The following is a 108,658-nucleotide window of genomic DNA, read 5'->3' on the forward strand; positions in this document are numbered from 1 at the left end:
CGCGGGGTTGCGGGTGCAGGAGCGACCGGGTGTCGCTGCTGCCGGCCGCCTCTCGCGTGCCCCTGGGGGTGGCGGCGGACAGCGCAGCCCCTGGTTGTTGCCGGTTCAGTGATGGACGGTCTGAAGGAGTTCTCAGAAGCCGTGTCGATACTGAGTGGGTGAAACATTAAAAAGCTCCTCTTTTATGCCAGTTAAAACCACGGTTGTGTATTTGCGTGTGTTAGCTGGATGCTTCATTACATACTTAGACACAGTGAGACAGCGGGTCAAATACAATGAGCGCAGTCCCAGCAGACCACCAGGCCATGGTTAGCAAGGAAAGTAAGCATAGGGTCAGCGCCCAGTTAAGCTTCCCACCTGTGTCCTGCAGTTCGGGATGTGGGACATGGCCATGGCTTCTGCAGGCAGTGAACACCTGATGTGCTGTTTGTTTGCTCCTCTATACATTCGCCCAGCTCATTACTTTAATCGCTCCAAAGTTATACCCTCCTGGAGACTCTTAGCATGGAATTGGATTTTTCAGTTTTATTTGTGTTTCTTTTTATTTGTCACCAGCTAGTATCATCTGATGTTTTCTGGCATCTGTATTGAAAGATAAGTAAATAATTGTTTTTTCTGTACACTGTCAGAGCCCGTCAAGATACTCTAAAGTTGTGTTAGATGCACTGACTTCACTGCAGAAGAGTTTAGCTTTCATGGCTGTTTTTCATTTGGAAGGTGTTGTGGGTATGATTAGTTTGGCCCTTTTCCTCTCTACCTGCAATTTGGTTTAGTTCCGAGCTCTAGGGCCCGTGTCTTGTTTCTTTACTTCAGTTAGAGGTGTGGTGTTCAGGTGTTGCAATGAAAGCCACTGTGAAAGAGTATTGCTTAGCTCGAGATAAAAGGCTCATATTTTGTGTATCGACCAGAAGCCGTTGGTGCCTTAAAGCTGATGACCACTTTCTGAAGCTGAAGTATTGGACTATAATTTAATAATTTCTGTTCCTGTGGCCACAGTTTAATCATTGAATGCTGGTAAATCATAGCTAAAATAAAATAAATAAAAGGGTGTGGAGGAACTGTCTTATTATAGTAATATTAACTGTATTATATATAACTATTATCTGTTATTAGAGTTTGTATCTTATGACATTTTTAGTCATTTGAATACTAAAGAAATATAATTTTTTTTTGTAATTATAATCTTAGAAATGGCTGTCCTTACATGCTTGTATCTGTCCAGTAATTCTTGTCCTAATTTGACATACAGAATTTTTCAGAAGATTGCTTGAAGCTTTCTAGTCTGTAGCAGTAAGAAAAAATGTTTGCAATATGAAAAATGTTTTATATCCTGTATGGAATACTTAATTCTATCTTGATCTTAAACAAATGTATCTTCTATGTATACTGACTAATATTGCTATTGAGACAGTGGAATTAACCCTTAATAGCAGTATTTAGAGATTCTGCTTTGAAGTTAGTACTGTTTAGCTGCATGGTCATTAATCTATAACAAAAACTTATGCCTTAAAAGCGCTTTCTGAAATTTACTGGGATACATATATAAGATATGCAATAGCAAAAATATTTAGGAAAACACATTTTTATTTTGTATTCTGAGGGGAATTTAGACTTTTGGCTGAAGTAGCAGAGAAGTTCTGTTTCCCAACTAGTTCTGTATGTTTCCCTTTATGGTGGCCCAGGGAGTATCCAAGGCTTTTGGGAGTCTGCAGACCCTGACACTACAAAATTAAATTTTAAAAGGAAAACAAGATCTTTACAACAGTTAGTGCTTGAAGATCAGGCCTTTTGTGTTCTGGATATACCTGTTTGTGTGGGGAGAATAAAAATGTGGGTTTGTTGGTTTGGGTTTTTTTTTCAGACCCTTATTAATTCAGCTGTACTTAAGCAAGTAGTGAGCATCACAAGACGTCAGTTTTTTAGCTGCCACATTAAGGACGTGTAAATGCTGTACAATGTATAGGAACATTTCCATGTTTTGGGTATGCATATTGAATTGACATAGCGTTGCAAAATCAGTTATACATTGAAAAAATTTTATATCTTTTTTCCCCTTTTTTATTTTACAGAGAAATTTATCACATAAAAGAAATGATTGAGTCAGTCAAATTAAGAAGGCAGTGCATGCTGGATTTCTACTCACATTATGAACATCTTTGTGAACTTCAAGGCTCTGTCCCACTGAAAGCTGTGAAGGCTAACCTGACTCAGAATGCTATTGATCTAATTGTAGATCACATCAAAGCTACTGACTGGGCACCACTTCTGAATGCTATTAGGCATAATAAGACTCTGACTTCTATTGGAATAAGAAGTTTACATCAACACGGTCTTGAAGAATCAGGTCCATAGTGATGGTTATAAAAGTTAAATATTTTGATGTATACCTGTTGCAATTTGTTGCATAAAGCTTCTGTATGATTGAATACATGGGGGGAGGAATTGTATTGCCTAAGGAATTATTTCTATTTAAGAAAATATGGAAAGAAAAGCAAGGTGTGATTGTGATTGCTTTTAAGCTAGTAGAGACTTGATTTTACTGATATGTAATTTCTATTGTTTACTAGGTGTTGAAAGATATAAAACTTACTTTAGAAGGAGAACTCCAGCAACTCTGTCAAAAGACTTAACTGGCCAACTATGCAAAGCTGTGAAAGGCTGTCTTAGTATATCAGATGTACTAAAAAATTTAGAACTGCAGGGTTTGCTTCTGAGGGAAAGAGATCTAACACTTTTAACAAAGGTGAGAATATATTAGTATACAAATAGATGACACATATGCCCAGAATAAAGAATAGTAGCAACTAAATTTTCTAAGTATTTGTCACAGACAGGGATGGTTTTCATCTAAGTTATATATGTGTTATGCATAATACAAATGATTCTGTTGAGATATTTACTATAACCTAGTTTTTCCAAATGTTTCAAAATCACTTTCATCAAGCCGTAGTGGAAAGATCTTAGCAACATCTCTGGTATGTGTTTGAGGCATATAATGTATGCTTTTGACTGAAATTACTGTGCATGTACATGATAGAAGGAAAGTTGTGGGACATCAAGGACATAAAAACTGGTCTTCAAGATGTATTACTGGAACACTTGAACTTGCTAGTGAGTGGCTTCTAGGAAAGGAAGTTCCTCTTGTTCTAAAGAAATGAACCAGCTTTAACTGAACTTAAAGGTTTGTGTGTTTTGACCTTCCTCTGAACCCCTAGAGTTTCTTGTAGGGAGCACAGAGTTTGTGTGGTTTAGGTTACTTGGTCTTTTCTCTTTTTTTGCCTTTAAAACCAGTTGACAATATTGTTTTATTCTTAAGGGCTTGGCCACAGCTTCATCTCTGGAGAGTGTCTCTTTAGCCCACTGTCCAATTGGAGATGGAGGGTTGGAAAGTAAGTTCAGAATCAAAAATGTGTAAATATACTTTTCTCTTTTTTTTTAGTTTCCAAGTAGGTCAGCAAGTTTTTCAGTATTTCCATTCCTGTTTTAAATTTGTCTATAATGATTAAAATAACAATCCTTCCTTTATTCTACATGATTAACAACTTCTAAAGACTTAAATTTCTTCTCTTGATGCTAGTAAATAGCCATACTACTTTATAATGATGTTTTTACTTGTATTTAAAACAGTATTTATATTTCTTAACTCTTTCCTGAGTTTACGTAAGTAAACTGAAATAAAATATGTTCTAGGTTGTTCAAATACTCTTTTCTAAACATTTGCATTAGAAATGTATAAACCTAGAAGACTTTATTTAAAATATACTTCTTACATAACTCTGTTTCTTTGTCAAAGCTTTTGCCTGTTAAAGCTGATTTAGCCTCTTAACAGGGCAGTGAAAAACTGTTTTGATAATCTGGAAGTCATGTGTGTAGATAACATGCATTCTTTTTTGTTCTTCAGCAATCTGTCAGAGTATAAAGAATGCAGCTACTATCAGATCTGTAAACTTCACAGCATGTAGCCTCACATGGCGAGGGGCTGAACATATAGCAAATGTATTAAAGGTAATTTAATAACTTTCTTAGAACAAAATGTTCACAAGAACTTAATATATTTGATTTTTTTCTTTTACTTTCAAGTTCTAAATCCATTAAAGCACTTTGTGAGGAGCATATGTGAGTACTGAAGTGTACAGTCCTTCTGAAAGCTGTGACTTTATATGCCGAAAGTAGCTTGGTTTACTAATGTGGGATTTAAATATTTCAAGTATTCTTAAGCACTGGGTAAAAATAATTGATTTTACAGTTTAGAAGCTACTGATTAACTAACAGTAAGTATGTGACTAGTGCAATATTCTAATTAATGTTAACAGTGGTTTTTGTGAAAGCACAGAATTTTGTAGTATGTATGCATTTCCTGTTCAATGTGTTGAAAGTGTCTGTCTGCCAAAAGAAGGTAAAAAGATATTTTGTTGCAAAGTTTAATGATTTGTATTGCAGACTGGGTAATCTGAACAAACATGAGTTAACTGTAAGGCTTAAAAATTACTTGCATTTCTTGAACTCCAAAACAGTATAACTGTTTTTCTTTATATCAGCACTCAAGCCATTGAACATGAATTACAAAGAACGATAACTTGTCATCTTTTCATCAATAATGGCCTTGGCTTTGCATTTGTTAACAGTTTCTTTGTTTGCAAAGCACCAGGCAATGAGAAGACATGGTGAAGCTTGGGCTGAAAGCCTGCGTTACAGGAGACCTGATCTTGAATATATGACGGGCTTGAGACGGGTTACTTTGAACTGCAACATGCTTGTTGGAGATAGAGGAGCAAGTGCCTTTGCAGACTGTCTAGGAGAGGACCTTTGGCTGAAAGGTATTGCAAAATAGACTCTTAAGATATGGTAGTGGCAGGCAGAAAACTTAAAATTGTCAGTTATAACAATTGCCGCCAGAAGAGTAAGTCGCTATGCATTTGGGAAAGAATACTCTTTTTTTCAAAAGAATTTTCTCTTTCTCTTTTGAATTGCCAAAGTATCCAAATACTTTTGTGTCTTCTAGTATTGTTCTCTAGTATTTTGGAGAATTAATTTGTTCTACATTATATCTGTACAAAATTACTAAAGGTGGTGGTGTAAATCATAGCATTCTGTACACGGAATCAAATACCTGTTGAAACTGTTTTATAGTTTGAGGCAGGTTTAAGATAAGATGCGTACTGATGGAAGAGGATCAGGTTAGAGAATACTTAAACAAACTGGACAAACAGTTGTCCATAAGTCCTAATGGGATGCATCCACAAGTGCTGAGGGAGCTGGCTGATGTCATTTTAAGGCCACTCTCAATAATCCTTGGAAGAGCATGGTGATTAGGAGGACAGTGCATAAGCACAGGAGGATAGCTAATGTCACCCTTATCTTTGAGAAGTCTGGGAAGAAGGACCCAGGAAACTAAAGGCCAGTCAGCCTTACTTGGATCCCTGGGAAGGCAGGGTTGGGATGCCATCTAGAGGGACCTCAGCAGGCTGGAAAAGATGCTGATGGGAACCTCACAGAGTTTAAGGAAAGAAAGTGCAAAGTCCTGTACCTAGGCTGGAATAATCCCATGCACCAGAACATGCTGGGGTCTGTATGGCTGAAAAGCAGCTTTGTAGAAAGGGTCCTGCAGGTCGTGGTGGACAACAGGCTGTCCATGAGCCAGCAAAGTGCCTTCATGGCAAAGAAGGCCAATGGTATCCCAGAGTACAATAGGGAAAGGCTTGTGAGCAGGTTGAGGGAGGTGATTCTTCCTTTTAACAAAAGTGAGGCCACATGTGGATTCCCTAATACAGGAGAGAACTGGAGCTACTGAAGAGAGTCCAGTGAAGGGCCACTAAGATGATGAAGGGACTAGAGCAACTCTCATTGCAGAACAGGCTGAGGAAGCTGGGACTGTTTGGCTTGGAGAAAAGATGGCTCAGAGTAGGGTCTTACAAGGCATAAAAATATATTGGAAGGGAGGCTGTAGAGGAGTTGGAAACACTCTTTCTGGTGGTACTTGGTGACAAGGCAAGAGAAAGTGGGTACAGATTAAAACACAGGAGGTTTCTCCTGAATGTCAGGAAACTTTGTCACTGCGAGGATGTCCGAACACTGGCACAGGTTGCCTGGAGTGGTTGTAGAGTGGTTCATATTACTTCCTTTGCAGTTGTTAACAGTTATTTAAGTTGATCTAAAATACCAATTTAAATTTTTAGTTTTCTTCTTTTAAAGTAATACTCCTGTTTTACACATGGCTGTTATCATGTCCCTGTTTCTTATGCTTCATGTTCTATGAAATGGAGATTTTCAGCAGGTGTGGGTTAATTTTTTTAGATATTGACTATCAAATTGAATTATTAACTAAATATCACTAGTGCAATGAATTTTATTTTTTTTTTACCTCCTTAAACATTTCAGCACTTGATTTGCAGCAGTGTGGAATATCCAATGAGGGAGCAAGATCATTATTAGATGCTCTTCAAACTAATACAACATTAGTGGTACTTGACATAAGAAAAAATCCATTAATAGGTATGTATCTGTGTCTGCCTTTGTCTTGTTTGTGTGGTGGTGTTTTGTTTTTTTTTCTTCTTCAGTAAGTATATGTGGAAAGGTAAACTGCTTTTAAGAAATAAAACCATGCCACAGTAATTCGCTAAACATTTTTAAAATGAGGGAAACGAGAAGGGTAGGTAATATATACTGCTTATTCAATGATCTCTTTGTTCACATAAAGAGTTGTCTCATACAAAGAATTCTTAGTCATGTATTTAAATTCATTCTAGGTCACATTCTGATGAAAAACATTATTGAAAGAGTTCTTAAGAACGGAAATAGTGCTAATTCAGAGGTACGTTTTACGGATTTTGGAATGAGTTTGGGGTTTTCTTTGCAGCTGCCATTGCATTTTTTTTTTTTAAAGGACAACTTTGTTCAAAATGAATCTAAAGCAGCTATTCTAGTTGTAAACAGAAGTTTGACTTTTAGGCAGTTTAAAAACCAACAAACCCCACTATGTTGGGAAAAACAAAAACACTATCAGCAACATGATATTGTATTGGGCTTTTGTATGGTTTCTCATGGAATTTAAGGTGTACCATGTAAAAAAACCAGAATATACATTTAATGAAAAGAAAAATGGAAATGTGTGTGTACATGGGCATTACTGTAGAACATTAAATAAATATTGCTGCTGGAGGGCTTTCTACTACATGTGTTCTTATTAACATGGTAATAATAAATTTTCATTAAAAGTAAAGGAAACTGCAATTTAAAATTCAAAACTTAATTTATTTTGAAACTTACTTCATGTCACTAGTTTATATAATTAAGATTTTTTTTTTAAGTTACTCAAGGCTGTCCTTTCCAATGCAAACCATCTAAGAAAACAGAGTTCAGTTAAAGTGCAGTACGCCCTTTCATCTTTATCTAGCAGTCCACAGAGAGTTCACAGTAATGTGCATAAACTGAATATCTGGAGTATTTATTATTAGATACACTGTTTAAATACAAAGAAACCTGATTCAGCTCCCAAAGGAGACAGGAAAGAAGTGAGTGTTCTTTATTTCACAGAACTGCAGCTATCCCAGTTCTTGTTCTGGAACTTATTACTCTTTTCAGTTTGAAAAGACTTAAAAGTCAGGGCTGCGGATCTGTAGGGAGTATCTAATAATCTGAGAATTTGTGTGTAAAATTCCTTGAGGATTAGTACAGTTCCGCACTTCAATCTCTAGAAGACTTCTTTTGAGAAATTGACCTTGGTTGTGAAGCTCTATCTTCTTGGCAGATGCAATCAATACTTGCAAAATGTTGCAGGGATCACATGAAAATTGCATCTCTGTGGAAAGTCAAACCATGAAAAGAAGCAGCTCTGGGGAATCTCCCTTATACTAAGAGATAACTCGACTCAAGACATTAGTTTTATATTTTGCCACTTAGTGCAGTATCTAAAGTTTTACTGGCAATTCTTCATATTTCATTAACAACATGAATGAAGAAGTACTGACCAGCAGTCAGTACTTGATAAGCATCTTACTATTCCACCAGTCCCAGCAGTCTTTCCATCCTCTTTTGCGTAAAAACTGGTTGTTTCTCTTTGTTTTTCAATAGCATGTAGGTGATTGCCTTTTGGGTTGGGTTTTCAGGTTTGCAAGAAGAGTTAGTTCCCTGCTGCTAATTTATGCCTTTAAATTTGGTGGGCAGCTAAAACAAAAGAAAGTTGTATTATTTTAGCAGCACTGTGTAGCAGTATAATGAATTGTGGATATGACTGAGTGTAATAGGTGGTGAAAGTTTGTGGAGTTTCTGAGAGACTGAATAGGTTAAAGGAAAAAGCCATTGAAAGTGTGTATCAGGGTTGAGTGGCCAGGTTTTGGTTTGGTAGGGGTGGCTTCTGTGAGAAGCTGCTAGAAACTTCCCCCATGTTTGGTAGAGCCAGTGCCAGTTAGGTTCCTTGATGGACCTGCTGCTGGCCAAGGCCAAGCCAATCAGGAATGACAGTAATGCCTCTGTGATAACATATTTAGGAAAGAGAAAAAAAGTTGTGTGGCAGATGAAAATTGCATCCAAAGAAGAGCAGAGTGAGAACATGAAGAACTCTGCAGACACCAAGGTCAGTGGAGAAGGAGTGAGAGGAGGTGCTCCAGGCAGCGGAGCTGAGGTTCCCCTGCAGCCCCTGGTGCAGCCCATGGTGAAGCAGCTGTGCCCCTGCAGCCCATGGATGTGAAGAACAGGGATGCATAGATCCACAAGCAGCCAGTGGAGGAGACCCACACTGGAGCAGGTGGATGCCTGAAGGAGCCTGTGACCCTGTGGGGGGCCTGTATTGGAGCAGGGTCTTGGCAGGGACCTGCTGACCCAAGGGAAGAGGAGCCCATGCTGGAGCAGGTTTTCCTGGTAGGACTTGTGGGTGGCCCTGTGGGGGACCCACACTGGAGCAGCCTGTGCCTGAAGGACTGCACCCTGTGGAAAAATGACCCACATTGAAGCAGTTCATGAAGAATTGTTACCTGTGGGACGGACTCAGGCTGGAGAAGTTCATGAAGGACTGTCTCCCATGGGAGGGGCCCTACAGGGAGCAGGGGAAGGACTCCCCCCCCGAGCGGCAGCAGAAAACAACCTGTGATAAACTGACCATAGCCCCATTTCCCATCTCCCTATGCCACTGCAGAGGGAGGAGGTAGAAACTTGAGAAGGAAGGAGGGGTAGGGGAAAGGTGTTTTTAAGATTTATTTTACTTCTTATTCACCTCCCCTGATTCTGTTAGTAATCAATTTAATTAATATCCCCACTTTCAAGTGTTTTGCCTGTGATGGTGGTTGGTGAGTGATCTCTCCCGGTTCTTATCTCAATTCATGAATCCTTCGTTATATTTTCTCTCCTCTGTCCAGTTGAAGAGTGAGAGAGTGGCTTTAGTGGGTACCTGGTGTCCAGCCAGGGTCAACTCACTACAAGGTGTCTATAAAACAAGCTGCTTTCAAAACATATTCTTAATATTTTGCTGTCTTTATACTTGGATGCAACAAAAGCAGCAGGCACTTAAACAAGAGACAGGTTACTGGTCTAGATGAACTTTAGGGTTAACCTAGTAAAGCTGCCCTTTTATGTGTCTTGTAAAACAGAATTAAGATGCTCTTAGATGTTTACAATTTCATTTTATTCTTTGTCTGTTTTCAGCTTAAAAAGAACAATTCATTGTCTTGAGGAGCTAGATGCAGCTGTAGACCCTGCAGAACTTACCCAAGGATTATTTGAATACCAAGTGAAAAAAAAAAGTTTTTCTTGCCAATGATAAATTTGGACTAAATTTGGTTGGTTAGAGCACAGTAATAGCATTTTAATCTTCCTGTGCTTTAGATGGGAATAACTTTGCTGTACAATTCCTCCTACTCTGATGTGGTGTTTAAAGCTGAGAAAAACTTTGCGTTAATGTCATCTATATTTCCTTCAACAGCTTCTTAGCAGTAGACCCTGTATTAGGGATGCACATTGCAAAACAATTGCAGTGTAATTTAAGAGTCTCTACCAGGAGTAGTGAAACTTTTTATCAGGGCAAAGGGAAGCTTTAAGAATAGAGCTATTGCTGTAAGGAAATGAAGTTTTAGTACAGCTGTGGTCTTTGATCATCACTGTGTCTTAATTTTAGTTTGAGGGCTTTTACTTTGTAAGGATGAATTTTCTTTACAAGGCAGTGAAAATACAACGTTGTATTTTTTGAAATACTGATATTATTGGTAATGCAAAATTGTGCTAGGGAAGCTTTTATTACTCTGGAGAACTTTGGCCTGAGCCAGCCATTCCTATCAAGCCAGTTTTCTGAGAATGAAATGCAGAAGCCAGAGTTGTCTCTTTATAGGGTTGATGCTGTGGGGTTTATGCTATAAAAGATTATAGGGTTGATGCTGTGGGGCTTTTGCTATAAAAAAAGTGTTTTGCACAGGAGATAGGAAAATATCAGATGGGATATTATAGTTTTGTGAACACTTTCTGATAATGTAGCACTCAGACTTGCATCAAATCTATGTTTGAATTTAGGCTTTGTGGGACTTCTGGTTTTTTTCCTAATTTTACAGTTTATTAAAGTTTTCTGTAAGTACCAGACAAGTATATATGACAAAACCCTCTCCTATTTTAAATAAGTACCTCTTTAGCTATCAGTTACTAAACTGATTTATCTTTCTTTAAAAAAAAATTCCAGTATAGGTGGCTGACATCTCCATCTTCCAAAGATGCTTTGAAAAATAGATCAAAGAAAAGAACTATTGTCCTAGGAAGTGGTCGGAAAGGAAAAGCTACTATTCGTATTGGTAATACCATCTTTATTTTCTCTGACTACAGTAAATTTTGTCAACAAAATTAATACTTAAGAGCTTTAATTGTAAAATATACAATGTTAGTGTTTTACAGAACACTTGTCTCCAAAAAAATTCAATTTATTATTAATTCAGCAGTACATCTTCTATCATCACTGGTATAGGAAACTTGCTTTTGTTTTTAGTGCTGCTAGATAGTGGCTGGAAAAACGGTAGGACATGCTGACTTAAATATGTGGAAGAATTGCACGTATTTATTCTGAGTGCATCCTCTCCACAAGCTTTCACTTCTGCAAAGCTTGGCTGTAGTAAGTTGCCTAGTTCTTCTGCTGTTGTAACCTTTCTGTAGCAAGCTGTCCTCTGCCAGAACAAACAAACATGCATTTTTTACTGATGTACAAAATGTTCTAAGATATTTTTTTAAACTTCATGTAAACCTATTATAAATAGTATGTTTAAAATAAGATAGGTATCTTGAATATTTATAATTTAGTACTGGTAGCTGCAATACACTTTTTCAGTAAGCTACTAAAAATTTCAGTGTAATACATTTGACTGTCTCTCATCTTTGCTCTAGTTATCTGGAAACAGAGAGGTAAGCATAAATCAAATTGAAGTCTTTGTACAAATAAACTGTGGTGATCAGGGTGGTGGAAGAAGAAAATGCTTGACATATATAGTTGTGGTGGTGTGGGTAGGGGTTTTTTGGTGTGGGGTTTTTTGTTTTTTGTTTGTTTTTTTTTCCTTCCTCTTTCTTTTTGTTTTTTGGTGTGTTTTGGGTTTTTTTTTTTTAAGAGAGAGAGGGAGTCAGGAGGTGAAATCTATCTTGTTTACTATTTTGAGACAGAATTGAAATTTTGAATCCCCTTACCATAATTACACATGTCCATACCATTACAGAATCAGTTGTTTTATTGATCTCAGAGAAATAATAACCCTAATTCCGCTAGTTAACCTGTATGAAATATTAGGTGAACAAATTAAGTTTTCTGGACTTGTTAGTTTCTGACTTAGCAACCTGAGTTAAGAGTGATCATCCACATTAGGTTTCTTTTCTGAATCTACTTCAATAGCATATGATTTAAACAAAAACAAAAGACTGGACTGGTGAACATGACTTTTTTCATTACTCGTTCTCTTAAGTGAAGAGACTGCCAGTGTTAAGTACAAGCAATCCACAAGTGCCAGCTTTATTTTCAAGCATTTTGCCCACAAATAAACCAATGTTCTTCACACTCAAGCCACTAGAGGGAAGTTTGAAGCACATAGATAGTTATAGATAGTTTTATTGTCTACATGGATTGTCTCCCATGTGAGCCAATGGAATTAGGTATCTGAAATTAGTAATGTTCATAAACCTCTTCAGCTACAAAATTTTACTTCGTTTTTGAATAACAGCTTGTCTTAGCTGCATCAGCCTAATGTAGCAGTTAAGTACACTGGCTTAAAATTGCAAGTTTTTGGACACTTTAGCGTAGTTAGACTGATTGGCAGATTTCCTACTTATTATTAATAATAGTTCTTATATTAATAGTCCCTGTTATTACACAGGAGATGTTACTTAGGAAGAGTATGCTGTGAATTTGTATGTAAATAATTAGGTATAACGAATTCTCTTTTCTTCTAATCTTGCTGTTCAATACAGGACTATTGTCTAAAAAATCGGTAAGTCCTGGGAAAAAAATTACATCTGTGAAAGAGAGTTACTCACCAAAACCACTACCACCAGGCACAAAAGGCTTCCTTCCTTGGCGGACTGCAGAACGTGCAAAGAGATGCAGGTGAGGTTTTCATAGTACAAGGGAAAATAATAAAGCATAAAACCAGCATGATAAATATAGTAGAGAACAGTGTTAGTCTTTTTAAAATATTATTTGAAAGTTACACATATAATTTCATATTGCATTCATAATTTTTCTGTTTATATAAATTTTGGGGATTTTACATAAATTCTGTTCTAGTAAGTATTTAAAATACACAAAAATAAATGATGGCCATAGGAATATTCAGATGTAGCAAAAAACCCCAGCAGAACCAAGCCTACCTTGCCTGCTTGTTCTTTTGTTAATAATAATTTATCAGATGTATCATAGCTGAAGGTGCAAGTTAGTGTTGTAAACTTATAGTATACTTGATTTGGCATTTGATGCCTAGGTATTTCTTCCACCTCTTCTTTCTGCTTCATTTCCCCCAATACAAGCCTAATTATTGTGATCATCTAAGTCAGCGACTTAAAATAAAACTAAAAAAACTTATGTATGGAAGCTCTCTTTTGAAACAGCTTTTGTTTGGGTTTGTTTGGGTTTCTTTTAAATCTATACCCTAGACTTTGGCCGTGCAAAATGGAGACTATATAACTATTTAAACAAAAAAAATTCCTTAATGCTCTATCATAACTGTAGTTATTAAACTTATTTTTTAAAATCCTGAGCACCAAATTCTCCTCTTGACTTTAGTTGAAAATAATTAACTAAGCAAGATGCCTACTGAAGATATTAATGTTAGCATCCAGTAATGTTGCTCTAAATCATGATTAGGTAGGGGGTGCTAATAGAACAAAGTGAGGATCTAATGAGGGTTAAAGGGATACAGTGCAGTGTCTAATGCTGTTTTTACTCTTGTGCTTCACCTGCCTTAGAATCTTGTATTTGGAAGTGATTGTAGCAATCGTGACATTGCAAACTTACTTTCTCAGAAGTGTTTTGTTGGGTTTTTTTCCTAACTGTAGAGGTGGGGCTCTGGATCGTACTGGAGAATTGCCAGTGGAGATTCAGGTACTGTTTCTCTCATAGTGGTTTCTTTAGTAGGTGAATGCCAAAAAAAGATGAAAATGTTCTTTCTCAACAGAATTTATTGTCTAAAAGTTAAGACTGGAACATACTTTTAAAGATAATCTATGATGGAAGTGCAAAAAAATAGTTTACATCAGCATTTGGTTGAAACTTCTTTGCTACTTAGTTTACTTCCATTTCTGTCTCTGTATCTTTTGGTTTCCTAGTCATATGAGCAAGCTAGGTTGGAGTATGGGCACAATCCCTTCAGAGGCAATAAGGAGGATTAACAGCATTTTTATCTGAAGGCTTTTGCACCATCTTTTCTGTCTTGAACTTGGATTACTTACTTGTGTTTGAACGGGTCTGTGAACTGCTCCAGTAAACATACCAGCAGGAGAAGAAAAATCCCCACTTTCTTCTGTCTCCTTTGCATCTCATTTCCATCTTCCCTCCTACCTTGCCCACTGTAGAATAGCTGGAGAAGTGCATTTTTGTATACTAGTAAATTAAACTGGCTCACAGAAGGGTGTGATGGCTGCTCACTTATACCCTGCTCTGGCATAGGGTTCCCATGGACTGCAGTGCTTTGGGAAAACCTGCAGTGCCACAGGATTCCCATGCACTGCAGCTCCTCTGATCCATGTCTGCTCTGACATGGGTCTTGCCTGGCTGGAGTGAGGGTATTGGCTCCACCACAGAGCACCTCTTCCTGCTTCTAGTCTGCTTTTCCCTCTGTTTTTTCTCACTCTCTTTGTTCCCACCTCTTCTTCCTGTCTGGCATTTTTTGCCCTTTGTTAAACCATCTCACCCCGATGCTCAAACAGCTTCACTGCTGGGCCCAGCTCTGCCCTGTAGTGGGTCAGATGGTACCAGGTGTCTGACATGGGGTAGCCCTGGCTGTGCCTCACGGGGACCCTGCTGCTAAATCCTCACCACATGTACCCAATATATGCACACATAGGATTGATTTTTTTTAATATTGTTTTATGCAAATTTATTTCAAAATGATATAGCTGGACAATGTATATACATTGTCAGGAGCTCTAGGAAACAACTGTATTTAAATTAAGCTTTTGATACAATTTAATCTTTGATTTTTGCTGCACATTGTAATGCTGTAAGTAGGTGTGGTTTTCTGGTGTAATTAGACAGGTGTTCCTGTGAAAGTGACAGTAGAAAGTGCTTCAACATTTGATACTGAAGACACAGAAGATTTAGATGATGTCATCCACTATCCTGATCTGGCAAAATCAATTGATAAGATTAATGTAACAGAGTATCAACAATTAGAGGTAAGAAGCATGTTCTGTGCCTTAGACTCCATAAAGGCAAGTTATATCGATTAAACCATGTTTTAGTCAGAAAATTGTTGTTAAGCAAATAAGTAGCCATGGAGCAGGATTTCAGAATAGCTCTTAATTATCCTGCATTATGTCACACAGGGTTTCATTTCAGAAGATGTGTGTCAAATATGCACTGGATGTTCGATTTCTTAATATTATAATACGGATACATACGCTATAAGCATATTGTCAAATCAGTGCCTTAATAAGAAAGAACTTAATGTAGTACACACAACTGCAATATATGTAATTTCTCTGTTCCAGTCTTGAACCATAGTTTGCAAATCTTTCGATCAGTGTTATTGCTTGTTGTATTTTCTTCCAAGTATTTCCTTTATAAAAGTAATTTAATGTTATTTCTGTTGTATTTTTTTCCAAGTATTTCTTTCATAAAAGTATTTTAATGTTATTTCAAAGAGCTAAAATATGGTAATGATTATTGTGTAAAAATAATTACAAAAATAGCTGAAAGAGTGTTAGAGCTTCATTTTATAATTGAGTTTAGGGTGGCTTAGAGCAAAAGGACTGTACAAATACTGCAATACTACTAGACTTTTTTGGGGATTTTTTTATTTGTTTGTTTGGTTGGTTTGTTTGTTTTTTAAACCTATGTAAATTTTTTCTTTAGACCTACCTTTTTTCTCTCTAGAACTTTTGTTCAGGAAGGTTTCAAGGTTTTCACATGTTGCTGAGACTTAAAGTTGTATAGGGACTTTCTTTGGGGGTGAGTTCGTTACTGTTCATGTGTAATTTATCAACATTGTGCTGTGTTGGTGGCTTCAACACTTAATCAAAAGCATTGTGTATGGAATCATAGAATTCCATGTCGTGTGAAAATTGCTCAAAAAAGTTCTATGTAGGAAGTACTGTGCTTTCAGGAAACAGTTCATGTATTTATTCTTGGTGTTTGGAGAGGGAGGAATATTATCTTCAGGACACAGGGCAGAAGCAGACATAACTTGTGCTTTGGGGAAGGGTTGTCATACTGACCTGTGACATCAGTGTTACCTGTACAGCAACTGTAAGGAAGGGATAATTTGTGATTAATTTGGGCTACCTTGGAGGTAAAACTACCAATTTTAGCAGCCTACCCCAAAATTGATTTTAAATTTTCTGTGCTTGTAAAACTCCAGATTTTCCTGACTTTCTGAATTTGAAAACCAAAATACTTTTTTATGCCATGGTTGCATATCAGATGCACTGTTTAAGCAGTCTGCAGCTGTTCCTGTGCCTCACCTATCCTTGTTATTATATTGACACAAAGCAGGTTTCACATTATGGCAGAACCGAACTACCAGCTTGTCACCATTGAATGGGGATGTCTATTTCCTCTTTGTGTCTGAGTGCTTTTTCATTTCTTGCTCCAGTCTTTTCCTCTTGTGTCTTTTTTCACGTTTTTCTAAGTTGATTCAACTTGCTGATATGGAGAAAACCCATGTAGTTGAACAAGGAGAAGTGCAAAGTCCTGCACCAGGGAAGAACAACCTCAAGCACCACTATCTGCTGAGGGCAGATCATCTGGAAAACAGTGCTGCAAAAAAAGGCCCTGGGGGCTCTGGTGGACACCAAAGTTGAACGTGAGCCACCAGTGTACCATTGCAGCAAAGGAGGGGAATAGCATGCTGGACTCCATTAGGAGGAATGTTATCAGCAGGCTGAGGGAGGCGATCCTTCCTCTGTGCTTGTGAGGCCACAGCTAGAATACTGTGTCCAACTCTGGACTCTACAGTACAAGAGAAATGTGGGCAGACTGAAGAGAGTCCAACAAAGAGCCACAAGCATGGTTAAGGGACTGGAGCACCTCTCCTGTGAGGAAAGGCTGAGAGAGCTGGGACCGTTCAGCCTGAAGGAGAGAAGGCCTGGGAAGGGATAAATACCCAAAGAAGAGGGTGCAAATAGGATGGAGACCATCTCTTTTCTCTTGTGCCCAGAGACAGGAAGTTACACAATGGGCAGAAGCTGAAACATAGGAGTTTCATTCTGAACATCAGGAAACACTTTCACTGTAAGATGAACTGAACACTGGCACGGGCTGCACAGGGCAGCGGTGGCGTCTCCCCTTAAAAGATATTAAACAACATCTGAACATCTTGTTGTAAGTGGCCCTGCTTGAGCAGAGGGTTGTACCAGATGACTTCCAGAGATCCCTTCCAGCCTCAACCAGTCTGTGATATTTTTCCTGGATAGCATTCAGCTATCTTAACGACTCACATTAGTTTATGTGACTCGGGGTGTTTCAGAACCCCAGAGTATGGTAAGTGGCAGAAGTCTGTGGCTCATAAGGCAAGAGAGGAAGTGGAGGACTCTTTTATCTGTATTAATTTGGCTTAGGTACTGTCATTAAACAGCTTTTAATGCCCAGCAGCTTCAGGGAGGAACTTACCTAACTGAAAAGTAATCCACTTTACTGAGAGCAGGCCTCTCAGTAAAGTGAGACAACAGCTGTGCTAGAACAATGATGGGAATGCAGAATTGGAATAAACAGTAAGAGATGGGAACTCCTTAAACTCCCACTTTGCCATGAAAGCTCTCCAGACATTTTATGATGTGACTAAATGACCAGACTTTCACTTTAGTATGCAAGTCCATGAGAACTTCTCTGAATCCTTCTGCCCAGAAAGGGGCTTTAAGCATGGTACTTAGTGAAACAAGTAGAACTTAGTTGTGTTTTCTGTAAAAGAAAAAAATGTCTTGGGTAATGAAAGGCTTTATTTCTGCTTAAATGAAAAATAAGAACTGACAGATACTAATTCCTTCCACTAGAGGGAATCGAATGTCAGAGTGGGTTCTGATGAAGAATGTACTTGAGGTAACTCCCATATTTTTAAATTTTAACTAATGATTTAAATGGTGAACTTCACCCTTAGTCTAGTTACCAGGTCAGCTCTTTCCACATATTACTACTTTGTGCATTACAAAGAAGTAGAGATTGCAGTACAACTTTTTTTAAAATAAGGACAGCAATGTATTCAAGGAGAAAAACATGGCTAATTAGTTCCTAAATTTTTTAAAATATATTTTAATTTTTTAACTTCAGTTTTATACCTCTGTCTAGTGTTGAATAGTCATACTGCATACAGTAATTCTGAGGGCTATATATATTTTTGGTATGCGATTTTATCTTAAAGGCTGTCAGTGCTGTCTTTCTGGGCTATACTTCTTGAAGACTTAGTCTTGTAGTTTGGATATACATTTAGCTCTCTCTGATGCTTTTTAAATTTTTTTTTCAGCAAAAAGACTAGGGCATTGTATCAACTAGTGAATTTCTTAAAAGCAAATGAAAGAATAAAGTGTGCATATACTTGTAATTTAATGTTGACAAATATGTTTACACATATTGTAAGGTGTAAGGCATCTTCCTTTAAATGCTAACTTTGATACTGCTTATGAGGAGATGCAGCTGCAGCATTCAGTTTGTTTTTGAAGTCAGTCCATAACCATCCAGAGGGGTCGCAGCTGACTGGAAGCTGGCAAATGTTGTCCCGATTTTCAAGAAGGGCAAGTAGGATGATGGAAGCTACAGGCCTGTCAGTCTCACTTCAGTGCTTGGTAAAGTTATGGAGAAGATTATTCTGGGAAATACTGAGGAACACCTGAAGGAGAACACAGTCATTGGTCAGTCATTGGTCACAGCCAGCACAGCTTCATGAGAGGAAAGTCCTGCTTATCCAACCTGATTTCTTCTTATGTAATCCACCTAAGTTGATTAAGGGAAGCCAGTTAATGTAATCTTTTTGGATTTCAGCTCCATCTTGGGCCCTGTGCTCTTCATCATCTTCATAAATGACTTGGACGCAGGACTGGAAGGGATGCTAAGCAAGTTTGCAGATGACAAAACACTCAGAGGAGCTGTTGACTCCCTGGAAGGCAGGGAGGCCCTGCAGAGAGACCTCAACAAATTAGAGGACTGGGCAATCACCAAGCAGATGAAGTTCAACAAGGGGAAGTGCTGGATTCTGCACCTGGGATGGAGCAACCCTGGACATCTGTATAGACTGGGGAATGAGGTGCTGAAAAGCAGTGCTGTGGAAAGGGACCTGGTGGTCCTGGTTGATGGCAAGTTGAATGAGTCAGCAGTGCCCTGGCAGCCAAGAGGGCCAACCATGTCCTGGGAGGCATCAGGCAAAGCATCACCAACTGGTCGAGGGAGGGGATTGTTCGACTCTGCTCTGCGCTGGGGTGGCCTCACCTTGAACACTGTGTGCAGTTTTGGGCACCACAATATAAGAAAGATATTAAGCTCTTAGAGAGTGTCCAAAGGAGGGCAATGAAGATGGTGAAGGACCTTGAGGGGAAGCTGTGTGAGGAGTGGCTGAGGTCACTTGGGGTGTTCAGCCTGGAGAAGAGGAGACTGAGGGAGACCTCATTGCAGTCACAACTTCCTCGTGAGGGGAAGAGGAGCGGGAGGCGCTGATCTCTCCTCTATGGTCATTGGTCCTGAGGGAATGGCCTGAAATGGTGTCAAGGGAGGTTTGGGTCAGATATTAGAAAGAGGTTCTTCACCCAGGGAGTGGTTGGGCACTGGAACAGGCTCCCCACAGAAGTGGTCACAGCACAAAGCCTGACAGAGTTCAAGAAGCATTTGGATGATACTCTCAGGCACACTGTATGACTCTTGGGGATATTCCTGTGCCAGGCCAGGACTTGATGATCCTTGTGGGTCCCTTCCAATTCAGCATGTTCTGTGATTCTCTGATTCTGTGATCAAATATTGTGTACATTTAAAGTGTGATAAATCAAGTTTAAAAAAAACAAGAAAAACTCCACATTTCTGTTTAAAACATTGTTGTAATTTAACTACTTTCTAAGCCATTGTCCTTTGACATTACGAACCACCAATTTGAGGAAAAAGGTCATTGCTGTCACCTTTAAAATTATCTAAAATATGTCCACAACAAAAATACTATAAAACTAAAGTTTCTAAAAAACACCTTAAGAAAAGTACACAGATCAGTGTTTACAGAGCCATTGTGCTGTCTACTGTCTTATACGGATCTGAATGATGGGTCATCTACTGCCGCCACCTGCGACTCCTAGAACGCTTCCGTCAACACTGTCTCCGTACAGTCCTAAACATCCACTGGTCAGATTATGTGACCAATACATCTGTTCTTGAACAAGCAGCAGTCACAAGTATTGAGGCCATGTTGATGAGAACACAGCTGCGTTGGGCAGGACACGTCTCCAGGATGAAGGACCACCGCCTCCCTAAGATCGTGCTTTACGGTGAACTTGCCACCGGCTGCTGCAAGAGAGGAGCCCCGAAGAGAAGATACAAGGACTCCCTGAAACAACATCTCATCCTTGGCCATATTGATCACCATAACTGGTCTACTCTGGCCTCCAATCGGGAGGCCTGGAGACACACCATCTATAACGCTGCTGATGCTTTTGAGAACGCACGCAGGATCACTCTTGAGGAGAAAAGACAACGCAGAAAGAATTGTGCCTTGCAGAATATACCACCTAAGGAGTCTTTCTGCTGTGCCTTTTGCAACCTGACGTGTCTATCTCATATTGGCCTTTTTAGTCACCAACACGCTTGTATCAAACGTGGGTAGAGCCCTTCCCAAATCTTCGTTCACAAAGCCTAGCCATGATGATGACAGTTTCTAGAGTTCCTTGCCAAAAACCCCCTACATCTCAGAAACTTTAAAATACATACGTATATGTACGCACACACGTTATAAATGGAAATGTAAGCATTCTTCAGGTCTGTGGTAGCTATGACTGGTCTTCAAAGCTAGGGTATGGGATTCCAAGTTACATGTCAAGTTGTGAATGCAGAAAATTATGGTCACTATTTCCTGTCTGTGTGTCTGTAAGAGACATTACTTCCACATGTTCTAACGTTGATTGCAGTAAGACTGTGGTACTTTTGGATGGTTCTCCTTAGAGAATTGCCCCCAACTCTATGCCCGCGGGTTAGATACTGACTTCTACAGGTGATGCTCATGTGTTCTGATGATAAAGAGAAGACTAGCTTTCTAGTTCCAGGGTTAGCTTGGTTGATGCTACTCTAGGGAGCATAGGAGTGGGCTTCACTGGGCAGTAGTGACAGGCTCATAACCATCACTTAAGAGTGGTTGTCACTGTGAGGCCTGTATCTAGATTATTCTAAAACCTGCATCTTTGAATCAGATGCAAAAGTCCCTTGCATCTTTTAAGACCTGTGAGGACCTCTTTGTATTTGGAGAAGGATTAGTTTTACTACACATTCTGTTTCACACCAGTCTTCTCAGATGATTGCCTAAACTTTTATAGGAAACAAAGGATTTCAGTACTATTCGGATCTCTGCTTCCCTGTAGAACTGGTTGATAAAGTGTGTATAAAAAGCTGTGTCTTTTTACATATAGGTGCTCGTGTATCAAGTGTGTAGAGAAATGAAGTTTTGTATACTGTTATTTCATATATTCTACCCTCTGAAAAACAGATTAGCTTGATAGTTTTAACAGTTTTCACCTTTCAAACCAGAAGGCTCTGTTAAGGTGTGCAAGAACAAAAATTCTGATTTGTTCTTCCATGTCAGATGCTGTAATCAAAGATGATAATGCTCTGCTGGGATACAAGAAAATGTAGTATTGCTTATCAAATTCTGACTACTGTTACTGAAACTGAGATTCACTACTTAAAACTAATAGTTAAAATACACATGTAGGCATCTCATGAATAAGAATAGAATATGCTTATTAGATGTTTGGCTGTGTTCTTGTTAATTCAACACTAAACTTGGGATTGTGAAAATCTTACTTTTCTACTGAAGAAATAAGTGAAATCAGTTGTAAAGAGTACAGTTCTTAAGGCTCAGAATTTTGTATTCTTATTGCTATAAGAAGGAATAAAATCCTGGATAAAGACTACAGGCTGATAATCTAGAGACTTGTGCTGCAATTTCATGTTATCTGTTGCAATATTACAAATCTGTTGAGCAGATTTCTTCTTAATTTTTTCTTAATTTTTTGCATCCTAGAGTTATGTACTGGTAGACATCTGTCATGTATTTTCATAGCAGATAAGTTTTTGTTTGGAATGCCATGTGCTAGTTGTTAATTGGACGTGCTGAATTTTTGTATATTGCATGTTAATCTGACATTTTGAGGTAAATTTCTTGATCGTTTATCTGTGTTTGATAGTTGGAGCTGGAAGAATGCATGTTAAAACTAAAGGAAGAACAAAGAGCTAGAGAGAAGGCTGAGGAACGAGTAACAGAGGTAAGATACGTAACTGTTAATGATCTTTAAAGGAGGCACTGATCAAAGTATCCATGTGCTTAATTAGGAGTAATTATCTATGACCACTAATATGGTGGCTTCCAGAGTTTCAGTTCAAAGTCGCGTGGATCATTTACTAGTCTAAGGGCAATGATGAAATCTCTGTTTATTAATCTCCTGATCCTGTTCCAGAGCCTTGAACTCCAGATCAAGCTACTCTTTCAATGGGTTTTGTTCATTTGCTGTTTTATGATCTGGGGCATCCTGATACTTATTTTTCTTGAGAAAGTGATTAAATCTGTTTGCAGTTTGCACACATGGATGGTTCTTTGTCTCCCAACTCACTTATCATGACTTGTGCTGAGAACCTCTTTGTTGCAATTTGATATGGTTTGAAGCTGGCTCCCTGCCAAGTCTCCAAACCTTACCACAAGAAGTCCGTCCCCCCCCAAACCAAGGGAGAAGAGGGAAAAAAAAACCAAGAGAACCGAAACGAGAGAGAGGCAGCTAAAGCAATATATATATAAATATATTTACACTTATATTGCAATTTATATACAATTGAAATATATATACAATTTCAAAAGGAAAAGGGAAGGGGGAAGGGAAATAAGGAACACAAACAAAATAAAATATACACGATCAATAGCCCAAGATCTAGCAACTAAAAGAATTAGCAAAGACTATCTTACTACCCTCCTTGGGGCAACAGAAAGTCACGCTGGAACGATCGCCGGCAACCCCTGTCTCCCAAGGTCGGCAAGGCTTCACCAGGCCTCACTCTCCAACCCGACAGACTCAACAAGCTGCCGGAAGGAAAGAGAGGGCAAAGGCCTCTCCTCCTTTCTTCTTATACCGGGTAAATCTGGGCACTTCCTTGGTTACAAACCGGTCACCAAGGAAGGGCTAGACTAAACTACCACACAATTATTGTTTATTTTGGCTTATTCTGTACCTTTGATTTTTAAGCTTTGTTTCCACAGGCAAAAACCATATTGGATGCTCATCTGCGTGCCAGTTGTTGCGAAGTGCAGCTTAGTTTTACAAAACTGAACAACTTATCACAGTTAAATTGTGAAGTCTTCTTTCTCCTGTCTGCTGTTGCTGACCTAAAAATATTCTTTTCCATCAATAAGCAGAATTTCTTGTAGTAGAGTTGCATGTAAGATAGTGTAAACAAATGGCTTTAGTTCTTAGATGTGAGTGGAGGGGACTGAAAGTGATGATACCTGTTGAAATTTGAGCACCAAATGGTACCCCACAGTACAGGGAGCAGATATCCACAAAGGCCTGCACTCCACAAGGTTCATTGTAGAGATCTTGTGCAATCATCCACATCCTCCTGTAATGTGATTTGCACCAGTGGGCTCTTCTGGGTATCTGTTGTTTGAATACTTAAATGCTTTTTAGGCTAAACACCCCCTGCAAGAAATCTTTCTCTGTCATCCTAGACTGGTTGGATGTAGCACCTTGCTTCAAGAGAGCAAATAAACCAACTAGGAGTAATCTTTAAAATTGTTCATTTTGATGCTCATTTAACATCTGCAGCATACTACAGAATGTATAAATTTTTTGCCCTCTCATAATAAATGAAAGAAGGAAAGCCTGTGGTAGCATTTGATTGCATAGCTGTAAATCTTAAATGAGTGTCTGAGTTAATGCTTCCCTCAAACACAAAACCTTGTATATCCTGCAGTTATCATTTAACTTTTAGTCTGTCATCAATTTGATTAATATTTAGTGTGGAGAAAAATTGAATCATCCTTAACTTTCAATTTTCAGATGCACAGTGCAGGGAAGACTTAACAATAGTATGCATTGCCTCTGATACAGAGGGGTGAATACAAGGAGAACATTGGGCTTCGTTATGTTTTTTTTTACTAGTAAAAAAAATTCTTTGGTGTTAATGTATCATATAATATATTCACTACTATATTGAAAGCTAATTTTTTTCTGCTCTGTAACATTCTGTACATGCTGAAGACAGTCCTGAGCCAGCAGTTTTGAGTGCCTGCAGCAATATCACTATGGTAACATAGAATTACAGCTGTGGATAAACAGATCTGCACAGAGCTCAATATAACAGTGCCTGGAATGTGTCTGGTACAGCAAACTCTGTATCTGTTACATCAGTTACTATAGGTATTTTACTTTGTGATGCTACTCTTTAGACTCGCAAAGGTGAGGTTTGATATTTTTGGGTTTTTTAACTTAAAATGAAAAAAATTTCTTTTTTTCCCCCCCACTCCACATAGCTGGAAATTGAAAATGCAAGATTAAGGAATCTAAATATCTCCCTATCCGAGGTTCTTCATGCACAGTCAGTAACCAGCACGATTTTGGAAGATGAAGGTGTTCTAGGCAGCATTGAGAACTCTTTTCAAAAGTTTCATGCTTTTTTAGACCTCCTTAAAGATGCTGGGTAGGTTGTCACTTTACTCAAGTCTTCCTGTTTCTCCTTAGATCTTTTTCCGAAATTATTTTCACAATGAAGTATTCTGCCTTCTACCCCCCAGATTTATAGAACTGTAATTCCAAAGAGCAAAGGAAAATAAATTAGCCGTGTACCTACTGTTTAGTCTTTTCCTAGTGGGAAGAACGTGATCCAAGCACAGTTCATGTATCTGTCCTTGGAAAAGGCTTTCAAGAAGCCATTCTGAAAGAGCAGAAAGCTTCTATTCTAACATGTTTCCAAGTCTTTATTGAATCACATGTGGCTCTTAGCATTCCCATGAGATGAAAGGCTCAAAATGCAGTTGAATTGGCTTCAGAAAGTATCCTATTGCCTTGTGCTCTCCATTTTCTAATTGAAGTACGGAAATCTAGATGAATGAATCTAGTCTCTATTTAAATTCTGGGTTATTTATTATTACTTGAATTATTTTAGAGAGTATTGATTAAAGTTTGTCTTACCACTGTACCTGCAGTTTCTCATAGGGTGGTTCATCCTTCCCATTTGTCAAAGAATTTCAGCTTAAACCTGATTTGTAAAGCTTATGTAGTGAGGCATGGCAATCCCATCCACAAGAATAAAGGAATGCTATGAATATATATTGTAGTCTACTCTGCATATTCAGAGAAGATCAAAAAAGATATTATTTGCCTCCCACTTCCAAACTGTAATGATGTAACTCAGAACAAGTAACAATGGCCTCAAGTTGTCCCAGGTTTAGACTGGATATTAAGAAAAACTTCTTCACTGAAAGGATGGTCAGACACTGGAACAGACTGCCCAGGGACGTAGTGGAATCACCATTTCTGGAAGTGTTCAGAAAATATCTAGAAACTAAACATCTAAAACTTTTTTTAGTGATGGATCTGGCAGTGTTAGATTAACGGCTGGACTTGATGATATTGGAGGTGTTTTTCAATCTTAATGATTCCATGATTCTATGATTCTAATTTGCTGTAAAGTTCACCCCAAGGCTGTGTTCTGATTTTGTGACAATTAGTTTGCAGAGCTGGCATTACTTCAAGAATTAATTCAAAACTTTTGAGGAAAGGACAAAGGCATATTCACTACATGAAAAATATTTTACTATACAGGCCCTATTCGTAGTACTAGGGAGCTACTCTGGAAGTTACAGAATCCTAATCACAGAGAGTGTTCTTCTCATAAGCTTCCGTATATCATATCCTGTGCTATCAACTGATGGCTGCAACTTCTCGCTTCTTACTGAGGCTTAAAACACACCAACTTGTAAACTGGCAAGTGACACATTACTGTATTTGTGAAGCATGTCATGGCATTCATTGTGTATTATGCTAGATTGGAGTTGTGCGCCAGTCTTCTGCTTGAATGACAGAGTTTTGATCTTTGTTCTGTCTGACATGGAATCTGCCTGTCAGCATCCTGTTCTGAGTGCAGTGCTAACTAGGAGAAATTAATTTTCAGCCTCATAACACTTGAGTTTTGAACCTGCAGGCTAATTTGTGCAAAGATAAGAAAATACCTCTAGCTACTTGGTTTCATCTTGGTTAAGATATTGGGCTTCTCATAAAATAGCAGAAAACTATCTTCAAAGCTTTAAACAGATTCTACTTCTTTTTCTGCTTTTGATTGTTTAGGTCTTTCAAAGGCTAAGAATTGTTTGTGTCATTTTCTACTGAACTTTATTTTACAGACTTGGACAACTTGCTGTATTAGCTGGGATAGACCAGTCAGATTTTGGCCTTTTGGGGCATCCGCAAATGAATTCTACTCTCAGTAAGCCTGCTAACATGGTAAAGGAGAAGTCTTTTGAAGAAGAAAGACAGGAACATAACCAGAACAGCAAAGTAAGTCTATAGACAGAATGCTAGAGACAAGTTTAATTGATACTTTTTAATGTACTTTCAAGCTGTTATTGCCCTCTGATTCATGAAGTATTACTTCAGCCTTTAACTGCAGCTGCATTTATACAGATGGTAATATTTCAGTGAGTAATGTAAGCTTTTAAAGTGTTTGCCATTTGGAACATAAAACATAGTATTTTGTAATGTATTAAAGTATTGGTGGTAATTCTGTTGTTTCTTACTTTGAAATAAGAAGTTCCAATAGTGGTATACATTCATTAAAAATAAAAAATACCATGACTACATTTTTTAGAAACATTTAGTAATGATATATAGTGGTTTTAAAAACCGAGTCTCATAGTAGAGACTAGTACAATGTGCCTGCTGAAAATCACAAATTATCTTCTAAGTAATTACAATGTATATATGTCTAGTCCTGATGGATTTCTGTATGGCCATGACATGAATTTGAGGCAATTACAAATTTTCAGTATTTGCAGATAGTTCATAAGGTTTTCATTTCTACTCTCTGTCAATTAGTAGAAAATCCGGTGGATTTTTCAAAGGAGATACTCAAGTTCCTGTAATAAAACAAACAAAAAAACCTAAACCCAAAACAAGCAAACAAAATCAAACCCAAAAGAACAACAAAAATAGCCCAGGCTTAAGTTTTTAAGGCTATTAAAAATGAAGATACTGGCAGACTATAGCCTTGTCCAAGTTTAATAAAACTGCCATATCTGAGAATCACTCTGCATTCCAGTGTGTTCCTTTAACTGTCCTGCATTCCTCAAGAACATCATGAGCCTCTAAAATATGTTAAAAATTTTGGGCTTAAAAAAAAAAAAGAAAAGTTCTAAAAGTGTGGAAAACAATTTCCAGTTTGAAGACTCTTGTTCTTATCTCCTAGTACTGGTGATTAGTTTAGATTCTTGTAGTGGTGAGTTATTGTGGGATAGACTTTTGGGACTATACCTTTGTGAACTGCAAGCAAACATAATGAATTGCAGGTATTTTGGAATGATAGACATGATTAGGCTTTGGCTGCTTCCGTGTAACTGACACAGCTTTGTAGTACAGATTTAAAGCTAGATAGGAAACTGTAATGTGTCTACTCTGTGTATATATGGCAGTTGCAATACTGGCTTTTCTCCTCTCTGTTTGCATCAGTATCTTCATTGGAATCTCTCATTTCAGAACAGAATAGGGGACATCCAGCTGTCTCTTCCTGGTATGTTTCAATCCCAGATGGTTATGAATAATGCCTTTTCTGCACTTAGAGAAATACAAGAACTTCAGACTGCTGGACAGCAGTACCAGCTAGGCTCATGGAAGGAAACTGAAGCTCAAAGAATTGACCAAAATAAAGAGGATAAGCCTCGCAGTAGTACACCAATATTCTCTGAGAGGAGAGTCAAACAAAATGAACAAGCAAAAGGTCACTCAGCAAGGCAGTTGCATTCATTTGCTGATTCCAGTGTACATATTAAAAGTGATGACAGCAGAGTATCCAGTGGTATGTCTGTCGAAAAAAGCAAAAATTCTTCCTCTAAGAAATACATCCCTAGAGCAAATGAAACGGCAGCTTCAGCTACTGGAGCGAGAGGAAACCAAAGTACACTACAAGCAGTAAACAGCTCTGGAAGTGACACTTTAGGATCTGGTTCTGAAATACAAGAAAGTATACAAAGTGTTACCAGCATTTGAAATGGTTCTAAAATGTTTGGACTGTTCTTTACACTTGGAATATTAATAATAGATTTTGGATGTTTCAGTATAGTTTGTGAATTTTTTGTAAGGTAATGAAGACTTTGTGACTTTTTAAAACATTGCATGTTGTTTCATGTTTGCATTCCTTGTCATGAGATTTTGAATTTTGGAAACACGTGATAACACTTAAAATGGTACCTGTCAGTTTGTACTATATACAGAGGACTCCTGGTATGTGGATTTCATTACCTACATTGATCTTGGTGTAGAGTGTAAACTGTTTTGAGCCAATAAAGTTAATTTGACTGCAGGTTTTTTTCAGTGTTTATTTCAGTGTATTCCAAGGTAGGGCAAAAATGGTTTTGGGGGAAACATCAATTCCTGCCTAACAGTGTGTGGGGTATGACATTTCCAAAAGTAGTGGAAGTTTCAGATTCAAAAATGAGCCCAGAAACATCTCTGCAAGAAATATAACCATCTTATTGTATACCAGTCATACCAGTTATTAGTATGATGCAGATTATAGAGTAACACACACTGGAAGGGACCTTTGGAGGATGTCTAGTCCAGCTCAGTTAGCTTGCTCTCAGGACCTAGAGAAATGTGAGAAAATAAAACTAAAAGAATATCATTGTTCTAAAACTCCTGAGATTTCCCCCCCAGCTTCTTATTTCAGTCCCTGTGCATAGGCAGCTGATTTGCAGCTTCTGAACTAGAAGATATTTTTCACATACAGGAATTAGGCAGGATGGTTTAGGCTGAACTGGGGGAAAAAATATTGTATAACTTTCTTTTTATTCTGAGATCTGTCATGTGAGTTCTGGAACACAGAAGATCTGTAGAAATTCGTGACTCCTGTTGCTTTATAATTATGAAAAAACTCATGAATCCTCAAATGGAAGTTTTCTACAGAGCAAATAGCACAAGTTTACCTTAACCATTGCAATATTGCACAAGTAATTGCACAATGAAAGTATGTTCTTTGTACAGACTTTGTCACTTCAGAATATTAGAAGGTAATACGTTAATCTGTGTTATTTTTCACATACTTTCCCAACTGTTTTTCTAATTCTTCAGTCATCCTTGGCTTGTGATTTTGGTTTGATTGAACAATTACATGCAATCTGTATATTCAGCATTAAAATGCTATCTGTTCCTTTTTTTAAAATTTAAAAGTCTAAAGCTAATCCCTGAGAAATACTGGGTAAAATTATAAATTCAAAAGTGTTTGGATTTGTGAGGTTACCAATTAGGAATCTGTTATTTGTCCTTAAAAACATCAAAAAGAACAGTTTATTTATTGAAGGCCTATAAGCAGGTGATATAAAATACCTTTTATGTTAAGTACTTAATTTTATATATTCTCTTTGACAATATGAATTATGTAAAAAATAATAATTTAAAACAAAAATTGATCAGGCAGTTTACAATTGCGATAGGCATGTTTTTTTCCAGTGGACTAATACTTAATCTTTTTTTTTCTGTAAAATCAGAAACATGAAGGATTCTTCATCTCATCACTGGTGCTGTGGTATAGCACTCTTCCTGTAAGAATCTGTAGTGCCTACTTTACATATAGTTCCGTGTTGGATCTGAAGTCAGTAGAGACAATGGATTGAAGTCACCCAGAGGAGAAGTATTTTTTTTAAGGCTATCATGAATATTTGAGAAGTTTCAAGGGTTTTGCTTACAATTTAAAAATGCATTTACAAAAAATATTTTATACATATAAGTAATTATTTTGTATGTATATTTAACAATACTTTAATATAAAGTAAAATATTTTTGTTTATTATGAGTTCTCATATAAACTGTTTCATCCTTTTGCTGTTAGTTAATATTTTACATATGTGTTCTTGTCTGACATAAAAGCCTGAAATCAGTGGGCCATCTATTTGCTAGAGAACATGTTACTGTTTATTCATAAAACTCAATATTTTTTTCTCTCTTCATTTAGGCTTCCGAAGAACTACTTTTCACAGTTCAGAACTGCGATCTCTGGCAAACAAATTAACCTCAAACCCCTGTATTCAGGTTTCAGCAAAATTTGCTTGTCTCACTAGTTTGCTGGACGAGACATTGCAGCTGCCTCCAGAAACAGTTGCCAGGTTGCTATGTAGTCAGTATTATTTGTCTTTAGTAATGACGTCAGTTTGTCAGGTATAGTACCAGACAGAGAACTTGTGTACACTTGCTCTCCTTGAGTGAGCTGATCCTTTTCCAGCAGTAGTCAGTCAATGCTGTCCAGCATAACATGAAGTCACCATGAGCCTAATAAAAGTTGACTGAAAACTCTGAAACTTTATTTACACTTTTTCTGTGGTTTTTTGTGGTTTTTTTTTTAAATCTGTCTTGTTTTTCCAGTTATGCAACATAATAAATACAGCTCTCTCTGCTTCTGTATTAATTATGCAAATTCATGTTTATCCCCAGGGATTTGTGGCAATGGAAGGGTCAAATTCTCTGTCAACTCGTAGAAGCCAGAAGCATTCCTGGAAGTCATGGGTTTGAAAGCCTCTATTCATAATAGGTGACTATGAATATTGATATGATGAATTCATGGGTTTTGATGTAATAAAAACATTAAATCATAATTGCTGATAGCAAAATATTAAAATAGGAGAAATCTCAATTCAATAGAAACAAAACTCTTATGTGACCTGTAGTGTTTCTCTTCATTCTTTCCAACTGCAAAAGCATAATAATCCCTTCCCCAAAGCAAAAATTTCTGGTTTCTACATTCTTATCAATTTTCTATACTTCCCATCAATGCATTATGTGAACTTTTCTAAAGCTCTGCATGGCAAAGCTTCCAGCACTGTTGTCCTCTGATCTCATAGGAGCTGCTATTTTTGACCCTTCTGGTCGGGATGGGACTTTGGTGAGGTGAAAACTACAATACCTGGTATTTACTCCCAGTGCTCTGAGCTGATACCAGCACCGGCTTGCCTAGTTTCTGTTTTTGTGGAAAGAATTTCACCCAAAATATGAGAACATTTGGATACTGTAAAACTACCTCTTTAAAGATGAATCACAGAACTGGTCAGTATGGAAGGAACCACAGTGGGTCATCTGGTCCAACCTCCCTGCTTGAGCAGAATCATCCTAGAGCCCGTGGCACAGGATTGCATCCAGACAGTTCTGAATGTCTCCAGTGAGAGATTCCACAGCCTCTTTGGGCATCATTGTGGATCGCTGTTTGTAATTTCTCACATCTTCATGCAGATTGCTTTTGGAAGAAGTGGCCCAACCCTGCAGCAGCAACCGCGTGGGGAAAAGCACAAGTAAAGTTACTGTAGGACATGCTGTTACAGTAGTTAATTGGGGGGGGGACGGGACGGGACGTGCGCCTGCCTGCATGTCTACCCACTGACGGCTGCGTTTGCACTGGCACCTCACCAAGGTTCACTAAGATTTCCCAAATGCCAGGGGGGTAGTAAAGGCAGATCAACCCCCGTCACGGCGATCGCAGCACTAGCTGCCCGCTCCCCGCCCGTGGGCTGCGCTCGCCCCGCCCGGTCCCACCGCCTCGCCGCGGCCGCGCTGCCAATGGGCGGCCGGGACAGGGGCGGACCCGCCGGGCTCCCGGCGGCGGGGGTTTATATCGGCCTACCCGCGGGACCGCCTGGGTCGGCGCCGACACCATTCCCGGGACGATGGACGGCGGGAGGCAGGTGGCGAACTTCGGGGCCGGGCCGGCGAAGCTGCCGCGCTCCGTGAGTAAGGGCCGGGCTGGGGCACGGCGCGGGTGGGTGTCCTCGTCCTCACGGCTTCCCTGCGGGCGCCGGCTGCGAAGCAAGGGCTGGGGAAGCTCGAGTAAATAGTCATTAAAAGAGTTAAGCCGCACAGCGCCGAAACCTCCTTTCTTCTCCCTTCCCCACCCAACGCACTGCCATGTTAAGCTCGCAGTTTTGGAAGCGAGCCCTAGTGTGGTTTTTGGGTTGCTCTCTGAGTTGTTTTTTTCCAAACCAGATGGCATCAAGGGCATTTCGTTAGTTTTGGGATGGGATGTAGGTACTCAGTGCAGAAGGGTAGCTGTGTAGAGTATTCCATGAATCGTCTTTATTTAAGGAATTATAGTGAGTGTAGCGTAGACTCAACCTTCTGGAAAGTTGCATCAGCAGCCGTGGATTATCCAGTGGGATATGGAGAGAGGGTGGTTTTTTCCAAATTGCACGCATCTGACTTTCAACTAAAGGTTATGTACTGCGGAATTATTTTTTTTTCTTGGTTCTTTTCTTAGTTCCCTTCGTAGGGGAAGGGAATATATGTGTTATTTCTTTAAAGGTTTTCTTTAGGCAAATGAATTTGCTGCAGAGCAGCTTTCTTGATTTTTTGTTTGTTTGTTCCCTCTCCCTCCACTCTCCTTTCCCCTCTTTCTTTTTTCTCTCGGAAATGTCCTTTGTAGGTGAGGTTGCCAAGAAATTTGTTGTTCTGTCTTGAATCCTTAGTTTCCAAAAAGGGTTCTCAATGGGACTGCTGTAGTACCCAGGTCTCTGACAGACTATTGAAAACTGGATTTAGGGTTTGAGTAGGTCATTGCTGAACTCTATATTATTAATCTGTTTTCTTCTCTTGAAGTGCAGTGTTCTTACGTGGACTACTCTATCATCTCGCTTGTTTCTCTTTGGTTGCGATTCAGGTGAAGTACTCAGACTCACTGAAGCATGGAGGTGGATGGAGCAATTTGTGGCCATTGTAAGACGTGTTGTTGATGTCTGCATGGGCAGATTGTCTGATAAATATTACTAGCAGAACTGGATTTTATCAAGCAGTTCTAGTAGTCTGTGCGCTCCCTTTCATTTTTCCCCCCTTTTCTGGCATGGATAAATTTGATTGTGGAACATGGTATTTAAAACTTCATAATCTCTAAAATAAAAAGCAGCACAGTTGTTTTCAGTTGACCTCTTGCTGACCAGCTGTTACAGTTTACAGACCATGCAGATACCTTGTCAGCAAGGTAGATCTCTTGTTCCTGAACCTGTCCAGAGTGTGCAGTTTCTTGTTAGATCCTGGGGTGCATTCATGTGGCATTTGCTTTGCTGACTGTTCTGCTGGGGGTCCCTCTTCTCCCACTTCCTTTAGGAAAGCCAAGAGTGTTCTGGCTCTCATACGAGAATTTACTGAAATCAGAAGCTGCAGATCCAGTGGCCAGAATCTCATTCTACTTTGTTAATATTCAAGAGCTATTGGAGAAGACAGAAAAAAATGTAAGGCTGAAGCAGAAGATTACTTGGCTAGGACTTATAGGAGTGACCTGTTTTTTTTGGTTGTGTCAAAATTTTGTTTCATTTCTTTCTTAACTTTCAATAACATAGAAAAGGCTCATCCTCAAAAAGTGTGGAACTTCATTCTGTAAAACCAGTCATTGTCCTGTTGGCTTGGTTTAAGATATTCAATTCCCCAAGCTGACCTTTTTCTTTATGTTTTCTTCAATACCTTGTTTGTTCTATTTACACAAGTCAGGTGAAAGATCACAGATGCAGAGGTGGGTATGGGTATTTAGGACGCTTGCTTAGAAAGAGTTTGTATGAAAACATTAGGTATTTTGTAAAGCTTAAGATTTTAAGAGTTCCATTTGACTTCTAGAAATCATTCTGAAATCTGGAAATGTAATAACTTAAAACATGGTCTCCACAACAAGCATATGATTTAAGTTGGCTATCTTATGAAAACCTTTCATCTGCTAGATAGAATGAAATTATGGTGACTATACTTCTGTTAGTCTCACTTGACAAGTGTCAGGTTATTGCAGTGTAGAGGAGCTGGCATAGGCATGATGCATCAGCAACTCCAGATAGTTGAAAAATCCCTTAATTTATTTCTGGATTTTTTTTTCTTTCGTTAGGTATTATTAGAAGCACAGAAAGATTTGGTGGACTACAAAGGGCTTGGTATAAGTGTTCTTGGTAAGACTTAAAAAATTCTACACTTTTCAGAATTTCGTTGTTTATCAGAATTGTTTAATAAGACTTTTTGATCTTAGTATTTTAACTCCTTTTCTAATACCTTATTCTGGTAGCATGTATGTCCAGAGATCACTGTTTCATGGGCTATTTCCACCATTCATTAGAGGATACTGAAATGATACATAGCCTGATGTTTAGTGATTCAAAACAAAGGACTAGAGACAAAAGATAACAAATCATATGTCAAACATTAGTACTTTCGGGTCTTTGGAATAGATGTGTGTATATATATATATATATATTTATATATATATAGGCAGTTTATAAAAAAAGGATTTTGCATATCTATGAAAGACTATGTACGTATACACACGTACTGTATACAGATGTTCTGTATACGTGTGTCTGTATATATGTGTATAGATACCATATATAGTACCTTACATACTGGATGGCAAAATGCTTTACATACATTTGATGTATAGCATCCTTCCCATTAAGAAGGTAGTATTGTCTTGCCATGAGGAGGAGATGTCTTCTGTGCCATATAGGTAGCTGACTGGCTTTTCAGCCCCAGCTGCACAAAAGATTTATGCAACAAGATGGTCAGCACTTTACTAGTCCTATCAAACTGTTTAGTTGCTAAGAGTAAAATGTGCAGCTGCGCAGTTTGGATTAATGTTTAAATTGTATGCCTACACATGGAAGGCAGCCTATGGATTTAATAAGAGGGATTAGTATTAAGTGTCCTTAATGTTTAATTACCATTACTGTATGAAGAAGCCTTTCTAAAAATAATAGAACAAAACAAACTCCTGTACCTTATTATATACTTGCTACAACATTATTAGCAGAGAAGATTCTTAGAGTGAGGAAAAATTAAACCTTTCTAGGGAGTAATTTTTTTTTCCCTGCAAACGTAGTTGCTCTTGGGAGCAGTAGGGTCATGTGTGTCCAAATGGACAGGATTTGCCTGTATCTGGACAAGACTGCAGATATAAGTCTTCTCTGGGTATTTAGAAAGGGTCGGAAAAAAAAAAGAAGTAGAAGTGGGAACTGGGAATGACAACCTTCAGGCATTTTGGGTCAGTAGTGTAAAAGGTTTAAAGCTTAACAGAATTTTTAAATAAAATTCATGTATTACCATCCTGTTTCATGCTTTTTTTATTTTCTGTTCCATCAAAGAAATGAGCCATCGTTCCTCAGATTTCACAAAAATTTTAAATACAACTGAAAATCTCATGCGTGAATTGCTGTAAGTGAAATACTTTCTGCTTATTTTTATTTTATGGTTGTTCTAGTTACATCAATAATGTGGAGACCTTTCCATGAAAGCACCTGTTTGGTTGTTTTTCCATGCATAGGTACTGTGTATGATAGAGTCATAATCTCGGGGAGGACATTGATCTTCTGTTCGTCTGATACTTATATTTTTGAATTTGACAAAGAGCTCCTAATAAGTTAAGATGTTTTTTATATGACTACTGCACACTGACAAGTTGACTACATTTTGAAATGTGGATTTTTGTCACCTCTATAGAATTCATGACGGACATGCCCTTAAAGGAATAAATGCAAACAATAGAAATCAGTTCTCTAGTGGTATAGGGGTGATGTCTGCATTGCTTGTAAGTCCAGTTTTATTAACATAAGCTCTATGGATGTGTGTTAGAATCGCTGATCAAGAGCTCTTTTCCTATGTGTAGTATGACACATTTTTTTTACAGTTTGAATTATAATATATATTATAAATATATAATGGATTAGAATTACTATTCTCATAGTAGTTAATAATGTTGGTGATTTACATCAGTGCTTGACCCTCAGTCACAGCCAGAACTGTCAACAGAGGGATTTTAATGAATAATTTGAGCAAGTAATTTTGTGACTGTATGAGCAACACTTGCTCTGCACGTGTAATTTTCTATACCGTTGCACTTCCAAACTGAAGGGTCTCAAAGTGGAATTCTACTGTGAGCACTTTGGTGTGAAGTCCTTAGCCTGACAGAAAAGCCATGAAGATAGCAATAGACAAAATTAAAAGTCAGCTTTAATTCTGATGGAATGTCATTCGAGTTTCTATGTACTATGATAGTACAGCTACTTGGGAATGAATTCGTTTAATGCAGTCCCCAGGGGTGGGGAAGGAAAGCTCTTCAGAAAATTTATATCACTGAAATGTATAGCATTATTCTTAAATATTTGTTACTCAAGACCAGTGCTGAGGTAAGTTAATGGAATTGGGTCTAACATCCTGGCAAAGAGTCTTCGAAAATTACAGCGTTCTTCCTCAGTTGCTGTTAAATGCATAGTATTGAGTAATATGCATCCTGTGTCTTCTGGGAATAATAGAAATGGTTATTTCTTTTATGCAGAAATATACCAGACAACTACAAAGTTCTTTTCCTTCAAGGAGGTGGATCTGCTCAGTTCAGTGCAGTCCCACTTAACCTTATCGGTTTAAAGGAGGGAAGACAGGCAGATTATGTGGTTACTGGAGGTTGGTCAGCAAAAGCTGCTAAAGAAGCGGAGAAATATGCTAAAGTGAATATCATTCATCCGAAACTGGGAGCCTATACAAGTAAGTTGATGATTGCATCCATCTATGTGAATGCTTAGCCTTTAGTCTTGCTCTAAAAATGGATCTAACTTAGCTATTGGGCTGTTAAATGTTAACTAGAGTTGACTGCCCAGCACTCAAAAGATTGTCTGCCACATCTCTCAGCATTCATCACTGGGAGATCTGTTAAATGACTTAACAGTCTCCACCAGAAAAAAGATTGCGAAATGAGGCTGAGCAGATTCCAGAAAATAAGTGGCAAGAAGCAAGTGTCTAAGTAGAGAAGTGGTCTGGGTTGTCTCAGTTTCTTTAAACATTTCACTGAGTTCTTAAGCTATTCACAGGGATATTGTGAGGTGTTTCAGTTTCATATGCAATCGGTAGTGAGATTGCTCTAAAATTTAGAACCATGTCTGGGATTTTAACCCTCTTGAGCCAATATATGGGAGACCTGAATTCTATTGCCTACTTGTAAGGATTCCTAAATACTTCTCTTTCCCGGCCCTGTATCACTGAATATACATAAATAATTCTTGGAGCAGGAACGCATGAGTTCTAGTTTCTGTTACTGCTAGTTTTGCTCACTTTTCTTCCCTCTGGTCCAAATTATAGCATTTGAATGGGGAAGATTGGCAAAAAGAAAGACCAAGAATATCCCCGTGTGAGTTAGTATATTAAGTGGTGATTAGGACACTAACTTGGAAAATAAGTTTATATTCTCTGAGGCACAGGAAGGAATGGAACCTACAACTTTCCAGTCTGGGGGAGCGTATTCACTATTTGGTAGCTGTAGATAAGGGGAGAGGCAGTAAATAATCTTCCCCTCCCCCAGCTCTGTCTCCCCTCAGGAGGAGGAGAAAAGAAAGGAAGAGCAATTGGAGAAAAGAGAGGAAGAGCAATTATTTGTTCTATGCAAAACCTGTTCTGTGCTGTCAGGACATGCCTGTATGTTGCCTGTTGACATAGGAAATCTTTACAGTTTTGTAAATCAGTTGCAAAGCTTAAAATGGGAGGAAGGTAGATAACTTTGTGTTTGTTCAGCTTGGGTGAGACTGAAATGCTTCTGGGTTTGCACAGAAACACGGCTTTAGAGAACTTTGACAGTGAGAATTTGGATGCTTCAGTGGTTCCAAAGGCAGCAAGAGGATTCTTGAACCCGCTGCCTGAATTGCTGTTTTGGCCCCCTAGGACCGTAGTTTATAGTCTGGAATTGTAAACTTGATGAAAACTGTTTGAGGAATAAGGGGTGAAAATAAAAAGGTTTTGCAAGATTAATGATGGCTCACCAGATACACTGTCTTCCTGATAACAACATAATTAATGCTTTATACTGCAAAACTGCTCTGCATTTGCACTTAGGTTCCATGTTCAAGTAAAATTGCATGCCAAGAAAATTACTTGTCTCCAACTGATCTCTGGGTTTCTTTTTTGTCTGTCTCAGACATTCCTGACCCAAGCACTTGGAATCTTAATCCAGATGCATCTTACATCTATTATTGTGCTAATGAAACTGTCCATGGTGTGGAGTTTGACTTTGTACCTGATGTCAAAGGAGCAGTCTTGGTTTGTGATATGTCATCAAACTTCCTGTCCAGACCTGTGGATGTTTCCAAGGTAAAGTATTGGACACAGTGGCCACAAAAAACATTTTCAAACTTGAATGCATATAATTAAGCACTTAGAAATGTCTGGATGGCCAGAGATGCTGAGTGGTGAAATTAAGGATGTTTCATTAATTGAATATCTGATTACGGATAGAAGTGTCGAATTTGAGATTTCCGTGTCTATCTGTTTTCCTTATTTTTTCATGAAAACTTACTAAACTATGTTAAAATTTTTCGTGTTAATAGCTGCCCAAGATTATTTGTCTACTTGGAGGTCTTCACTGTGTACTATCATAGTACAGAGAAACTTGAATGACATTCTGACATTGTCATTGTCAGAATTAAAGCTGACTTAATTTTGTCTATTGCTATCTTCATGGCTTTTCTGTCAGGCTAAGGACTTCACACCAAAGTGCTCACAGTAGAATTCCACTTTGAGACCCTTCAGTTTGAAAGTGCAATGGTACAGTAAATTACACGTGCAGAGCAAACGTTGCTCATACAGTCACAAAATTACTTGCTCAAATTATTCATTAAAATCCCTCTGTTGACAGTTCTGGCTGTGACTGAGGGTCAAACACTGATGTAAATCACCAACATATGAGAATAGTAATTCTAATCCATTATATATTTATAATATATATTATAATTCAAACTGTAAAAAATATCATCTGAATCATATTTAGTCTGTAGATAGTATATATATAGGCTATACAGGGTACTGTGAATCAGGTTTTTTAATCTTGCCTCTTATATGAGAAATCTGTAACCCCTTTTAAGTTCCCAAAGCTTCCTGTGCTGCATAATTTTGGTGTCTGCTTCACAGATAATACAGAGGCAGAACATAGTACTTGCCTATGTTTGTAAAATGTGTTTGAGTAGAAGTGTTACTGACTAGTGAAGTAGCATGTTTGACATTTCTTATCTGTGTGTAGCAAAAAGGAGTAATTTTTAGTGCATTTATCATGGCCTTTCCTGATCTTTCTCTTTGAGCAGGTGGATTTTATGATGCCTGCTCTGAAATACCAGATGGGTTGAAAATACTGTGAACTGTGTCTGAATTTATTTTTAGTAAATTTGCTCAGAGTAGTGTGAAATTTGGGCAGGCTTCCTTGAGAATTATTTGTGGTTATTAAATAAACATTTAGCAAATTGTTGTGAAACTTGTGATTATCTTCCTCAGTTGAATAGCTGTTAAGTGCACTTTGAAATCAGAACTTCTCCTAACTCTTCTTTTGACCTACAACTTGCTCATTTTCAACACATTCTCTGGTATGTTCAGCTGAGTAGTATGCCTGTTGTGTAACGATACTGGTGTTTTACTCAGTTGTAAGTGAATGCATGTAGCAAGTCTTTCTTTTCTTCTTCCTTTTAAAGTTTGGTGTGATTTTTGCTGGTGCTCAGAAAAATGTTGGCTGTGCTGGAGTTACTGTTGTAATAGTACGTGAGGACTTGCTGGGATTTGCACTGAAGGAATGCCCTATTGTACTGGATTACAAAACACAGGCAGCGAATAGCTCTTTGTATAACACTCCACCATGCTACAGGTAAGTCACCGTGCTATGTGCTTTCCCTTATTCAGAAAACTGTTGCACTGCCATCTGCTGCTCTTACCTAGAAAAGCTTCCAAAGTTGAGTATTTGCTCTCAAGTCACTGATATGTTGGAGTCTTTCACGTGACTCCTGTGAAATCGTGGGGTGTCCAGCCATGTGACTGTAGTAGCGTTTGGGTTGCATAGTGCAACTCAGCCACAAAGGGCGTGGTCTTTTTCAAACTAAATATTATATATCGTAACTCCACTGTATAAGTTTAAGGATGCAGCTCTGATTTACAAGAACACAGCTCTGGTCAATTCAGTGGTGATACTTTGATCATTGCAAATAGGTAATTTGGCACTTAGACTTTCTTCTTGGACACTAAGTACAGTTTCCTCCTCAGGTTATTCTCAGCATTTGAAACTCCAGATACCTATTGATTTTCTTTAATAACAATATTTACTATTTTCCAGTAAAGTTTTAAATAATATAAAGTATCACGAAACTACATATTCACAAGTGTTGGTTTTGAAATGAAACTGTAGAAGAATTTTTTTAGAAGGCAGTTTAGTTGTTGCTTTGCTTTATTCTCTAGTACAATTTTCTGTATTTCTTTGACTACTGTCTCAGTGTTTGACTTGGTATCCAAAAATAAAATTGATCTAGCTTCCTAATCATTGCTAACAATCAAGATCATGAAATTTTCATGTATACAAGAAGCAGAACAGACTACACCTTGCTTTTTTAAAATCGCTGTCTCCTGGTTTCTGATTGATAGCTAGTGAAAAGATGCTTTGCTACCGGAATATTTAGATTTTGAACCAGTATACCTTCCCATTCTTAATCGGAAGAATTTTTATACCAGAGTCCACTGAAATGATTAAAAGAAAAAAAATTCAATCCAGGTATCCTTTTTTCCCCTTGCTTTTTAAAAATAACTTTGAAAATAACAATTTCTACTTTTCAAGATAAGATTTCCTTTTCATTCACATAATCTGATAAGGCAGCGTTTAGTCTCAGCTTTAACATCTTGTTCATGCATACCAGAATTTGCAAAGTTAGGCTGCCTAATGATTTCCAACAGATATTAAATGAACTGTATAGGCCTAAAGCTCAGTGATTCTTGTGTGTAAGGCCTATAACTTAATGCCATTGCTTACTTGAATTCAGTAAAATTTGAGATGATACTGATTTTATCTCTGAATCTGCTGATTGTCACTGCAGAGTGTATTATTGCAATGACATAGGGGCAGTTGTCCTTATCAGAAGAACAGTGTATCTTGTGAGCATTTGTTTATTGCAGATTTTACAGTGCAGAATTTGTTTTCCCCAGTCATATGTGTACTGTAGAATGTGTAGTACTGTAGTGATGTATTCTTACTGGCAACCTATCTGCCCTACTGGCTGGGTACACCCAGCATTCTTAGGGCTGCTGTTAAGAATTAACTATACAATGTTTCCAGATTTTTGTCTTCTGAATGTAGCTTTGTAACATAGACAGTATGTATGTCTTTTTTTTTTCCCAGTGACCAATGAAGCCACTGTTTCATGATCGATTATTTGCCAAGTCACACGTACTGTTTTTGGACACTGTATACTTGAAAATGCCAGCTTTTAAATCCAGCCATTCATGTTTTCCAAGTACGAAGCTATTTCCATTTGAAAAACTGAAGTTCTACTTAGTTGCAGCACTTGAACGCAGTGTTGTTCCTCTGTTTGAATAGCAAAACAAAATTCTGCAGCTTTATTTTAGCCACTGCAAAGAACTTATGAAAAGAAAGTGCTGCTTTAGGTATAACTCAGTATCTGTCAGTAACCTTAACAGGGTAGTGAGAGGTTAAGGGAGCAGAAAATAAAGTTAAACCAACAGTCTTTCTCGTTTCTGATCACTGTCTTGCCAGATTTCACTTCATGCTACAGACCCACACTGGAGTACATTCCAGAATCCAGAATGTAATGGACTGAAATGTTGGCAGGATGTGCATCTGTTTGGCTTGGCTCTAACTGTCCGTTCCAGTTTAAGGAACTGGCAAAGCTTCTTAGTTCTCTTTTTCTCTACTCTTTTCCTTTCACTTGCTAATGATTTGCTGGCAAACAGGCATGAAATATTAAATGAATTTGCAAAAGCTGCTTCAGCAGGATGTTATAAATTAAGGTGATGCTGATGGCTTTAAACTCATGGTGCTACAGAGTTGACTCTATGACCCTGATCTGTTTAGCTAAAATTGGCAATGAATTTGCTATAAAAATCTCGTTTCCAAGCTCTGGAATGCATTTTGCATTTAAAATTGTTCCAGAAACATTATTTTCACTGACATAAAAGAAGGATAAAAGATTTCATCTGGCCCAGCTTTGTGAATGACTGTAGGACTGACTTCTTGGAGATAACTTGTCCAAGAAGTTTTGCTCAAGGAAGTGAGGACAAGAGGTGATTGTGGCCCTGTATATTTGGCAAGGGTGTAGGCTATACTTCACTTAAATCCTTTATACTGGGGTACTTGACAGCATGCTGTTATAAATGTGGCAGGATTGTGCTCTCAGAGCTCTAAGGTGCTTATAAAAGGCAGTCTGTAACCTTGATTAGTCTGCAGCTTTTCTACAGTGTTCAAAGATTTGGTACTGTCATCCTCTTAGAAATTAAAAGCAACAAAATTAAAACAGCCTTCTGCTAGATAGGTGTTAGGGAAACTTGTAGGGTAATGTTCTCTGAGCACTCCCTTGGAATCTATAATGAAGGAATTAATAAGAACAAACTTGCTGGAAATAGGCCATAAAAACTTGTGAGCACGTTTTTATGTAAATTGTTGTAGTCTTCATTTGCGAAGCCCAGCCATGATGATGATGATGATGTAGTCGTGGGAAATGCCTGAACTTGAACAAGCTGAGTTTTGTAGGAAAAGCACAAAGGCAAAAGGTCTCAAGGATTTTTTATGTTGCACTTAGTAACTAGCTTTGAAATACTTGGTCCCAAGCCATGTCATGCCAGTAGGCTTCCAGATCTCTACTTAGAACTTGAATGATAATGAATAATTAACTGTATTACACCATTATTTGTTTTGCCAAACTTCACAGTTCATGTCGGCGAAAGGTCTTTTTAGACAAAAATGGGATTAAAGTTTTTATTTTTAACATTTGTGAAAATGTGGTTAAATTTCTGGCATTATTAATGCACATGCATTTGAGATTAACCCCACTGTATTTTTGCTAGAGCAGCTGCCCAGGGTGAATGCTATTAACTTCTATGCTAAATCTGGTTCCTTCTAGGACCTGACAGGCAGTTGTGTAGTCAATGAATTGGCAGTCCTTGCAGCATGTTTAGGGATGTCCTTGGGAGTGCTGCATGGCTGCAGGAAACCTGTAGGACATGTCCTTCTGTGCTACGAAAGATTAACTTTGATCCAGCAGACTTGTTGCTGAAACATTTTGCAAACTATTAGACAAGACTTTTTTTTTTTCTGTTTAAATATCTCACTGAAGAATTTTCTTTTCCTTTTGCAGTATTTATATCATGGGATTGGTACTGGAATGGATAAAGAATAATGGTGGAGCTGCAGCTATGGATAAACTTAGTTTAATCAAATCACGAATGATTTATGATATTATAGACAAATCTAATGGATTTTATGTGTAAGTTGCTATGCTTTTCCTTTTGGTTTCGATATTTGTTACAGAGCCAAACATATTCATAACTTTCAAGAGTTTGATTGCAGTGTATTTTTCAAGTCACCATTTTTGAGGACTCCCACAGAAATTATTTGTGCAAGCCATTTACTTGGTAACTGTCCAAGGCCGACTTTCATTCCGGTAGGAAGTTACTCCAAATTATCCTGTACAGATCAATATTGAAGTATACTGAAAACATATTCTAAATTTAATAAAATGCAGGAGCCTAGGAGAAGAGTATACTACACACAGATAGGCAGATTCTGGTTTGTATGCTTACTGAATTTCTTGGGGAAATACAGAACAAAACAGAGAAAGTGACCTGTAAGAAAGAAATTGTAGAGACGACTTTTGCATTGTATTCTCCCTACCACCTCTTTCAGTAGTCAAAAAATCTGCTTTTTCTCTGTCAAGCAGTGCATTTTTATTTGCTAATCATGCTAAGTACTGAAATGCTTTCTGAAATAAAAGATCAGACCTCAAAATGGAATAAATTTTCTTTATGTGCTTTATGTACTGTTTGTTTTCTTCAGTTATTTTGATGGCTTTCCAAAGCAGATTTAACCTTCTGATTTTTACATATTGTTGTAAGGTATTTTTTAGCTCACAGGACCTATGTATAGTTAAAAGCTGAACTTGTAATAATTTTAATATTCACCAAGCACAACCTAGTAATTGAGTATGAAAATGCAAAATATTTTCCTTCACTTTCAGTATAAAAGCAACAGTTTGGGGACCTAACTAATTTTCAAGTCCAAGTTAGGATAGGGCAAATTAAATTTGGATTTTAGATTAAAGCTGGTTGCAGTCTTAATTGGCAGGGATAAGGTTTCATCATAATATGTAGTACATTGGGATTGTGATCCTACTCCAACAAAATCTGGAGGGCTTTTCATAAATCTCAGAAAGGAAATAAAGCCTTGAGAAAAACATTTTGTGACAAACAGAAATCTGTTTCTGGCAAGTTGGTCTGTAAGGCAGTGAGTGGGAAATGCAATGCAGATGGGATGGTAAATAAGTCAGCTGGGAAAGCAGAACAAGCTTCGCTGACTGAGCTGTAATGCATCTTCTGGAGCAATACAGTTAAGATTGTGAATTTTTTTATTGTATCTATGACTAAAAGGAAGACTTAATCTGAAGATGCCTTCCCAGCTGTAATGTGCCACCTAATCTGTGGAATGCTTCCCTGGGTAAGCAGTGTGGCAAGCCATTTAGCAAATGGAGCCTTTCTTCCACGAAGTGCTATGTGCCATTAGCAGTTTGCTTTCCAGAGTGTGTGCACCGAGTTACATCAGATTGTCTGATAGCAACTGGATATTCTAAAAACTATAGCATGGCTATAGTAATTCAGGCATGGGAATGCTTTTAAGCATAGGCCTTTTCGAAGAGTGTTTTTGTGGTTGAGCCTGAAGCAGAAAATTTGAATAGGCAGGTATTATGATGAATTTTTTTTTTTTGTTTTGGAGACATATGGACAAAGGAACAAGGGAGAAACTAAGAAGAATGATACCCTTTCTTTGCCAAATAGAATAATAATAGGTATGAAATATACATGTAGTTTATGAGAACTTATTCCTAATGAATGCCTGCAAGAATTTACATCACAGCCTGAGGAAAGAATAAATCTGAAGGCTTCATATCTCCTTTGTAACTACAACCACTGAAGAAAGATATTTAAATCTTCTCCCGTTTCCCCATCCTTTCTTACCTTCACAAAATAATTGAAAAGAAATGTATTTTGAATTTTCCACTTTAAATTAGGTGGAATTTTAAGGTATTAAAGAGCTGTGGTGCATCTTGTATACGTTGGCCATGTACACAATGCCACATTTGTTCTAGAGATACCTCTTCTCTCTTTGAAGAGATGATTCTGAGTAATACTGATTTAGAAAGTGGACTGAAACCACTAACAGAAGTCACTGATGTCTGTGGAAATTTTGTAATGCTGTATTTTTATACTTCCTTTACCTTTGTTTAGCTGAGTCTGATTCTGGTATCACGTTTGACTAGCTGAGTAAAAATAAGTGTGTCAGTCTTTGAAAACAAAGAAAAGAAACTCCGTGAGACTTACTCGAAATTCACTGGACCTAAACTCACTTATCCTAAGTAACTGTTTTCTTTCTGTTTTGGTTTTTCTTAGGGTGGTTTTTTTGTGGGTTTTTTTTTTGGTTTTGTTTTGTTTTTTATTTCATCTATATACAAGCCTCTTACACATTTCTCTGGGGCAATTTTGAGTATGTCGGGAAGGGTTAATAAGCCTTCCACTTTACCATTTCCATTAATATACTTGGTTAAAAAAGGAAGATTGCTTTCTTTCACAGAAAGTAATGACCTTTTTGATTATAGAGGATCAACTTTGGTTCTAAACGGATGTGATTATTCACGTTCTGAAATTGTATATAGCTGAAAACATAAATTTAGCATAAAATGGGCTAAGTATTACATTCTGCAATCTTTCTAGATGTCCAGTGGAGAGAAAGAACCGAAGCAGAATGAATGTTCCTTTCCGTATTGGCAGTGGTAAGGGTGATGAAGCCCTGGAAAAGAAATTTCTTGAGAAGGCTGTGGAACTTAACATGATATCTCTGAAAGGACATCGGTAAGTATTAGTCAGATGAATCTCTTTCCTATGCAGAACAAACTATTACTACGGTAGTGATACAGCAGCAGGCATTGTGCATTGACTTACCAGGCTTTCTCATCATAAACTCTTTCTCATATTGGTTTGGTATCACTTGAGAGGAGTCTAGAGACTGTAATCAGAGACTACTGGTAGCTCAACTACTGCTTAGGTGTGGTGCTGGGCTTCAGAGAGCTTTCTCCTTAATTCTGCTTTCTTTGGCAAATCTGTCTCTGTGCAAATGCCAGAGAAGCTGTCACTCGATGTTAGATGGTGTCATTGTATGAAGCCTCTCAGGTGGCTTGTCTGGCTAGTGGCAAGAGTTCTTTCCCATGTTCAGTAGTGTTTGTGGGATTAGCTTATGGATGTCATAGAGCTACAGCTTTGGAGCTGTAAATAACTGATAAATACTAAGCTTCTCTAGATTGCAAGCTTGCCTTGAAGAATTAAATATTGCTTCTGAGTCACATAAAATATGAGTTTTATCCTTTTAGATTAGGGATGGGTTTAAATGTCTGTGAATGTTATTAATGTGGAGTTTTTTTAGAATATACAAAACTTTTGGGTTTTTTCCTCTTCTCTTCTTTTCAATTCAGATCTGTGGGAGGAATCCGTGCCTCTTTATATAATGCGGTGACTGTAGAAGATGTTCAGAAGCTTGCAACATTCATGAGAAGCTTCATGCAGATGCATCAGTCATAAATGCCCATGGGTTAGAGCCATGCTGCACATCTATGAAATAAAAACTAAAGAGTTTGAAAGTTGCTGTGGTACTGCACAGCTATAGCACACGAGTTGTATTTTTTTTAGTTCCTGTAGCTACTTCAGTTAACTGCGTGGGATTGAGGCCCAGTCTTGCAATGACTTGTCAATCTTGTCTTTGCTGAAGGTGAGGATCCCTAGACTGATCATGATTAGTTCCAAAATTTGAAAAACAGTATTCTCAGTGTGTAGTTAAAACATGAGTAGCATTGTAAGATGCTATGGATCTGAGTCTGTTTCTTGCTTCTAGTCACAAGTAACTTCAGCAATGTCTTGTTTTCAGTAAACTTCAGAAAGCAAAATTTGTCATAAACTTTCTGTAATGCTTTACAAATACTCTGTGACTGCACAATGAAGCTAATGTGGTCCCTAAGGACATCTAGTTGCCTTATTGGATATATTCCAACAGTATACCACCAGCAGTATTTAGGAGTTAATATTGGTGTTCCTACCTTGAAAACCCTACCTTCAGACTACTCCTCCCATGCTTGAAGTACTGTCATAACAATTGCAAATAACTAACTGTGGTTAAAGTCTGTAGGACTGGGCCTCTTTTCCTATTATCATTTATTAGTTTAAAGCTAAGATTCATGAGTCTGATTAAATCAATTTATAAGATTTTTTTACTTCTCAGTGCATTTTGTATATTAAAATCCTAGATTATTAATTTTATAATCTTATTTTGTAGTATGCATATTTGCTGCTGCCAAAAACTTGTTCTTAATTTGTTAACTTTGTGCCAAACTGAATTGCTGTATTCCACTCAATGGACTGGTGACTTTCTCTGCACTGGCTTCCTAGCCCAAAATGCAACAGACCTTCTTGTCTGGTGCTTCTTAAATGTCTTCACTCTCCAATTGCTCCAGTACTTTTTCTGCCTTTTCGTTGTTTCAGTTCTGTAGGCTTTTGTATGTGGAACTTTGTCCAGCTGTAGTAAATGCAAGTCTTGACTTCTCTGCCTTTTCCTGACACTATGTCACACTTTTGGTCCTACAGTCTCACTTGATCCTTCTGCCTTATTGCAGACTTTGATACTCTGGGCTAGAGAAGGAACTATGGTTATGCAATGATCTTCAGAAGATCTTCTAATATAGTACCCTTGAGTTACTTTCCTTTCTCAACTTGTGACTTTACTGCCAATGACCATATATTGACACTAACCTATTTTAACTTGCATAGAAGCTATCTCCTACTATCACAGTGTTTATCATTACTGCAGCTAGTTTTGGACTGTAAACTCTTTGGTACAGAATGGGGATTTTTTTTTGAATTTTTATGTAATGTCAGTACAGTAGTAACAATTTAATAATGATAATGATGTATTGTCCCTTTGTTGATGGAACTTCACAGCAAATCAGTGGAATGTGCTGGGTTTTAGTTACATTCCTATCTGATAAGTCATCATTTTAAGACTACTGTTTTGAGTTTTTTGTAAACTTAGTGTAACTCAAAGTAATTAAAAAAATTATGTGAAGAAAATAAAACTTAATCACGTCATGACATGAAGTACCAATGTGTGAAACTTTTTGCTTTTGTCACTTTCAGAAGGATGAGAAGTCATGAATAACGTGTTAGAATTTTAAATTCTGGTATCCATCATGGCTAGACTTTGTGAATGAAGATTTGGGAAGGGCTCTCCCCACATTTGATACAAGCGTGTTGGTGACTAAAAAGGCCAATATGAGATAGGCACGTCCGGTTGCAAAAGGCACAGCAGAAAGACTCCTTAGGAGATGTATTCTGGAAGGCACGAGTCTTTCTGCATTGTCTTTTCTCCTCAAGAGTGATCCTGCGTGCGTTCTCAAAAGCATCAGCGGCATTAAAGATAGTGTGTCTCCAGACCTCCTGATTGGAGGCCACAGTAGACCAGATATGCTGATCAATATGGTCAAGGCTGAGATGTTGTTTCAGGGAGCCCTTGAATCTTCTCTTCGGGGCTCCTCTCTTGTGGCAACCAGTGGCAAGTTCACCATAGAGCAGAATCTTAGGGAGGCGGTGGTCCTTCATCCTGGAGACATGCCCTGCCCAACGCAGCTGTGTTCTCAGTAACATGGCCTCTATACTTGTGACTGCTGCTTGTTCTAGAACAGATGTATTGGTCACAAAATCTGACCAGTGGATGTTTAGGATTGTACGGAGACAGCATTGATGAAAGCGTTCTAGGAGTCGCAGGTGGTGGCGGTAGATGACCCATGATTCAGATCCGTATAAGAGAGTAGACAGCACAATGGCTCTGTAAACACTGATCTTTGTACTTTTCTTCAAGTGTTTATTTCGACAAACTCTTTTATGAAGCTCTCTGAAGGCACTAATATGCCTTTGTTAACCTGTTGTCTATCTCTCCTTCAATCTTACCATCTGAGGAGATGAGGCTGCCTAGGTAATTAAACTGCTGGACTGATTTGAGCTCTGATTCACCAGTGGTGATATGGGGATGATGGAAGACTTCCTGAGGTGCTGGTTGATAGAAAACTTCTGTCTTCTTTAAACTGACTTCCAGCCCAAAGAGCTCAGCAGCATCTGCAAAGCAGGATGTTAAATGCTGCAGGGCTGCTCCTGTGTGGGCAACAAGGGTGGCATCATCAGCATCGGGCAGCTCCCGGACAAGATGGTTTAAGGTCTTGGTGTGGGCCTTCAGTCGCCTTAGGTTGAAAAGGCTTCCATCAGTACGGTATCGAATGTAGATACCGTCCTGATCATCGAGGTCTGCTGTGGCCCTTTGGAGCATCATGCTGAAAAAGACTGTGAATAGGGTAGGAGCGAGAATGCAGCCTTGTTTCACACCATTCTTTATTAGAAAGGGCTTGGAAAGTGCATTGCCATATCTGACTTGGCCATGCTGATCCTCATGAAGTGAGATGATCATTTTAAGGAACTTGGGGGGACAACCTAAACGTTCCAAAATCTGCCATAGACCTTTTCTGCTCACAGTATCGAAAGCCTTGGTGAGGTCGACAAAGCTTGCATAGAGACCTTTGTTCTGTTCCCTACACTTCTCTTGCAGTTGTCTGAGAACAAATACCATGTCTGTGGTACTCCTGTTGGCTCTGAAACCACATTGGCTTTCAGGTAGAATTCCTTCTGCTATAGCGGGTATTAGTCTGTTCAAGAGTATTCTTGCCAGGATTTTGCCAGCAATGGAGAGCAGAGTAATACCACGGTAATTTGAACAGTCTGATTTAATTCCTTTCTTCTTATACAAAGTGATGATGACTGCGTCATGAAGGTCTGATGGCAGTTCACCTAGTTCTCAACAGCGCACCACAAACTCGTGAAAGTTAGCATGGATTGCAAGGCCCCCATGTTTCCAGACTTCAGGTGCAATTCCATCAACCCCAACTGCCTTGCCGATTTTCACCTGCTGAATGGCTTTAAGGGTTTCTCCCAAAGTGGGGACAATATCCAATTCATTCTTCACCGGTAGTTGTGTGATCGACTGAATAACTGAGTCTTGAACTACATGGCTGGTACTGAAGAGAGTCTGAAAGTGTTCAGACCATCAATTCAGAATGGAGGCTTTATCTGTCAGAAGCGTTTGACCATCAGGCTTTGGACTTGGTATGTAGGCCCGTATGCTGTTTTCAAGGCCTCATAGAATCCTCTGTGATCTCCCAGATCTGCACATAATTGAGTTTTCTCAGCTAGGTTGATCCACCACTTGTTCTGGATGTCATGGAGTTTCTGTTGGAGCTTGCTGCATGCAAGACGAAAGGCAGCTTTTCTTGTGTGACAGGATGGCAGTGCAAGGTGTGCTTGGTGGGCGGTTCTCTTCTTCCTCAACAATTCCTGGATCTCTTGATTGTTTTCATCAAACCAGTCTTTGTTCTTCTTGAAGGAGAACTCTAAGATTTCTTCAGAGGACTGCAGGATGCTATTTTTAATATGGTGCCAAATTGTTTCAGGAGAGGCATTTGTAGAATCTATGGAATGGTTTTGGAGCCTGGTTTGAAGATTTGCCTGGAATCTGTCTCTCACTGTGGCTGATTGGAGATTGTTAACTTGGAGTCTTCTCCTTGGGATACTGACCCTTTTAGGTTTGAATTTAAGGTTGAAGTTGAGTTTACAGCGCACAAGCCAATGATCTGTTTGACATTCTGCATGGGGCATCACGTGGGTATGGTGGACATCGCAGACATCTCTCCATCGCACCAGGACATAATTGATGAGGTGCCAATGCTTAGATCTGGGGTGCATCCAGGTTGTCTTCAGACTATTTTTCTGCTGAAAGGTAGTATTGGTGATGGTGAGCTGTTGCTCTGCACAGAATTCTAGCAGAAGGCGACCATTATCGTTGCAGTTTCCAACACCATGCTTGCCTAATACTCCTTTCCAGGCTTCAAAATTCTTTCCTACTCTGGTGTTGAAATCACCAAGGATAATGATCTTATCATCTGCAGGCACTTTTTGGGTAAGGCGGTGCAGGTCAGTGTAGAATTTATCTTTTTCGGCAGGATCAGCTTGGAGAGTTGGGGCATATATACTAAAGAGGATAACATGTTACTTGTTGTGTAGTGGAAGGCGTAGGGAGATAATGCGGTCACAGTGACCTGTCGGCAGATTTTCGAGTTTAGGAATAATAGAGTTTTTGATCATGAAGCCAACTCCTGAGAGATGCCTTTCGGTTCTTGGTTTACCTGACCAGAAGAGTGTGTAACTGGCACCATGTTCTCTGAGGCTGCCTTCCTCGTGAAGGCGGACTTCACTGAGAGCAGCAATGTCAATGCTGAGACGTGACAGTTCATGGGCAATTAGGGCAGATTGACACTCAGGACATCTGCTATCCACAGAATTGAGCATGGTTCTGATGTTCCAACATGCTAGAGTTAATTTGGCTGTACCTTTGGAGGCAGATGTAAGCCTTTGTCTTTTGATCTTTGTGCGACCGCCCGTTGGCCTGCGGTTAACCAACTGGGTGAAAGTGGAGATGAGCTTTGTTTAGGCCACCTTTTCTAGGCCCCTCTCCAAGTGGAGCAAGCAGTGCTGTCCTTGAAAACGCTGCTTGGTCGTTCAGGGTGCTGCCCCAAGAGACTGTCATCTCCAGTCAGTCTCAAATGACCGATATCCTGAACCGCCTGCATGCAGGGTTGGGTCTGCGGCTCCCAGTGCACCTTTCACCTGCCATTTCGACCCTCACCCGTCGCTACAGGGCTTTGTGACTGTGGGTAAAGCCTTCAAGCCTGTGCAATGGATTTTTTTAGGTGAGATGCAGAATGCGTGGAACTGAACCCACCCTTTAATCCTAAGGTTCATCTGCCAGGGCCAAGTGAGCTTGGACAGTGGCAGCGAGGTCCTCAGGACGTAGGTTTAATTAGAGTGACCTTCTCTTAGATGGATGGCCTTACAGGGCTAAGGGAGCTCCATCTACCCGGGTTTGGAATTAGAGTTGTCCTTCTCCTAGGATGACTGCCAGAAGGCTAGTGAGCCCATCGTGCCCATGGACATATTGTATCTGACCCTTCGGTTTTGACCTGTCTGGCATGGGAGACCCTGCTGACGGCACGTACCATCACCAGCATAACTCGCAACCTCATAGGGGATTCTGTTATCCACCTTTTCCCTAAAAAGCAAGCTTCCCTCATGTATGTTTTATTTCTTTCCAAGAAGAGTCTTTCCTATAATGAGTGTGGAAATGAAAGTTATTATGAAAAGGCTTCAGGAAGCCTTTTTGTCCATAATTTTGTCAGTCCTTTTTGCCAATAATTAATATTTAATTTGGGTTCCATATTGAGCTTCTTAACTTTATAAAATTATTCTTCTGAACTTTGTGTACTTGCTTTCAATAGTTACTCTGGCTTACCTCTTTCCAAAAGCTAGTCAACCTTTCTATTTTATAATAGCCTTGCATTCCTCTTAGCAGGCATGCTTTTGTGTGTGTTTACAAAAAAGCTCGCACTGATTTATGCAGCTGGTTAATCAACCCAACAGGGAACCTCTTGCTGCTTCTGAATTGTGTCTAGCATCTTGTCAAGTTTTTTTAACACAGTAAGGCAAAAATCTTGTAGAAGTAAAATATAAAGTGAAGACTACATTAAGCAGACAATGATTGACTGTGAGAAGAATACAGGAATACTGGGAACTGGAGCATGTGCTGAATGAGTTAGTTACTTGAGGTTTGTTTCAGGCTTGTTCATGCAGCAGTTCTAGGCCCTTCCAAGCTGTTCTTCTGAGTGGTGTATTTGGGGTTTTAAGACCTTGATTCCCCTCATCAGATTAATGGGTGGAACTTCAGCAACAGGTTTCTGAGAGTCCTAGTCGGTTCCTTTTATGTCAGCCCTTGCAGTTGGGTCAATAATTGGAGGTAGAGCTTTTCTTGGTGTGATATGAATTCTGAGGCATTAAAAGGCATTAAAGAAGTATAATACTGGTCTCATCTGAGTTTGCCCATGTAGAATGGGAATTTTAAGATGGGCTCTTTTCAATGAACAGTTCTTTCAGTTCGTCTTCTAGTGAGTTGTCTCTGTCTCCTGGCTCTTGTGTTTGATTTCACAAAACCAGTTGCTAGCATTCTCCTTTGTTTGTAGTATAAAAGTCCCTAAACAGTGTCTTTCCCAGGCCTGGCCTAAAAAGAGAAAGCTGCTGAGAAAGTTGCACGCTGCCTCTGTTTCTGCTCTGTGCAGTGAGGCTTTAGCCCAGGTGAGAAGTGTCCATCAGGAAGGTACTGTGTCTCAGGAGAATCCTGTCAGTTGTCTACTATATGGACTTCCTTTGGTAGTTGCCATCTGTTAGCCAGGCAAGAATTACATGAGAATTAGAAGTCTGGCTTACCACATCCTTATTTAACTAGTAATTTTAGTGGAGATGAATGACTCATGACAGCAGTGTAGGCAGTCCTGCTGTGGTGTCAGCTGATGCTCTATATTTTCATGAATTTTCCTGTTTCTGTTTAAATTAATCCCGATTTTTCTTTTTAACTTGTAGCTGGCTTAATATTTTTAGATGTATCCAGGGATGTTTGGATGTAAAAAGTTTAAGCCTATTCTTGACTTCCAAGTAGATGTTTGGAATAAAACAGGAATAGAAGACATAATTTACTGATATATTAGTAGTCAGGGTATGCTGAAAGTGTTATTAGGTCTGGCACTATATTGGTGTATGATTAATTTTCACTGTATTTCATTCTCTGTGTAGAAAATAAAATGAGGATGGACCTCTTTGTATTTGATAAGGATATACCTAATTAAAAAGTGAAATGTTACATGATTTTACATGCAAGCAGTCACTTTAATTGGAAAGAAGTTTCCCCATCCCAGTCAGCAATTGGACTCTTGATAGTTTTAAAACCAGGATTCATGACAATCTGTGGCAATTCAACTCTTTTAGGCTAAAGAAGCTAAGAAGTTACAATTACCGACAGATTACTCAATGGTTAGAGGAGTGTCATCAAAGAGATGCAAGGAGATATTTTTTCCTTAAGTAGCTAAAGAATAAATGTGTATTTGAAGTGACAAAAACTAAAGCTGCATGGATTCTGAAATCCTGGCAAATTTGAATACTATCTCCTACATTTAGGCTGTGCATAAAAGGCAAAATTTGAGTATTTTAATAAACAGAATAATTGCAAGAGATATATGAAGAAATCATGTGAGAGAGGTTGAAATTTGCTAAACTATTTTAAGAGAAATTACCATTATGCTGCTTAGAATTTATAATAAAATTAACACATCTGAGTACAATTCTGTTTTAGTTCCATGATGTAAACTGAAGAGATTTGAGAGACATATTGCTAAAACTAAGGATGATAGTAACAAACATTCTTTGCTGTAAAACTGAGTAAATATTCTTCCGTACTGTGAGCAATAGTCTTTGTAATTGAAACACCTGTATGAAACTTTCAGTCTGGTGCTAGGTTTTGTAGCTTGGCAAACCAGACCTAAAAAATTATAAAAGCTGGAAAAGTTAGTTCTGGACTGGCAGTGCCCTGCCAGTGTAGGGTCACACTGTTTGGTGGCTTTTCTTCCCTACCAGGGCAGCCCCAGTCATGCTGCTTTTGGACACATTTTTATTGTGAGGACACACCTCTTTCCTTAGTGTTAGGCATGTGTTAATGCTTGTCTTGGTTGTGACTGTGCTTCACCTGATGTCCTGGTACTCCAAGTTGTCTGTCAGGTCTGGTCCCTCTATCAGGACTGAAATTGAAGATTTTGTCTGTGGATGTATTTGACTTAGCCACCTAAACTGTACCTTCTCCTTCCTGGTATGGCATGGAAGCTTGTCTTCAATTACCTAAATCTGTCTGATGGTGTGAAGTCATTTGACATAAGACAGGACATTACTCTGGTGCTGTGAGGGGTCCTATGATGTGGCAAGAAAAAGACCTTGATAGCAGAGCTATGTGCTCTGAGACTTCTGGAAGAGGCATTGGACCAAGTTAGTGATGAGGTGGGGGCAAGGTGAATGCTGGGTGACAGCTGGTGAATAGGAGGATATATTGCAAGGTTTTGTTTAAAATTAAAGGAGAAGAATAGAAACAGAAGAAAAACATTAAGAATGTAATACAACTTAAAATTGTTATTTTGTTAGCTATTGGTGTACGAGTTAGAATCACTTTAAGAGGTGGTCCTCTGCCTAACTTTCCTGCCCTTATCATCCAGGAGGGGTACTGCTTGTTTTGCTCCATGACTACTCATATCACCATAAGGGCCATAGCAAAAATGTAGCTAGACTGGAAAGGTAGGCAGAACACACCTATGTATGTCAATTAAATGTCAGGGTTGAACTACACTCTCATTTTGCATGCACAACCACGTAATGACCCCCAATGTGTAATTTACTGGATCCATATTGTAACAATAGGTGCAGATGAACAAAATTCTTGATTCAATTACTTCTTTACATCTCAGTTATAATCAGAGAAGTGGTCCCATTGTGTTCCAGATGCCCTCTAGCTATAGCTATAGTTTTAATTACAGCATTACTTTGAAAGCAAATTCCTTGTTTCGCAGCACTATTCAGAAATTTTAATTGACAGTGGAGTGTACATTTCTGTAAGTGAAAAAACCACATATTACCAGAAAATCTTTCTCTTTTTTTCATGCAAAATACACAAATTTATATGTGTAAAGGAAGCTAGAATACTATTTCTATTCCTATGACATTTGGCACTGAGTAGGCAACCACATCGGGGATTCTGACAGTAGCTCTCTGCTAAGTTTTGGTTTGTTTGATACCTCACTGCTGGTTGGTAGATACTCCGAACTACAACTGAATGGAAAAGAAACAACCCCAAACTTTTGCCCTTGTGGCCAAGAAGACCAGTGGTATCCTGGGGTGCATTAGAAAGCACATTACCAGCAGACTGATGGAGGTGATCCTACGCCTTTACTCAACCCTGGTGAGGCCACATCTGGAGTGATGTGTCCAGTTCTGGACTCCTCAGTCCAAGAGAGACACGGAGCTCCTGGAGCAAGTTCAGTCAAGAGCAACAAACATAATTAAAGAACTGGAGTATCTCTCTTATGAGGAAAGGTTGTGAGAGTTAGGCCTGTTCAGCCCTACGAAGAGATGACTGAGAGGGGAGCCTTATCAATGTCTATAAGCATCTGAAGGGAAGGTGTCAGAAGGGTGGAGCCATGCTCTTCTTGGTGATGCCGAGCGATAGGATAAGAGGCAATGGACAGAAACTGATGCAGAGGAAATTCCACGTGAATATGAGGAGGAACTTCTTACTGTGCAGGTGACTGTGCAGTGTGTCCTCACTGGAGATACTCAAGAACTGTCTGGACACAATCCTCTGCCATGTGCTCTAGGATAACTCTGCTAGAGCAGGGAAATTGGACCTGATGACCCATTGTGATCCCTTCCAGCCATGCTAATTCTGTGATACACATGAAGGGAATGCATCCCAAAAATCAGCCACAGATCCTTCAAATTTTAAAAGACAGCATGCATAGATGAATATTAGATATCCTTGCTTTTATGAAGTTTTAATTTTTGTTCTGATTATATTGATTCCCATGATTTTATATATACCCTGAAATGTGACTTATTTATCCAGTATAGAAATAGTTCTACAGTTCTTCCATGGATATTGCTCTGGAGAGACCTTGTTATGGCCTTTCAGTATACAAAGGGATCTTATGAGAAAGATGGAGCAAGACTTTTTATCAGGATCTGTAGTAAAAGGACAAGGGGATAACTGAAAGCTTAGATTTAGATAGGATATCAGGAAGAAATTTTTTATGGTGAAGATGGTGAGGCACTAGAACGGATAGTCCAGAGAAGCTGGGAAGTGTTCAAGGCCATGGGCTTTGAGCAACACGATTTGTTGAAGAAGGTGTCCCTGCCCTCAGCAGGGGAGTTGGACTAGTTTATCTTTGAAAGTCCCTTCCAACACAAACCACTCTATGATTAAACAAATCTCTTATTTTGTGTAAATCTTAATTCAAGATTTTAGCACTAGTGAATCAGTTCGACACCTTGAAATATGGTAGAAGTTTTGCATGACAGTCCAATCTTAGAATGGGATGAACAAATAATAGGGGCAATTCACTGAACAGAATAGCCATGGCTCAGCAATATTGAAATAACACCTGCAAATATTGAGCCAAAATGTTGCTGAGCATTGCTAAATCCTTGCTGGAGCAAAATGAACAGCACTGGATGACTGCTGGGCCCAGCATGTTTACTTTGAGTTCTTTCATAAAATTGTGTTTATTTAGACAATTCATTTAATTTAAGATTCTCATTCCTTATTGTAGAAAATACAGAGCTTATTATATTAAGGATGCTCATGCAGAGTGAAAGGCATTGGGGAATTTACTTAAAGGATCAGATATCTGCAGATGCAATATGAAGCTGCACAAACTTTGTGTGGCTCTCCCCATCTCTGTGAAAGGGAGTACATTTTGTAAAAAAGGCACCTTGTTAAGAGTTTTATTTCAGGAATAAGACTGAGCCAGAAGTAGACAAGAACTATATTTCTGTAGAATAATAAAACTATATTCACAGAGGAAGATGCTGGAAAGACAGCATAAACAGTCTGAAGTGTTGATGCTCATTATCCTCCGTGTTAACCTCCAGAGAATGTGAAAGGCTCCTTGTAATGTCTTTCACACACAAAGAATAACCTTGTATTTCAGTCTGATGTCTTTTATTTCAGATTAAGCCAAACAAACAGGCTAACAATTTAGAAAATGTGAAAGGCTGGGAAGTTCTCTGTCACTGGAGATATTGATGGGAAAGGTCCAGAAGGGCAAAAGGGGGTCAGTGATTCACAGTATCACACTTCTCCTCACTCTCTGTCGAAGTGTCTCAGGGCTTGCAAGCACTCTGTGTGCTTGTGTGTGCAAAAGACATCAGGAGGGAGCCCTACTCAGTATAAAGCAAACGATCAGTGTTTAGGCGTGAGTGAATCTGGAAAGTTCAACTCCGGGCAAAAGATCACAAAAGGTCAGTAAAGACATTAGCATATTACAAGGCTTAACAAACTTACACTTTGCAGAGCAAATTGTTGTTCAGGTCTGGAAGAAATCTATTTTGTTGACTATTCATAGCTTAGCATGTTTCAGCTCTGTGTAGACCAGAGGTCCTAGAATAATAAACAGAGACAATAATAATAATAATAATAATAATAGAACACTATTTTACTTGAATCAAGACATCACCAGAGATCACCAGATCACCACAGCTCTGATGTGACTTGCAAGGCCTAAATCTCCTGCCTCAGTTAAACACTCTGTCTCTCAAATGGGGAAGTTTCCAGTCACCACAGGTAACTGGGGACGAGTTGCAGTATATCTCTGAGAAATCATGACATCTTGGTACTGCAGCATGGAACCGTGAAAGAGAAATTGGTTTCATTTAAGGATTTGAAGGGCAGTGAATTGGTTGTCTAGCTGACTATGTTCAGGGTATCTTCAGGCTGTTTTACAGATGATATACATCTAGCAACCCATCTCAAAAACCTGAGATCTAAGAGAGCTCATGGGTTGAAATGTCCCGGACTCCTGAGTGTGGAGGCTACTTTGTTTTTATTCTTAAAGTGATGCTTACCTTATGATTTCTTTTATCTATAAGAGGTATTATGTAGTCTAAAATGAAGTCTCAAAAATTCCAGTTCCTGTATTAAATTCTTGCAATACTATTAAAAGCTCAGTTCTTGAAAGCAGTGATTATTCTCTAAAAAGAATATAATTACTCTTAAAATGTAGGCTAAAAGAGGATTTTATGACCCTCATTCCATTAGTGATGCTTATTTAAATGGTTGGGATAACTTCTGTTTTATACTGGTGTTAAGGAGAACTGATATCAGATTGTCAGTTTTAGCAACAAGATGTAAAGTTATAGTGGAGACCTCATTGGCAGTGGGCCTTGGAACATACTACTTTTTGCATATTCTGAGACATGACACTTGAATCTCCTTCCCCATTCAAACCTTCCATCAACCAGGTTAGCTGGTTAAAGATGATGTGCTATCGGTTACGGTATATTGTAGGATGCTCTGTGGTTCACCACAGAGATAACAATGCTTCCAGAAACCGTGCAGCTGTTCTTAACACTGCTGATGGCAATGTTTTGTCTATTGAGTGGGATACATAAGGATTAATGAAGGGAGAGCAACACAATCAAGACTTGGTGGTCACACAGTGTGTCTCGTGTGAGGGTAAAGGAGAAGAAAAACCAATTTCCATTAGTTGAGAAACAATAAGTATGAAACACACTATAAATTACAGCTGTGCTGCCTGTGACAAAATATGCAGTGGTTTATCATCCTATTACAAAAACACTATTCAGTATTTTCCAATATGCTGCACACTACGAACTTCATTTTCTAAAATATGGTTTAAAAACTTACCTCTAGATAGTTCTAGAGGTGGACTAGTTTGGGGGGATTCTTTAATTGGTCATTAATACAGCGTTTAGTGATAGAAAATAAAGACTGTCTGCCAAACATACAAAACATACTTTGTAATATCTTATTTTTAAACTGTACATAGTCTTTTAGTTTGGGAATAAGTGGATATAAATTTAATTGGTATGGCTCTTTGAACCCCAAACCAGTTATCTTCTCGTCCAACATCTGGTACTCATGAGGTTGAGAGATCAGATTAATCTGTTTTGATCTTGTTTCACTTAAAAAGGTCCCATTAACAGTACATGTAAAGTAACAGTAACAGTGTTATTATACATAAAGTTTATACATATAGCATATGACCTGCCTTTCTGAAACTTAAGAACAGAGCTACAGGGTACTGAGTTTACCATAATGCCAGCCTGTTTTGTCCCAGACCAGACTAGGGAGCTCAAGTGCCAGAGCAGGTAGTAAGGACTGGGCTGCTCCAGGGGATATCTCCTCTTAAGCAGAGGCCAGCCCCAAAACCTCAGGTTATCCTTCTTTTTTACAGGCTTGTGCCATGAGACTGTTATCAAATACGTACATTGCAGGTGCATGGAGTGCCAGTACATTTTTAGGAGTAGGGGAGATGTCTATAAGATGGGGCTGAATGAGTGTTATGCTCAGACAGTGGAATCTGAAAAAATTGGGGCGCACTTTTGTCCTAAGGGATGCTCTGCAAGGTGCCCTTCTTGTATCATGCTTCTTCCTGTGTTAGGCTCTGATTTCCAAGTCCTCTTATTGTCTATTTGACACTCGGAGAAGGCATTCAGAATTTAGTCAGGTTGAAATATAGACTGAAGGTCTTAAGATGACATGCTGCAATGGAAATGCTGAAGTGGCTGTTTTGTTACTGTTACGAGGCTCTGGTTTGGTTTCAGATATCCTTTTTCTCTCCCACTGCTGGAATTGTTGAAATAAGTACCTGGTGCAGACAACAACCTAGCCTTCAACTTGACTTTCATGTACTACTCCAGGCATGTCTGTTTGATATTTTTTAAAGAGGCTACTAATTCCTTTCTCTCCTGTCAGTGTGAAATGATGGCACTTGATTGTTGAAAGACACACAGTGACAAATTTCATGTCTGATGGCTTTTCTTAGAAAGAGAGCTCCCTTGAAAGTGGTGCTGCTCAGCAGGGCTAATTTATAGGTTTTTTTCTCTGAGATTGATGTAAGTCTTATAGTGTGTTTGGGGGACAGCTGTTACTAATATTGTGGAAGAGCTTGCAATTCCCAGGCAGAAACTGGGGAGTGGAGCAGCTATTTTGGAACATCTGTACATGTACTGTGGTCCCCAAAGAGTGTGGTACCAGACTCAGGAAATCACCTGTTGTATATGACAGTAGTTAACATGAAATAAAAGTGTTAAGGGATTTGTCATTAGCTGCATTTTTTTGCATTATTATTCTGTATTTCACTCTGCACAAAATAAGTTTCTGAACCAAAGAGAATACTGACACAGTAAGGAAAGAATAAAGCAAGGCTGAAACTGGACTTAAACAAAATTTCACATTTCAAAGTAGTCTATACTTTTCAGAAATAATACATTTATTTTTACCATCTCTACTATACTATAGCTAACAGTAAGCAATATTTGGAAGACTCGTCGTTTATCCCCTGGCTACACAGTCCTCTGTAACTTGCTATTGCTGATTTCTAATTCAATCCTGTAGCATGTATGTAGTAGGCAGTGATATTGAAATGCTCTATAAATATTAATTGAACATTCCAATAAATCATCCTTATTTTTCAAAGTACTTACAGTGTCTTTATTGTGCCTGTTGCGATTCCTCTTATAGAGATATGGATACACTCTTGTATGAATCCTTAACCATAAGCAGACTAGATGTTATCTCTGCACTAAATAGCTGGGGTTTTTTCGCATCAGCATCAAAATGCTTTATAGAAGCTTCATTATGTTCAATGAAGAGTTAAAAGACATAATATATTCCTAGTTATTTATATTTAGAGTATAAAAATGACAATATGAGATGTAAAAATCTTGATGTAGTGATGGTAAATGTTTTCGGAATTGCAATACTCATGATAATACAACACTTATAAATTCAAAAGACTACCAGTCTGAATTATTGAGAACAGCATGAGGGATGTGCCCTGATAGAGCTGGAAGTCTTCAGATGCTTCAGAGGCTTAGGGATGGGGTGGTATATTTAGAAGGAATCACTGTTTTTTCCCAATTCCAATGGATTTCAAATTTTTTTTTGCATACCCTCTTTTTTTTTTTTTTTTTAATTATGCAAAATTTTGGAGACTTGTTTGATACAAAAAATGCAATAATGGTATTTGGAGTGCATGGTGAGACTTGGTCACATTTCAAGCTTGAGTTCACACAGTGTCGGTATTGATGTCCTTGTCGTGGTAGGAATTTGGCTTTTACATTTCTTACTGCTGTGTATCACTCTTAGTATCTGCCTCAGATCTCTCTGTCTATCTATTTAGAAAATCTAACATCTAATTATGAGGTGTAATAGCAAAGAAATTCTCAAAATCTTCCTTTCTGAAATCTCCCCTTCAAAGAAATTCGATTTTTAGGTTTTGTTTTGTATAACGCTTCTCATTTCTAAATTGCTAAATAATTAGAGAAAATCTGTCTTAAACTTCAAGTCTCCTCATTCCATGATGCATTCCATCCACAATACCTGCTACACCTGGTCATTACATTTGCTTTCTTTGTTAGCACTATAAAGCAGAGATTTTAGTCTTTTTACTGCAAATCTCTATGTGCATTTATGATGTCATAGAAAGAATGATTATTAACTGTAATAATTTCTTTTACCTTAAAGATTTTACAAGTATTTGCATATAAAATTATGTTTTTTATACGAATGCCTTCATAACAGCACTTAGACATAACACCAAAAGTGCATGAGGGCAGAGAGGAAATTACTTATTTTTTATATGTGAACGTAGGTGTTGCTGCATGCCAGAGAATCACCTTTGCTGAGAAGCACTTTGGTGTCGTGAAGTCAATAAATGTACCTATCACACTGACCTTGACAATTTCCAGCAATATCATGTGAATACTATGTCTCAGTTTGAAGAGACTGGAATGTTTGGTAGTGAGGATGAGTTATGAGATAGACCAAACTCCTCTCTCTCAGCAATTGTAAATCCAAAATTAAGGGGGGGCTCTAATCGAGGAAGTGTGAAAAAAACAAAGAAATAACAACCCTTTATTAAAAGATATATGTATGTTGGCAAGGACAGTAACAGAACACAAAAACAACTAGACGATAGTCCTGTACCCAGCAGTCCCCTTCAAACGAAAGAGACAGTCTGAACACTTCTCTGTCCTTCAGCGCAGTCCTAATCCCGGCCGGCAGGGGGCGCTGTTGGGTCACTGGAGGAGCAGAGCCTGCAGTGCTCGGTGTTGGCCTGCAGGGGGCGCTGTCGGGCTCTGCGGTCACCATGAGGGAAGGGGCTCTGGGGGGGTCTCGGATCGCGGGAGAAGCCGAAGAAAATAATGGGGACCCTTCCCTCAGTGGAAGAAGAGGAAAAGGAAAAGCAGTCCACCCCCACAGGACTCACTGTTGTTCTCGGCTGACAGTATCTCAAGGCTCCTCCCTTTCTCCCAGTGAGCACAAAACTCTCTGATGAAAACACAGCAGGTTCACGCTGGAGTCATGGGCAGTGTGCAAGCAAGCCAAGGCCAGTGGTCAGGCCTGACCAGGTTGAAAGCCAGAAAGACCGGTCTTTTTCTCCAAATGCACGCACACAAACCCCATCTCCCTTCCAGAGAGAAAACTCAGCAATCTGTTCTCTCCTTTGTGAGGAGGGCCAGCAATTCCACAAAACTCCTCCCCCCTCACTCCAGTCTCCAATGGGCCATGCATTAGGAATGTGGCTCAGCCAGCTAGGTCCCTTGTAAAGCTAATCGACCCCCTTTCCCCCTTCCTGTTTGAACTCCGTCTTTCTTTCAGTGGGGGCAGGGGGAAGAAAAAAATTCCTCCTTGGATTTTATAACCTATAACATACAATAGGTTACATACAACATACAATAAAAAGCCCAGCATGTTAAATTTTTAAATATCAGAGGACTGCCTTTGTGAACCAGATAATAAGACAGAAAACCACAAAAATGCCAGGAGGACAATCTGAACTGAGAAGGCTGGTTAGGAACTGGATTGTAATTTGGTCAATAAACCCCATTTATGATAGTCTCCCAGTCATTAACTGTCTCTGTTGCCAGAGGAAACTTGGACTATTAACTTCCTGTGACTTATCCAGAGGGAGAAAGCAATAACTTCTTTTACAAGCAGAAGGAAAGGTTCTGCTTAATAAAGAGCAATTAAACATTTCCTATTAAAAAAAATGCTCAGGAGAGCTCATGCCACTGTCAACATGGCCATAAAAAACTTTCCTTTGGCTCTTTGAAGGATATTCCATGCTATTTGTGTGTTTATTACATCTCTGCAATTACAAACTTGACAGAAGACAAATTTTGTTGGGATGAATCATTCTACTGGATGACTAATGATGTAATGAATTTCTTTCTCATCTGAAGGAGGTAATCTTTGATATGTCTTCAGAGATGAGGACTAAAGAGTTATTCTTGCATACTAATCTTGCTTTCCATAGCTATAATTATTCAGATAATTCTCTCTTTCTACCTCTTTAATTGATTTAGATTTTTTTTTTCCTCAGTAAGATATTTGTTGCATTACTATCTTGAACCAGTGACCTGTTCAGGAAATTAGACTGTATCATTATGCACTGTATAAAGAAATATTTTCTTTCAATCTCCTTAGGTTACAAAAATATTTTGGTGCTATTATTTCTGTTAGAAGATTTAAACCCTGTGATCCTTGTCTGGGTCATAGCATTCTGTGTATCAAAAAAAGAAGAGAAAGAGCAGTCCTTTTTGCATGGAGTTCAGAATTGGACAACAGTGAAAGATGCAAAAATAGCAGACATGGCTTCTAGCTATAAGAGGCATAGTCTGGGAAGAGAATAACTTTATTTTCATAACGTAGTGGTATCATGTAGCCTTAAGAGTAATTTTCTTTCAAGGAAAAGGATAATAAATTATTGCCAATTACTCCTTCAGTTTATCATTGTCATTATCAACATATCACTTTAGCAGTTCATAAAAATGTAGTATTTCAGGGAGTTTTATTAGTATCTGGATTGCTGTACAAAACAGCTTTTGGAAGAGGGAGTCTACATCATTACACTACTTCCCATCCATCACCAGCTGGCTACCAATGGATACAGGAGTAAAGCAAACAATGAAAATTATTGCCTACATGCTGATCCTCTTTCCACCACGGTGTCTGTAGTAATTGAAAGCTTGGCTTGTCTAACTGCAGCTGAATTCATGCAACATCTATTGCCAAACAAAGCACCAATATTACTACCATTTCAAATCTAATTTTCAGTAATGTTCCTACTGGAGACTATTACTGAGTGATGGGTTAAGTACTTCAACACTTAAGCAAAATCCTCGCTGAAGGCCAATGAGAAATTCACTTGACTCTACATGTTGGGCTAAGATCATTCTATCACGTTGCATTAGAAGTGTGGAGCTTTTCCTCATCCCACAGGCAAATCACCCCATCAGTATCTGTCTTCTTGTGGCCCATGTAGAGTTCAGACTCCTCAGAGAGGGTTACAAATCCTACTTACACATTATTATGGTTCCATTTGCTGTCTGAAGATGGAGAGGGAAAAGGGGTAGGAGGAAAGTAAAGATTTAGGGAGACATAAAATACTCAAATGCAGGTATGCCACAGAAGAGAAATGCTGAAAAAGCTGTGTGAACAAGCTTTATTCTAGCTCTACTATACTGCCTTTCTCTTTAGCTAGTTAGGGAAGTAATACAGTGAGAAATAGTTCAATGTACTCTCTGTCTCCCTATTGGAGGAATTTTCAAAGCCATAAAACTAACAACACTATTTCATTTCTCCCTGAAGTAGGAATGGTGATAACATACCAGGGTGATGGGTTTCAACTTCAGTCAGAGAGCTGTGTGCCATTCTGCTGAAGTCAATGCAGGTACAGGTTTATCAAAGACTGCCAAATACGATAGAATTCTGTTGACTAAAAACATGGAAGGGTTTGAAAACTGCTAATATTTTCTTTCAGAGCAACTGAGAGTTAGAAATAGAAGAAAAATTTTTACCCCTCCTTTGGGCCAAAAACGTAAGCATGAGATAGCATTTTAGAGTAAAATTCTGAAAAGTTTTGTAATTATTTAATGTCCTCCAAGTCAGTCACCATAATAGTAAGACTATGTAAATTGTTTTAGATATTACTGGCTATGTTATTTCAAATTATTTGCAGTCTGGCGGCTAAAATAAAAGATTCTTTGCCTAAAGATTTTTTTGTTGAATTCCTACTTATTTTACCAAACCAAAGCAAGAATTATCTGAAAGATTCTTGTGAATGCCTTTTGGGCAAGCAGGAATTGGGAAAAGAAATTATAACAAATATATCCAAGCTCTACGAAGGGGCTGCAAAAGACACTATTTTCTTTTAAAGAGGTATTTTTTTAATGCTTTAAATACGGCTAGGATTGGATTATCTACCTCAGTTTATTGAAAGGAATCTACCAGGCCGGACTCCAAGGTGTCTGTGGCTAAAGCATATATGAGTAAAGGATTGTGCCTAAGGTCTTCATTCACCTTTGGGAAAGGAACAGACAGCTAGTAGCGAAGAGAAATGAAAGACTGCAAGCCATTGCTGATGGAATAGGCTTACAGTAAGGAAGAGGCACGTAACTCAGCAGGTGGGTTTATTCCAGGTTTCCATTAGATTAAAATGATGGCTTTTCTTTTAATCTTTTTACCCCCAAAAAATGGACAGTAGCTGTCGTATTTTTTTGTTGGAAATATTTTGAACATTTCTAAGAGTTTATACAAAAGGGTGTCTATTATTTGGAAACACTTTTTCAGCTATCCTGAAGGTTCAAATATTTATGTGTCTGATGCTGTGCCTTCCAAAGAATGTGACTCGATTTGGCAATTTGTTCCCTTACAACTCTGCTCTACAGATTCCCTTAAAAGGAGGAACACATTCAGCACTACAAAACTTAAAAACATAGCAACAAACCACATACGAGTAATTTCACAAATTGACTTGGCTGTTGCAAATGAGAGAAAAAGGAAATAAAAAGGGAAATAAAGAAAAAATAAAAGAGTAGGTTTCATATGACATGTTTGAGGGTCTTTCCCATATACTGTATATTTCTTTCAAAGCAGTCTCACACTACTTAATGAACTGAAGCATAGACGCGTATGTGCATCAAAAATGTATGATATATCCACCTTATTTCCTTTGGAAATAAAAAACAGGCAACTTTACTAAGATATTGCAGAATTTAATAATTGATTAGTTTAAGATTTAATGGTATGTTTCATCTATGCATTAATCATTTTGCCTCTTCTGAGGTTCATGCTTTTGAAAGTTATTGCTTGATGAGATCATGTAAATTCAGCAGTCTGGCAGTTAAAAAAAAGGTTTAGAGGTCTTGGATAAGTTTTTGCAAAATCGCATATTGCAGGTTACCAAGAAATCTCAGATGCAGTATTTCAGCAGGAGAAAAATATAAATCAATCATAAATCAGAAAGGGACTGCACTGATTTTGTTCAGGCTATTTTGCAATTTTTTGTGATCTGCTTTTATCAGATGTGAACTACCCTTTATCTTAGAAGTATTCACTTTATCTGAGAAATATTAATGTTGCTTTGCATACAACTCAAAAAAAAAAAAAGAGTTTAAAGCAGTGCCTGTAAATATTTGAAAGAGATCGTCGTTTGCGTTTCTCTCAAATTCATGTTAACTACAGGCTGTGAACACAGGAGGGAGGCAAAGACTTGGTTAACAAGACAGACAGAGAGAACTGTTTAAAAACTAAGTTTTAGGAAAGAGATGTGTAGAATGAAGACAGGTGGTGCTTTATAAGTGTTATGTTTGATTAAAAATAATATTTTTATCATATACTATACTGCTTTCTAAATTGCCCCCTAATGTTATTCAGTGAGAAACAGTTGGCCCTTTTTCCTTTTCCTTTACTAATTTCTGCTAACGCAATGATTTGTTATCCTCTTTCTGGAAGTGGTGTCATGGACAGTCTTCCCTTGCCTTTGCCTATAACTGATACTGAGGTATTTTTGCCAAAGGAAAAATTACATTAAATCACACAAAAGTTATGTTGTCTCTGCAGTTTGTACTGCTAATATTTGAAGTAAGATGCTCTTATCCTTAATTCTCGTTTTTAAAATATAGCACCATTCGTCATGTGCACATAATGTTTTGCAGTGCTTTCTTTTGTTTGAGAACTCTTAGCAAACAGACAAGATAGAGAAAGATTTTTAAGACTGTTTTCTTCCAAAATTTCTTGGCATAAAATATTAGCAAACTATGACTGCTAATATCTTTACAGTCTTCTGTAGTTTGCAGTGAAAACAGAGCTGAGAAAACTTGCTGGCTGTTTGATAACTGGGAAACTGAAGCCCTCTTTCTCTACAGAAGTATAACAATATGCCTGGTCTTGCCAATGTAAGCTAACCATATTTCTAAAGAAGCCTTTCTATAATTTATTTTCCTGATACACTTGAGGTCTGTCTACTGAGACTGAAAATCTGCTAGTTTTTCTGATTGCTGATATGGTTTCCTGCTTGCTGAGAGGTGACCTGAGGCTGCTTACAGTGTCCATCAAAGAGTCAGAGGATGGACTTTGCGTTGAAATCATATAGTAAAGAAAATAAAACTGTCTAGAAATGAATCCTATCAACTGACTTAGAGATGGTGGAAAAGAGCTGGATATGATAAGGGAACAAAGTGATAGTTGGACAATCTCCTGAGTAGTAGGAGTAGTTGGCCATGTGGGTTTTACCAAGTTGATTACCCTGTCATTGTAATACTGATTTTGTATTTTATGTCTGCTTACAACATTTTAAAATGAAAACACCAATTAATCCTTATATTTTGGTATACTAAAAATGTGTAAAAGTATTTCCAAGAAATTAATACTTTAAGGTACAATTAAGTTCAGGGGACAATGAGTTGAGTAAAATGTAGTAGTAGTAGTACTCTGTATTCTGGATAGCAATTCAGTTCGGTATGATTTTATATCCTTCTCTCAAATCCATGATCACCCAGCCTCCTTCATGTTGTTATGAATTGTAGCTAGGTAAACAACACTTCGAAACTGCTTCAAAGAACTGTCTTACTTCCACACATGGAAGTAATTCATAGTGACAAGAAAGATACGGAAATAAAATAAAGGACTACGATTCTGGACAATTGAAGTATCTTGAAACATGGCTAACTTCCCTGCTATTATAAAGGAATGAAGGCAAAAAATTAAATGAAGACAAGAAATCTATGCACCTGCTTTTTAAAAGGAGCTTTGTGTGCTTGTGTACAGAGAAAGAAGCAATTTTGCAAGTACTGAATGTTATCTGATATTCCTCAGAAATACTAATTTTGCTCCACAAGTGGTAGAGTTGCAGTGTGAGCCCATTTTAACAGACTGACACATCTTTAAGACAAAGAGTGGAAAATTACTAAAAACTTGAAGTTATTAATTATTAGAATTATCCATACGATTTTATTACACTTCTACAGACATAGCCTTTACAATATTTATAATTAAAGTATTTTGAAATATTAATTTTCTGTATGAATTACAACTATTATTTCATAAACTCGCTGGCCATTTTATTTTATTTCAACTCTTTTCCTTTAGACTAAAAATGGCTGAAATAAGAGGTAGCATGCAAGAAAAGACAGACTCAGTAGGGCTGGTCTGAATGAGATAGAAAGGGGAAAAGGAGCTCTGCAATTACAATTGACAAGTTGGTTTAATATCCAATGAAAGAAGAATGCAATTCAAGAGCAGCTGGATTAATTAAGTAATATGGCAAAACAAACCATGGGTTATAATTTTCAGTATGCCTCAGGACTTTGGGAAGCCTGAGGGCTCAGAGTTCAACTTCTCTTCATAGAAAAAGTGCTAATAATCTATAATGAACTTGGTTTTCAAGATATAAAAAGTATGTTATATACAATATAAGATACATAAGTACATATACATAAGTATATACTCTACACATCTTATACAAAATACAAAAAGGTATATTTTACCTCAGATATATCTTACTATGTGAATATCTTATATCTCTCTGTATATACAGAATATATAGATATATAGATTGCAATGGTTATAGAACACAGGCTAAAAACGCAGGGGGAAATCTCAGTGTCTAATACAAATGGAAATAAAACATTCTGAGGAAAGAAACCAGTAAGTGATCTTGAGGAACTGAGTGAAATAAATGATGTGACCCAGTTTGCTTTTACTGGAAATCTGCTGTTGCCTGAAGCATTATAATAGTCAATCAGACAGGTGAAAATAGAAAATGAATGACCGTTGGATGATTTAACATATTTGTAAAAGTTTCATAGAAAACCTAGAAACCTTGAAAATGATTCTGTGTAAATTCACATGCAAACTGCAAAAAGACACGCAGATCATATCCAAGAAAATTACACTTATGTAAGTTATCCTTAGAAATGAGTACACTGACAGATTGTTTTAAAAATCCCCTGCAGCCCTGGATGTGCAGAGTAAGAGTTCTCACTGCAGTGCAGCATGAGGAATGCTAAAAAAGACACAGTGCCATGATATTCTGTAGAAGATGGAAAGAAGTCACTTGTCATTGTGGAAATTAGCTTTTTTAATTACAAGGCCAAATTTCTTCCCTGATTAGAGGTACAAAAAAGTGGTTGCTCTTGCTTGATATATTGAGTTTGATCTAAATGACCAATGGAGGATTGACAATTTGTGGAAGACCAGTGGATTGGCATGAATTTCTGTTGACTGATGACCGGGGAAAGCAGAAGGGTCAGAAAGAGCCTGACAAGGTTTGAGAAAGATGCAGCTGTTGATGTGGTGTGAATTCTGCTGGTGAGTGTCCAAGAAGTACTCACGCTGTGGAAGTCTTTAGGCAAACCTACAGGCAATGTTTGACTCTGTGTACAGACCTGGGCACAAGTGACAATTTTGTTCTTCCTGTCTGGACTGGGGACTGCCCAGTATTTTCTTTTGTTGGACAATGAACTGTGTATATGCTTGGACTTCGGATGCATTTGGAAGCTGGTGAGTCGTGAGTACTCATGTGAGAGCTGACTACCAAAGGAGAGAGAATGAAGAAAGAAGGCCAGTCCCTACAGCTTTGGAAATACACTCCTTGACAGAAGGTGTAAAAGTGAGGACAAAGGGGAGCTGTGGCAAGGTAAATTCAGGTAAAATGGTAAGTGACAGTGAGAAAACCTTTCATCAAAATATAGGCAAAAGTGGTCAGAGACTAGGATTTCAACAACTGACATTTTGTAAGACGGTGCTAAAAGCAGACCTGGAAAGAAAATACAATATCTGAACAACATTAAATACAGTCTGGTAGCATCTACAGATAGATATGTGAGCAAAACTGGCAAAATCGTGTATGTCCTTTCTGAACAATCAAAAACAAACATACGAGTGATTACAAATAGAGATAGGAATCTGCATGAAATGTTGACATTTATCAAATATTCTGCAATAGAAAATGAGGGTAGCTTGACAGGTATCATGTTCCATGAAAGCGTATGAAATGAGTAGGGACACAGAGACAGTTCTCACATTTTGAGAAAAAAAAGTTGTACTGAACAGAAAAGAGGGTAATCAGTCAAAGTGATCAAGGAAAACATCAGAGCAAGTAGTATCAGGTTATGCTTTGGAGCCAGTGAGTAATGTCATGGTTTGAGAGCTCTAAAACACCTAATTCTCTAGTCTAAGCCCCCTCCCCCATCTCAACCAGTATCATATGTGTTTTTTCCAGACAAAACACAAGACTCAGAATGGGGAAAGGGAATATATTACAATGACTGTACAAAAAAATATTATAATACATTATACACACACAATCTCAACTATCTCTACCATGACATAAGTATTTACAATGGATCAGATCTCTTCTCCCCTCCAAATAAAAGTCCAGGAGGGAAGAAGGACAGATCCTTTCTAGTCTGTGAGCAGTTTCTCTACGGCAGCAGTCATCTGCCCTCTTCACATGCAGCAGCTGATAGCTGGATCTCTGCCAGCACTCATGAGGGGAGTATCCAAGCCCCCTCGGCCCCTCAATGCAGGCAAAGGGGTCTTCCGTGGGTTATGTTCACCCCAGACAAAGGTCGTTCCACCACGGTCATATCACGAAGCACAGGGGGTCTTCGTGACGGTCTGGTATCTTCAGGGGACTCAAGCCCCTTGCAGAGCTTCTGTGCCCTGCCTCAGGATGGCTGCGAGCTTCTTTGTAGCTTGCAGCAAGGGAGGGCCCCAAGGTCAACCACCTACACACCGTCCTGGCTGAGCTCTCAGGACAACCGAGCTTCTTAGCTCCTTTACTCTCTCTGGTGCTGCAGCACTCCAAGGCTCCTCTCCTTAACAGGAGTCCATCTCCCTCCTTTCTCAGAGGTCTCAGAGGGGTATGGGGTCTTATTCCAGTTCTTACCCCAGCTTCCTCTCTCCCTGCTGCTCTCTTGGCTCTCTCTCTCTTCATTAGACATCTCTGTGTCTGTTTGCCTGGTTGCAAGCTGTCTCTGCTGCGTTCTTATCTTTTTGGCTCTCTGCCATCGCTTCTGGATGCTGCTTCTGCCACTGCTGTCTCTGTTCACTCACAGTGGAGAAAACTTTCTTAGCTCTCAACTGCAGGCATCTAGCCCAGCTTTATGCTGTTCCAGGTCCCTCCAGGCTGGGGGAGCCCAGCCCCCAGTGGGCCTGCTGCTGTTTTCTCCTCGTGGCTCCTACAACATGGCTACTTCTTCAACCACCAACTACAACTAACCTTCTCTTCCATTTGCTTGTGGTATGTTTACATTTCGCAGGAGCGCCCATTGGACAAAACTTCAAAACTTCCAGGGGTCACCACCCCCTGGGGTTTTACCACTTTCTTAGCTTCAGGGGGAAAACCTGGTTCAAACCATTACAAGTAAAAACCAGCTAAAATAAGGTTATTGTGGAAGACCAAAATAGTAATTCTGCTGCTATATATGACTTAAATTAGAAAGACACTTTTTTCTCATACAGTAGTGGAAGTTGTTGTTTACTGCCTTGGTAGGCTAAACCAATGTAATGTTATGGTAAATTGCTATGTTGGGTCCAGTCCTGTTGTTGTGAAAATCAGTGACAAAGCTGTGAGAGAAGGTTATTTAGAGATACTTTTGAATTTCTGAAAGGAATACTAAATCTCAGAGAACCACCCCAAACTGGACTATGCCCCAGGTAATAAAGAAGCACAAAATTGTATCTGAAGGAGAAGCATATATAACAACAGTCCAGTCATTACACTGTAATAGGGAAACACAAAGAGTGCATCTGTACTGCATAATAGGAATTGTGTTCTTTGTAAATTGTATTCTTTGTAATGAAGTTACATTCAACAAGTAATCTACGTATTCAATCCTAGCTTGATATATATCACCACACAGCATATATGAAGAAGCACTTGCAGATTCAAGATGAAGAACATATTGCAAGTTCTGTTTTCAAATTTAGAAATTCAGCATAGAACTATATGCACTTGCACATTTTAAGTATTTTACGCTTTTAGCTCATCTCGAACTAAATGTGCCTCCATATGCAGTATAAAACATGTATGATGGCACTACAGCTTTTTTTTAATATTAAATACTAAAAATGCCAAATGTCCACATATATTGGCAGAATATTATACTGGTGCTTGTCAATAGAAAACAATTTAAAATAATATTTGAGGGCAAGCTTTCTTGAACAAAAGTGAGGTAGCTGTTCCAGAAATCAACAACTGCAGTGCTGCTCTCTTCACTGTCTTGTCTCACTCAAGGAAGTCTTCTTGAACACACACTCCTCCCTAAGAGAGACTGTGAAAATAGCACTGTCACACTCTTTTCTAAAGCAACCTGAGAGCACTGCATGATTGCAACTCCTTTAGGCATGAATGAACATCAAGGTGATGACATGAATGTCTGTCTTTGGCTACTGCAACCTTAACCCCTTTTTAATATTTTATATTAAATTATATTGAATTGATAATTACCAATATGAACAGCAACAATAAGAATGTGCATGCACTTTCTTATTTAAAACACAGATGTATGCTGTGATCTCTAGGTTCTTTATGGTGCCATCATATGGTATGAAAAATTATTTGACTCACGAAATACTTTATCTCTTGATCTGCTCAATACTCTAATAGAATTCAATATACATAGTCTTTGTGCAGTTTGTCTTCTACATGGAGCTCACCCAGGAAATTATTCCCACATATATTTGTCAAAATATAACCAGTGACCAGAAAAGGAGAATATTTTATTACATCTGTGGTTTAAATGTTATGTTAAACTGTAGGTAATACCATAGATCAAGACCATTTTAGACAAATTTCCGAACAGTTGTTACTGCTCTGTACATACGCCTTACTTAGGCATTTTTATAGAGGTGTTTAATTACAATACCATCTTTGTCTTGTTCTAGCCCAGAACAAGCCCTCACATAGGTCAGATTCCTCTATTTAGCTATTTCTGAAAATTACAAGTGAGAAACTGATGAAGCGTTGTAAAACCATAGTATGCATTGGCATGGAGGAATTTCACAAATAACTGCATTTACTGTTAATGGATGGCTGCTTCATTTCAGAATTGGCACGAGAAAGCAGTCAAATGTCACAAAGCATACAATATGAGACAAACAGTGGCTTTGATTATCTGCATCTGTCCCATCCTCTCCAGTGAAGGTTTCAGAAATTTATGCCATTTATACACATAGAATTTGTGTACAATAATTTATACACATATTGCTGATTTGCCACAAGACTTATAGCAAAGCTAAAGCTAAGGTGTTAGTTGGATATCACTTGTTTTTAAATTAAAAAATGCCAATGAAGATTTCTCAGCCCAAATCAGAAGCCATCCAATATCTTAATAATGAAGAAAGCAGTATTTAGTTGCCTGTCATTCTTGGTATTGGGAACTTCAAGAAAAGCTTTATAATCCAGATCACTACAAGCACCTTATAAACAAGGGAAATTATAGTTGTGACAATATAATCATGAGGAACAAACACATTGCGAAATCCATGCAGTTGAAGTCATATCTGAAACACCATGTTTGTCAAAAATTAAAATGAAAGGAATAAGATTTGGTGGTGTTATGTTCTACCTGGTTTCCATTTTTCTTACCTTGATGATCGTTGGACCAGTAGAAAAAGTTGTGCTTTGCCTCTGAAAGGTGGGGTTAGAGATGAAGTATACCCATGGGGCCAAATTCTCGGTACACCTGAGATAATATGAACAGAGAAAAGCAAAATGAACAGAAGTAATTAGAAACCTACATCATTACTTTAACACTGCTTTATGATGTACAGTCTTAAGGTCTTAGATCTCCAGCTGTTTGTCACAGGCACAGTTACAGAAATAATAGAAGCAGCTTGCATTTTCTATCATTCCTGCTTCTTCTAAATATGGAAATCTGGCAGCTGTGAGCATCTAGGATGTTTATCCTAGTACTTCCTTTTTCCCCAATGCAGATGGCTGAGGAAGACTGGGATTCTGAGATTTGTTCTCCCTCCACCTAATGATGGGGTTCTAATTTTGCTCACCTGTATGTGACAGTTAAGCTCATCAGGCCTTAGGCTTTCAGTAGCAAAAGCAGTGATGACTATGTTGTGTGTGCGAGTAGAAATCAATTTTAAATGTTCAACCAATATATTTAAGTAATAGTTTGGATTGCAAAACCTTTGACAGAAGTTCTCATCGGGGCAACTGGGCTGAAAAAGATCTGTATTACTGACTACATGCAGCCCATATTGGGCTTATTCCAGTAGCAGTATACAAACTGATATATGCCCACTAATCTGTTCCACCACTTCAAGAATATTTTCGTCTTAACATAAGGCCCAGGAAAAAAAATCACTGCTTTCCAAAAATTAAATTTGGTATCAGTAGAGATTGATATTCTTTGATTTTATTAAACAAGTTAACACACCATCTGAATGAAAAGCCCTACCTCTCCACGGGAAAATATCTATATTGAAGATTTTGTCTGAAGGGTTTAATAAAGTTGTTTTAGTAGGTATTCTTTCAGGGAGAAGGGAGATCTTAGCATGGGTGAAAGAAGACCTTTCTGATAAGAAAATTCTAACAGATACTTTATCAATATTAAGGCTTTCAGAAGTTTCAGTAGAGGATGTGAGGTCAGTCTGTGTAGGAAAAAGGTTCCTTTCCAACAGAGTGCCTCATGTTTGCACACTTGCCCAACTCAGTATTCTTTCTCTATTTTCCCAGCCCAGATTTTGAAAAAGGATTTTTAAAGCCACTCTTAAAGTAAGCTGCATTAAATTACTCGGACTGTTTTCTAAATGTCTTTAAGAAATTATTAGGATACCCCACAGTTTCTGACCACAACCCCCCAACCCCCTCATTAAAGGGGAGAAGAAATTAGGTGGGGAGAAATGTACTAGAAGTGCCAGAAAAATCTGTGTACAGACACTGGTCTCCAATAATTAGCAAGTAATGAGAAAGAAATCATCAGATACATACAAATGGCAAACTGATTCATGCCTCAGCAATATGCTTCTTCACTGTGATTGAGCATACCACTTGATTTTCAAGTCAGTAATTCGAATGGTGCAAAGGGAGACCCGTTTGTTTGCTTCCTTCCACCCTCCCCACCAAAAGACAGAGCATTAGTTAAAAAAAAACAAATGAAGGAAAATCCCCCAAAGAACCTTAGCAAGGAACAAGAAAAAACAACCATTGTAAACAGCGGATGGGTCTTCTGACAGGCTTTGTTTGCAAATGATAACAATTATAGGTAATTTTTCATTTCAATTGGAAGAACAGGTGAAAAAAAAAAGGAGAGCAAGAGAAACAGAGAGTGAGTGAGATTTCCCAAGTGTCTTATTCCCTCCCAGGTCTACAACCTAACAGGAGTGTAAAGAGCTCTGTAGTTTCTTCTCATTCCATTAAGTGAGATCTAATTGTGTCTCTTCTGTCTGTTGGCTGATGCGGTTTCTACATAACAACAGCCCAGAGACAGAGCTGCCTGATTAATGCCTCCAGCTGTCATATGCCCCATTATCTGTGCATTTGCATAACTTAATGGTTTAGGACAGGGGAGAGAGGATGCTTAATTTAATGTTTAGCAGGCCCTTGATAGCTGAATAATTTAAGAACTGTCAAGGGAGGTCAGTCCTACAGCGATTCAGCAAGACAGCCGTGATTTCTGAATATCATTAAAATCCTTACTTAGGATAATTTGAAAAAAAAAAAAGGAAGAAAGAAGGGGGGCACAGAAGAATAACAATGCCTGAAAGGAGGTCCTGCTTTTCTGTTAACCATTCCTTCTCTGCGGATTAGGAGAAAGACTTGTGGAAAAAAACATCAATTCGTAGCCAAGAGAGAAAGGGGTTAACTGTTTGCTAGCTCTCTCCCTCTCTCTTTCTCTCTCTCTCCCATCCCCCAGTCTTCTCATAACTGAAGGGTAGAAATACAGAAATATTTTAAATTCAACTAACAGCCCAACATGCTTTGAACATGAAACTCTCTCAGTTTCACTAGATGCTAATGAATATTATTAAGCTAATCTGCCATTTGTTTTCTAATTATGTGTCAGAAAGCACTGCAGTGGCAACTGAGGCAAGTACCAGGGTGCATTTATTTATTTTCCAGTCCTGTGTCTACTGACCACAGAGTGACTAGGGCAAAATAAAAAGGGATGAAAAAAAACAAAAAGGATTTTTTTGTGGATTGATTATTGTTCTTTTCCAAGTTCATCAACTTCTGTATGATATTTGACTCTACTTGAAGAACCGAGAAAATTGAGTAATTTAGACCTCCCTATGAGGCATTGTGTTGTAATACAAAAATGAATAAAAGAAGTAATCTCTGGCTGGACTGATACACTGTATTGACTCTGGCTGAGATGAAACTAATTTTCCCCACAGCAGCCATTGTAGAGCTGTGCTGTGTATTGGTAACTAGCAAGGTTTTGATAACACAGCAGTGTTTTGGCTGCTGCTGAGCAATGCTCCCACAGCATCAGTGCTGTCTCTCCAACATTCCCCCCCTCATCAGTGGGGGTGGGCAAGATGTTGGGAAGGGACATAGCCAGGACAGCTGACCCAAACTAAACAAAGGCATATTCCATACCATATGGCATGTGCTTAGCAATACAACCTAAGGGAAAGGGGGAGGAGTGGGAATGGGCATTTTTTATTACAACACTTGTCTTTTGGTGCAACAACTATGTGTCCTGAATCTCTGCTTCCTGGGAAGTGTCTGGGCATTGTCTGCTGATGGGAAGTGGAAAATAAATCTTGGTTTTTTTCTTTGCTTTTGTGTACAACCTTTGCTTTTGCTTTATTAAAGTGCCTTTATCTTGACCCACAAATTCCTCTAATTATTTTGGTGGCATCCTCTGGACTTGCTCCAACAGCTTGATATCCTTCCTGTGCTGGGGACCCCAGAGCTGGATGCAGCACTGCAGGTAGGGTCTCACCAGAGCAGGGTAGAGGGGCAGAATCACTTCTCCCAACAACTGGCTTTCTGGGCTGGGAGCACAGATTGCTGGCTCATGTCCAGCCTCTCATCCACCAGCACCCCAAGTCCTTCTTGGCAGGGCTGCTCTCGATCTGTTCATCCCCCAGCCTGTATTGATACTGGGGGTTGCCCCAAACCAGGTGCAGCACCTTGCACTCAGTCTTGTTAAACCTCATGAGATTCCCATGGCCCCAGTTCTTGAGCTTGTCCACGTCCCTCTGGATGGCATCCTGTCCTTCAGGTGTGTCAGCTGCACCACTCAGCTTGATCTCATCTGCAAATTAGCTCATGGTGCATTCAGTCCCTTCATCTATGTCATTAATGAAGGTATTAAATAACACTGGTCCCTGAGGGACACCACTTGTCACTGATGTCCATCAGGACTCTAAGCCATTGACTACTACCCTCTGGATGTGATTGTCCAACCAATTCCTTATCCACCTAACAGTCCAGCCATTGAATCCATATCTCTAAATTAGGATCTTGTGGGGGACTGTGGCAAAAGCTTTACAGAAACCCACATAAATGGGCTTTTCCTTGTCCACTGATATAGTCACTCCATCATATAAGGTCACTAAGTTGGTCAGGACTGGACCTTGGCTAAGCTGTCCTGGCTGTCTCAAATCACTTTCCTGTCCTCCATGTACCTCAGCATAGCTTCTACGAGGATCTGTTCCATGATCTTCCCAGGCACAGAGGGGAGGCTGACAGGTCAGAAGTCCTCTGGGTCCTCCTTTCCACTCTTCTTTGAAGATTGGTACAATGTTTTCTTTTTCCAGTCCCCTGAGACTTGCCCTGATTGCCATGACTTTTCAGATATCATGGGGAGGGACTTGGCAACTACCTCAGCCAATTCCCTCGGGACTCTGGGTTGCAGCTCATCAAGTCCTGTAGACTTACGCACATTCAGGTTTCTCAGGTAGTCATGGGCCTGATCTTTACTTACAGTGGGAGGCACTTCACTCTGTGAGAGTGGTTCTTTGCTGTTTCTCTTGAGTACATTACCTTTGTCCAGCCCTGTCCTTCACTCTCCCAAAACAGACCTCTGTGCTTCCTGAGGTCTGGCACTTTGAAGACATATAGATAAGATCCAAACAACTTCAAAACACAACTGATTAATGATGCTGCTAAGAGAAGTAATTTGTAGGTTCAGTCTTAATCAGTTGAATGACGTTATTCACATTTATGAGGTGAGCTGAGTCTGCTTCCTTATTGTGGTAAGCAAGCTGACTTTCTAGCCAGCACTTTACCCCTAAGCATTTCTTCTTGTATATGTTCCTGGGCAACAAGTTATTTTCTGCTTTATGCTCTTTCTTTAATTACTGTCAGTTCTGCTTTGTCCAGCTCAGTTTGTCTGTTTCTAACCCGCATGATTTTCCTTCAGTTCACTGTGTGGACTCTCCTTGTAACAGGCTTTTTGGCAGAATGTGTCTTGCTTTAGCTATCCAATTCTGTAAAATATGTGAATGGCTTCTTTAATTTCTGATTCAATTTCTATTGTGTATGGACAAGTACAAAATGTGCTGATGATAAAGAAAGAGTCTGTACAACTACCAGAACCTTACATCAGTGTTTTTGTACACACGGTCCATACGCACTCCATACACACAAGAAGGTATGAACACACAAGTGGGTGAGTTACCTCAAATTTTTTTCCCCCATGTTCTTAGATCAACAGCTTAGAATACTTAGTTTTCCTCTGAGATTCATAAAAAAGCATAGGGAAAATTGAATTGGAGGATTACACTGAGTGGAAGGAGAGTAATGGCTATGGCTGGCTGCCAGTTGCCCAGTATTTTGTAAGATATTGAATAGGTCCTATCTTTGTTGAAATTTCCTTCTTAGCCATTTTTTTCTTGACATTTTATAAATATGGAAAAGCAAAAATTATCAGCTGAATTAATTATTCAACTGGTTTAGTCCATAGATAACAACTTCTATCTTACACTTGACAATGACTTTTGGTGCACTGGGGTAGTTATAGCTGTAATAGCATGAAATGGAAAAAGAAATCTGTTCCTCTGTTACGGGACTGTTTTGTCCTTTTTATGATCTTACACCAGAGTATGAAATACTCACCAAAACTGGATGAGTGTTTGTTGGGTGTTGTGTGGTGATTTTTATACACAGAACTGATCCATGGTAGCAAAGTCATGGTTTGTACTCCTGAAGAAATGAGAGATTATGCTGCCTTTTTTTTGTTTAGCTACATTACTGTTTCTTGCTTCCAGAAAGGAAGATTTTTTTTACTTGCCAATGTTTGCTTGATTTTCTTTCCAGTTGCTTTGTTTTAAAACAGGAAATTGAGAAACAAACGTGTGTTGTGAGGCTCAGTTTCTGAGAGGTAAGTTTCCATAAAGTTCATTTTTGGCCATTGCCTTTTTGTAGCTTCCTAGCAGGAAATTGATTAGAAGCAGTGTGAAGCCAAAGTAGAAACTGGGATCTTCTATTTGGTGGAAACATGTAGTTCCAGGTTAGAGACCTCACTTTTAAGCATGTAATCCTGCACTGTTGGCCTTATAATAGGTTTGCTCATTTTTTTTCCGAGACATATTAAGTATTAATGCTGTAAACTCATAATGACAAGGTTGTCCATTCCTAGGCTTCTGCTAACAGAACAAGAATAAGAAAAAAATGAGAGGGGAAAAAAATCCTTATGCTTGCTAACATAACATCAGAGTTGTTCCAATCAGCACATATGGTATGGTAACATTCTCATTGCTTTGAGACCCTCTAATGGAAGGCCATATGGGCTGCTGCTGCATCAAAACACAATAGGCCTGTGTGTAGGATTCCACAGTGACCTGGATTCAGAACTTCCTTGCTTTTATTGGTTTGTGTGTCTGCATGAACATTTGTTCTTCCAACATAGTGGGTTCTCCACCTCCACTTTTTTTTTTCTGATTCCTTTGTTAGTGATAGATTCCAATGGATAGAGCAAGACAAATGTGCATTTGTGGTTTTTGTATTTCATGTGATTGCCTTTGTATATTTTGAGATATTTTTATATTTCAGAAGTAGTAAGAGAATATTACAACTGGATGACTTAATCGGAATAGGTTCATAGAGAAAAAAAGTATTTTCTTTTTTTCTTGTGTATGTTTTTTGAATTACAGAAATTAGTTTGGAATCTTGGCAATTAGGGTGCCATCTGGAGAATTTCCAGTGGTTCACAATCACTGCCTTGCAAAAGTCCTTCTGTCCTATGACTATGCTGAAGGAGTCGCAGCACAAAATGTTGCTAAAAATGTGGTACTATGGTGTTATAAATTTATTTACCTAAAGACTTATACATCATTCTTGAAGTGGGCACAAAAAATACCCCTGGATCAAAACACTCCAGCATGCTGATACTTGATACTAAGGACGTTTGCTACAGGAAGAACATAGTTCCTTGCTTTTTCCACATTCACTAATCCTTAAAAATAATGAGTCACAACCTCTGTTTTTTTTTCCCTGGGAAAACATGCAAATCCTTCATGGACCCCATACTTTTTTCCTTCAAAAGGTTCTTTTTGTATTCAGTCATGTGTTTTGGCTATTTTATTGTACCCCTTGGCTGACTTCAGGGCCCCTGAAATCCATTTGATTTACCTGTAGCCTTTCAGCCAGCTATAGGTCTTTATCTCAGCCCTCAGGTGCAAAAGGGTAGGTGAGATCCTCCATTTTCTGCTCACTTCTCAAAACAGAACTGCAGCAGATAGTTGGTGGTGTCTCCTGGACAGTACTGTGGTTTGCAGTTGACTGATGTCTTTGTAAAATTATATTCCTCCTTCTTCTCTTAAATTATCTATTATGCATGGATCAAAGTTAATTTTCATGATCTAATCAGCTTTTTTAAAGTATGACAGAAGTATTGTCACCAAGGGCTATACATTGACCAAGGACTTTCAAGCCCGATGTAAGGCAGAAGACAGCAGATGGATATGGAGGACATATGGGGACATAGTTATTAACACAATGATAAAGAGTAGTTGTCTGGAGAATGGTTTCCCTTTCTGTTCCCAAGGTGGACAGGTTTTCTCTGGCAGGGGGAACTAGCTGGTGGGAATGAGAACAGTCAGAGGAGACCAGATATCTTCACATTGGTGAGCAGGGAAATAGGGCATAAAGCTCCCTTCAAGTGATAGATCTTATGTATCCAGGATGGGTTTAAATTGATTTTGAAGACAGTAGTTTTGATAAGCACAAGGTTCAAATGGCAGTGGATATATACAGAAGCATAAAGAGCTGAAACGAATTGTGAAAGGACTCAGACAATGGCAGAGGGATGCTTGGGTCCACTGAGGCACAAGAGTCAGATATAACTCGTGAACAATACAAACATATTTCTGTCAGTTTTTTATAATCAGTATTGTTGAGGAAGAGTACAAATGTAGCAATCTAGCTAAGCAATAAAATCATAATTCCAGCATCACGTAACTGTTTATTTTGTAATTGCTTCTTCTGTCAGTGATATTGCTTTGTTGGTCATGCTGTATGAATTTGAATCGAACTGTATTACTTGACATTACCTAACAGTACAATAAGTAGCAAGCTAAGTAGTCAGCATAGCCCTTAGATCTTGGTTATATTTAGGCAGAGAAAAGGTAAGGATGAGTATTTTTGGTAAATAACTTTAATTGCTTCAGGTATCTTCTGTATTCAGCTTTTTTTTCTTTTTAAACTTTCCTTTTAAGAGTTCTTTCTTCAGTGCTCAGTCACACCTATCAAGTTCCCCTACTAATATCTGGTTTCTAAGCATTGAGCCAATTCAGATAAATCTCATAACTATGTGAAATTCTTGATTCTGAACATGGGCCTAAGAGTTGTGTGAAAGCTGGTAAAATGGAAAGTAATTGCTAATATAGACCTATTCAGGAGCAGAAAGGAAAAGGAAATCTACTTTCTTTTCTGTCCTTCTGAAGTAGATGGGTTTCCTACAAGTCTCAAATTAGGTTTGGTTATAGGGGAAAGTTCCAGTCAGCACTTACTCTTCTAAATCAAATTAAAAACATAAGTCCTGATTGATCTTCTACATATAGAATCAAAAACCACTTTTTGATTCTGTCTTTTTCTGTCACACAGAAAACATGAGAAGTCTCACATTCATGTTCTCCCACTCACACATGTGGTGGAAAACAATGCAAATGTTCTGCTGCTGCACTAGCTGTTACTAGATGAAAATTTAGTTCCTGTTTCCAGAGGCAATTAGGATGACAAGTTAATCAAGGCTTCATCTAAGCCCTGCATTTTTCAATTCATCATAGCATATCTCTTCTAATGTCGCTGTCCAATCCATTCAAAGCAGACTTTTTAAAAGAACTGGATATGTTGCAGATATACTTCCCTGAAAAATTCCTTAGCCTTTTTCTTAACTAACCCAGAAAAACTGCAGGTGTCCTAGAGAGGTGGCTATTAGGAGGACAGCTGGAATGACCTCAGTGCCCTGAGCCAAACCTAAGGATACCTAGAGAGAGTTCTTGGCAGAGTGTCATGCTTCCCCATGACCTGGGGAAATAACTTACTGCTCCCTTCTACTCAAAGTTCCTCAATTTGCAAAAGACGAAGAATTTCTCTTTGCTTTAAGGGTCCTGCACCACAATGACAGTGAGTGCTCAGCTTCTGAGCCAATGAAAGTCAGTCAGATATATGGTGGCAGTCTTTAACCTTCTTTGTGACTTTTGGGGTACAATATGTAAGGAATACAATTTTCCTCTACCACCCACTGTGCTACACAAAATTTACAGGATCTAAATAAGTATCTGGAGAATCATATTTTGTGATGGGACTGACAGTCACAAATAAAAAAAGTGGTTAAAGATAGTCTTTCAAGAGATAGAACAATTGGGTTCAAAGCCCTGGATACTTGAAAGCTATCCATGAGTTCAGAAGAGAGGCTAGTTGCAATCTCCTGCTGTCTCAGCTGTATCCTTGGCTGCCATGCAGTCTCAATGTGGGAAGGAAGGGAATGGTATTTTGTATGTATTCAACTGTTGTTTTTCTTTTGTTAGCATTTTCTGCAGTGGGCATATAATGAAAGGACACCTATTTAAAGGCATTATGTTTCCCTTCCGAGGTTTTCATGATAAATGCACAGATTACAGCAAATTTTCTTCTCTCTGTAATATGACATTTTACTTTTAAATAGGCTCTAATGTTAATAAAATCTTTATAAGCCCTGGCAGTACAACAATAGTGATAGAGTTTGTCTTTTTGCTCAGCCATCCAAATAAAGAAAATATGTCCAAAATAATTTTTTCTGAGAAATTTTAGCAGAAATCTCTTAGAAATGTTACACAGAAGGGATACTGTGAAAACTCGGCAAAGATAAGTGCTGCACAGCTCAGCTCAGCCTGAGGTGGAGGTTGCTCTGGTCAAGTCACTGTTTCTCTGTCTTTAGTTTAATGGATTAAAGCCCATCAGGAATAAAATTCTGTCTTAAATCTTTTGATCTGTGTCATGAGTAATAGATTTTCAGTTCCCAAGAGATCAGAATAATTGAATATATTCAAATTTAACTCAATATATAATACCTATTTTTGTTATTGAATTCAGAGTTTCTTTTAAGTAGCAAATGTGGAAATCTAAGAGAATGGAAAAGGAAACCAAGAAAATCCATGCGTGGATTAAAGGTCCAGTCTGTGCAGTGACTCGATTTCTCTGTTCTGATCAACAGCCTATGAGAAGAGGTCTTAAAAGAAAAAAATTTGGGGCTTTCATCTTTATACAAACACATGTTGTGATGAAACTCTGAGAGCTGTGAAGGGTCCAAATAAGTGTTGTTACTGACCATGTACAAAGCTAGCTACATATGTGCATTCCTGTGTTGGCAGCTTCTGTTAACTTTTAATAAAGATGCAAATGATTTCTTCAGCAGTACCTAGCTGAATACTATTTCATTTGATGTCTATGTGAAATGAGCCAGCAAACATGAGGCAGTTCTGCTCTCCACAATAATGACTGTGTCAGAAAAGAGAATAGTTTGCCACATGATCATGGGATCAACAGGACAGGCAATGTGTGAATAAGGATGGAGACTGAATATTAGTTTGTCCCTAGAGCTGATTTCACTTTGCCAAGCTGAGGGGAAGTGGGACCCTAATTGCCCCATCAGGGGGACTGGTAGGCAGTCTGGGGAAGGCTGTTTTTGTTTTGTTTTGTTTCTTGCCTGAGCAGAGGTTAAAAAAATGCTATAGATTCTTGACCTATGTCAAGCCTGCAATTTTCACCAGCAGTACTAGACACTAAAGAAAAGCTAGTGTTGAATGTCACCTGTAATATTTCAGTTGTATCCTGAGAAGAATGTGTTAGGTGCTAATTGTCCTGGAAACCTTGTGATCTGTTTTTCACTGTGTTAGCTTATCATTTGTGCCCTTACTGAATTTTTGAGACATGGTTCAATTAAATCATTGCCTTGTCAACTCTGTCAACACAACACTCTGTCCACTATTGAAGTTCAGCCTAGGATCTCACTTTGAAGAAATTAGGAAGCATTAGTGCAGGCAGAGCTATTTTGTTCAGGTGAAGAAAATATCCCACCATTTACCTGCTCTCAAAATCAGGACTGTGAACACACTTCTGATAGGGGGTGAAAAAATTCTTGGCTTATGCTAGCAAGTTTGAATAAAAAGTGCTGGGGTTAAGGAATCCAGTGCAGAAATTAAGGTCTTTGTGGTGGTTTGAAACTCCCAGGAATCTAATTTTTAAGTTCAAGCCCCCCTCCCACGGTTTGCCTCTGTGAGAGGGTTTAGTGATGGTATGGACTTGATATCTTCCTCACCTCATGTGGAGAGTTTTCAGACAAAACACAACCATTCGTTACTGGGGGAAGGGGAAAATATTTACAAAGGTTTATTTACACACATATATATATTTACATTAAATGCAATTTCTCCTTTTCTTCAATAAAAGTCCAAGAAGAAAAGAGAAAAGTTTTTCTGTCACTTCTCAGGCCACAGTTCCTTCATTTCAGTTTTCTGTGGCACTGGTTAGCGTCCTTCATTTTTCCCGAGACAGCAGATTTAAGTATGACAGTCAGGATTTTGTTCTTACTTTGTGGAAATTCCGAACCTGAACCTTTCGGGGGATTTCCTTGTAGATCTTCACTCCTCTTGGATTAGAACATTGAAGGCAGCTTTCGGTTCAGTCTTACCAAAGCTCTTTTGCTCTGTCTCAGCTCGGTAGCATGATAGAAGCAGCAGCAGCAGCAGCAGAGGGCACGGCCACCTCCTCCACATTCTGTCCTGGCTCAGATCTCAGGACTTCTCCAGGTTTTTCAGCTCCTTTCTCTCTCTCTTTAGCTGCTGCTGCATTTTGGGACTCCTTAAGGGTTTGGAAGTCCACCCCTCCTCTTCAGGAAGTCTCTGGTTTTTGGGAAAGTGATACAATCTTACCCCAAACCAGCTCTGTTGAGTTTTCCTCTGTTTTGTTGCCAGCTCTCCCTCCTGCAGGAACATCTCTGCGTCTTTCAGCCAGTTTCACGTTATCTCGCTGCTACTGGCTATCTTTTGGCTTTTAGCCACCCTTGTCTCTGTTCAGGACTGCTCTGCTGCCGCTTTCAGTGTCTTCTGCTGCTGCTGACAGTAAGGAAACTCTTCCAGCTCTTGATTACAGAACCTGGTCCAGCTTTGACACTATACTGGGTCTCCTGTAGCCTCAGCTGGGGGCTGGGGGCCCTTGGCCCCCAGAGGGGCTCACTGACCCCCTGCCTCCTCCTGGCTCAGCTCATGGCTACCTACCTTCTAAACTATCTTCACCCCCTTCTCTTCCGTTTCTGTGGGCATGTAATTTCCGTAGGGCGCACATGGACTATTGATTGGTCCAGTATTATCAGTGGGGCAAACCATTACTACCTCAGAGAAAAGGTTTTTCAAACCACCACATTCTTGCAATTAATTGTAGAGTATCAAATCAAGAGTAAAGCCAAATTCTTGCATTGCAGGGATGCTTTGCATTTCCCATTGATATATAGTTTTCCAAAGCATCTGCAATAAAAAATATTGTAATTCTGCTTCATCTGCAGGGTGAGACAGTCTTGAGTGATCTACATGAACTGCAAGAAAAGGGTCAGACTGAAAATGCTCCTGGCACAAGGGAATGTACTGCTTTATGCTTTCCTAAAATGTACTACTTATTTCCAACTGTATTTGGCCATCAGATTAGAAAACTGTTTCATGCAAAGGTATGTACTGACCAAGAAACATGCAGTAGAATGAAACTTGGGGACATATCCTTTCCTTACTCCTCCCTAGCTGTATGCTTATAGTCATCACTTGGAACAGGACACTGGGCCAGATAGAACCTTAATTTCAACCAGTGTTCACTTCTCTGTTATATGCATGTGTGTGAGAAATTAATAAGACAGTTTTATTACAAGCTGGGATTTCCATGGTTACCTCATGTTGAGATACCTGGAGGTCATTTTGTTTGGAGACACTGAAGAGCTATTTTGTGGTCAGGAGCCTGGTGGGTTGTATGTTGCTCTGGTCACTGTTACTGACTGCTTTGTTTGCTGTTCTTATTGTTCTGGTTGTACTGATCACTGTTACTTACTGCTGCTTACTGCTTTGCTCACTGTTCTTATTGTTCTGGCCACTGCTTTGCTTGCTGTTCTTGTTGTTCTGATCAGTCTTAGGTGAATTGGAAAGCATATAAGGCATTAAGACCAATTTGGGTTTGCTGCGAAGGGACCTTGCGGCCAGGGCAGGGAAACAACCTGATGGGTGGATGAGGACAACGAATGGACTGCACCAGAAAGCAAAGATTGCCTTTTAAGAAAGAAAAGAGCGAGGCCTGGCTTGGGAGGTACGAGAGAGTGGTTATGTAAATCAAGAGACCTTAAAAAGGCTTGTCCTCTCCCAGTCAGGTGTGCTTAAATGAGGCCACGAGTTTGGTGCACCCAGCGCACTGTTAATAAAGTTCTTCATTTCACTTTATTTGGCCGTCTCCTAAATTTTAATTAGAGATATTTCTCTCATGTATACCTAGTAAAAGGGTGAAAACCCGCTGAGAATAGTAAATATATTCAGCATTTCATTTAAATTTTTCTGTGGCATTCATGCCAACTAGTAATTAACACTGATTAGTGTTAACTTCCCTCAATCTCCTTCTAACAGTGCACTGTGCATGCATCAGCTTTGTTTCTTGTTTGTAAATAACTTGTCTGAAAAAAAGCAATTTAAAATCTCCTTCTGACTTTTGTCAATAGAAAAGATATGTGCTCTTATTCACTTTATTAGCCAGTCGAGCAATGCTGTTTTTGAACCTGATACAAAGTCCATGGAAAAACTCCCACTGGGTTAAATGTATTTTAGATCAAGCTCTTAGCAATGGTAGCATTTTAATAAATCACAACCTCTTTGACAGGCTGCATACCTTTGTGGTTTTCTATGGCCTGCTAGCTTTAGGGTTTTGTTTGTCTTTTTAAGGATTTTAATCTACCCAAGGAACCCTGACTTACATTCTGTACAGCCCCACTGAACATAAGTAGAGTTTTAGACTGCAAGTCAGAACTGACTCATTCTCCGATGTTGTCTTTTTCCAGTCCAAGGTTCACTGTCATGCTAGCTTGTCTCTTCCCCCGGTCTGCTTTCAAAATTTCATTTCACTCTTATTTCTGTGATTCCAGAGCTCTGGTCCCATCACTTAGCAGTTAAATCTCTGTCTATTGGGCTGCCTTCCTCCTCTCAACTGCCAGATATTTCTTTGCTCCCAGCAATCTTCTTTCCATCCTCAAGTGCCATAATGTGTTTGCTGTTGTTTAATGAGTTGCTAAAGATGGGTGAGCTCACACTCTCATTCTGTCTCCCAGCATTCTTGAATGGAGACCATGATAAATACAAGCCAAACTAGTCTTTTCTGCTGAGGAATCTTAAAACCCTAATAGGCATGCCTTTCCAATTCTCCAAAACAGATAGGGTCATGTCCTCTGGCAGTACCTTGACAAAACTCCATTGACTTAACAATGGTACACTAACTTACTGTGACTGAAGATTTACACCTTAGTATAAATGGAACTTGTATTTCACATAAATCACTAGAAACTAGTTATGTATGGCAAATTAAATTAAATATCTGATGCCAAATTACTGTAAGTTCCTGAATTAATATAAAATCTTAAATTTGCATCTGAAGTTAAATTAAAATTACCATTATCTAATGGAAATAGCTCTGTACTATATCTTCAGTGACAGTCATGAGTTTAATAATCTAGCAAACCACTGGATGTCTCTACTGTGCCATACCAGTCCAGCCATTACCAGTATGATTGCTTTTGCCTACTTGCAGTCCCTCACAGAGTCACTTCCAGTTCTGAAGATGAATCAGGATTGAAAAATGCGTGCCTGGTTTGAGAACTGGGAGTTATGACTCAGCCAAATGCTTCTTTGTCATGCCAGTAGTGACGACTCACTGGCATCTATAGTATAGCTTCATGCAGAAGAGATGCCATGTGTGATGGTAGAAGGCAGTGATGGCAAATCTTTGTGTTAGGCTATCAAAGTGGGAATTTACAGAGTGCTGTCAAATACTTATGAATTACTCTCAATAGAGAAAAGGTAATAAATGGGGGCTAGATACTCTTACCTCAGTCTTAATAACTATGAATGTAGTTGTACTTGGATTTGGGGTTTTTTGTTTGTGTTTTTTATTTTTTAAATCCATAAATATATTGAAACAGAAAAAGCAATTATCTAGAAAGACAGAGCATTCAATTTTACTTCATCCCAAAACTTTTGTCTGAGAAGAGCAGCTGAGTTTTGAAACGACTGCTCCACCCTCCTGTATCTGTAATAAATTCCTGTCTAGTAAAGTTTAAATAAGCAGCTTCAAGGTACAAAGGAAGCCATTAAAAGGTAGATAAATCAACCACTTTTGTTCAAAGGAACCTTTTCACCTATTCAGTAGCATGAATCTTGCAAGAAAAAAACAATATTTTGAATTTTATCCTGCCTTTCATCCAAAGAACTTTGAAAAAAAAAAAGAATAAATTAGTTTAACCTCATGGTACAGTGTTTGCAAATGTTGGTATTTCAGTTTGAAGGAGGAGTAGGTCATGACAAAACGAGGAGCAATGGTTTCTTAGAATTTGGCATAGGTAACCTATATTAAGAGCCAGGAATAGGACCTGGACTATCTTAAAACAAAAGTCCTGTTTACTGGTTTTGGGAAACGAAATCATGCAGAGGACAAATCTATAAAGAACCCAGTCTACTGGTCATGGTAGAGGATGAAAAATCACCACCTGACTGCAGGTGTTTCTGCATTGAGTGTAAAATAAAAATAAAGAGCTATTAACTCTGTTGGCAGGCACACTCCTCTACTCATGGCTTGAGCTAGGTCAGATTTGTCACTATGAGTATGGCAATGCCCAGTCTCACTGGGGTTTTAACTCTTAGTCTCTGTGTCAGTTTGAGACCCATAGAATGATAATAAATGTGTCCTCTTACCTTACAGAACCCTTTCAGGGATGACTATATGGATGTTAATGGATTTTGGGTGCTTAGTTGAATCTGCAGAAGTAAGCACTGCATGTGTTTTGCTAGAGTATCTTACTTGCTTTGTCCAGGTCACCATGTACCTTGGCTCATATTGTACATATCAGACACAAAAATTTACTCCTTTCTCCCACCCGTGACATTTCTCTAATGTACATTTCTTAGTCTTACAAGTATACAAATTTTACTTTTCCAGAATAATCAAGTTTGCAATTTCCTCTGGGGAGAATATTTGCTACTCCAGTAAATTTTCTGATACTCATTCTGAACATCATCTTGACTCTATATCCACTCATATCTTTCTACCTGATGCATTGCTCCAAATAACTCCACTTATTGCCTATATTTTTCTGGTTTCAAAATATTTGACAACTCCTATTATGTCTCCCCATCATGCACTGAGTTGTCCCTTAGCCAAGCTATCATACAGAATTAGCTCCTATAATCAAGCCTCTTTATTCACCTGTGGATCCCTAGTTTCTGGGGGATTCTAGTGTAAACTCTCCACCTGTTTATCAGTATACTTTGGACTGTGGACTAAATACAGCACACCAAATTTGGATATATGAGAACTGTACAAGGTGAGTACACATTCCAATTTCCTCATGTGACACCCAAATCCAAGCACTTACTTCTTTTTGCTGCTTTATAGCAGTATGAACTCTGCGTTGTCACCTCCTACCTCTTCTGCACAACAAACTCAGAGCATTTCTGCCCGGAGAGTATATCTCCTTCCGTCCTAGTGAAAGCTTATTTCTCTTCATTAGCGTTTACCAAACTCACTGAACTGTTCCCAACAAATTACTGAAGACAACTTCTTTCTCACCACCTTCTGGTTCCTGAGCTGTTGTCCAACCTGAACAGCTTTAAACAGCTGCTTCGAACCATCCATCCAGCACTTTGTTTGTGTGTGCTGTGCTCAGATTGTAATGACTCATTCTGCTATTTGTCTATGGAAGTATCTTATCTACATACCCATAGCCTCTTAATCCATCAGGCTTGGACTATCTGTCTAGCAGAAACCTAGGCTCAGTTTACGAGGCTGTCTCTTCAACTGCGGTGGGATTTACTTCTGTTGTCCTCAGATCTCTGCTGTGAACCCACAGCACGACTGAGGTGAAAGTGCAGGGTGAACTGCAGGCTGCACCTCTTCCCTCAGTGCTGAGAATGCTCTGTGCTGAAGCATGGTAGTCCTCACGCCTCCTGCATCAGCAGGCTTTCGGCATGATCCCAGTGTGCTGTGCAGCTCCCCTAAGCAGACTGGATGGAGGGGACATGATCATCAGCGCCCTTGACAAACCTAAGGGGTCCTCTCTTAGGTTTGTCAGAGGCTCTGATGATCATGAGAGTGTGATTGCAGTCAAAGTGGACTAATGATATGGCCAGTGGCTTGAAAGAAGGAGGGAGAGAAGTAGCAGAGCTGCTTTCGAGACAGGAGGTTGCAGGAAGACTGATTTCTACAACTGTTCCGAAAGGCTTTTAATGGTCTGCTTCACGGCTTCATTAAGCAAACAATGTTAGAGCTGCAGAAAGAGCCCTTTGCAATTCTTGTGCTGGGCTGGTAATGCATGTCACAATATATACCTACAGCAAAGGAAAGGAATACAGAACTGTGCTGCATGGTTGGACCCCAGAGAAAAGAGCTAGAACATTTCTTCTTTCACCCTCTACTCTGAATCCTTGCAATAATTAGCTGAAGTAAAATGAATATTAGCTTATGCTTAACTGCCTTTCCAGCATGTTACTCTGCATTGACCCAGTAGTGCTAAACCAATTATTTTTTGAACTTTATAGCTTTAAATAATCCTCTGCTCTAAAACACCCTCTACCCCTCAGCTACTTAGCCACAGGCCCGACTGCCCTAAATCCTTTTCTTATACTTTGTAGCTTTTTAAGGAAGCCTCCTCTTTAAGTAGACATAAACCCTTCTCTGTAGAAAAGATGAAAGACCTTGAACAAATCAAGATTTCTCCATGGAGAATTCAGCTAATCCTCTGCTTAGCTCCTAACAAGGAAATCCGTCTCGCCACCAAGCACCCCATTACTAGAACGAATGCTTGACTTGAATAACAAGCACATTATTGTGCTTTAATTGTAGCACTGCTCTGTTACATGGAGAAGTCAGGGAGAATGTGACTTGGCTCCAGCAGGAAAAACAGGTCACGCCTTTTTGTTGCTGTGATTTAAAAGCAGAGTAAATTAACTATTAATATGAACTGCACATGCTTCAGATTAGATGAAACAGCTGTACTGTAGCTCTCTAGTACACTTTATTATAAAACAAGTGCTGTTACACTGGATTCCTATTCTCCTTTAAGTTATTTTTGACTTGTGAAATTTGTATGCTGGGACTTGAAGGGGTAAAATCGTGCCTTAGGGGAGAGGGAGGCATAAGATGTTTGGTCACAGAAAATTATGTTAGTGTTAAATCAGAGTATAAGCAAACCAATCCACAACATGGATGCATGGTTAGCGCTTTTTCTCAGAAATACTCTCTGCAATATGAGCTGGCTACTGATGCAATGGTAGAAGGGAGAAAAAACATTTTGTGGGAAAATAACTCTAAGTGTCAAAAAGAAATAGAAGGTGCAGTTCTGACTCTGGGTTGTGGTACTAGCACTGATGTAACTCTACACTGGGTACTATCACAAAATGGAAACAGTAAGAGAATCAGCCGGGTTGGAAAGGACCTCCGAGATCATCCAGGATATGATCTTGAGCCTGACCTCACAGGCCACTGGTATAGGGATAGGCATTGTAATTACTCCTTGAGTCCTCATAGTCCAACAGCCACAGCTAAATCAGAAACGAGCAGTACTGTGGGAAGCAGACTGTGTGCCCCTCACTGCATGCATTCATGAGCACACTTGTGGGGCATATGGCTTTCTCCTCAGCTTGCACAGATTTGGGGAGAGGTGTCCATTGCATTCCATCAGCAGCTGTAGAGGCAGATACAGAGCCAGGAGCCAGTGTGTGAGGACTGACACCTGAACAGGAAATACACCTCCTAAATGATGTAAAGTTCATGTAAAGCCACACTGCCTCTGATTTAGCCTCTTAGTCAGTTTCATAATATGAAATTAGTGTGCTTCTTTTGCCGATTCAGAGAATTTTGTGAAGCTCCTCTGGATGCCCTGATGTAATGTGGGACTACAGGTCATTACCTATCTTTTTTTGGATTAGGAAGAACAAGTTCCTTTGGAAGAGGTCTAGGGGGACTGCTGAATTAAGCAAGGAGAGATCTTTGATGTTGTTTTTCAGAGCTGAGAAATACTAACTGTGAGAACTCATTTCTATGCCTGATAAAAGCATTTGTGTATTACTACACAAAAGTGATTGCAACAAGATGAGAGGAAATGCTGTCTATTCCACTGTGATGAAAAATTAGGATGAAATACCTTTTTTATTCAGACATGGTTTATCATCCTATGTGTAGAGCATAGACTACATGTTTATTCTCTAGGTTTATAATGTCCTTTCCTAATTAGGATTTTTTTCTTCCCTGTATAATGAAATTCAGCTGTTGTTACTACTACAGTCACGTCTCTAAATTCTGAAATATAACACTGAGGGATGGGTGGGATGGAGGAGACAAGCAGCAGCAATATATGGCTTTAATGTGACATTAGGCAAATACTGAGCAAGATTTTAATTACAGCGGCTATGGCAAATTTTCCTGCTCTGGGAGATGTCAAAAATCCTCCTGTATTTAGTAACATGAATACAAGAACCTCATTGCCTGCTCTTCCCATCTCAGACTGCATGCAAAGTGCAGACTAGGAGAGTTAATGGATTGTAGTTTAAGGGTAGTTCCACTAGATGATGGTATAAATCTTCATAATGAGAAAAATCAAAGTGGTCAGCTTAAACGGGAGTTCAGGAAAAGCAAAACAATCAGAGTCAGGGATAGCCCCTCATTTCCCCCCTGCTGCATTATTGAGGTTCTGACAATTGCATCAGTCACATGAACACTGGCAGTGTCTGGCAGCATTACAGCGGGCTATGGCACCGTGCAGGCAAACTGAATGGAGGGGTAGGTTTACTTGATTCAAAATCAAGTAATAATTTGCTTAATTTATTTTGCAAATTAGACTAGCCTAACATCAATTCATTTTTAAATGATACTATAAATGAGACTAATTGTGTAATTAGCATCAAATTAATTACAGAGCAGAAGATCCATTTACATGAATCTGAAATAAAAAATCAAAGCTGGGTCTTACATTCCCCCAGCTGACAGATGTCAGGATGTTATTGGGGCACAAGTCTCAGCCTGTCTGCCTCACAAGGAGAAAAGAAAATGCTCTTTGTACAGCTAGGTAGCGTCTTCTGTAGCTCACTTGGATTGGCACTGGAGGCCTCAAACAGGAGTTTCATGGAGACCTTCTCAAGCAGGAAGAATATTCCCTGCTGTGCTATCAATTAGGAGATAGGGCATATGGAGAAGACAATGTCATCAGGAAAATATGATGAGTAAAACAACCTTCGAAATGTGTCAGTAACAGAGAAAAGTTTGCCTTGGTCTCTGGGGAGAGTACAAAAGAAAATGCCACTCTGTTCTGGATGCCAGAATACTACAGAGGTTCTCCAGTTTTGCCTGAAGGCTAGTGCAGCTCTCCTAGAATATGGCTACTCCATGCAACCTGAGAAACGAAAAATCCAGGTTCATTTTCATTTCCATTCCTCATTGTATTAGTTCTGTCTGGGATGGAGTTAATTTTCTTCAGAGCAGCCTAGAAAGTGCTGTATTTTGAATTTATGCTGGAAACAGTCCTGATAACACACCAATGCTTCAGCTACTGGTGAACGGTGCTTGTGCAGTGCCAAGGCTTTCTCTGTTGCATATCTTCCCTGTGCCTTCCAAGTGAGCAGGCTGTGGGTGGGCAAGTGGCTGGGAGGGGGCACAGAGGGCACAGCTGACCCCGACTGGACAAGGAGATATCCCATGCCATATGACATGGTGCTCAGAAAGAACAGTTCTAGGCCAGGAGCAGGAGGTGGGGAAGGTTGGGGTTCTGGCATTCTTGTTCCCAGGTCAGTGTTAGGTGTGCTGAGGCCCTGCTTCCCAGGGAGTGGCTGGACATCTGTCTGCCTCTGGGAAGTGGGGACCAACTTCCTTGCTTTGCTTTGCCTACCTGCCTGCACAACTTTCACTTCACCTTAAGTGAAGTGTTAAACTGTCTGTTCCTTCATTCATGAATCTTCTCTCCTTTATATTTTGTTCCCAGCTGGCAGGAGAGGGGAGTGACAGAGTGACTGGAGGAGTGCTTAGCTGCTGGCTGGGGTCAACCAACATTCATTACTCCATAGTTAATTAGGAGGATTTATTATCTTAGTTAATTAACTGTTAATTGCTCTAGTCCTTTAATTTGTCGCATGAATGAAACCCACAAAAGCAAAAACACAGAGATGACAAAACATAAGTTAGTGATGAAATAGGAAACAGAACTGATCCTAGTCTAACCAGCATGAAGATACTCTGGGTTCTTGTAATAGTTCTGCTCTGTAAATCAGTGTATTTAAAAAAGAAATGAGAAATGCAGAATCTTGAATGCTAGGACTTGAAGTACTTCCTGCCATACAAATATCTACTTATCAATAAGCTCTTACCAGTTTGAAGGTTGAACAAAAACTTATATGCTCATCAGGTGGTTGCTGAAAACATATGTAAAACGTATAATAGATATTTGGTTCATGATCTCAAGGTAAAATATTGAAAATCAGAGCTGATTTTATGTAGATAGCTCTCGCACAAGCTTTCATCAGAGGAGCTGGGAAAAAAAGACCGTGGTTAGGAGGGGTTTGATTCTGTGCCACACACCATCTGCTTAGCATTTCATTTCAGCTCTAGGTGCTTTTGAAAATGATGACCTTGATGATTCTTTTTACTTTCACTATGTTATGAAACTGTCTTGTTATATCATCCAGGCTGTAACTTCTAAGAATCAAGAGCCAGTCAGAATCAGCTGTTATTGTATGTGGAGCTGCTTGTTGTACAGGGCTGATTGGTTATAAACTGGACATTGAGTGCACAGGCCTCTATAAGGCATCTAAGTAATTATGGAGCAATTTGCATCTTTTTGCAGGTCTGCTTGGGAAAGCTGTGAATCTGTAATCCCAGCTTGATATTGCAGAGGTGTGTACAGAGGCTGTGCAAGGGCATGAGCAAAATGAAATGCTATATTTGGGCTCCTCCTCTCTGGCAGCAGTGATTCAAAGTCTCTAAGATGACATGGCACTCCCATGATTTGTGTGTATGAAAATGATCAACTGTAGTAGCAGATTGTGTTTTCCAGATGGAACTGGGCTGAATCACAGTACTGGCTGTACTGATACTGAATTGGACCTCGGCTACCCAGTAGGAGCAACTTTTCTGCTTCTGCAGCAAGCCAGTACATGTGGGAACCGTGGGAAGAAGTCATAACTTGGACCCTTCTCCTTTTCCTCCTTTCTCTGCGTACCAAGTGATGCCCCTTCACTGTAGCCAAACTTCAGCTTTGAAAGGGTCGCCATGAGCCTGGAGCTCTGGACGACCACTCTGGCTGTAGAAATCAGCAGTCTCACAAGCACTTGGCTGTCATTAGTGCAAGGCTGGATTTCTTTCACAACCGATCTGCTGATTTCTCCTTACTGTCATTTACTGAATTTAGCAGTTGCACACTCTGTCACTGTGCTTTATATAATTAAGCCCCAAACCAGCAAGGGAGTGGTAGTTACCCTGTGCTTAGTGTCAGAACTGTGTGCTGCCAGATCCCTGCCAGACTGAGTAGCAGCACAAGTGATGTGAGGGCACATGTCAGTGCTTCTGTCAGTATCAAAGCACATGGGATGAAATGTCTGCTGGCTGTAGGAAGACAGACAAAGGTGTATCTCTTGTAAAGCCTGCATGCTCAGTAATGACCCATCAGAAAACTGTGGACAAACGTTAAGAAGTTGCATGAGTGAGTGCTGGATGCCTACCTTGCAACATATGGCTGCAATATTTCTGATATAGTGCTAGCCAGACCTCCTCTATTGTCAAACCATGACCTGTGCAGAGAGACGATTGTTAGTTTGATGTCAGTAACATAAAAGCAGAACTAAAAGCTTTTTACACGTCTTTTGCCAACTAATGGATCTTTATTTCCCCATCCTCCAACAACAATAATCCTTCTAATATTTCCACAGAGGATGCATTATAGTAATTTCTGTGGTTTTTCTTTCCCCCATTTACTGTAGGATTGCAAAATTAGTGCCAGGAGTTCACTGTGTATGGGGTTTTAATGCTTAGTAGTTCATAGATTTTTACAAGAACAGGCAGATGTCTAAAGTAAAAAGAGAGGGAATCTCATGACTTGACATCTGAAGTATTCCCAGACTTCAAAGAAGTTTCAGCTGGCTAAGCAGCCTCATTTCAATAACTCAGAAGAAAGGTGTTAAGAAACCTGGGAGTGGATGAGTCTCCACAAGGGATAGAGCAATGGAGAGCATGAAAGAAAAGAAATCCCTCCTGGTGGAACTGGAGTTGAAGTGTCAAGGAGCTGGAGTCCTAAAGGGGCCAATGAGAACTTCAGACTGAAGTGTATAGAGGATGTTTTTGGCCTCAGCCAAATCTGAAATAATAAAGGAACACTCAGGCTTGGGAGGTAAGAAAGACTAACTTTTGAAGCTGCTGAGAATATTGCTGATGTGTTTTCTCCCTTTTTTTCTTCAATTTATTTATTTATTTAGAGGGCTGCGGTAGAGTCGTCATCATCATCATCATGGCTAGGTTTCGCATTTGGGAAGGCTCTATCCACATTGGTTACAAGCACACTGGTGGCTAATAAGGCCAATACGAGATAGACATGTCCGATTGCAAAAGGCACAGCAGAAAGACTCCTTAGGTGGTATATTCTGCAAGACACAATTCTTTCTGTGTTGTCTTTTCTCCTAAAGAGTGATCCTGCGTGTGTTCTCAAAGGCATCAGCAGCGTTATAGGTGGTGTGTCTCCAGGCCTCCCGATTGGAGGCCAGAGTAGACCAGTTACGTGGGTCAATATGGCCAAGGCTGAGATGTTGTTTCAGGGAGTCCTTGTATCTTTTCTTCGGGGCTCCTCTCTTGCGGCAGCCAGTGGCAAGTTCACCGTAGAGCAAGATCTTAGGGAGGCGGTGGTCCTTCATCCTTGAGACGTGTCCTGCCCAATGCAGCTGTGTTCTCATCAACATGGCCTCAATACTTGTGACTGCTGCTTGTTCTAGAACAGATGTATTGGTCACAAAATCTGACCAGTGGATGTTTAGGATTGTATGGAGACAGCATTGATGAAAGTGTTCTAGGAGTTGCAGGTGGTGGCGGTAGATGGCCCATGATTCAGATCCATATAAGAGAGTAGACAGCACAATGGCTCTGTAAACACTGATCTTTGTACTTTTCTTCAAGTGTTTATTACGCCATACTCTCTCATGGAGTTTTCCAAAAGCACTATATGCCTTTGCTAACCTGTTGTGTATCTCTCCGTCAATCTTACCATCTGAGGAGATGAGGCTACCAAGGTAATTAAACTGCTGGACTGATTTGAGCTCTGATTCACCAGTGGTGATATGGGGATGATGGAAGACTTCCTGAGGTGCTGGTTGATAGAGAACTTCTGTCTTCTTTAAACTGACTTCCAGCCCAAAGAGCTCAGCAGCATCTGCAAAGCAGGATGTTAAATGCTGCAGGGCTGCTCCTGTGTGGGCAACAAGGGTGGCATCATCAGCATCGGGCAGCTCCCGGACAAGATGGTTTAAGGTCTTGGTGTGGGCCTTCAGTCGCCTTAGGTTGAAAAGGCTTCCATCAGTACGGTATCGAATGTAGATACCGTCCTGATCACTGAGGTCTGCTGTGGCCCTCTGGAGCATCATGCTGAAAAAGATTGTGAATAGAGTTGGTGCAAGAACGCAACCTTGTTTCACACCATTGGTTATTAGAAAGGGCTCAGAAAGTGCATTGCCATATCTGACTTGTCTGTGCTGATCCTCATGATCATTTTAAGGAACTTGGGGGGACATCCTAAACGTTTCAAAATCTGCCAGAGACCTTTTCTGCTCACAGTATCGAAAGCCTTGGTGAGATCAACAAGGGTTTCATAGAGACCTTTGTTCTGTTCCCTACATTTCTCTTGCAGTTGTCTGAGAAGAAATACCATGTCTGTGGTAGTCCTGTTGGCTCTGAAACCACATTGGCTTTCTGGTAGAATTCCTTCTGCTATAGGGGGTATTAGTCTGTTCAAGAGTATTCTTGCCAGGATTTTGCCAGCAATGGAGAGCAGAGTAATACCATGGTAATTCGAACAGTCTGATTTAATTCCTTTCTTCTTATACAAAGTGATGATGACTGCATCACAAAGATCTGATGGTAGTTCACCTAGTTCCCAACAGTGCACCACAAACCCTTCAAATTTAGCATGGAGTGCAAGGCCCCCATGTTTCCAGAATTCAGGTGGAATTCCATCAACCCCAGCTGCTTTGCCAATTTTCACCTGCTGTATGGCCTTAAGGGTTCCTCCTAAAGTGGGGGCAGTATCCAATTCATTCTTCACCGGTTATTGTGAGATGAACTGAATTGCTGAGTCTTGGACTACACGGTTGGTACTGAAGAGAGTCTGAAAGTGTTCAGACCATCGATACAGAATGGAGGTTTTATCTGTCAGAAGCGTTTGCCCGTCAGCGCTGAGTAGAGGGCTTTGGACTTGATATGTAGGCCCGTATGCTGTTTTCAGGGCCTCATAGAATCCTTTGTGATCACCTGTATCTGCACATAATTGTGTTTTTTCAGCTAGATCGATCCACCACTTGTTCTGGATGTCACGGAGTTTCTGTTGGAGCTTGCTGCATGTAAGGTGAAAGGCTGTTTTTCTTACATGACAGGAAGGCAGTGCAAGGTGTGCTTGATGAGCAGTTCTCTTCTTCCTCAACAATTCCTGGATCTCTTGATTGTTTTCATCAAACCAGTCCTTGTTCTTCTTGAAGGACAACCCTAGGAATTCTTCAGAGGACTGCAGGATGCTATTTTTAATATGGTGCCAGAGTGCTTCAGGAGAGGGATCTACAGAATCTATAGAATGATTTTCAAGCCTGGTTTGAAGATTTGCCTGGAATCTATCTCTCACTGTGGCTGATTGGAGATTGTTAACTTGGAGTCTTCTCCTTGGGATACAGCCCCTTTTAGGTTTGAGTTTAAGATTGAGGTTAAGTTTATAGTGCACCAGTCAGTGATCTGTTTGTTTGGTAGAGTAATTTGTCTATTTATTGCAAACCATCCAAGAGAAGAAGATTTAATTGTCTCTGCTTCATGAGAAGACAGGAACTACCTTCTGGGCAGAAAAAAAGTATGTCTGAATATTTTATCCCATAGGGAACTGGACAACCTGGCACTAGCCCAGTGTGAGGTGGGTTTGGCAGAACTGCTAATGGCAGGATGACTTATCCTTGTCCTCCTGAGGATGACTGCCTTCCAGAGCACACACTGGCCAGGCAGAGTGATGGAGAAGACTGGAAAATGACCGCTGTTCCTCCCTGTTGGAGAGTAACAGAGGTATGTTTCTGTGTAGCAGAGAGAGGTGTAACTGAACTTTCTCTTTCAAACTCTCCTGCTTAACTAAAATATCTAGTGCATTGCAGCTGTACACCGTGCAGTTGGACAGCGATGCTGTTTGCTCTCTCCTGCTAGATACTCTTTCAATTTCCCTATGGAACCTCTTAAAAAAGCTATTCTATTTTCATTTCATGCTGTACAATAGGTTAACTGTACACCATTAAACATTTTCCTGTGGAGGGACTCGACAGAAAACCTTAACATGGGACACTTTAAAAAGGGTCACTGAAACAACTGAGTGATTGTTGAAGGCTTCTGGTGGTGGCTCTGATACTGGTAGTCATGATAAGGGAGAGAAAGTTGGTTAAACCACCTTCCAGGTATGTGAAAAACTAAAGACTGTCAAGAAAATTGGAAGTAAAATGGGACAGCCATGACTTCACTGTTTTATGGTGCAACAAAAATACTGGTAGCGTGGGAGAGCCTGAGAGCTGTAGATTACATCTCTGATGCAATTTACTCTCAGGTTTGGGGTTTCTGTGCATATGTCTTTCTGTGGTGCTAGTGCTGTTAACCCCTGTACACCAGCCCGATTAGAGCTATGGCTGCCTTCCCACCTACTTGCTTAGTAGCTCAAGGTCATCTAGGAATTAGAGGCTCTAGATTTATAAAGATCTTTGGTAAAGCAGCACATTGTTATATTAGGGGTTAAGATATCAAACCTCAGGAGAGATCCAGCCCTTTGAAATGACATGTAGCTCGTAGATTTGTATGGATTTCACGCCAGTAAAAACTAGGTGATTTGTCTGCATTATATTCATAGGATTTTGTACTGCTGCAGATTGCCTTATTTATTTGCATAAATAACAAATATCTCCTGTATATTTCTTTTTTTCTTCTTTTAAGCTGCAGGAGTTGCAGGAGATTCAAAATTTCTGGGTAGATATACCTGGTATAAATATGTATTGTAGTTTTGGAGTAATAAGGACTAATTTTTATTAACCTTTCTCATTAAAAGTCACCTTCAGAAAACACTGCTGCACCTTGCTTATAATCAAATGACACCTCATAACCACCCAACCATTTTTAATATCCCCTAGACTCTATTGTATTATGCCAAGGCTCAGACACTGTCTAGGTAGTCAAGGAAAAGAGTATGCCATCATATTTAAAAGCAGTTATTGGGACAGGTTTTACAGGCAGTGGGCTAAGACAATTCAGAAACAATTGCTTATGTGATAGTTCGAGGATTTATCCCTGTCAAACAGTTAATATTGCTTTAATACATGAAGTAGGCTGTATAAGACAGCAATAATGAAAAATGTCAGGAAAGACAATATCAATTGTTATTCAACATCCACATCAAAGATTACTTTTTTGTCAGTAGCTTTCAGAAAATGTATTTTCTATCAGATCTGATTGCATTCCTCTTTGAAGTGCTCCATCCTCCCGGTAGATTTAATGTGACATCTAGGCACTTTTTAGTCCCTGGGCCTCTGAGGCGATTCAAAGAGGCACAACAAGCCATCACAGGTTTATCCTCAAAGGCCGACACTGTCTGTCTGATTTATTGTAACTTTAAGAATCATCTCCACCAAAGCATGAGCCTTTCTACCCATCCACAGCCTCAGACTTTTATCAATTCATTTGTATGCAGCCTGTACATTCTGGAACTGAGAGCCCTATAGCCACTCATGGAAAATGCATTACCTGCTACTAATCCTTTTTATCTTTAAAGTCTGTATTTTTTATGTATAAGTCATTTTGGGTTATCATAAAATATACATAATTCTTGCCCCAAAAAAGACAAAATGAAAAGAGAATATATAATAAGTTATGAGCTTGCCGTGTCCTTATCACCAAGGATTCTAAATAAACAGCTCTCTCTATGTAAATACTGCAGGATATAAAACTGTGATTACTTTCAATAGGGAATAGGAATGCTTCCATTTTTGTTCCTTGTTTCAAAGTGAAACAGTGAGATGAATAATTTTAAACATGTTTGGGAGCACTTTTATTTTCTGCTTCATTGCTTTGGGGGCCTGACACTTGCAGGGGTTCCTTGTCAAACTTCTGTCATATACTACAGACATCCAGAAGCACCTTGTGATTTCAACATTTTGCTTCAAATTTCGATCAACCATAAGTTAATGACAGCTGGTTTGGTTTTTTTTTTTTCGTTTTGGTTTTGTGGGTTTTTTTTTGGTTTGGTTTTGGTTTGGTTTTGGATTTTTTTTGTTTGTTTGGGGTTTTTTTGTGGGGTTTTTTTGGGGGGGATGATGTAGGATGTATTCAAAGCAGCTGCAATACCTCAAGGCATACTGTGAAAAATGGTGAACTGGCTGAAAGAAGGTAGACTTCTGGGAGTAGGGCTTTCTTTATAAGTTTTGAGTCAGCTCACTGTAAGTTCAGTGCACTATTTTCTAAAAATACACTACTCTGTGATTAGTCCTACCAATACCTTTACTAAATAGATGAACTATGCAAACTTTTGTCATTTGGGACACAATATTACTCACAGATGGAACTTTTTAAAAATTAAGACTTACTGTTGTGTATCCATGTCAGTCCCGTTGTCTCATGCATACATCATATCATAGGTCAAGATTATGAAAGTAACAGACAGGCACATCAATCCATATTTAAACACTTCTGCATGTGTATGTGTTTATGCACACACACACGTATGGATAGATAGATACACACATAGAAGTTATGCAAGCATGCATGTATACAATTACTGGAACAGGTTTACAGGCAGTGGGCTGAGACAACTTGGTTGACAGTAGTGAAAGTTTACATGTTCTTGCAGCTGATGTAGCACCAAACATAGCAGTGTTTGAACTGCCAGCTTTGACTGAAACCATTGGGATTCAGTGACCTAGCAGGAACTAGAAATCTGTATGTTTTTTCAGGTATTGTCCTATATGTCCCTAGGGACTTCCTGTTTCAGTGAGTCTGGTCTCTTGTTCAGACTCACTGGGTACTCTGAGGAAAAATTAATGTTTAACACTATATAAATACTATCAGATGTTAATTAACTAATTAAATTAGCTCAGCTACACCAAGATAGGATGTAATGAAGAGTAGAGCTAGATCTATTTGTTAGATGGTATGCAAGAAACCAACACACAGGGAATGTAAATTCAGTTCTATTTTTCAGACTTGGATATAATACTTACAGGCACTTTTAATGAGTATTTTCCCAATGTAATGGACAACATACTAGTTTATTAAAGCAGTCAATAAGGACAGTTGTACAACACTGATGAAAGACTCCTGCAAGCAAAGTGACTGTGTAAATAACCAGAAATTACTTTTGATGAGGGACTATCTATTTTTCTTATAAAGTTACATGGCCAATGCCCATAAAACTCAAGGCATATGATGAAAAGTAAATAATACTGTCTAAGGAACTAATGTGAGAGGCTTAATGGTGTCTATATACTTTCATTGGGCCCACTGACTTCATGGGGTTATTCCCAGCCTACATGAGGAAGTTTGTCCCTTTGCATGTCTAGGATTGAATTTTCCCTGAAAGCTGTTGGACCTGTGGGACTGAATTCAATGAAAAGAAAGTCAGAATTTTAGAAACTCACTGATTTACCGGCAGGTTCATGATAGAAAATGTTGGGTCAAGTCCTGCTTTTCTTTTGCAAGGAGTGTCTGCAGAACATAATTCCCCATTAAACAGTTACTCTTTGCCAGCTGTTCCCTACATCAGGACTGCTAAATTTTTATCACAATATAGTGTCTGCTGAGAAAGGATATATTCTTGAGGACTCCTTGTCTTTAATGTATGCTGCACAATAGAAATATATACTAGTAAAAAGGTATTACTGCTTTCAGAATGTTTTTAAAGATGATAAATATTATGTACCATCACAGCCCATTTATTTCTCCAAGTTTTGTTTGTCCTCTGTGTTTGATTGTGCTTTTAAATAAATGAATTATTCATTTTTTCCTGCCCAGACTGAGAAGTGCAACTTTTGTACAAATTAACCATTCCCTCTTTTTGCTGAAATGATGGGTTCTAAATAGTTATTCGACTAAAATAAGCACATTTATCGCTAAAAACTGGCTTTCAGAATTTATCATCACTCTTCTGATGGGATAATTTGCTGGCCTATTGTTTTTTAATCACAGTATTTTTTTAATAATATGCTTACCTCTGCTTTGTGTCCAGACATTGAAGGTACACAGTGACATCAAGCAAAGAAATCTACTTTGCTCTGCAGAGTTTTATCATGGGGGAAAACAAATTGTAGCGATTTACTATAGTGGAAGTTCTGGGGCACAGAGAAGTAGGAGATATTCCTGTTACTCACTAGCCTCAAGTGTTTTCTTTGCCATAGAAAGATAATTAAAATTCTGGTCTGCCTACCACTGAGATGAATGGAAAGATTGTTACCTTCACTGGAAACTCGAGCCATAAGATGGCACATAGGTGTTCAGCTAGAGAGTGCATACCTACCAGAAAGATGTTTCTCTTTTTTAAAACACCTCCCAGATGCAGAAGCACCAGTGTGGTTATGGTAGTGAAAATAAAGGACTTTCTAGAAGCACACTAGGTGGGAGCATGAGGTTGATAACCGTGAATTCATAGGATCATAGAATCATAGAATGGTTAGTGTTGGAAGGGACCTTAAAGATTGTCTAGGTCTATAGGCAGGGACACCTTCCACTAAACTAGACTACTCAGAGACCCAGTCAACCTGGTCTTGAACACCTCCAGGCATAGGTAATTCACAACCTCCGTGGGAATTAGCACAGCCAAAGCCTGCTCCCAGTGCAGGTTAATTGTGGGTGAAATAACTTGTCATAACAGGTTTCTTCCACAGTCTCATTAATGAACCTTGCCATTCTCTTAGAGGGATCTTCTACAAGGATGAGAGAATAGTTCAGGTTTTATATAATTTTTTTGGCTTGGATCTTGATTCTTGACATCTGTGCTTTCACTTTTCTCCACTACATCACTGCAAACAGATCTGAATTATTGCTAGTAATAAGAAGTTAATTTCATAAAGGTATAATTTTTTTAAGAAGTGCTATCACTAATGTTGTAACAAGACATACCTGATTTTTCTCATACCATTGGTTTGTTTGTAAGAAGATAGATACAGACACCTCTGTTTTTTAACTGGCAAAGTGATAATCCTAAGATTGGGAATTAAGATGGAATTGGGCAAACTCCAAAGTCCTGGGCTGTAGTCAGAGGAGGATTTCCTAGGCATACACCCACTGACAGATGATCTGGGAAGTGTGAATAGGGTGGGGTGACCATGAAACCTAATAACTGCCTAATCAAGGCTGATCTGACATTTGGGGTAGGTTCAGGAGGTCTCAAATATGTCTCAGAAACATCAAAACTCCCTGGCACCTTTAGTATGAAATTGCTGTGCTAATTACTGAAAAGCAAGACGCAGAAGTCAGCCAACAGAGCTAGCAGTATGTGGTGGTTTGACTCTGTCTGACCACCAGGTGCCTACCAAAATGGCTCTATTCCTTCCTGCCTCCGCTGGGCAGGGGAGAAAAAATACAACAAAAGGCTCATGGATTGAGGTAAGAACAGGGAGAGATCACTCACCAATTACTGTCATGGAAAAAACAAACTAGGGGAAAAAATTTGATTTTATTACCAATCAAATCAGAGCAGGGTAATGAGAAATAAAATATCCTTTGCCCACTTCTCCCTTCTTCCTGGGCTCAGCTTCACTCCTGAATTCTCCACCTCTATCCTCCTAGCAGCACAGGTAGACAGAGAACAGTGGTTACAGTCAGTTCATCAGACATCCCTGCTGCTCCTTCCTCCTCAGTGGGCGGACTCCTCCCTCACATTCTTTCCTTGCTCCAATGTGGGCTTCTCTCTCCATGGGGCCACAGATCTTGTCAGGAGCCTGCTCCAGCATGGGTTTCCCACAGGGTCACAGCTCTGTCCACCTGCTCCGATGTGGGGTCTTCTGTGGGCTGCAGGTGGGTATTTGCTACCTCAGAGACATCCATGGGTGCAGGGAGACAGCCTGTCTCACCATGGTCTTCACCATGGTGCTTCTTCAGGCTGCTGGGGAGTCTCAGCTCTGGTACCTGAAGCACCTCCTTCCCCTCCTTTTACATTGACCTTGGGGTCTATAGGGCTGTTTCTCTCACATATTCTCTCTCTTCTGACTGCTGCTGCACAGCAATTCCCCCTCCCCCCTTAAATATGTTCTTCCAGAAGTACTACCACCATCATTCATGGGCTCAGCCTTGGCCAGTGGCAGGTTACCACTTGGCTCTGACTGACACTGGCTCTGTTGGACATGGAGGAATCTTCTGGCAGCTTCTCACAGAAGCCATCCCTGCAGATCCCCTGCTACCAAAACCTTGCCAGGTAAACCCAATGTACAGGGAAAAAATGGTTGTGTTCCCAAAAGTCCATTTTCTTTTGACTCCTCCAGTAAGGCTGTCTGTAAGAATGTCAGCATCTATATTTTTTTTATGTAACATGGACATTATATATCCCTTCTCCCCACCCCCTAACTGAAATGAGCTCAGAAAATATAATTCCTTGTAATAAAAAAAAAAAATCAATTATTACCTGTCCTGAAATCCAATAAGAGATGAAGAGTTTTTTTACTTTTTTTTCCATTTTATTTTTGGTGTTTTGTCTCAAAATCTGAAAACACTGAGATAGATTTAAAAACAATGAAAAAGAAAGTACCACTATGTGTTCGTAGATTTTTGTACATGTACACCTATACTACTTAGTTTACATGATGAATATTTCTGTAACCTTCTTCAAAGAAGTAAATCGAAAGAAAATATATCTGCAGGTCTCAGGGTTATTATTTATGAAAGCATGGTGTTTTAATGGGAATTTCTGACATTTTCAGATTCTAACACATACCATTTGTGTGACCAGAACTGATTTTGAGTAATCTACATTCAGTTATCAATTCTGTCTAATCACTATATTGCCACTAAGCAGAGACAACACTTTGCAGAATCTGAAATCTTCTCTGGGAGCAGATTACAGCAGGGTCCATGGTACTATCAAGAACCAACATTCATCTGCAAGTAGCCCCTTTTGCTTGCAATAGAGAACTTGTATCTCTTGAATGTCACGCCAATCCATAAAAAGGGCTGGAAGGAGGACCCAGGAAACTACAGGCCTGTCGGCCTGACCTCAGTGCCTGGCAAGGTTATGCAGCAGATCATCCTAAGTGCAATCACACAGCACCTACAGGATGGACAAGAGATCAGACCCAGCCAACATGGGTTTAGGAAGGGCAGGTCCTGTCTGACCAACCTGATCTCCTTTTATGATCAGGTGACCTGCCTGCTGGATGAGGGGAAGGCTGTGGGTGTGGTCTATCTGGACTTCAGCAAAGCCTTTGACACCATCTCCCATACCATACTCCTGAAAAAGCTGCAGCTCACGGCTTGGACAGGGACACTCTGTGCTGGGTTAGGAACTGGCTGGAGGGCCGGGCCCAGAGAGTGGTGGTGAACGG

General features: G+C 39.2%; 2 protein-coding genes across 8 annotated transcripts; both read left to right on the forward strand.

Moving 5' to 3' along the window:
• Positions 1 to 41: 41 nt before the first annotated feature.
• On the forward strand, positions 42 to 30,491 carry CEP78 (centrosomal protein 78). Of its 5 annotated transcripts, none has more exons than XM_029962916.1 (17): positions 42 to 154; positions 2,070 to 2,344; positions 2,568 to 2,743; positions 3,317 to 3,389; positions 3,902 to 4,005; positions 4,643 to 4,817; positions 6,379 to 6,492; positions 6,747 to 6,811; positions 10,658 to 10,766; positions 12,418 to 12,553; positions 13,501 to 13,546; positions 14,695 to 14,838; positions 22,024 to 22,101; positions 24,357 to 24,523; positions 26,226 to 26,379; positions 27,547 to 27,607; positions 30,044 to 30,491. In XM_029962916.1, exons 2-17 carry the CDS (start codon positions 2,092 to 2,094, stop codon positions 30,250 to 30,252), a joined length of 2,064 nt encoding a protein of 687 aa, XP_029818776.1. In that variant the 5' UTR covers positions 42 to 154; positions 2,070 to 2,091; the 3' UTR covers positions 30,253 to 30,491. The 5 variants fall into 5 exon arrangements, with proteins under 5 accessions (XP_029818776.1, XP_029818777.1, XP_029818778.1 ...); XM_029962917.1 differs by having other exon boundaries at positions 27,574 to 27,607; positions 30,044 to 30,490; XM_029962918.1 differs by lacking the exon at positions 27,547 to 27,607 and having other exon boundaries at positions 30,044 to 30,215.
• A 1,187-nt stretch (positions 30,492 to 31,678) lies between these two features.
• On the forward strand, positions 31,679 to 87,608 carry PSAT1 (phosphoserine aminotransferase 1). Of its 3 annotated transcripts, none has more exons than XM_029962905.1 (9): positions 31,679 to 31,802; positions 33,935 to 33,995; positions 35,181 to 35,250; positions 36,371 to 36,576; positions 37,997 to 38,169; positions 39,537 to 39,706; positions 43,194 to 43,322; positions 45,820 to 45,957; positions 87,157 to 87,608. In XM_029962905.1, the coding sequence occupies exons 1-9, from the start codon at positions 31,743 to 31,745 to the stop codon at positions 87,170 to 87,172; spliced, it is 1,023 nt and encodes a 340-aa protein (XP_029818765.1). In that variant the 5' UTR covers positions 31,679 to 31,742; the 3' UTR covers positions 87,173 to 87,608. The 3 variants fall into 3 exon arrangements, with proteins under 3 accessions (XP_029818765.1, XP_017936482.1, XP_017936483.1); XM_018080993.2 differs by lacking the exon at positions 87,157 to 87,608 and adding an exon at positions 46,575 to 48,249; XM_018080994.2 differs by lacking the exon at positions 87,157 to 87,608 and adding an exon at positions 46,575 to 48,249 and having other exon boundaries at positions 31,725 to 31,806.
• The last annotated feature ends 21,050 nt before the right edge of the window (positions 87,609 to 108,658 follow it).

Source organism: Manacus vitellinus, unplaced genomic scaffold (genome assembly GCF_001715985.3).
Source record: "Manacus vitellinus isolate BGI_N305 unplaced genomic scaffold, ASM171598v3 scaffold_50_pilon, whole genome shotgun sequence".
NCBI lineage: Eukaryota > Metazoa > Chordata > Aves > Passeriformes > Pipridae > Manacus > Manacus vitellinus.

Bases quoted from the DNA above. Each gene is read 5' to 3' on its own strand.
- CEP78 (XM_029962914.1), top strand. From the start codon at position 2,092: ATGATTGAGTCAGTCAAATTAAGAAGGCAGTGCATGCTGGATTTCTAC. The intron at 2,744-3,316 runs GTGAGAATATAT...TTTATTCTTAAG, and splicing joins ATCTAACACTTTTAACAAAG to GGCTTGGCCACAGCTTCATC. The intron at 12,554-13,500 runs GTGAGGTTTTCA...TCCTAACTGTAG, and splicing joins GAACGTGCAAAGAGATGCAG to AGGTGGGGCTCTGGATCGTA.
- PSAT1 (XM_018080993.2), top strand. From the start codon at position 31,743: ATGGACGGCGGGAGGCAGGTGGCGAACTTCGGGGCCGGGCCGGCGAAG. The intron at 33,996-35,180 runs GTAAGACTTAAA...GTTCCATCAAAG, and splicing joins GCTTGGTATAAGTGTTCTTG to AAATGAGCCATCGTTCCTCA. The intron at 38,170-39,536 runs GTAAAGTATTGG...TTCCTTTTAAAG, and splicing joins GACCTGTGGATGTTTCCAAG to TTTGGTGTGATTTTTGCTGG.